The following is a 109268-nucleotide window of genomic DNA, read 5'->3' on the forward strand; positions in this document are numbered from 1 at the left end:
ACTCCATAATTATTAATAGATTAGCTTTGCCAGCTGAGCGTCATCAGGTGGTACAAATTGTTGAGCACAAAAGTTGGTTCTTTTGGGCAAAAGGCTTTCATAATTATAGCAACTTGCATGTCTTAGCAAGATTTGTTGTCCTTTGTATAATACTCACACTAGTGCATTCCTTAATCAACAGACACTGCTCTAAGTGTACCTATGCACCACAGTTTCCTTAATTTTTTAATGCAACCCATTAAGACAACTAGAAAACTCTAAAATACATAATGTGATTCTGTCTGTAGAAAAACATACTCTGCTGCTTCTTGGTATTTATTAGATCAGTTTTTTTCTTCAGATTAAATACTTCTGTAGGTTATCACTTGAGAGTTTGTGAGCCTTAGGAGATAGAGTTACACTTAAATACGTGGATCTCCAGTTATACTTCAGCTCACTGGACTTAATGCACCAGTTGAATTAAGTAGATAAATGGTGGGAGTACTTATGCAATAATAAATATATATAATTTGCCTTATGATGTCTAAAAAACAAAACAGCAAAGCGAAGGAGCTTCATACTGATGAGGTTTATTCGGTCAAATAAGCCTGTTTCTATCCTTTCATAGATAAGTAGACCCGATTGTCTTAATATAAGTTGTTGATTTAATAGAATGAAAGAATTGATAGTGGCCACTGATCAATGGTCACCACAATTTGCATATTAATGATTCAGAAACTGAGCTCACAGCCCATTGTTTACCAGTGGTGCTAGTTATCATCATGCAGATGTACTATTTATAAGGTTGGGGAAACCTGCAGTCAACTGAGACTGAAGAAGTCACTTGACAAAATGTTTCTCCCACTGAAAACCACTTCCTCATTCGGATGACCAGAATCAACTTTTTGGGTCTAATAAAATGTCTGCTGAGTGTATATATAATGTAGACTCTGAAAATGTGTTTTTGTGAGAGGCCAGCTGGCAGTTCAGTCACACTAGGATATTTAACTTGTTGGTGTGACTGATGAAGGATGTGATCTTAGAAAAAGCCCAGTCATTAAAATAATATATTACATTAGTTAAAAACTAAATAAAAAATCAATAGATAAATCACTGTCTTTTTATGAAAAGTTAAAGAGAAAAGAAGGTTGTTCCTTGTATTTATTTGAAATAAGAGTGTGGAAAACAATAGAAATTAGGGTCTACATTTGAGCCACTGTAGAACAGTCTGTTTGAAAGCATGCTTCTGTGTATTAGCATGAATAACTTTGAGCTACAGCAATTTTCCTTTGTTTCCAAATGAACAGAAATGATATTTAAGCACTAAAAACACAAGCGCACATACGCTCACATAACACATAACACCTACACATTATGCCCACATTATAACAGTGGGTGCTTTGTTATCAACATGGTTCCTGATTCAAGTAGGAAATCCAAGTAATTCAGTGGTAGCACAAAACAAGTGCAACATATTTAATTGCCTTATAGTACTGTGTCGCCATAAGAAACGAGAAAAATATGTGTTAGTTAAATAAAGCCCACTCAAAGATGAAAATATCACTGTAGCTACAGAGAACAAACATTATAGTACTTTGTGATGTTGAAGTTTGACACTTACACTATTTACACAGGAGAAACAATTCTTTACTCTGCAATATGAAAAATATAACTTTTAAAGAAATTAATAACCTTTGATTCTTCTTGCCCACAAAGAATAAGAGAGAGAAAAAAAACAAACCTAGTGGAACCACTCCACCATAGCCAATGCCCAGTTCCTGAGTTTGAAAGAATATGATTTTAATCTGCACCAACATTTAACATGCTCTTCTATTACGTTTCATGAAGTGCAGCCTGGTTGTCTTTCAGTAATCCTAGTCTGAGCCTGGTTCTGCCTGAGGTTTATTCCTGTTGAAAGGGAGTTTTTCCTTCCCACTGTTGCCAAAGCCACTACTTATAGGGGGCCATATGATTGCTGCAGTTTTCTGTTTTCTCTGTATTATTGTAGGCTCTTTACTTTACAATATAAAGCGCCTTGAGGCAACTGTTGTTGTGATTTGGTGCTATATAAATAAAAATATTCAGCTGAATTAATTGAACTGAGGTAATTGATCCTGTTGCCACAGAGACAGAAAATCTGCTGTGAAAAAATAGCCATTTCAACAGCCTCAGACAATAAGATAAACGAAGTTAAACTTTATAGGTTTTCTTTGTTTTAACATTTTAAAACCATTACATTAACAGAATAGAAGAATATAAAATTACTTATGTGGCTAATATATGACTCAGAGAGAGTCTGTAGAAGGTTGTACTACCCCTGACTTCCCCATGGATGTCAAAGTGTCCACTGCGCAAAGAACAATAATCCAAATAATGTGACTATGTGGGTGATACATTAAAATCATTCGAAGTACTTTGCTTCAACATTTTCAGATTATTGTGTTTTTGATTCACGAATTAAAAAAATAAAGCACTGTATTCATGAAATATGTGTCTATGTGTAAAAACACTTTAGGTGCTCAAAAAGTGCGAAAAAAAAAATACTCCATAAATGCCACACCAAATTAAAAGTAGTAATGCAATTATATCACATAATGTTACAAGTACATGCCTAGCCTTTGTTTTGCTGGATAATAAACCATCCAACAGAATATATATATTTAAAAGGAGCTCAGTCTTAAACATCTGCAGCATTAATGACCGTTGTAGCTTAATGCTAACATCCTATGGAACAGTTAAAAAAATCTGCAGAATAAGTCATTTTACTTTTGATATGTTAACTAAAAATGACTAATGCTCATCCCTTTGTAAGATTTTGAATGCAGAACTTCTGACTTCTTCATAATTCCTCCATCCCTGGTTATTGTTGGCTAAGGCTAAATATTTTGCTAATCAAAAATATTTTCCTTCTATACTAAAAACTAAAATGTTAAGAGTCTATTATAAAATGATAATCATCCCACGTCTTTTACCAGGAAGTGCAGAAATGTGGAAAAAGTCCAGGCAGAATACTGCAGGATGTTGGAGAGAGGGTTTTAGGAATGCAGGAAAAAATTACTAATTTGACCATTTACCTCTTTGTGTGTTCTACAGTTGAATCACTCATTAAGATGAAATGGAAATGAGTAAGTTGAATCAAAACACATCTCTGCTGTCAAGACCTGTGAGTCATGCCTGAAGCATAAAAGCCTGTCTGCTCATTCTGACTTGCTATGTTATCCCCACTCAAAAACACCATTTGGCTTAGTGGCTCCAAAGAGGTCTTCATCACAAAGATTATTATTGCCTATTAAAACATTGAGTAACATTGTCAGCATCGCTGACAACTAATACCATTATCACACTAGTGGTTATGCAACATTAAAACACCAAAAGTTGTTTACCAGGAAAAGATTTGAGCTTGCACATTTTGATTTAGAATTTTATATATCAAATTCCAACTATGCAAACATTTAGCTATTCATATTATGATATTCCAGTTATACAGACTTACATATTGAACAATATAGTCCAGTTACCGTTTAGCCATTCATTTTAAAAGCTATAATGAACGACAATAGCAGGGCTGTCTTCTGCAACTGTCTAAGTTGCAGAATCAATTAGTCTTCAATGAGTTTTAATGTGCTAAAGAGTCTCACTTTATTTTGCAGAAAGCATTGAAAGAACAAGGCAACAAAAGAAAAGCAATCTTTTTGCTCCAGTGGTCAATGGCAAATAGAAGATTCCTCCCAGCAGATTTTTTTTTTTACTTCAACTGAGCTGCATTGATTTGGCAGCAATGGGAGGATGTCACACATACACTGAACAATGCTCAATGACTTTGCTATCCTATTCCCATTTAAATTGCCTCTACGTTTTCTTTCTGACACCTGTTTAAATCAATGCCTTCCTCTGCAGGTCATGGGCTGGATGTACTAAGGCGCACACCAGCCGCCTCTCAAATCCACTAAAATCAACACAATAATTGAAATATTTTCAAGCTGATTACACCGAAGCCCAGGGCTTGGCTGGTTGCTAAGAGTACGCTCCCTAGTTGCTAGGGGGAGTAAATCATCTTGCATTATTTGATTTTTGTTACTGATATGAAACTGCTAGTCCCTCGATTAAATGTCTCACAGTCAAACACCTAGGGGATGGACAGGAGAGAAAAAAATAAAATAGTCACTGCGAACCTGTAAAATAGCATCTCTAACTTCTGTTTTCCATGGGGCGTCAATACAAATCTATCTGCTTGTTTATATTTGTTCCTGTTGAAATAAACAAAGCTCTGGCCGTGTTCTCATTGAAGGAAAACAGAAAAGACAGCAAAATATCCAGAAATCCCACAACACGCTCAGGTTTGGAAAGATCATGAGTAATCTGTCTGTTTCTCTTATGAAAACAGATTGCATAGTCAAGACGATGATGTTTGTTTTTTCTTCAGCTGCAATCTTGGCGAAATTTGGGTGTTATCAGTCTTAAAAATAATAGTCAGTCAAATGGGGAAAGGGAAACGTCAACCAAGCAATGTGTTGTCAAAGGAGATTCAAATATAAATCACCTTGAGTCGTACACTTTCTACATCTCAGATGTTTTTGCGCATCGTATCTTTACAGGATTCTTTACATGAAACTTCCCCCCTGAAACACAGCAGTTGATTATAATAGAGTCCATTTATTTTCTTCCTTCAGTGTGAATACAGAAGGAACTACAGCCTTCTGCTCTACACACTTGGATCTGATGCTCACTGATTACAACTGGACCTTCACTCTCATTCCATTTAATATTAATACCGCATTGAGGAGGATTTTCTCCAAAGACTTGTCAGACATTGAGGGCTGCTCCACCCGGCCTTGTCAAATGAGATCAGTGCTCACCATAATGGTGAGGTCAAGTGCAGGGGCAGCCTCTCAACTCCATAACAGCCTGACAGTGAGCATTATATTATGCTCAGTAAGTATAAAGTGCATAGACATAGGCAGTCCTGCACGTTACAAACTGCAGATGCGCTTGATGCACACCCGAGGTGTGTCCATATCATTAAAAAAAAAAGTGTCAACATAATCCTCCAAATGGGTGTCAGTTGAAGTAGTTAATCGACTTATGCAACATTAGATTCTATCTATCAAAGAACTAAACTCCCGTGAAGTGAATACAAGCCATTTAACAGTATTCCTTGACCTCAGCTATTAGCTGGCCCCTGATGTTGTTGTCCTGCAGCCAATAGGAAAACCCTGCCTGACAGCTCCACTAAAGGGAGGCTGAGCAGTGATCAGAACCTGGCTGCTAAGTCCCTTCATTAGCTGGCCATCAGGTCTGGCTGGCAGCAGTTGGATCGATAAAGCAGTCCCACTCTTTTTTATTTACCAACTAGCACATTTCTTGTAGCCGAGTTGTCTTTAAACTGTGCCGCTGTTTAACTGCTTTATTCAGCCCCTGTATGAGACCATCTGGTCCCCTGTCCTGTAAGTCTCTTCTAAAGCCCAGGCCTGACAAGCAAGAGATATGTCAATGCAGTCCTCAGCACAAAGCAACATCTGCCATGCCTGACGCCCACTATTGTATGGCCATTTAATCTGTCCCCCTCCTCCCCTTAACGGCACACAACAGTTCCTAGTATTATGTTTTGCCACTCAATTAGCATTATCATCCCGCTGAAATAGAAGCCAATTTACCTTTAATGACGTGATTGTTAGATGAGTGACAGCAGTCGGTGCTGCCACTATCGCTAGATAAACGGAGGCCTGCCCCTGTTTTCCTGACTGGTCGTGCCGAGGGCTGGGAAGTCAGAGCCAGCCAATCGTGATGGCCTGACTTCACCCCTTCACCACCAACATTGTTTCCTCCGGTTCATAGAGGCAGTGTGCTGGAAAATTGAGTCCAGATTCATTAGGTTTTCAGTGTGCCGCTCGAGTCAGTTAAATTGATACATTTCCTAACAAAATTGAAGTGCTTTTGTGGTGCCTGCGGATGGCTGGTGACCCCACTCGGCCCACTGAGCAGCCGAAGCAAGCTGATGGATCCATTAGACCGCTTAGACTGCTTATTCCTCTCTCTCCATCTCTGACTGACACTGTAAATCTGAACCAATTTCAGACTCTAATCACCATTACAAACCCCTTCCACTGTCCATTTGTTACTCTGCAATTCGAATACACTACCTAGATTGGTTCAGAAATACCAGTTTAGAGGGGCCCTCCTGCTTTCCCATGGTTAAATGGCTCATGACTGGTCCCTTTTCTCAGCTGAAGCAGAGAAGCAGTGGCTACTGGAGGAGGAGGAGGGGGAAATAACATACAGTGAAACAAAAGGGCCTTGAACAATTCCCAAAAGATAAACCGGGATTAAGAAAAATGATAGATAAATGAATAAATACGAGGAAAAAATGGGGAGTGTGAAATTCAGTGAAATGACAGACAGGTCTCAAGGCCACACTGCCGGCTGTGGCAGAAGGGTGTTCCTTGAATAACAATCACTGTTACACCTCCAAAACATTTCCTCATCCACTAGCCATTTTTACCCAAGCTTTTATCTGCTCAGTCAACCGCACAGCACTAGCGAAGCGGCTGGAGGATATTATTTCCCTGTTGGCCCCAGTCATATAACTCTGCTTAATATGCACTCTATAATTTAAGAAACTTGAATTATAACCCGAATATGCCTTGCTTTATATTATCTATCTAACCTTCAACTTTGTTCAACTTTGAATTAGGGACTGAACATTTACACATAACAGGTAAGAAAATGCTCCAAAAAGACTCAAAGTAAAGCCTTGCATGCATTATTTATGCCCTTAAATCATAGCAGTTCAATTGAAGGGCTTATATTGAAAACCGGTGAGCTCACCCGTCAGTCTCTACATCTAATTAACTGCTGCACCTCATATCCTCTAAGTGCAATGGAAACACATTTTAATTGATATTGAGATGTTTATGCCCTTAGAAAGTAATTAAGATTTTCAATTAATCCTGTCTTATTTCTGGACATCTTGGTTCTGTGTCCTTGAGCGTCCAGCGATTAATTCCCCAAACCTTCTCCAAATGAGGGAACCTCAATTACTTTGCACTGAATCACAACCCTGCGAGTGACCTCATCCAAGGCTGCATCATCATTTAAATTAAAGGCAATACAAACCCAATTAAATCATATAAGGCTGCGGAAATCACCAGTAACTATTTGGTATATTCCTCCTAGTGAGCTGAGAATTTTCCTTCAGGTGCACTGGGGGTGAGAAGAGAAGCTTTTAGGAAAGAAGCTGCTTTTAGGTCATCGGTAGTCAGTAGCAATCAATTAAAAAGGCCTTTTCTCAGAAAGTTGGGTTCCCTTTGGGATCACAAAGGCTGTATGTGCCATTTACACTGACATCTTCCCACCTCCCTTTGTCTCCATTTGCTTGTTTACTATGCTGCGTCCAAGCATTCAGCACTCTGCACTACAAAAATGTTTGTTCAAAGGAGACACACTTTATCGATCAACTCAAAAAACCATTTGTTTCCGCTTCCCAGACACCCACACTGATATGGGTAGAAGGTAAGGACTGATATGAAAACACAATCTATGTGCCACAGTGCTTTTTATTTTTTTACCTTTGGAATTACATCTCCCCAAACCTCAGTGTACATACAATATGACAACACTCTGACTGTCCAAACCTCTATTGTCATGCCAAGAATAAATAATAATTTCTCCTTGCTGCCCTTGCAGTACTGCTTTGCTCACACATAGAATCACCTGCCCATCTAGGCAACAAAAAGCTTGCTTAGGGATTATGGTGACATAATCTTAGCAGTGGCCTGTGAGTCGGGGGCTGAATGGGTTTGAACCCTCTATGCCATGCTGAGATAACATTTGTCACTGGGGTTCCTGGGAGCCCTATTCATAGATTAGTGGACTGTCGCCTTTTCAGAATGTGAAATGGCTTTGGCACCGCTGCATGTTTATTTTCAAAACCTATGCCTCCAAGGATGAGGGGAGCATCTTGTCCTCTTCTTGAGAGCACAACCGCTTGGCCTCATCCAAGCACATAGAAATCAGTGGCCTCTGTTGTCTATGTGAATCTGCGAGAGCAGCGTACACAGGGTGGTTCTCCAGAGATAATGCATGATATGTCTGTGGGGTACTATTCCTGATACAAATAAGGCAGCCAGATTTTTATCTAAATATTGACAAAATACCCCTATTAAAGCAATAATGAGCCATTTTGTAGGAAACTTTTGTACTCTTTCTTCATGAGCGACTGCCTTGTAAATTTGCTAAAAGTTACTAGCTTAGCTTGCCGTTAATAAGTTCTAAAAACGGGGGAAAAGTTAATTTAGCTCCAGTGACAGAGTTTTACAGCAGAACAGAAAATTCAAAGCAAAAAATGTAAAGCAAGTATATGTGCTTGCATTATGTTTAATATGTATCAAAACAAAAAAAGGTAATTTGCAATTTTATTGGGGGCTTTGCAGCTAACTGTTTCTTCATCTCTTGCTATCTGTACTTGCAACTGTTTGCCTCCTATGAAAAAAAAAACAACTTGTAATTTTCTCACAAACTGTTTTTATTGAAATATAAGATGCTCATTAATGACTTGTAGATAATCAGGTAGACATATTGCGTTCTGTTTGAATAGCCGTGATACATCCTTCGGCTGTTTCCTGTCTTTACGCTAAGATATGCTAAAATAAGCTAAAATAAGCTAACCTAAATGACAGTACCTTTGTATTTAATACAAAATATAAGATTTTGTTAATGTTCTCTTGTGGCATTTTGCCATAATACAAAAATTGCTTTCTACACTGTCTAATGAATTCTTTAAGCAATAAACGTTACATTTTCCAGCCATCAAATTAGTGTCAACTCATTTTGAAGTGCAGGTTTTGCAAGGTTTCTTACTTACTTATTCACTGACATTCATTCAGCAAACAATTTGTGGCTGCTCACTGCTGAAACATCTTCGCTGTCCCCTCCATAAACATCAGCTGTGTATTATTTGAGCATTCTTCAAGGGATCTTTAATCAGCCTGAGCGGTCCCCTCAGTTAGCATTTAAAGCGAATCTTTGCATAACAAAAGGGTGGGATGTGTAAATGAGATGTGACATTTTATTTGTGCGGGGCTATGCAGCAAATAAATAAATATCAGGCCATGACAGACAGAGACTGCTGGGAAAATCTCCTCTACATTGCAGTCGCTGGTTAACTGTCACACCATTAAATTGTCTTTCACGTTGACATGTTTCCTTCCGATTGGTTAGCAGATGTAAAAAGAGGGAGCACACTTGCCAAACAGTTTCCAAGAGCATGAAATTGATATTGTGAATCATATGTGACAGTGACTCTTCTGCCCTATAATTGATCTACATTAGGGCTACAAGGCGTCAACCTGTGATTGGAAGGCGAGGCACATCATGAGGCACTGTGTATCCCTGGCTGGCAGCCAGAGGAGTTTATTCTTGCACTGGAAAGATTACATCTTCAATTTTACCTGGGGTGTATAGACCTCAGCGGGCCAGCAGATATCTCTCTATAAGTGGGACCTTACTTATTGCTCTTTCAAGTGGTAGATCTATCCATTCACTCTAATTAAATTGAGCTTTTTAATCTGGTTCTTCTAATCCAGAGTCAAGTGTGTTGGGACTTGGATGATGTGATTTGAAAGGGAATACTCTTGATTCACAGAAACACTGTTATCTCTTCTCCACTATTGAAATAAATTTGAAAATGAGGTTTGTGCTCTTAAGCACCACACACTCAGATGACCTGAGCCGAGTGCTTTGGCACACGATGTATTCGAAGTAAAGCAGAAGGATATAATGGAAAGTAAAAGCCTCCAATCACCAACTGTCATCTTTTTAAACTGAAATGAAATTACAGGAGAGGCAGCTAAAACCAGATCTCAGCAGGGATCAACAATAACACTGCTTTCATTTTTTTTCCTCTCCAATCAAACATGGCATTATTGTCCTGTTAAAACCTTGTCATAGACAGATTGCAAATGTAAAATTAAAATTCTTGGCCAACCAGTCAATTTCAGTGCCAAACTCTACAGGGGGGGATGTGGGAAAAAAATAGATAAATAGATAAATTAGTTGGATCTGTAAGTTGAAGATGACCTCTCTTGGCAGACCCAGCGCCCATCTGGCAAAAGGTAAGCCCTCCTTCTGAAAGAAGCTAAGCATCCATTGCCCCCACTATATAACCTCTCTGCTGGGGGAATTCATGCAGTTTGGTCTTTAAGATCTAGATCAGGACGAGGCTTGATAAAGCTTGTTCTAGCTGGGTATCCAGAGATAGGGGTCTTACCTAAGTCATTTTCAGCATGATCACCCTTATCTGTGTTGAGCTGAGCTCCCCTGGCTACTCGGGAGCCTCTGTTTAACCCCGGCCCTCACATGGTTTCACCACCAAACACAAAAAAACACCCACAGCCAAAGATGCTTGTTTGTCGGGGATTAAAGGTATTTTCCCTGCCTCTGTCACAGCATCTGTATTTGGCAACAGTGGCCCTCTAATTCAGGTCATGGCGCCATCGCTCTCATCAACAAACTGTAGGACACTTTCCAAGTTACATTGGCTCCCATAAAACTGTGCAAATCACATTGGACAAATATAAGAGTGGCCAACTTCCCAAGCGAGAAAAATAAAATGCTATAAATTAAAAATAAAAATTTAATGGTGGATATTTAATCATGATGTGTTAACATCATGAGAAAATGAAACAGTCGGGATTGAAATCAAAGCTATTGGATAAATGTTGCAGGGGTATGACTGAAAATAATGGGACAAAGGATACATTTTAGGCAATAACCTCAGAGAGCAGAGCAGAGTTTCATAATTTATGTCTGCCAAGATAAAAGTAATCCACAACACAGAAACTAAAGAGCTGATCTCATAATGGATATTTTAATCAAGCCCCTCAAAAAGAAAGAAAAGCCTATTAAATTCCACTTTTAATTTATGAATAAAGAAATGATTTTGCTCCTCGGTGAAATTACCAAAGGCGGCCTACAAGATGTGCAGGATTAAACATTTAACCTAAAAATTATACAAAAACTAGTCTAAATGTGCCCGTGTTTTATATTTATCAAAGTCATATATTTGTTTGTCCGTCATTATCTACTGTCACTGAAATAATTTATGGAGTGGTACCTCTGACAAAAAACAATGTTTTCCAAGAGGGTTTTCATCAATATTTCATGGAGGTTTGACAGACTCAGAAAGGCCAGTTACAGGCGCAAGTGTTGTCTTGATGGCACTAATATATCTACTATATTTACATATCTTCCTCATGGGAGTGTGCATGCATGTGGGGCTACCTCCTCCGAAAGGAATATCACCGTAAACTAATCAGGAAGCTCTGACACAAATGCTGTCTGTACATCCCAAAGTGGAATACTCTCCTGCAAACTAATTGCTAAAGTTACCTGCTCTATGTACATCCGCTGGGACATCACTCAACACGTCTTCGCCATTTTATTAACATTCATGATTAAAAAAAAAAAAAAAAAGCAAAAACAATGAATCATCATCCCTGGTTTTCTGTGCAATCATCTGGAAAGGTCAAAAGAGGATCTCATTTTAGGCCTTCATTTGGAAAACACGCAAACATCAATTTCAAAACCTTGATTCCATCTATTTAGGCCTACATACATTACTGCTCAAATAGCCTAAATGGATGCCTAAACGGCAGCTCGTAAACAAACAGCAGCGGGGTGGGAATGGTCTTTGCTATAGCGCAAAGCATGTCACTCTAGGGGGTTGTGGGTGGAATCTCTCCATAGTGACAGGATGTGATCAGAGGTGTCCCTGCTGAAATCTATCCAGGTTACATGAAACTCAAAGCAAAGGAGAATGGTTTTTTTTTAAGAAAAGGAAGAAGAAAGAAAGAAAACAGTGTAGCTGTTGACCTCAATCGCACATATCTCACAAAAACAAAACAAAAAAAAGCAATTCTAGGAAAGATGTAACAAAGGCAAGACCTTGGAGAAAAGGAGGATGAGGGTAGGAATAGAGAGGAGAGGAGGTAGACATAAAACATGTGGGTATGCTGGTTTATGTAAGACCAAGGGGGAAAAATAAACAGGGAGATGGGGACTGAAAAGAAGGGAGATGATAGGAGAGGGAAAGGAAGTATTGGGGTCACACTGATGGGCACTGAATTGTATTGTGAATTGAATGAACTCATCTTTAAAGGACTACTGTGTATTTTCCCTTTATTGAGAGAATAGCCATATTAACATCCTGTTCTCTTTGTGAAGTCAAAGCCATATCCGATGATGATTGGGTTTGGGAAATGCTCTGATGGAAAAATAGAGCCCATTGCATCCACATCACCATCTCACACCACATTGGCATATGCGGCTCACTGCCTCCCACTTTTGGCCAAAATTGAAGAGCTTGCACAGAGGAAAATAAATAGATGGTTGAATAGCAATGGCCTCTGCCACTGAACCTTTTATCAGTGGGAATCTAACAGCCGTGCCGTTTCAGAATTTCAGTTTAGCTTCCGATTACGGTATGTCCCGGCATTTTATTCCCTACATCTCTATGCTTCATAGCCTTCAAACACTTCTCGGTAACTGCCTATTATCCAACAGTTCCACTTCACTGACCCTGCCAATAAAACTTTTCATATCCTTATAAATGAACTCAATTGCCACGTTCTAAACATTTACACTGCACTAACAGATCATCTCCACACCTTGGAATTGGCTAAATTCCCTTTTCCTTATGAATATATAGGAGGAGATTAGAGATATGATAGCTTTTCAGATTGGCGCACCCAGTGAAATTAGTTTAGTGAGCATTTACAGACTAAATTGGAACCATTAAATAGCGGATTGAATTGATGGCACATTCATTGTCTCTCCATCGGTATCACTGTAAAATCAATTAGCCGTCACTTTTCCATTCTCAATAAAGTATGATTGTCAGCTACGGATGAATAAAGAAGACCCTGACAGCCACTCAGACCAGAACGCCATGTGAAAACAGATCTCCGTGTAGGCCAGGGGCTGGCAAATGTGATCGGTAATTGTGCAAAAAGGCACACTTGTGTTCATCAGAAGACCACTATGCATAAGATGGACCATTAGTTTAAAAATGTACCACATCAAAGTGTTACCGAGCACATGAAAATCTGCAATTATTGTTTCAGTGGAAAGATATAGAAGGGATGCTTATTGATTTTTTTGGAGGATTACTATGTGTAAATATTTGCCACTGCCAGAGCAGTTTGATGGTCATGCTATCAGTTTTGTTAATTCTATAATAGCTTTGAATAATATAACAAACAAATGATTAAAAAATTGAACAAATGAACATAATTATGTTGATTATAAATGGCACTGTTGTCAATACCAATAATTTTTGCCTGTCATATGTGGTAAAGGAGATGTTTTGGGTGGCAACATCGATGCATATAAAGGCACTGTGGTGTGTTAGTTGTCAGTCATGTGATACTCCACTTGTTTTTTTAAATCAGTACAAGGCATGCATTTGTTTAACCAAATGCTCTGTTTGTAACATACGTTTATTGTTAGTCAGCTGTTCTGTTTTAGTTGCAAATCAAACAGCATTATGTCTGTCAATTTGCCAGAGGCACTGCTAAGTGTCCTCTGAGATCAAGACTTTCATCTAATTTTTCCTTCTAATGAAATCAAATAGGGTCTCCCAATATCCCTCATCAAAGCGCTTTGTGCAATATCTGCACAGAGAGCCTCTGCTCCAACAGCTGAAGTCCCTCCTCTATATTTTCTCCTTATAGAGTAACATATGAACATGCATATGAAAATTACTGAAGGCAGCAGCATCACATATGCTGCGATGCCATGAATGGCACAATGAAACAATGCCAGTTTTTCATTAAGCCATTTTACTGAACTGATAGAACAGCTGAAGCATTTTTTCTGAATATGCCAACAACAGATTAAACCAATGTGGCCAACAGACTGATGGACTGAAAACACTGTAACTTTAAAGACCTGCCAACAACCACTAGCCAAACTCTCTAGCTCCAAAGCACTGATGCTAATGCAGTGCAGCAACAGCACTTTCCCTTCAATATCTGTTTGAAAGATTTCTTTCAGATTATTTTTTTGCACATAATGTGTAATTTTGACAAATTTAGCTTCATAATACTCCGTTATTTAAAAAAAAAACAGGCTGCACAATTGTTGGGTTTTTTTTGTCAATTTAATCCTTACGATGATCCGTAAATATCAACAGTCAGACGTCCATTTAAAGTGTTCATTCCTGGATTTTAAATATGCTCCACCAAATCCAATGAAAATTCAAACCTTTTCATTTTAATCGCTCGATAAGGCTTCTTAGTTCCTGATGGAAATCATTATATTCAGCTAAAATGCAATTTGGAGTGAATGCTAAAAAATAATATGTGCCATAGCATTTGCACGTATAGGTATTAAATTCACTGTCAAGATCACACTGCTCTAATTTCTACAAAAAAAAAAAAAAAAAATTAATGAATCTGCTGCAATTACTTTCATGTGCATTGTGCTGGCAGAGGATTGGTTATCTCCACCCAAAGTAAAGGGCTTTAGGATTCTCAGATGAAAGGTGAGATGGAAATGCGATCGGGTATTATTGCTTCATGTTATCAACACTTCAGCTTCCAGTATATGTACCAATACATAGTAGATGCTCATCTCTGAGGTAAATACTTTGATTTCATGAATACAAATGGTTGTTCACAATAGCCAGGGTAAGAATTCAATCTATATCAATCTGATTCAGCCACTATTCCAGGTCCTTAGAAGAGAATGAAGGGATCTGGCATTATACTTCAGATATGAGCTCAGTGTTTGGTTTGAGCAAAGAGGGAAGGTATAATAAACTGCCTGTGTGTTTTGCAGTTGGCCAATCGCTGCAGAGCTCCCAGGTATGGTGAGATTGACAATGTTAAAGGAAGCAGGCCTGGCAGCATAGGGGTCAGAGGATGTCCCAGGTAACAGATCAACCTCAGACCAGCCGAGGAGATCTTTAATGTTCAAGAACGAGGGGGAGGTGAGAAAAGCTTAAAGTGGGCTTTCTCATGAACCTGGCTGACCTGGAAGACAGGCTGTAGGGGAGGCCCACGGCTTCAGAGGAAAAACAGACAGCTGATGTTTGGTAGCAGGTGGGGTGCTGGTCTGTCCACAGGTGCTGCACAGATGCCTCCAAAGCAGAGCAAGCACCAGTTATCCAGGGACGGTGGGACCCACTGGAGCCTCCTGATTCAGTCTCACCCACAGCCCTCGCATCTGCTCAGCCATTCTCTAGGAGTAATTACACATGGCACCGGGTGGGCACATGATGGATGCTGAAAAATAAGGACAGAAATCTGACATGATTGTTTTTTTAGGGTTCAATGGTAACAAATGAAACGAGATTCCCTCTTCTTTTAAATAATTTCCACCATAATTTCAATGGTGTTTTCTATGTAGAAGTGAGGTCAGGCACAGCTGTTCTCTTCTAAGAAGATTTTCAAGATGTTCAGTATTTCAAGGCCATAATGGAGAATAAATGAAATGTATGAGGAAATGCTGTCCAATTGGTGTCATAATTGCTATTTGGAAGATTCATAATTACAGAGTGCAGCCATCAGATAAAAGAGTGCAGATAAAAAGGAGTTGGGCTGGTAATGGAAATCTGTTTGGAGAGGAATAGTTTCTAATAAGTAATTTTGCCTAATAAACTATAACCGATTTAATCTCCACCTTATCAGGCCAAGATTTCACCACTTTCCTTTTTAATTGGCTATTTTGTAATCCTGATTCCCAACAGAGCGGATGGTCTGTCTCCCTCTCCAGAGAGTTAGCATGAAATCAGCTTGAAACACTGTGTCAATCTCATTCTGAAGTGGCCATCTGGCCAGTGTACAGAAGCTGGGGATGGCACGCTGAACCACAGGGTCTCCGCGAGGCAATCATCAGCAGATTTACACAATGTGTTAATGCAAATTTAATAGAGACTTCCTATCAGCTTCTTTAATCTTCCATGTGTTCTCAGTGTCATTCTGACCAAAAACTACACTACAACGGGAAATCATCTTGGTGTATATTCAGCTGCTGTGGAGAGATCCAGGATTTTCTTTTTCTTCAAATCAACACATAATTTAAATATATTTTATCGGCAGCTATGCTTGGCGTAGCAGTAGCGTGTAAGATTTAATTAAACCAGTACAGCTTACTATCGAAAAATAATATATTTGTGTTAGTTTATAAAGCTACTTAAATATTATTCTTGTTTTTTATTTTATCATTTTTTAAATTGTACTTAAAAACTAGTAAAGTGTTGTCCTGTCTCATATGTAAAATTCATGGATTGAAGATAGACTGTGCTGACCGTAAAAGTGATCTTTCGCAGTGGATTTCATTTGAACTCTGGACTCTGTCTCTTTAAAATGTGACAAACATGCTGGTGTCATGGATTATATTTTAGTCAGTGCTATAGACTGAATACTGGCACAGGCCCAAGAGTCTTACACGAGTGCAGACTTGTACATTACTTAAATTAACATTAGTGGCTGTCTGGTGTGATGCATGTCAACCAGTGATGTAGCTCACTGATTTTACTGTACAATCACAGACACCAAATAAATGTCATTTTATTTAAATAGACAAATAATCAGCTGACATAATGGTTTTTATATTGTATTTGACTTTTTTTTTTTTGAGACAGAAGTCTAATTCCACTGTGAAATCCCTAAAAAGTAACTTTCAGGTTTGTTTACCAAAATATTCCCTTTATTCATTAAGGTGGAATATATCACGGGGGCCATAGCTAAGAAGTTTTGGGACGCTTAAAAGATATTGCTTAATTAATTCATGCATCCTGCTAAGATTTTAATGGCCCCTCTCTAGCTGTGAGCCCACAGTGTTATCGCCACCTTTCTCTCTATTATGTTTACACTGGCATTTTTTAACGATGTTACTATCGTTAATTTCAATTAGGGAAATATTACGTTCTTTGAACATCCACATAATAAAAGCAAGCCAATGAAAACCACGTATAAATCACTTCTACAAAGAGTAAAACACAGTTATAACACTGTATTTATTAAAATTAAGGTTTTAGATGGAAACATTTTGATCACAATACAGTCATGATGTAAAGCACATCGGACCATCTTGATCCTAAACACCATTTGGTAAGAGAACAAAGAACAGCCATATAGCCTGAAGGGGAGTCAGTGAATGGGAAATACTTTTATTAGTCCTTATTCTCAAAGCCAGAAAATGTAGTCTGATGACCAGAAAATTACCCAGGCTGCTCTCTCTATGACCTTTTTACATTTTTTCACCCCCATTCTCTATGAAGGGACACATCACTGTGACATCAGAGATTACAAGGTGTGGAAAATCCTCTCTTGTTTCCAGTTATTGCAGAAATTATGGAATGTGTTTCTTGAGCTATTCTAAGTGCAGCAATAGCACATTTCAAAGCAGAACTACAGTATGTTCACAGTGCTCATAATCCTTGGTTATGTTGGCTATTTTATTCTTGAAAGTGAGAATGTTTAAGTTTTTGCAAGTGTATAACTGTATATTTCACACCGTGTTCTAAAACTTCCTTAAGCAATAAATCTATTTATTAAATCTATCTATTTTAAGGATTCTCTAACTTCTAAGCTTTACTCTTAAAAAGTTTTTGTCTGAAATGTTAGTGTCTTACACTTTCCTTCATCTATCCACCATGGTTCATTTTAAGAGGAGGAGTTTATGCTTTTGTTCATTAGACAATACACTTTTATTGTGTTGCCAAGACCCTCTCTGTATTACTTGCTTTGCCCCTGTCAGACCCATTGTTGCTTCATAATGCAGAGCCACAATGCTACTACACCAGTCATATATGCATCAGTAGTCTCTAGTGGGAGTATTGTTATGTAAATGCATATGATTGAACTTCCCTGTGATCAAGTGTTCTGCCACTGGTGGTGAAGGCAGTACAGAGCATTATGCTCTCTTCTTACTTCACTGATGAGTAAAACCACCCTGTTAGTTTTACCACAGGCGGTGCCTGTGACTTTGATTGGCTCAAGACCAATACTCCTCTCAAGCAATTTGATAATATAATTTATTCCAATCAGTCAAGTTGTTAAAAAAAATCTAAATGCACAACTGGTTTGTTTTGACACATTTTAAATTTCATCAAATTTATACTTTCCTGACCTTTTTTTTTAGCTCCCAAATATTATTATTATTATTATTTTCTTTTTTGTCATGCTGAATTTTAAACTAATTAAAACACGCAAAATGATTTTCAACAAAATTACATTGTCATATCTGCGTAATACAGGTCCTGGATTTTTTAAATGGTTAGGAACAGGTAAATAAAAGCGTTTGATTTCATTTCAACCTCAGTGTTTTATAACAAAAAAAAAAGACATGGCTAAAGACAGAAAATTATATCCAAATGGAAATTTCCTGGGCTGTTTAATTGGATTGCCACTTTTATTTTACTTATCTTTGCAGTCCAACTTATTCAATGGAAGTGAGCACTTCCAGTTAAAGGGAATAACTGTTTCTTCTTAGTTGAAGAATATGTCTTTTATTGTGGTATTCAGCTATGGCAGCATCTACAAATGTAAACAAATAAGGCACTCAGAAGAGTCCTTTCCTAACCCTGATTGTGTCTGTCAAATGTGTGTACATTTCCTGGTTTATAAGGACGTAGTGTATGTCAAAATCATCCTTATCTGAGAAGAAAATATTCTTATTTATAGGCCTGAAAAATCATTCTGGTACTAACAATCACCCCGGAGATCATCTTTAAGTATGTCAATATGACAAGAATCATGATGAATAGCGTTTTAAATGGCATACAGTAACAATCTTAACAGCATTGCAGGCTGAGTTAAGAACAAATTATTTCATCCTGTATAGCCACGGAATAATAGAAAGGACTCCTATATTATTGCCTTTTTTTTTCCTGGAAGCTATAGAGACTGACATTAATCCCAACTGTCTGTAAAATTGAAGCAATAAAAACCACAAGCAGTGGCATCAGATTTCACCATGGTGATGCTCCTCAAAAATATAGATCCACAGACAAACAATGATATAGTTGATTGTTTCAGTAAAGATTCCTGGACTCTCTGCATTCTCTTTGTTGTACATGAGAGACACATTACACCAATGGTGGAATATGACCTCATTTGCTGCAAAGAGGAAATTTAATTAACAGAGCAAACAGCGTCTGCCAATATACCTCCATAGAGACTGCAGAGGATAAGAACAAGAACCTGCAATACTGTCTTAAGACTGGACCAGCAGTTGGGCACATAGCATCAACCCTGTGGAAAGCTTTTAACTCACACCTTTAAAATGCTGTTAATGAAAGCTATAGAAAGGGTACACTGTACATAGCATAAACAATGGATAAATTAGCATAAAGTCATGAAAGCTACAAAGTTTTGAGAACAAATATGAGAACATGTGCTTTAGAAAGACAGTAATTCTAATAATTTGTCTAAATTCATGGGTCTTTTTTCAATCTTAAGTAAAACTGCTCACTTGACTTTATCGCTGTTCTTCTTTGCTGCTCTTATTGTGCCAAAGTAAACTGAAAATCCTCAGAGGAGCATTCTGTGTATTTCTGATCCAATATACTTTATTTTGTCTTGTGGATAAACTTACTTTAATAATAACTATTTTCACACTTCACATTGCTACAGTGACTTAACATGCGCAGTATACGCAAGCTGGAGCTGAAGTGATACAAGCAGTCCTTTATTTTTAAAGTTACAAATCATTATCCAAAGATAAGCAAAGCCCCCTCACCTTAAAAATAATACTTTGTAGTAATTATTCTTGAGAGTTTCACTTTTAAGATATAGCCAGTATACTTCATAAGCACTGTGTGAGATATAGTTGGACTGATAGGGGCCAAACCGACTGATAAAAGTATGTAACATCACTTGTTTCGAAATCAGTCTCACCCACTTCAAGTAATTTGAGTGCAAATCATGTCAGGTGTTTGGCTAAGCAGATTTAAGGATTTTTGTATGCAACCAATGCAAACAACCTCCAAAAAACCCACAAACATCAAACTTTTTTAGCCTGATGATACCGTGCAAAGGTATAAGGCTGAAGCAATGAAGCTTACCACAAAGAGAAAAAACCATAGAAATACAATAAAAGCAATGGCTGCAGTGGATAGATTGATTATTTTTGACATTTGGTTTAACTTTATTACATAGCGTTCTTTTTCTATGGCTTCTGTGTTCTTAGCATAGACAGAATAAAAGATGGATGTAGCTACTGTGACATCAGAGACTGGTTTCTGAAGTCCTGCTAAAATCTCTGTTGCAAAACCCCACGGATGTTACAAGGAGGGGGGTCTGACTGTGAAACCACATGCTTGTTGGCTACTGAGCTGTGATTGACAAATTTTTGGCCAATGAATGCAGAGTTTCATACCAAAAATAATCCCCCATAATAAAAGTATGGTTAAGATTTACAAAACAGACTTTATTTTTCATTCCAGGTGACCCAAAATGAGTGGCCGAACCAGTAAACTGAGCAGGGAAGTGTTCACAGAGGTCAAGTCAAAAAGTCATTTTGCCATTGATTTTGATAGATCTAAATGTTAACAGTATGGTGGAAACTGTTTGCTGATATATTTCGATACCAAAGATATTTTATAAATATGGGTATAGTCCTTGTGGCTTTATCAAGTTTGTAGCCACAAGTGTGAGGGGATGGGGGTGATTAGGGAGACCCAGGTAGACTCAAGACTATAGAGAGTATTTCAGTAGGAATGTCTTTGTGTTCCCCCAGGAATACTCCAGGTGTGTCCTGGACATGTAGACTGCTATCTGAATGGATGGATGGAGTAATAATTTTGAATAAAGAGTTATAATACAAATTTATAGTCATTTAAATTAAGAAATTTAAATTAATTATATCACATAAGTGATATAATTAACACGTGCTCAAGGAATCAGCAAAGAATATATAAAGAATATATACATACATACATATACATACATACATATATATATATATATATATATATATACATAAAACATATGTATATTTTTCTTTTTGGCAAATTGGATGCCCATTTAACATTTGCCTCCAACACTTTGAAATAATGTGAATATCTATGGTCGGGTATATTTATAAAGTAGGGAATTCAGGCTTCTTGATTAAATTAATGCATCATCTCTGAGCTTTGCTAATGACTTTAGGTGCTGTCGTGACCTTTTGCTGCCTTTACAATGTGACAACGTCTCACAATTTGTGTGAAAACAACACCCTCACACAGCAAGCAGCAGCAGAGGTGGTGCTCCATTACCCATGTAGCCCATTCATGGTTATGATTGTTATTCCTCTTTGGTCTCTGCCTGAGACTTAAAACACTTCCAGGGAGGACTAGTTTCACTGAATTACCGGTACCCTGATGGTTGAGTAGACTGATTTGTTTGCCCAGAGAATTGTTCATGTGCAATCAAGAACCAATAAAACACACAAAGAGCTTGGACTGCTTTTTGTGGAAGCAAATCATTGCCTGACAAAATAAAAAAAGAACAACAGATGCCCAAACCGAAATGTCAGTAAGTCTATGCTTCTTTCTCATTCTTAATCTCTTATTTTCCAACATTGTTTTCTGTGGAATTCATGGCTAAAGTGAGCAGCGTCTATATTTCAGTAAACAATTTTAAGCCTAATTTGGTATGAGACATAACTGGCCCAGTGGCAGTGTGCAACTCCAATTATGATAAGGATTAAGCACATGCAATCAAAAGATATAACAAGATAATGCGCAAAGATACATTTGGCAAGCAAGCAATTAATTGAAGAAGCATGACACCCTGCCTGCAGTAGATGAGGCAGAAGATGATGCTTCAACACTTCAGTATTATTAATGGCAAAGACAACTGATTTCTCCCCGTTCCTGTGAATTGGCTGCAGTCATCACAGGAAAGGTTGTCTGTATGATTTGGAGGAGCCAGACGGAGCTGTCAGGGAGTCCACTGCGTTTGGTGGTCACCATCTCTGACTGCTGTCTTTGCCTAGTGAACCCAGGAGGCAGGAAATGACCGAGTTCACGAGTTGATTAATGAGTGCTCTGCCACCAGTTGTCAAAATCTGACACTGATTGTGAAGCTTCAAGCTCTTATATGTGGCAAAAAACTGAAATACTGAAATATGTCCTTTGATGAATCAATTTAGCGCCGAAAATTAATTATGATTCATACAGCCTCATCATGAACACACATTTAGAAGACTAATTGCTGCCTAGACTCAAAATAAAATGAAATAGATTGCAAGGTTTTGTAGAATTGGCTGAATTCACACTGATACAACTGTGATCTTGACAGGCTGACTTGGCTGCTCGCAAAAATATAATGACAGATCTACTTTTCACTTTGTAAGTGAAATGGTTTCAGAGCAATAGTGATAATAACATATGTTAAATCTGTTTGGCTGCTGACTGTCCAACTGTTAGGAGAGATGATGAGATTAATTAGGAGTGGGATGGCTACTGAGGGAGAGATGAAGCTGTCATTATACAGTAGGTGTTGAGTAATGATGACTGCCTTGTCTTTATCCTCAGCGAGACTGTCTGCGCCGCGCTTTTAACTGTGACCCAATTAATACCCCAGGTAAACAGGCTCCTGCTGCGGTCACAGGCCTATTCCTCCTGAGACTGCCAGTGAAATGAAGCTGTACATTTTATCTGTGCATCATGGTTGGAAAGTCAACTTGACAGAACACAGGGCACTTGATAAACAGTCTATCTAGGGCACACAGTGTATAGCAGGGCTCTCAAGGGGGTAGACAAAACCCAAGACATTACAGAGAAACCCAAAGCAAATTATCCTGACATGGATGAAACAATAGCAAATTGGACAAATGATATAATTTGAGTCATATAGGCCCCAACAGAGTCTGGTTGTTTCTTGCACTCGAAGGGATTTGGAAACAGGAATAGTGTTTGATGGTAAAGGTCAGGAGACAAAGGTGGCTCCCTGCATGGTTTCCATAGTTGGAAGTCACTATATCTCTGTGAAAAAGCCCCTCACCCAAATGTATTCATTATTTTGTTCCTGTTTTGTAATGCGCCTCATATACAAGGAATGCTACCTTTATTATTCAGGAGTGTTTTCTTTTGGTCTTTGCTCAAAATACAAAGAGATTTGAGGGATTGTCGAAGGTGCCAACCAGAAGGCAGGTCTGTCTCATTGTCTATGCGCTATAAATCATATTTATACACCAACCACTGCTCATCCCCAGTACTGCGACTATATATCTTTATTGTTGGGCAGCTTCAAGAAATACAGCAGATATCACATGCTAAAAAAACAAAAAGAACATTTACAGTGGCTCGTAATATATCCACTTTGTCCAGTTAATTAGATGTGATTAACCACGAGGGAATTTCAAGATGTAAATGTGACTTTTCACTTCAAAATCAATCAGGTTTTTTTTTTGAGACACAGGAACAAATATGTTAAATAAGTTAGGGGGACACATGCCTCTATGGGACTGAAAATTCCTCAACTGGTGAATGGATGTCCCCTTGGTAGGGAGGTGGTAGGTTAGGGAAATCTTAGTCTAGACTGAGTATGCACTTTTCAGCAGGAGGGAGCCACAGTGAGTCATTAATCACCCGCTACTGACACTGAAAACCTTCTGCCCCTCATAAGGGCAAAATAACCTCCAACAATGAGAGGAACTAAGTGGCCAGAGACAATGGGACATTGCGTGGTAGTTTATGTTCCTCTCATAAGCAGCCCAGCCAGCCTCAGAAGATGGAGCAGCCATTTAATGCAGCTCCTAGACTGTATACAGCAGCAGGGAGGGACATTACATGGTTGGCCTCAATGAAGCGGCCTAGAGATTCAAAGTGCATATTGGAACATGTGCTTTTTCCTCACATTGAAACTGACCCTCAGTAGCATCATCATGAACATTTAGAGCGTAGAAACAAAAAAATGAGCTGTCATACCAAGAAAACTGCAGAGTTTAATGGTACAAAAAAACCATTCAAACATTAAACTTGAGATACAGTCAGCAGGCACCATTTACCATCTTGCTTTTTACTTCTGATTGATGCCACGAGCAATGATGACATAGAGAATGGGAAAACAAAAAAAAAACAACCCAAAAAACCAAACAAAAAACAAAACAAAACTATTAAAGTTAAATTTTGAAAAAGTGTTGATCGTATGCTGTAAAAACACTCAGCTACTGTTGAAAATCTGACATTTTTTATATGTTAAAAGAGCCGCAATTGACATTCTGATGTGGCATTGTGCAAGAGGTTTCCGCTAGAGATGAACCAACAGAATATCAAAACTATTGCTCAAATCTTCACCTCCCCTCAGCTTTACAAGTATCATAGAGAGTTTCAGATCATCGTTTAGCTGTTTTCACAGCAGGCAGCTATTTTCAGAGAACAAGCTCTTTAAACAGAAAATGCACTACCTGTTCAGCACTAAAAAGCAGACAGGCACAGTTAGAGGCTAGCTGGTGAGTGCAGTATAGTACGGTGGCCCTGAGAGGCCAAACGGACTGCAACTTAAGAAAACACCAGCAATAAGAAAAATGCTGCAAAAGCACACAAAACACAACGGAATTAGGAAAAACGACAACAGAAATAGGAAAAACGAAAACAGAAATAGGAAAAAACACAAGGGAAATGTTTCCGGGGAGACAATAACCCGACGGACCAGTTGCAGGAAACCAAAACATGGTAGGCGTGTTTTATCATGATTCATATAATACTGTTGACTGATTTTTAGGCTAATAGTTAGGCTAACACACTTACCTCTAATCTTTTCTTTCCTCACAAACCCGATAGATCCTCCACTTCTTCTAAGTGTCTCCCAGCGGAATTCTTAGCATATTTTGGTTCCTGCAACTGGTCCGTCGGGTTATTGTCTCCCCAGAAACACTTCCTTTGTGCTATTGAAAAAAATGGTTTTTTTCCTATTTCCGTTGTCTTTTTTCCTATTTGCGTTGTGTTTTGTGTGCTTTTGCAGCGTTTTTCTTATTGCTGGTGGGTTTTTTTTTTTTAATTTGCTGTCCGTTTGGCCTCTCAGGGCCACCGTAGTATAGCATTTAACTGCGCATTGTAAGGACTGAGTAAACAATGGAAACCTAAGGTGAACATTGTACTAATCACTAATCACTAATCACTAATGCACAACAAGTGAATGATAATAGCTATGTAAATGTCCTCATTCACATCTGCTTAAAAGCTCATTATGGAACAGTGGTGGTCATAAAAAAGTCTTGAGCAATATACTACATTAAAATATTCACCACTACGTTTTTCTTTCCCTTCATAACTTCCTAATTGAAGGTATCAAACTACTTAAGAATTAGTGAGAACAAGACATTATTTTAGAGTACATATTGTTAGGAAGGATCTGAGGATTTTGTGGACACCCTTAACCACTGTTGACAATTGCACTTTGTTGTTACATGAATAGACCACATGTATTAAATATCTAAATGTTACAATCCAACCTTAAATGTACAAAAATGTCCTTACTTACTACCAATATGCGTTTATTATGAGGTCACTGTGGGAAAACAGTGGTGGTCTAGTAGTTCTAACATGAATATGACCATTCAAAATAATAATTTCTTTCAAATGCTGCTAAATTCAACGGTATAACCATCTAATGGTCTAATGGTATAACCGGTGGCGCTTATGCGCACCCTAAAGTGTTACCAAGTATGGTAAAATAATAATAAAATCAAAATTAAAAATTAAAAGTCAATACATTGTTATTATTACACTTATTATGTTTGCAGTAGAATAATAGCCTCTGTGAATGTAACACTCTTATAAATTAACTTAACATTTGACTTCAATCCTCAATTCACTATGTGGTGCTAATTTAAAATAAAGTATATTATCACTATTCTTCATTTAAATGCTATGTTTTCTACTTGTGGAGCTGGATTAAAAAACACATTTTCCTTTTAATCATAACAGCTTCATATTAAAAAAATCCTTGTGCTTGAAAGTCTCTAAGTCACCATTTATGCCTTTTTTGTCTGACAACAGAGGTGAAAGATATTGAATATAAACACTCACATATTTATCATTTTCCTCACCGGTTAAGTGCTTACTAGAGACAGAGACAAACACAGCTGCCACCAAAAAACAAAACCAGCTGAGTTTGTTCTGCTCCCTAAATTGTGTTGTCAGTATCATCATGCTACACCTCTCCAGTGAGAATAAACTGAGGAAGAAATGACAGATTTGACAGAGAGAGACACCAGGATGAATTTCGTGGAAGATGCTATTGTACAGCATAACTGAGAAAATCCTTATTTGATTATAAATCCTTAAGCACACAGTAACATCTATCTGCAAGCCAATTCAGTCATTAGCAGTTGCAATATTTAAATATTTGGTCATGCTTGATGTTTTCCAAATGTAACCGGAATGAGTTGTGAAATCCGAAAGTGAGAGATTTGCTTCTGCTGCTGCTATTTATTGTTTTAGCCCCGTATTTGCCCTACATGTATGTCACAGGAATTTGGCACCCAAGGAAATCCATAGAAATGGGACTACAGCCATTACACAAATTTGCATCGCAGATCTCATGAAGGCATGAAGCTGATTGATTAATAGAGACAGAGCATGCCAAGCCATATCAGGGCTCCCGCACAGGTTAAGTGGTGCTAAGATTGTTTTATATAATCTGTGATTAGGGGATGAGGAAGGAGAGTTTGATCTCTCAGACTTGCTGACCTCCTAATCACAGGGGGTCTTTCGATCCAGCCTGCACCAACAACTTCAATCAGACACACTCTGCGAGTTTAAAACTGGCAGCAGGGAAAAGGAAAAACTAACAGGGAAAGAAATCAATGTTTTTGCATTCCTTTTACAAGAAGAGATATATGGGAACACATAAATGTATATGTATTTGGTATTTATATAGGAATTACTGGATTCTCAAGGTGTATGCAATATTCTGCTTTTGTAGCTGGTTGATGTAGAACAGGTTCCAGCTGCTTTATATACAATTCAGATGGGTAGTTACACACAGTGTTATCTCTCCTCCAAAGTGTCAGAACATAAGTCTGATGGGTACAAATCATACTCTATATGGTACAATGAGGCTCTTCTAGCCATCACCACAGGCATTTAACTTAGTTCTGATAACTCTGCAGCCATGTTTAAAAAGTAATTGCTGGCAGTTATGATTTTTATTTGCAAACCCAATAATTAAAACACCCTCATTTAGCGAAAAACTTAGCCATTTCAAAATTCGACACAGTATGAAACCAAAACTGGATGGAAAATTGGAAAGATATTATTTACACGGGATACTTGTCCAGAAAATACAAAGGATTCAAGGTTTTTCTGTAAATTTCCTAGTGCAAAAACTCTCCAGAGTACAACATAATTATCTACATCATCAAAAGCAATTATGGAAGCATAAATTGAATGCATGTCTACACCCCCATTGTCCCTGGCATATTTGTCCCTTGCACAGATAACGCAGCATTAACATTACAATGGAGGGGCAATAATGGAGTTGCCCAGCTGGGGTTAAAGGGACGTGACAATAGGCGTGACAAGCTTCGGTTAGATGCAGCGCACAAAAAATAAATAAATAATTTTAACCCATTGAAATGTTGTCTTGTAGAGTCAAAGGATTCACACACATCATGGTTTAAGAGATGAGCTGCCATGACAAGCATAAACAACGTGAACTATACTCAACAGTCTGAAGGTGATTTAAATGTGCTATTTATCATCCTGAGATGAGTCATGATAGTAAGTGAGGATAAGTCATAGTAATTAAAAAATAAATGCTGTAAGAACTTCAGTGTAGCAATAGATATACTTTTAGTCCTTTGTGGGTGAAAAAAAACATGCAAGACAACAGTGATGCTTACTGGGCTAAAGTTTTAGTTTAATCATATAAAGAGGCCATGAGAAAAATCACTGAGCATCATCTTCATTATAACCGTTTATTTTGAATTTGTGCACTATCCACTTCCAGGTCCAGTCTTTGTATAATGCTTTATGATTTAACAGGTGTAGATATAAAATCTGATAAAATCTTGCCATAACTTCCAACAATTAACAGCATTAGTCAGAAAATGACATAAAAAACACCAATTATTGATTTGGTTGTAAGCAAAAGAGGAAATATCGTTCGTTGTCATTGCCAAAGTCTTCCTGAGCCTCTTCCTTAGCTAATAGGTTTAAACTTTGGGACTAAAAATTTGTTACCAGGAGAAGATTACAAATAACTAATACCATAACTATGAGCCCCATGCATTCCACGTGTTCATTTTTAATGCATCTATCAAATAAAGACAAAAACTTTCATTATGAGTTGCTCTGTCATAATGTGTTAACACCAACATAGGTCAGTCAGATAAGCTGGTTTGTCATTAGCCATAGAAATAGTTTGAGTCGGTTATTTTGCACACTGCCAACAGAAATATTGCTTTTGCTTGCTGATGAATGAGCACCTTATTCAGTGTTTTAATAACAGTGAAAGAACATTAACAGTTTGCTATCAGAAAGTAGAATTATTTTGAAGTCTCTTGAGAAATTAATAAATTTTTTTCGTCTTTTTTTTTAATCAGAGGACCAAATTCTTTAACGGATCCATTAATGAAAGAGTCCCAAACTGCCATTTTCAGACTAATTACAAATGATTGGAGTGTAAATATTCAGACATGCTTCAGTGACTTCAAGTCCACTGACTAATTATTTGTCAGGAGAAGCTGAACATTGCTTCTTTACTTCTTTTTCATCTGCAGTCTTCACAGATAAAATTCAAATGATCAACAGAACCAATAACTATTTAGAAATATTCAATATTTGAGCTCATCATTGAGAAGTTGGCATTTGTCAGATGGTAAAAACGGCTCTAAAATGGATTGTCAAACATCAATTCATCCTCTGATCTAACATCCTTATCCTCAATCAACAAGAAGTGATAAACGTCTCCAAATGCTTGATCCACATTATTATCACGGTCTGCTGCAGTGGCTCATTTTGGGCCCTTTTCCTGAGCTGCAGTCAGCACACCAGGCCTACTTTTCCTCAGCTGAGACACTCTGAGAATCCCTGGCAGCTCATATATCAAGGGAGATCCTCACAGCAGTACTCCTCTTCCTTTTTCAATGCACAGGGTAAGTATTTTAATTAGTTGGCTAATTGTCTAAGTAATTGGAAGACAACTTAGCTCAAAGAGTAATCAATCTCTACAGGGCTATGTTCTATCACATCAAAGGATCTGTAATTAACACTGCAAACCATGGGATGGTCTTTGACTGAGCTCGATAGCATGGGGGCGTATGATCACAGATAAAACAGAGGTTGAGGAGACAGATCTGGGAGGCCTCCGCTGAATATGGAGAGGTGTTATCATTTAGACACAAGCAGATTCAGACCCAAACAGAGGCAGTCAGGCCCTCGTGCAAAGGCGGTGATGCAAGAGTTGCGCTCCTTAAACAAAAGGCAGATAAAGCCACTGGCTATTAAATAATGTGTATGTGTTTTTGTGTGTTTGGCTTTCACACATCTGAGCATCGTTGATTCTTTTAAACTCTGGGAAAGCAGTGTTTTTTCATTTCTTTTTTTTTGTTGTTGTTGTTGTCAGTTTAAAAAAAAAATCAATCTGAATGTCCAACCGCAAAGCTTGAATGTTCAAATGTGCATCCAACTCCCCCCTTAAATTTCCCCAAAGAATATCTGTTAGCTTGATTTTGACAATAAAATTGGCAATTCATTAAATGTTTTCATATACCGAGTATCAATTTCACTTTGCAGCAAAGCTCACGCCAGGCATTAAAAAAATTATACATTTGGGATGAACAAGACTAATCATGTCTCAGATTCATCCGTTCGAGGCCCCTTAATTTCCCCATTGTGGAAAACAAGACATATAATGAACAATTATACATAAAGTCAATTTCAGTGTTGTGTGGAAGACTTAATTAAAATCACTAATGAAAAAAAAAATGAACTGCTTACAGTGTGGAGGTTTACGTGTCAATTTCAAAATGACTAAATGCTTTGTCTTCGTGGAATGTGATGAAAATGACCCGAATGGCAACACACTCCATTTTTCTGTTTACAAACAATCATCATGAATTTAAATTACCGACCATAACCCCATCCTGTAATTCACTGAAAAAAGAAGTTGGCATAATTGGGCAAATTGTGGAAGGAAACAGCAGCTAAACATCAATACCATTATATTATTGTGGAACAGCGTCTCATACTATCAATTAACAAATGCATTCAAAATGCAGAAATGACTGTCATGCTTGTGGCAGCAGCCTAAAAAGGATAATTATGATGAAACATCCAAAGGAGAGCAGTCATTGGAAGACATGATATTCCCTGAAGTGATCCCCTCCCCCCCTCCAGCCCTGCACTCCCTGCCACAAGGCACAATTCACACAGTGGCACTGACAGATTGACAAATAAGGTTAATAAGTACTTTCCACCCCTCCTAAAGGCTAATCAAATATTAATCCTTGAGGTGTGGTCAGCAGAAAAAAAATACAACAAACAATTGGTAGAGCGGAATTGATCGAATTGATTCTCTCGCGTAATGCTTGGGGCCGGGGAGGAAGAAGAAGAAGAAGAGGAGGAGGAGGAGGACGAGGTGGGAGGGGTGGAGTTGAGTTGGAACTGTAGGAATTCATTTCAGGCTGAGAATGGACAAATATTTGGATATAAGCGCTTAAAGCAATTTCAATTTTTAATCCATCTCCACGTTCTGGTGGCTCTGTGGGCGCAGTTTATACGCAGCACGCTTGCAGTATTGGGTGGGTGTGAAAGTGGCTCATGACCCCCCACCCACACACAGCAAGCCCTTCCCAAACCCTCTACATGTACACACACACCTACGCCTGAAAAACACTGTTTTTTATGTGATTCTGTACTCCATGCAATGGGGATGCAATTGAAAACTCTCCTTAGTGTCTATTTTTAAAACAAACAAAATGAACAGAGGTTTTCAAACATGAAAAAACCACATTTATATGACTTTGAGTGTAACCTTGTTCACAAAAGGGTGAGGGTCAAAAACCTGGAACCAATAAAAAAAACAAACAAACAAACAAAAAACATACTATTGGTGACAAATTTGAATTTTACACAAATCTCTTCCCCCCCTTCCTTGAACAGTTGTCACTAATCGGAAGCCTCGGGACATCTCGAGGCCTGGTGGACCATGTGAGCAGAGCCACACACACTCATGCACTGATAGGGCAAAATTGGATCCAGTGAGAATGCAAAGAAGCTTATCAACCAACACTTCCAGGCAGTGCTCTCTGCAAGAGCATATGTCAACATCATTTATTAGATGTGGCCAGGGACTAAATTATGTATGATCACAAAACGAAAAAAGAAAAAAAAAGTGGGGGGTAGGGGGGGTAGGATCACACGCAGCAGGTGGATAGAATAATATTTGGAGAGAATATGAAATTATTAATAGAGGCCCTTAAGGGAGAATATTTGTTAACATTAACCGGTGAGTCATTTGTAATGCTTGGAGTCTGTAATTAATCATATTGGACATTTCAAAATCATATATAGACTTAAGTGAATGTTTTACTTGCTCTCTGTTTTGAGAGAAGCAATCCATATTATTACTGTCACATATACTTCTATATTAATATGTACTGATACAAAAAGAGGCAAATCGTGCCTTTTCAAATAACATCCACTAAATTATATTTTTTTAAAAGCTGCTTGGAATTTAAAAAAAACCTGTTAACTGTATTTCCTTCATTCCAGCCAAACATATACTAAGTAGCTTTAATATTGCCAGATGAGCAATCTCTCAAGCAAAATACTCTTCAGAGATACTATGTAATTGACTCCACATCTAACAGTATGGAACAAATCCCACTAGCAGAGGGAGTTGACAAATTGCATTAAAAACACTCAATTGGGCCAGGATTGGATAGAAGCTCATGTTCCTCCTTATCCCATTAAACATGAAACAGTTTAATCTCTAAAACTTGCTGACATACAGGGAAACGCTTAAGCATGCAGCTTGTATTTGATTTGCAGAAAAAAGTCAAGGTACAACAACATGGACTACTGTACGCTTCTGTATGCGCGTAACACATGTAGACATAAGCAGAATTTACACTTGCCTCAACATAGAAACTGCATTATTTTAATCAACATCAATTACAGCGTCATTTAGCAGCACCGGAACAGCAAATCCATACGCACGCACATTATTTGTTTCAGCCTTCTCAAAGTGAGCAATATTAAAGAGACTCAAACTGTCAAATCATCCAAGTTTTTTTTTCTTCAATAGCTTACCCGATTTGAACATGTTCTGCTTCTTTTCATGACATGTAAACAGGTTTTGACATGGGTCTAGTTAAATGTGTAAGACATGCTGAAAAAAAGGAAAGGGAAATGCCTGAGAAAAAAAAAACTCCAAACCTGTCAACACACAGTACCTGCTTTAAATCTGTTCCCCATTTCAGGCAATCTGTGGGAACCAGGCCTGTGGAGTCTAATCCTGTTTTCATCCGTACCCCTTCAACACCCCCCTCATCTGTATCACACTTTCAATTCCACTTGCTGGTGCCTTTGTGCGATTTTCATTTGATCTAGCTTTTAAAATTCTAAATCTATTCAAGGTTTTTTTAGTTGGATTCACGCTGTTGCCGTGAAGCCCTATTTATGTTCTAGATTTGGAATTGCAAATCAAGAGTGTGTGATTTAGGGGGAATGGGAGTCCAAAATTCCCCGGCATCACCTTTTATGATGCTGTAGGTTTAAAATGTTAACAAGGGTGTTTTACCAAGCTGATTTGTGCAGTATCAGTCTGTCTCTGGCAGACAAGTCTTTCAGACAATAATCATGGTAAACCTACACTTATTTACAGAGTATGGTAGTTTGTGTCACAGTTTAATTCAAAGGTCTGGACACAACCTGTGTGATGTGTGATTATGCTTTTTTTTTCTTTTTGTTTTTACACTGGTGCACAAAAACAACAGCTAATGTTATAAAAAAAAATTTTGGTCTGTTTATTATTATTACTATTATTGTATTATATTATAATTCAGCATTTCAAATATGAATACTACCAGAAATATCAGGCTGTAGTTAAAACTGCATTTACAGTTCTTTATTAGTGATGCTCAGATTTATAATCATACTGTATGTACTGTATTTTATTTTTTTGCAATACTTAATAATGCTGCATCTCCTTGACTAGATATATCAAACCTGCAGGTTATAGATATGAATACTGAGGTGCCTGAAAAATGCTACACCGCTGTATAGAGTCATTGTTATGGTGTACTTCTCTTCAAATGTCTGATTAATGTTGTCTCCAAAGTCTCAACAAGATGTCACATTTGCCAGGCTGGGTTTCAACAATGAAACAAAACCAGGAAGTAAACCCAGTCAGTATAAATAGATGATAACTGACTGCTGAAAAATAAAAGTGTCATTCCGAATAGTACTGTCTTTAGGAAGAAAAAGATCTACATGTACAATAATCTTGGACACTCGTGCACAATCACAAACCTTTGAATCGCAGACATCTAAATCCAGTTTCTATGCAAGAGTATAACAGCATCAAGAATACATGAGACAAAAACATTAGCATCCATAAAAGGATAAAGTTTGGATTGATTTTTCTCTCACACCATTATAGTGATACCAATGGGACAATATCAGTATCAATATCAACCAAATTAATGACTTCCCTACTGTGAAAGAGCTCTTGCCTGTATTGTACTTCTGTCTATTCACCGTCTATAAAAAGTAGTGAGGAAACAAACTTTGGATCTATCGAATAAATTCCTGTGAACAATTTATGCAAAGAAATTTAATATTGCTGCAGACTCTCATCCGCTCTGCAAATAAATGGTTACTTCTGCACTCAGATATGACTCTAAAGAGCACATCACAGAGAAGCCACAATCGGTCGATTCATATTCCCGAATCACAGACATTAACATTCAAAAAAGATACACTTGGTTGTTTTTCAAATGTCAAGGCATAATAAACAAGTAAATATTTTTTATGTGTATGTTTGTGCTCAGCACTATGTTGCGTATCTGCGGCGTGAGCTTTAGTCAGCACGTGTGAACCTTTGATGATCACTTTACGGCCAATGTTTGTTTTGGAATAAGTTGTAACTGATAATCGTTTTACGGTAAAACAGTGTATCGGCTTATCAGAGAATAATATTGCCCCACTTGATGCCCAGTCAGGGATTTAGGTGAGCATTATGAACTCAGCTATAACAAGTCCCGCTTCCTGTGATTATCTGACACAAGGTGCTGACAGACACTCACTGTTGACATTTCTGTTCATATTGGCAGTGAAAAAGCCAGCAATAGCAGAGACTTACAGCGCTTACAGGGCTCTAACAGTTGTATTTTCTCTTTGTAGGCCTGTGTTGTGGGACTTGGCGTATCATCTGCAACTGAATGAGCTGTGCTACTGACCTGTCGTGACAGACCAGGATCGTACATTAGGGCTGTTTTCTCTTTGTCATCACAGTTGTGTGGTCAGGCCCGACACCTGGAACAGCTGAAACATCACAAATGCAAAATGTAAAAGCCCCATTGTAGAGCTGCATGTCAAAAAGTAGTATGCGTAATGGATAGAGGGTCACAATGTCAGCGTTTTTTTTATGTTGTGGTCGGATCCTAACCTGATTGGTTTCTGTTAGAAGTTATTATTAGAATAGCACAGACCCTACTTACCATAAAATAACAGGTGAGGTTAATGGCAAATGATTTGTTGCATTAAAACCACAGTTTTTGCATTTCCATCACTTTTTTTGCCCTAATGGATTTTATTTTTACTGAATATTACCTGAAAGCATACATAATTCTGTGTGGAAGCAAATCTGTGTTTCATGAATACAAAGCAATATTAAAAGCACAACTTAAGAGACTATGAATAGATAATTTTGTATTACTAAAAACCAAAAATGCACAATTAAGACCATTTTTCCACACCTCCTGTATGGTAGCATAGTCGATAATGTATTATAGTTAATGCTGAAATAAATTTCGAGTTGTTTAGATCCAAAATGTAACAAATCCAACAAGTAACATTGGGTTTAGTTGGTACACTACATTTTTATGTACAAGACCATCAATGATGGTCAAGCATCCAAAAACACATATTTTATATATACATTACTCTGAAAGTTCACCCTTATTGCTTCTAGAGGAATTAAGAGGGTATGCAGCAGCCGAGTGCTGCTAATCAAATGTACTTGATTAACAAGTGTGAGCACCGTTTATAAAAACAGCTTCCTGGTGTGGAACATTCAGGGTGTGTTAACAGAATGCCTACATTTTCCCAGGAGTGAATGTCCCAGGAAATTCACATCAATGGTCAATGAAAGATAAATTCCAAAAAACTCATGTGACAACACTTCCAATGTAAACAACTTACAGGTCAAGCTTTATCCCTTGACCTTTGACTATACAAGCCCTGTCTACAGTACAGCCTTGATGACTGTGATGAAGGCCACAACCCAAAACGTGTTGGCCAAGTGATAAAACTTTTCTCAGTGCACCTTGGAAGTAGCTGAAGTTGTGCCAGAACTTGTGTTTGGAGAAGTTCACAGTAAGAGACATATCAGCACAAACACGACATAGGGTTTGTTTTGCAGCCACAGGACCTGAGTACCTTACGGTCACTGAGTTGACCACAAACTCCTCTGTATACCAAAGTATTCTAGAGTCAAGTTAGCAGAGTCAACGTCTGGCTGAAAAGACATCATTCACCAAGACAATGATCCCAAGCACACCAGCAAATCTACAACAGAGTGGAAAAAGAATCAATGCTGCAATGGCTCAGTCAAAGACCAGACCTTAACCTGACTGAAATGCTATGTATAACTGAATGCTTGTAAACCTCAATGTGTTGAACCAATCTTGTAAAGAAGAGTAGACCAAAATTCTCCATAATGATGTGAGGAAACTGATAGTCATGCAGAAAATTATTACTTCACCTTTTTGCTGCTAAATCTGGTTCTACAGCTACTGAATGATGGGGGGTACTTGGATAGTTTGCTGTAAAGTTGCCAAGCTTTGCTTCTCTGTCTGAAGGTCTACTCTTAGTATGTAGGCAAAGAATTTACCACTAAGAAAAACAGTATTTAAAAAAAAAAAAAAAAAGGTCGCTTCAGCAAGTGTAAGTGAATAAGCGAAGAACTATTTTTAAACATGTAATTGGCAACCATAATGGCTACTTAGAGCATCAGGACAACATGGATGCTTCTTCAAGAAGAACTCATTAATAGGATATTATGGTCTAAATGGTCATTGAATCTTCCATATTTTTGACTCATTTTATAATCTTGTTTCTTCTCATTATTAGCAATACACTGTACATACCACAGACTCAACATCAATAATATAATGGGACTTTACTGCCTCCTATCAACTCACCGGCTCACAGCCCAGATGACATACAACAGAATTTGTTGCCTTTTGATAAAGCATTAATATTAATTACATGTATGTATTAGATTTTAATATTTATAAAAGCCTATTAATATTGATATATGGTTCATAAATAGATACTTCAATTCCTGTGATATGCATCTATATGTCCACTATAGTGCAGTCACCAAGATTTATCTCTAAAGCACATACAGTAATGATTGTGGCTCTAGCTTTTCCCATGACATTTAGAGGTTAATTTGCACTGGTTTCATGGTCATTTATCGATGGAGGGTTCAGAAATTAGCATTCACCACGCTTTTTATTGACAGAAGTGCTTAATAACCCATCAAATCAAATGGGATAGTGAGCCAGGAAGTGCTTCTGTGCAGAGAAAATATGGTCTATTCAAACCGCATGCATGTTTAGTTAAAAGCGTAGCCTGCTGATGTTGGATGTTAAGACATAAAAGTTTCTGTGTAGAATAAATTTTAATGTAACACGGGAAGCTATAAGACTGATTCTTTCAAGGGAAGAGATAAATATTCTTTAGGAAGTATGCCTTATGTGTGGAGAGATTTGCAGATGACACACCTGCATGAGATGCTTCGATCCAGATGGACCTGGTCAGTCTAGTGGAGACAGATGAGACAAGCGGAAGAAGAGGCTTCTTGTTCTCGCCACAGGTTTCCCTTTATTTTGACAGATTTACAGCATTACTCAATCTATTATATCTGTTTTCACCTTCTGCCAGGGACATTCTGTTTGAGATTTACAGTCTTTCTTCTCACTTCCTTTCACAGCCCTATTCCCAAACTTTGTCACATTCCTGTGAGTAAGAGTGAAATTGTTTACCTGTGTGGTTGAATGAAGGACAATTTTCTATTTCAAGGGCTGCAGAGGAAGCATTGTAGGTTGTGGAACAACGTAACATGTTCACAAACATGTATTTTATTCATCAGACAAAAGTGCTCGTACTAGCTGGAATGCCAAAGCAAATCATGCACATTTTTGTCTAGGAAATTAGTTCACGCCTAGGAAATGCACTGCACATAATTTCTCTGATCTCCTTTAGAATTCCTAGCTTTTTCCTCCACTCTTATCTTGCTCTAACCACTGTTTGCTCGAATGTGTATAATTTCACATCCGCAGATTCACACGGCATGTCACTAACTCAGAGTGAAATATACTTATGTTCAAAGGAGTCCTAATGTGGATTGATGGGTGGGCCTTCAGTAGCCTCAGAGCCGTTGACACACAGCTGTCTTTGCTATGAATCTTACAAATCCACAAAAAAAGTCTCTTGAGACGCCTTTGAGTGCTAAATTACTTCAGCTCTGAAAGAAAGTGTAGCACGAATCTTCCTGTATATACAATTACTGAGCAAATCATTTTAGTCCAATAGAGTTACCCCGTCCTATCACAAAGCAGCTCTTTCATGTTACGCGCATGTGACCAAATGTAAATAAGTAAACAAATCTGACTTCTAACGTGTAGTCGCTGGACAAGGTTAATCCTGCAGGTTAATAAATACAACATATTCCCCCTCTTAATAGCACACACAGCCATGTCAGAGTTCCTTTATCTACAAGCCTTGTCTTTGACTCTATTATATAATTATATCATTGCATTTGTCATTGGGTTTCACCCTTGGGGTGAAGAACAAATTAAAGCACTATGAGTATGTTAGCTTTATATAAGCAGAACGTCGGCTACACAAACCATAACAAAAGTTCATATTTTCAGTGTAATGAATGTTACATTATTTATACTATGAATTATGGATGAACTTGTGCAGACCTATGCAGCCCTGACTGGGATGGCTTGTAATCAATCCTTGTCTGATGGACCTCTCCGACAAACATTTATTAGTGGTTACTCTTTCAAGTCTGTCTGGAAAAACCTCGCAAAACAATAATTATTACTACGATTACTCTTTTTACCTGCACTCAAGGTGTATATTACACTACTATTTGCAGAAAAAGTATTGCTGTGAATAAATATTAAGATATTGTTACTGTGATAATTTGAAGATTGTGGCAACAGAGATTAAGCAGCTCACTGGTTCAGTGTCATTGAAAAGCTTATTGAAGCAGACTGTTAATACTACTCGCAAAATACTAAAGAGAATGCACATTAAATGACAGCATCCTTTGAATTAATACACTTTGTAACTTCACAGGCAGCGATATAAGCACTGAGCTGAGATCGGAAAGAAACATTATTCATGGTGTTTTTCATCCTAACTCTACTTTATTAGCTTATTTGATTCCCCATTCTCCTCATAGTTGATTCAATACATTTCCTATTTGCATAAAACTGTCCGGTAAGATTATCTTCACTTATTCGATCTATCCTAAGAGTCACCTTGTTCAGGATCTTATATGAATAATGAGATTTTAAATTGGAAGACACTCACACAGAGAATAAGGCATTTACAGTTAATTCATCTCATTGAGTTACATTGCTTAGAGGTATTGGAGGGTTTAGATTTTCATTCAAGCATCATATTTAACAGTGTCTGCTTCCCCCACTTTACTGGCATTGAAATTTAAATGGCCCGAGCCTGACAGATCCAATATTGCGACCCACTGTTGCTATTTTCCTGGGAGCAAATATATTGTCAAAATCCGTATATTGAGAGAATGAGAAGGCACAAAAAAAAGAGTGATCACATAAAAGTCTCACCTTTGTGGTCTCCCCCCTTTTTTAAACAAATATTTCAAAGGGAAAAAAAGTACTTTTTATTTGCCTATCTATAAGGACTTATACATATCTAAATATTGCAGGAATTATTCCAGCATTTTTTTTTTAAATAATGTAATTTTTTCTTGAGAATACACATTTGTACATTAGCATCACATACTCATAGTGATTTGACAGAGAAAGAGACAGAGAATGAGAGAGAGGGAAAGAGCAAGGGGGGTGGGGGGGTTAATTGGCTTTTTATGACTCCAATTAAATAACATTATGCATATACTGGCTTAACGGCTTATATGTGGCCTCCATTAACAATGTCCTCTTGATTGGTTCTTAGGCTTAAGGTCTCCTCCAACTCAGGCTTGTCATAGTGTTAAAATCCATATGTGCAGAAAACGCTTGTGACAGGGATTTTATATATATTTATATATTTATATACGTGTGTGAATAACTTAAAAGAAACACCAGAAATCTTTAAAATATCAATGACCCTATCTCTACCAAACACAACCTGCAACAAGACCACTTCAAATATTCACTGCCTGAGATGACAATTGAATCAAATAAATCTCATCATTAAGGCCTTAGTGCGTTATCTTGAAAGCAAAAGAGAGAGAAAGAAAACAAGCATGTGCCTGTCCTGAAGCGGAGCTCCTGAGGTGTTAACTAATCTCTGGTGGCCAGTCTATGCAGTGCCTCCTCTAATTGCTCCCTGTATTTCAGTCTGGTGTGAGAGCAGCCATTGTAGCGAGCGCCCAGTCAGCCCCCAGAGGTCTCACACCTTCATTATCACTCTTTATTGCAGAACCTTATACGGGCACTCGGCACCAAACAGCCTGCCCGTTAAAAATAGAGCCTTCTCCTCTTCTCTCCTTTTGGTGGTTTCAGTTTTAATTACTAACACAGAGCCAAAGCCAGAGTCCTCAGCAGGCCTGGCGTTTTTGTTCACTAATTAAAGCGAGGATGGAGTTTATTGAAGGGACCCTGACTCTGCTCTCTCATCTATTATTAAGAGGGCAGGACAAATCATTTTCAAATTTATATGCTGAAACCTGTCCAGGGACATGCAAGGGGCGGCAAAGGTTGGAGAAAGGTGGGGTGAAACGGTGCCGAGCACAAGGGAAGGTGGCTGAGATGCTGTATATGTGGAGGGTGGAGGATATCCTTGAGAAGGAGCATTGATGCAGAAAATCAGCTGTTGTATAACACAACATGAAGAAAGGAGGTGCAATAGATTAATGCTAACTGCTTTATGTGAGCAAAGTTTCTGTGATGCATTTTGCCTTAATTTTGATCATTAAGGGATGAGAGCCTGGCAGACCTGCACCAATAGTATTAGCAAAGATAATGGCATTGATTGGAGGACCCCCTCTGTGTGCTCTGTGTAAACAGTGGGCATAAATACCAAAACAGCAGGGTGGTAATGTGAGAGCACAATGTCCAGCCAGATTGATGTTCTCGGCGATTCACTAACCTCCTCTGTCTAACATTCTTAATTGTCTAAACAGCCCCGACCCTGACAGCTGCACAGGTACCTCAATGAAGGGACAACAAGACAAGGATTGGACCAGGGAGATGAGGCAGGACAGCTGGTAACAAAATGCCAAATAAAGCAGACGAGACACTGTACACAACTAGTCTTTACACGCTCAATTTTATGAGAAAGAAAGTGTCTTTACACACACACACACACACACACACACATATACATACATACATATATATATATATATATATATATATATATGTGTAATTAATGTTGCATTTAAAAAAACCTGATATCATATGAGACTAAATGCTACATTGCTTTGCAGATATACGGCTGCTTTAAAAATCCTGCAACACTCACTTCTTGCACAAAATTGTTGAACATGACAAAAATTGATGATAGCTCAGTTTTAGAAGAAACGATTCAACTACATTTAATGTGCAGGGCTGGTTTGGGAATCCTATTAATTTGATAGGTTGAAAAAAACAAAAAATAAGGAATTAAAAATCACCACATTACGGTTGAAGTGGTCTCAGAGTTGCAGTGTGTGTGAGCTTAGCCATGCTGGAAAAACACAACCGGGAACAAGTCTACATGGAAAATTAGCAACATACAATTAGAGAAAAAGAAAACCTTCATATCTGGCTTCTAACCTTTATAAGATGAGGTAGAGTGAATTGAAAAGGAGAAATAATGAATTTAGCCAGCTGAAGAGCAAGAGAATCCTCTCTTAGCCTAACAAGCAGCTCGCATCCTCAGGGCAATTAGTCACTGTCATATGAGGGCAAATGTAGAACCCTTTGCATGCTTGTTAAGTAAAAACTTACACAGAGGTCACTGACATGTAAGAGAAATGCAGTGTAACCACTGAGATATAGACCATTTCTAGAGTAACAGACAAAAGTCCAGCATTACAATAAACCTGTTATTAAAAACAAAATCTATTATAGCCTTAATAACTGAATGTACAGCAAAACACAAAAAACAAGAAAAAAAGCTTTTTTATTGCTGTCCCATTAACATTACATTCAGCTTGGACCTTCTCTGAATTTTAGATTCTTTATAAGCAATTTAGTATATAGCATAAGCACAAAATAGTATTATTTTGGAATTATACAGAATAGCTGCTATGTTTTATACATGATTTCATGTGCTGCATCTATTGCACATATTTACATCTAGATAATTCTCTCCACTTCTTCACCCAGCTAGGCACAAACTAAGGAATAAAGTGAATTTCATGGCCATTTAATGCACGATTGTTAAATTTGGCCACTTCTTTGCATTATAAATGTACACTTCTTTCAGGGTGAATTTTTCCAATACATACAGGGAGGGATATATAGGTCACAGACCCCAGTGCCTTATCAGTAATTCGCCATTGCCTGGTTATTAAGGACAGCTTAGGTGGAGAGGGCTGGAGTACCAGGAGGGGTTAAGGTGAATTGATTGCCTGTGGACATGTTAAACATGACCCTGTCAGGCCTCCACTCCACTCCTAAAATGCGCCAACCTGTGCACCTCACTCCAAGTAATCAGCTGTAGAGGCTTTAATAAAATTCAGAAAGCCCCGAGAACTTCCCCCCAGGGACTGTACCAAGTTGGAAATAATCGAAACCTGAGGCAAAAGACATTTGCACTGTGTTACTGTAGGAAGCATAACAAAATGCCTAGTGCTCTGGCCTCTAAAAAATGTTTTCAAGTAAGAAAAAAAAAAAAAAACAAGTTGTGGTTTATGAGCGTAATGGAAGCACATAGGTTGTTGTTGTTCACTGTTAAACAGATTGGAAAGTAATCACCAAAGTGTCTGTCCCTCTGCTGACTGGGTTCAGATGCAGCAGCTTGCAGCAGAGGGGCAGTGGCAGGGTAATTACGGGGTAACTTGGGCTCAATCTGTCTGTCGACGCCCTCCCTCTTGGAAGGGGGTGTTCCCCTTGATTAGCCGGACTCAGGGTGAAGCCCCCACTGCAAACGGCAGATTGAAGTTCATCACAGGGGTCTCAGCTGCCAGTATGTTGCAATGAATTGCTTGCTGTAAGAAGGTGTTGACAGGAGCAGCTGGACATCAGAGAGTGATGAAAAGAAAGGGAAATTCATGGACAACCCAGACAGAACAGTCCACTCGGGAAAAGACAGAGAATCGGTCATCTGGCGGTGAAGATCAGAACTGCAGCTTTTGTAGGCTAGCCTCAGGGTGTGTGTGTGTGTGTGTAAAAGGCATATTTGTTTATGTGTGGCCTTCTCTGAGGAGAACGCCTGCGTCTGAGTGTTGGGAATACCAAAGTGTAAGAAGTTCAGTCACTCTGATTGATTGGATCACCGATGCCTCTGGCAATTACTGAAGTGATAACCTCCATGAAAAAGATATTTAAGTCAAATGATAATACAAACCATTCAGAATGATGACACGCCTGCAGCATGTATAAAATGACATTACCTTTAAGACTATATAATAAATATTCCTATTATCTTTACATCATCATCACTTGGGCAGCAAAGTGAAAGTGGCAGGAATGAATGTCTGAAAGTGTTAAATGTGTCACCGTTTCAAACACAGATCACGCCGAACCATGTTTACCATCCACATGATAAATAATGAGAGGTTTCAGAGGGGCTGACAGTGACTGTAAAACATTACATACATATGTGTCTATTGTCTCACAAGTTCTGCTCCTTAGCTCAACAATGGTGACTAATGTTAGTGAAAATGAGAAATGTGTGTGTGTGTCTGTGTGTTTTGATGAATAGAGATGGTGCCCTAAGGTGAGGACAGAGTATATTGGTGTGATTCTACCATTCAGTATATTAATGAACTGCCTAAAGGTGCAAATTAGGTTTTAATGGGTGTTACTTTACTATCTTGGTAGTACCACACACAAAGCCATTTCAGTCACTTTACTCCTCCACTTAAAAAAAACCAAAAAAACACAGCTATTATAAATTTTAGTCATTTTATCCAAAACAAAATACAAACATGTACTTCTGGAAACAAAACAAAAAAAGCTTATTCATTTTGTTATGACTCTATGCTCCAAGTCTAAGCTAGGCACTTGAAATGCCTCAACTCATACTGCCAAATTCTGTCTTCCACCAGCTTTACTGTGAACAAAGCTGGGCCATTTTGCATGTGTGCATGTCTGCTGCATAATTTGCTGCTCTTTATTTTGAAGCAAGAGAATTTGAGGGAAAAGAACTGTGGATTGCTACATTTTAAAGAAATGTGTAACAAAAGATGAGTTTAAGAAAGACGAAAGACTCTGAGAACAAATATCTTTTTAGTCAGTGGTTTGAGGGAACAGCACCCTGCCTAACATGGTCTCCTAGCACACTTGACACCAGCCACTACTTAATTAGCTGCCATCATTGCTGAGCCCTGGAGAAAGGAAGACAGGCTAATGATTAATGATAAAAAAAAATTCCTGGAAAAAAAAACTGTGACGCAACACGAAGTACTTATATTTACCTGCACTGATGCTGATCAAGCGTGTACTGTATATGCACACAGGCTGAAACCATTTTCTTTCTCACAGTCAGTAATTGATAAGACATTTTTTTGTGGCACATAATATGTGACTTTGACGGTCTACAGGGAAATCTGAGGAGTCATGTTTCTGTCTGTATGGTCAGGCTGAGTTGCATTTTTCATGCTTTAACTCCTCCACTGGATCTCTGAGCATACTGCAAAATAAATAGCTTTATTGATCTACAACTAATTAGGAGAAGATAAATGGTTCAACTGTACAAATACAGGCTCTGTAATGAGCCGATGTCTAGCAAGACGTTTTAATTGAGTTCTGCATATGAGGCTATTCTTCTGTATTAGAACTTGCACTGTGTTCAACATGAACCAGTGTGACTGATATACTCTGCAGATACCTGCAGCCTGAACTGATGTGGATTTCGAGTTACAGTTAATAGTATGTCTAACCTCCGCACCAAGATATTTTTTGTGCTCATGTCAGCGTAGCAACCAGATCCCGTGGTAAAACCACCTCTCGGGTGTGACTCGTGTTGTGTGCAGTCACCAGCGATCAAAGGCTAATTAGTTTCAGCTGACACGGGGTATGGCCCTCAGGTCAAAGATCATGACTGATGTTATGGAGATGATGGCGGAAAGAGGGAGAAGCAGGGAAGAGCCGAGGGATCCGAATCCTCATTAAACAGATATTGTTGCTTTTGTATCAAATCCCAGGCCAACCTTAACATAGTGAACATGCTTCTTATTCTAATCACTTGTTTTAGACTCAAAAAAAAAATAAAAAATAAATCTGAACTTTGAGTTGCTTATGTGAATACCTCTCCTTTCGGTCCTTTCAGTGTGTGTTATATAGAGAAGACAAAAATAGATAGCGTTTAAATGTAATCATTTTTCAGTGCGTTCCCCAAAAGTAATTAAATTTTTTTTAAAATAATAAAATATATATGTGTGTGTATAGAGAGTGTATATATATATATATATATATATATATACAGATACATACAGTGTAGCCAGTGTACTTAATAGACAGAGTCATGACGAGGGGCTCCCTCTACAGGCCGACCGCTAACTCCAACAGCAGGCAGCTGAGGCGCTTACTGACAGCATGCTCTCTTGCAATGCTTCATTTGTCATAGCAGATGTTCAAAACTATTTTCCCTGGAAGCCTAAAATCTGAAGAAGTAAATTAATATCCCCTCCCCTCCCATTTTAAGTCCCTCAGACTCAGTTCATAGCCTGCACTAAGTGCCCTTGTTGACTCAATTGGATTAGCACTAATATGTAAACACAGGAGGTAAGAGGACTAATCCTCTAATGAGAGGAGAAAAAGTGAAATAAATAAGTTGAAATGCCATGCCTTGCCTTTAACTGAGGCATCTGTCAGGTAAGCCGGATATGTGTAGATTGAAAGTGGGTATCAAATGGGGACCAGGGGGATATTGTGAGATAAACAGTTGTGACCATTCAGTGACAGCGCAATTACTTGTTTGTAACTTAGTTGGATAATAGGAATACAGCCTCAAGGGGATAAGACAAAGACTTGTTAATTATTAAAGCTTACATCAGCCAGGCACTAGAGAGTTGCAATTATTAATGTTGTTGTTCTTGTTTGTGCTTAAACACTACCTCTGCTGTTAATATACTCATTAACCAAAATGAGTGATTTTATTACTCTTGATTTGGTTTGGGGTTTGTTAAACATATCAGAGCACAGCTGTCGCTGTTTACTGAGGGATAAACACTTTTGGCATATGCGGACAGGTGATGAGAGAAACATCTCGTTCTATGGCATTAATTATAAAACTCTGAATTTAAAAACACCTTGTTGCTCTTTAGGTACACAGTGTTCTCTTACTTTGGTAAAGTTAACTGTATTTCTTCTCCTTTTTTTCATTCAGATCTAATCACATAGGGCTCACCCCTCCCTGATGTCACTTATTGCGCTGCAAAGATCTGCTCACAATTTAAGCATAATATAATATTATGCTCAAAATTAAATGCTGTATTTTACCTGGAATCCTGAATATAATGCCTTTATGTATTTGTATTTTTAATCACTCTGTTAATATTTGATCTAAAAAAAAATATCACGGCAGAAACCACTTTAATAGTCAAATATCATGACTCTGTTTTTATTATTATATAAAAATGTGTTATAATGTAAATGAAAAAAGATTTTCTTTTGTCACATGCAGCTCATCAAATGTTTTGTTTGTTAAATTCTTACAAATGAATTGAAAACAAGCTTACATCTTGCCAATAGTGACTTAGGTGTCCATACCGCTCTTGCTGCTCAAGAAGTCTCTCTAATTAAACCTTTTCGGTCGAGCGCAGCGATAAGGTGGGCGCTGATATCTGAAAACAACATGATTAAGAAAACAACAGTTATTTTAACTAAAACTTGAGTTAGCATAGTATTCTCAGCTTGCGTCAGTTGCTCTGTGTTTAATTCACTACTTTTGATACTGAGCTGTAACTGCTGTGACTCTTAAAATGTGCTCCATATCTCCATATACTGTAGCCTTTGCCTAATTTAGGAAAAAAAAAATATTACATGAACGTATTCTTGAAATACTCAAAGAATTAAAAAAAAAAAAAAGTAAGGCAAACAAGCAATTATATTTGTTCACCCTCCATTGTGAGCTAAAGCCATATGCAGCTTTAAAGGGTGTTTCTCTTCCTAATGGGCCCCGTGAGGATGAAGGGGTTAATTGATGCAGATGTTGATCGCTTTTACACACGATGCAGGGAGCATCTCCCCGGTGGCTCCTATTAGAGGCAGTTTTAATGAAGTGCTAAACAGAAGGCTTTCCTACAGTGTGGTCTGTCCTCAGGAATACACGGCAAAGAAAGCACTTCACAGGAAAGCAAGGTCCCCTATTGATTGCCATGCCAAATAACTGAATCCCTTCCCAATCAATGCTTATTTATGGAACCTAATAGAAGACAACATGAGAGGAAGTCAATCGGAGGGGCATTATGTTGCTTAGGGCACGTGAACGAGTACAGGGTTGTCATGTGGAGAAAAACTACTGCAGATTTCTACCTCTTGATGGTAACGGTCCCCATAATTTAGCTTTAATTTGAGTAATATGCTGGAGTTCCATTAGTGAATTTAATATAGTATTCATTAGGATACTATGCTTTCTTATTGTTAGATGTTTTGAGGTAAACAGAAAAACATTTAACGCTTGTGGGAACTTCAATACCCCAAAGGAACAGTTTCAAGAAAGGATGAATTATTGTTTTGGCCATATTAATATTTAAGGACAAAAATGACATTTTATATGTCTAAGATTACACATGAAGAAAATCCCCCACATACTAGTCAGTGGAGGTTGGTTAAAGTGATGGTAATGCAATAGGGCTTCTCATGCAGCGTTACCAGCCCATAGTCACTAAATTCTGCTCATTAAAATGACAAACCCAAACACACAGTTACTCAGGCGTGATCTTCAGCTGTGTATGGCATCTGGCCCTGATGCACCTCCGCCCCCAACTCCCCAGAGCATCACGCACACACACACACACACATATGTACGCACACACAGACACACACGCATACAGAGAGTAACCCCAATCAAATTTTAAAACAATCAGCATCCCTTTCATTTCCAATTTAGTCACCTGCCACAGTTTCCTATTAGTGTCCACTATGATACAGTATTAGGGGTTTATAAATACGGATGGTGTCTCGCTCCCTTTCAGTCTGAAAGAGTTTTCTCCATTTCCCCCAGTCAGCTTCTCACTCCATCCATCAGCCTCTTCCATCCTGATTATCAGGAGACACCAGTTTCAAAGAGACATCTTAATAGTGATGTCAACGTATTAATTAGAAGTGTTAATGAGCTAAAAGCAACCCAAATTAAATTAATGCAGCAATAGACAGAGAGCGAAATTAGCTTCAATTTCTGTAAATGATTCTGAAGTGTGCACAACATATCAGCCTGTCTGAACATTCCCATCCCCCAAAGCTAATCAAGAGCTACATTGCAATTAGCTGCTTAATTAAAGCAACACTCTGCTCGGAAAATCCGGCACAATTAAGTAATGGCTGTTATAGCATGAAGACAGACTGTATTTTTCTTCTGGAGGAAAAAAAAATAGAAAACAACATATTCTATCCCTAATGGCCTGCAGGGGATTGAGCCAGCCAAGATGTGCCAAGATGGAGAGGTTTCTATCTCACGCTTCAATGGGAATCTTTGCTCCAGCTGGAAGCCTTGTGAATCAATGACAGCAAGGCAGATCAAACTGCCGTGCCCAGGGTTGCTAAGACATCTGAATTGGCACTGACTGGGGTGACTGCGTCCTAATCACCAGTTCTATTTTAGCAGCTCAATAGCTTCCAGTTGGACAGAGGGGCTCCAGACTATTGACACTTTGCACATATTTCAGCAGCAGACCTGTTACTGATCCCTGTGGCTGTGGACACTGTTGTCCTTCAGTCCCTGCTGGTGTGGCTGGAATTCACCACAGTGTGGAATAAACAGTCTTAGAGCCAGAGGGAAAAGTGGCTATGGCTTTATATGCAATGTTTACACATCTAAATGGATAAATTGGGTGCATTTATCATTCAAAAATAATCTAAACAAAGAGGCATTTGGAACGCTAATTAGTCCCTGACATTGAAATGCCCAAGCTGTGGATGTTAAAGCATTTGTTTTAGGTGCTCAAAGAGGGCAAAGGGTTTATACTGTTGAAAACATATCTGTATTCACCACTTTATACTACTAACTAGTATAATTAGCACTGAAGCTACAAATTTTGTAGTGAATTGTATTGATATACTGCTAATTCTCAACAACAGTTTCTTCAAGGTCCTTCTATAGATAAAGAATGTGGAGAGATCACAATATGATCAAGCACTTGGCAACAGCGCAAAGGAAAACCTTCCAGCAGAACTGGACTCAAGGAGCTCCCAGTTAGGGGGTGCATGGAAATAAAAGGGGGAAAAAATGGAGATAGTAACAAAACACAGGATACACAGGATGCTTCAGTCATCTTAACTTTCTAAGATAAAGGAGAAGAAAATAATTTTTTGGATTATTCACTGCATTTTCAACACTGATGTTAAATATAAGCAAACTACATAATAAATTGGGGGGTTGCATCGTCTCTTGCAATAAATATATCTCATTTGCAACTAACAAGAAAGAACAAAGCCAAGTCCAAGTGAGAAATCCCCTCTGCTACTCAGTTATTTTCTGTTTTTAAAACTGCCTGAATGAGTGGTGAGCTGTGATTAACAGCCTTCTCAGAGGTGGAGTCCGGGGACTGTGGTGTAAACGCCATCTTTCAGCAGGTGTAGGCCACAGCAGACCATATGCCGTCAGGTAACCAGACTGGTATGCTCTACCGAGACTCAACTGTGATCATTTCCCTGGGCCTGCTTCTACTGGGAACCAGTGTCACTCACAAACACCATCTGCCAGGAATCAGGTCTGCTGCAAAGAGCGTTTATCAACGGGTCAAGGAGTGGTGCTTTCCTTTCATAAAAAGCCCACACACCTGCTGAAGGAAACAAAAGAAGAAGCTGCTTTGCACTGCTTTAACAGCAACTAATTTCTTCCAGGAATCAGCCGTGAAAACATAAAGCAGTAATAGCACCATGCACAAGAGATGGCTCCGACCCCACAGTGCTCCAGGATACCTTTCCCTTTGCTAAAGAGAGGGGAAAAGACACCTGAAGTGTTTGACGCTAAATTAGCTTTTCAAAGACAATAATTAGACTTCCACCCTAAAGGTAAATTACCTGCTAACCAACTGAACTGTGTTCTAATTATAGGATCTTGCCTCTGAGCCATTGCCAAAGATCCTTGTTCCTCGCAAGAAGATGTAAAACACATTTAGAAAAAAAAATGTTGAAGTGGTAGAGCCTACATAATACAAAGTGGAAATGTGTTCAGTGCTTCCATTGCTCTGTAACACAGAGCTGGGAAAGTGACGGATCACTTGCATAACTGCAATAACCTTTAGAGGATTTAAACAAGATAATTTCATACAGCACCCAGATGGCAGCAATCGCTCCCTATGTGCAATTCTGACAGAGGAAGTTGACTAAGGAACACTGGATGGGTGACAACTAGGTACTTATCTGTGCTTTGCATATTTTGCAGTTGATGTTGTGACACTGCAAATTGATTTGTACGACACAGTCAGTGGAAGGATATTGAATATGTACACTCGCACAGTAATAAAACCTATCATGTCTCTGATGAGGAGGGCTTCTTTGGCCTTTAAGTCGAGGTAATTTCTTATTGTTCTGCTGGGCTTAGGACTGAGCCTCCCGCAAGGTGGCACTGTGACAGTGGATCCCTGCAAAAACGCAGCGAAGGGCCACACATTTGAATTCATCACCTGTGCTGATAGCCTGTCTCTAATTAATATGTAAATTTAACATTGTTTGTTTACAGCTGTGTCGAACTTTGATGTGAAGAGTGGCTTCCAGGTTAGCAGAGATTTAGTGGAGATTGAGGGTTGAAGACTTGCCACATATTCCAACCAGCCTGTAATTTAATATTTTATTTAAATACACCGACTAATACTGTACGTCTCCACAGCTTACAACCTGGGAGACAGGCTAATGATATTTTATTAAGCCAGAGTAATTGAGGATCCCATCAAAATATGTAATTAAACACTTAAGCATAATTATCCAACACAGTAGGAACCCAAATGAATTAATTAAACGTCAATACATCAATTTATCTGAATTCCTTTGTCCCTTTTCTACTTGTAATAATTAACATTTTAATTGCCTTAATTTGTGATGAGTAAAAGAAATTCACACTTTATTTGACACCAGCAATAAAGCAAAGAATTCGAGCTCGCAGTATTAGCAGGAAAATTATGATAAATGTTAGCCACATATAGCTCATTGCAGGAAAAAAAAAAACATGTTTAAAATGTATTTTAGCATCTGTGTGTGTGTGTGTAGAATAAACGTGGGGGATGTGATTATGGGTATATCCATTTGCGTGCATGTGTATATGTGTGTATCTTTGCTTGCCTGGGTATATGTTCATTATCAGCAGGCTGCCTGGGTTTGATGCATACCTGGAGAGCAACTTAATATCCTCGGGCCACTACTACATGTCAGGCCATGAGAAAGATACACACACAAGACAGAGGAACATCTCTGGCCCCGGTGGAGCCATTTACCTTTCTCCAAGTAGGTTCAAGATATTAATTAAGATAAATCTACCTCAATTCACACATTCTGCCATCTGCCTATTTATCAGAATTATGTTAATCATTTCTGTAGGGCAAAAGAATTATTACCCATTTTGTACGTAATTCGTATTAACATTCAGAACTAAATGATTTTGCATTCTGTTCCATATGGACTCCTTACACCATGACATCTTTTCAGCATACAGTGGAAAAATAAGGGGACACATTCATAACACTCGTACAGGGCGTATGACAGCACTTTCCCTGCGGTACTCCCACAAACAATATGGAAATGTATCCATTCTAATCATACACAGCCTCTCAGGATTTATTTGTCATGAAGCACCTCGTGCGTTTGAACAGCTTTAAACAAAACAATAATTTTATGATGATCCATGCCGTCTCCATGGTTGTGATTTCATGTGATTCAAGGCAGCTTTTTTTTTTTTCCTCTTTCCTTTTGGCCAATAGATGAGCTAGTTAATTAAACTCTGAGGAGATAATTAAGATGAGACGGCTGCTTGAATCACTCTGGTCATTTTGCCATTATCTGGGGCAGACCGACAGGTGGCACAGGCCTGCATCAGGTGACAGCTAAGCCAACAGATCACATGATATGCTGGTATGGGCAAATTTCATAGCATCCCCTGGTGCAAGACACTTCATCTCACACACACGTCATGCAATTCTGTTCTGTGGATCTTCCAACTAGTTGTGCTTTGGAATCTCAGCTTTGAGTTTGTGCCTGCGTGGATGCTGCTCGCACGTTTGGGTCAAAGCTGGGGCTGGAAGCAGAGTGCCAGGGCGAAAACAGGGCAGATCAGACTCCTGCACAAGCCAAGGACTAATGAGGGTGAGGACGGGGCCAGGCAAGGCTATGTGATTAAATTTAGATCTGGAGGGATATCTTGACCCATGGTGGCCTATGTCTAAGTGACATTTACCCAAGAGAAACACACTGCAGCTGAGGCTTATTAACCTTTTATAGATCTAAGCACTGCCGCCTGTCTTAATTGGCAATTGGACTATTAAACAGACCAAATTCAGAGTGATTTGATCCAACAAGGTCTACAATGTGGAGGCTATTTTGGAAGGTCCAGTCTGTGACAATGTGTGCATCCAATCCATGTACGTGATTCAATCCTCCAAAGTATATTCTCTGAGATCTCCAAACTATTACAGGACTATAACAAGCCTTATTTGAGGTAAGTCATTAGGTTAACTGTGAATCACACTGTTGGCAGTACAATTTGAATCAGCTCCCATGAATTATAAGTTAGAGAGAAAATTATATCAAAAGAAGACGACAAAAGATGGACACTGGGTTGATCACTTTGAACTCCATCCTCAAAAAGTGTTTGTTTGCAAGCACGACTGTTTGTACCAGCAGTGGTGTCAATTCAGCTCATTAAACCTTAATTGAAATAAACTAAATGATACAGCCATGAAGGTTGCCGGCATATTAAGAAGTATACCACAGCATATGAGTACTCTTTGAACATTTACAAAAAGATCCGAGCTGCTGAAAACACCTTCATTTATATGTTAAATAAATACAGATTAGCCTTTAACAAAACTTGTTAATTATTTTGAGTCATGCAAATTTACACGTGTCATCGTAATTCCTAAAACATAGTTTTCAGAGGTTGTCTGTTAAAAGCATGTTTTTTAATAAATCTGAATTCATTAAGACTATCATGGAAACACAGAGCGCATTTTATCTGCGCCAGTTAATTCAGTGATATAATAATGACCTAAACTGGGCCAATTACAGTACAGTGCTTTTTAAATGCTGTTTTCAGAGCAAAACGCTGCTTTTGATCGTATTTGGAACTTTGTATTAATCAAAATTCTGCTGCAACATCATTTTAGAAAATGCAGGTAATTGGGTTTCACTGAATTTTTAAAAAGTCACATATAAACACATATAAATGGGGGCTCATATCATACACACAAAGTTTTTTGTACGAATGAAGAAATTTATAACTGCTTACAATATTAATCTGAATGCAGACTGATCAGTGACAACAAAGATAAGCTCTGTAGTTTGTTAACGTTGCAGGTAAAATAAGTAAAAGTTTTTAATTATTTGCGTATTTTTTAAAAGAAAACATAATTTACATGATGTGTCTAATGTTAAATAATGATGATCGGCGACAGAGTCAAATATAATCAGCGCAACAAATATTCCGAGCAGCTCTAAAACTCATGTCTGCCTTGTAATGTTGATGAAGACTCATTCAGTACATGACGGCCACTTTTATGGACTTCTTACAGTCAGTTAAGATGACCGACAAGCACTGGGAACATTAGTTCTGTGCCACAAGTCCCTCACATCAACTGTCTTGTTGCGAGTAAGGGAGGGGATCAACATATTCTAAATGAGCAGACATAATCCCACTGAATGTGGAGTTAAGCCATTTCATAATTAGCAGATTTTCTAATGTATGCCAGGCTTTAATGACCTTTGCAAATGAGAATGGTTGTTTGAATTTCCATCCTTCACATCGTTTTATCCCTGCCATATCTGCCTGATAGAATGAGTGCACCAGTTGATGATATGCATAAGCTTAATGAACAAGTGCACACACTTCTGAATGGAAACTGATGAGCTCAAGGCAGGGAGATTGGAAATGCATTTCCACACCTTGCATATCATCATCATGACCATAAGTGGTGTCTCTATGACCCGTTAACAATGCATTTCAAGCCTTTTCCTTTAATTAGGTACACTTCTCCCCCAGATTTCTCTCATCAAAATATTATTAGCAAACTATGGCTTAAAAATACACTAGAGTTATAGAGCAGCACACGCCTTTAACTATTCTAAATGACAAAAATCATCATTCATTCAGCAGCACTGATGACATATTTCAAATTCTCAGACCTCAAGCTCAAGGGACACAAATGTCTTACTGATTCAGTTTAAGATTGTGCATTGCTTTTAGATTTGGGTTAAAGGATATACCAAACTGCCAGTGTGGAGGGTCATTTACTCCATGTTTTATGGTCATGTAATAAAGTTCAGGGGTTTAAAAAAAAAAGGGGGGGGGGGGGGGGTTAGAAAATGTCCTGGTAATTTTCCGCTCGTACATGATCTTTATTTTATGAAAGTTTATAGAATTTTTTTGGTAAAAATAAAAAAAATAAAAAATACAGAAGAAAAAATACAGAAAACATCTGAAAAAGATATTAAAAGATAAAATGTGATATTATGCTGTATTTTTGCTTGTTTGTTTTTTCCAGTGTATCTGAATATTTGTAATATTTTATATATTCAAATCCATTCCATTCAAGTCTGTTCTGGGTGATGATACAGAATTGTCGAGAGAAAATAAATATATTAAAAATTGGCTCATACAAACAATTTAGAAGGCTGAAAAACTGTTTTTAAAAAATTGCAGTATCTATCTTTGTTGTTGTCTTTTTTTTTTTGGATGAACCTGGATTTAATGATGAAATGTGCTTATAATTAATTATGAGTGATGACTAATGTTGGGTGGGTGCTTGGGTGCGTGGAAGTGTATTTATGGATTATGATATTGTAATTTGTCTCTGTAAGTCTCTGTTTATTGTTGTTTTAAATAGAAATAAAACTGTTAATCATAAAAAAATATCTCAAGCTCAATCACTGCTGTAATAAATAATAGATTAAAATTGCTTAAACGTACTCTGTGTAACACAGAACTGGTCCCCAATAAAACAAACAAACAAACAAACAAAAAAAAACACCTTTTAGTGTTTTTAATATTTTTACTCACAGCAGGCAGTTTTTAATGAAACCGATGAGATAAATCTACTTTGCAAAAAGTAAATCAGCTCAATCAGCACAATTCCAAATGAAACTAATGTTGCCCCTTCCTCTACTGGCTGTTTAGACCTTGTAAAACAGCACCTTACAAGAAATTAGTTATTGCACAAGCTAAAAAAGATGCATAAATATATAATAAGTTTGTCATTTCCAAGTTTTTCCTCTCTGCAACTACAGCAAAGATGACGCATTTAAGGTCATATTATCATCTACTGCAATAAAGCTTTGCCAGATGTGATTGGATAAACTTAGAAAACTGATCAAAACTTCTTTGTCACAATGTACACATGAAAGTAATGCATCAATATCTAATGAAACCTAATTACCCATCTAATTACCTAACAGTTAGGGTTTCATACATCCATCCATTTTCTTCCACTTATCCAATTTAGGATTGCTGGGGGGCTGGAGCCTACGCCAGCTGTCATGGGGTAAGAGGTAGGGTATATCCTGGACAGGTCAGGCGTTGTGCATAAATAGCAATATTAATCCAACTACAAGTGGGCCTACTGTGTGTACCTTTCTTCAAACTGTAAATAGAGACATAAATAACACATTGATAACTGAAAAATCCCACACATAAATACAACTCTTTCATGTTTAAAATACTGTTAATCAGTGTTTGAAGATGACATGGCCAACAGTAGCAACAATTTCTTCAAGACAGAAAAGTTTCAGGATAATAAATTGGCTCACAGAAAGAAAGTTTCATTAAATTATACCAGTGATGTATTTACCACTCTACTGTCAAGCTGCCTAACTTCTAGCCCTTCACAGGATCCTGGTAAGAAGCTACGTGGTGGGTTCTGCTAAAAGCCACCAGCATTCATCGTGGCTTTAATGCTATCAAACTCTAATCTGTCTGGGATTTCATGTGTGTTAACACAGCTACAAATGCAGGGAGCATACACTTCAACAACACTACATAAATGTCTCAATATCCGAACTAGACAATAAACAAACCCATTCAGTTCCAGGGATTTGCATGAGAAACGTGAGCATTAGCGAACACAGAAGAGTCTTCTGCATTTCTGCAGAGGGGAACGATGGCTTCAAACATGATTCTTTGTCAGTCAGGATGGGGGACACAGTCGCGAGCGCTTCTCAGTTTTGGCAGATCTGGGCTCACAATGCCATAGATTAGCAACAGCCTGACCACGGATCTGGAATAAGCTAATTGCTTAATTAGCTGACCCAATTCTATAAGCTTCTTTTAGCATATTAACAAGAGCTATGTAACAAATAGTAATGTTTCACAGAGGCGGTGTTTGTTTATGGAATTACAATAATGAGGATCAAATACAAAACATCCGGTCAATGGCATTTCTTTTATGGAACCTCTGCTTTAGAAAATCATTGCATTATGTGATTTCATCAGAACACTGAGGTAAAACTTTGCTCTGATCATAATGCTTATTTGCTTTTTATTTTTTCCTTTTCTTTTAAACAATTAAGCTACTTTGGGGTAATGGTTTGACTGCCCTCTTAATGATACTGGACATTTGAGCAATGTGGGACAAATGAGGAAAAGGATGGGGGGGGGGGGAATGTTATTAGATTGAATGATGATTGAAATGGATTAATTTACATTTTCGGCATGCATACTTTACATACATGATCTTTGCTCAGCACAGGGAGTTCTGGGCAAAAGAGCACTATTTGTATGAGATGAACTCATCTATATGCTAATTCATTGGCATGTAGACCTGCTTCATTTCTACCATTCAGGACTGTTTACCTATTAGCTCTTATAGATGCAAAGGGAATTGGAATATTAAAATAAAGTAAAAAATAAAAAAAATACAGGGCATTAGCAGCACATCAGCTGTTATTATATTTATAGAAGCGGTGGCATTTCTGCCCTTTGTTTAAGCTGTAACCAGCACCACAATCCAAGACTCAAAATGAAATAAGCCAACTCTTTCACTTAAGTGGGACTTGTTGCCACTGACAAAGGTGCCACGGCTTTTTAGAAGTCCTTCAAAGGACTAGAACAGACTAAACCAGGCGGAAAGCTATACAAACTCCTTTGATTCGAATGAAAAATGATCCAACGCTCAAAAAGCGCAAGGCAACTTCTCTTTAGCATGGAGCATTCAAGTTGATTTAAGGTGCTACGTTATGTTTGTGTATTAGTCTACGTGACTATAATTCAAGCAAAAAAAAAAAAGAAGTGATTTAAATGTTGGCTGAGTGCTGCGTAGTAACACTAATATGGCCTTATAAAGAGATGTTTGACAGATCAAGCTGCAAGTGATGCCTAAATGCTAATGTAATTTCATATGAACCAGGCTGAAAGAGATGCAATCAACCATTCCCGATTCAGATGACTGTTGTGTTTAAGAGGATGACAACCCCTTTCCTCATTGTCTATGTAATTCACCAAAATTGCCACTTACAGCCGCTAAGAGCAGGACGTTTCATCTCCAAGCTTCCTCTGGTCTTTGCTACTCATCCCATTTCTACTTCCTCCAAAAGTGCCACCACTTCATTAACCTTGCCAGGCATGAGATAAGAGAGGCAGTGCATCAAAGCTGCCAGCCCACAGAGAGAACAGAGCCCTGCATGTCTCCACTACACAGCGGCCGTCACACACACACACACACACACACACACTAGCAGATACACAGTCCAAAACCCATCCAACTCACAGAAAAGACCTTTTGTGTTCCAAACTGTCATTCACAAATGTGGTGTTTTTTTCTGTTCTTGTGCACATGACATCATTATGTTTTAAATATAAGTCCGGGTGGAGCAAAAGCATTTGGTTGTTCCAAAGGTTTTAAGTGAGTTTGACTGTGAGGAATGCAAAATAGTTGGTCTCGGTCAGACTTTTCATTGCCTCCAACACTTATCTCCTAACACGCATTGTCTCATTGCATAGTCATAAGAAGAGTTCAGGTACACGCTGCTGTCATCGCTATGACCTACACACTTAAAACCTCGAAAGTGAGAAAATTAAACAAGAAAAGCATCAAAGCCAACTTCAGCCCGATGAGTAACAACTCCCGACTTCCTCAAAGCATGAAAGTAGATGGAAGGAAATATATTAACTGAGTCACAATATTGTTTTACTTGCACCACATACAAATCTCTCTGGTGTATTTAATCCCTCTACCCACAGTTTCTCAGAAAGGAGGATATAAATTATTTTCCTTTGGTGGAAACGGCAAATCCCTGTCTGGATTCTGTTAAAAGGCTTAAAATGTCACTAAATGCCAAGGCTGAGACTCCTGCTAACACGTAGGTCTTTAAGACAAGATGTTAAAGCGTTGAAAGTTACCTGAAATTGATGAGGTTAATATTCTTATCGCAGACTGAGGCTTCTGAGAAAGTGGATATTGAAAATAGCCAGGTAACCCTTCATATTAGAGGCTATCAGGCGGATTAGTAGCATAAACACCCATTACACATTTCATTGTTTGTTAGTATTTTAAAAACATGCCACAATGCATAAATTAAAAGGACCGGGATGTGAGGGGTGGGGGATGTATTTCGCTGTACAGTATCATTACCAGTATGGATTTCAGTGAAGAAGACAAGGAAATGTCCCTAAATAACAAGTTGAAATGCTGAATGCTGGGCTATAAATGAGTAATTTACCATGAATATCCTTCTCTATCCCTTTACGGCCATATGAGTTTCCAAACCACATTATAGGATCATGGAGGGGTCTGTCACTGAAATTTGAAATAGAGGACAAAGGGCCATGGAGCAAATAGGTTTTTTAGACACCATCCTCTGAGTTCTCTGCCAATGTGAATCAGAGGTAAAATACAGTGCATTAAGTCGACCTCTGAGGCTGCACAGAGGAGGGTAGAGTGAGACATTCTGCTATCTATTAAGACTTGCGTTATGTATATATTGTGTTTTGAAGGAATTTTACTGATCCACAAAACCAGCAGGCAAGGATAAGAGTGAGTCCCTAAGACCATGTGGTAAGCAACTGCAGTGCAAAATCTCAGGCAAGTTGAAAGTTGCTGTGCCGTTAAGGAGAAAGTCTGGCAGAATCCTGCATGCCCGCTGATAACATGGTTGGATTAAGGATGTTTAAGGGAAGTGAAAATTATTCATTTGAGATGGATGAAAGCTGCACTTGTCAAGTCTACCAGTCATGCACTTTATACATTTCATTTCCACTAGCCAGCATGCATAATTTCCCCTCAATGCAAATTTCTACACACTGAAAATGGTGAGCATATTTACACCGCTCCCTTAACACATTCTCTGACACAGAAAATGGATAATCTCTATTGAACAGGGAACAAAACAATGCAATTTTGTTTGCAGAGGTGTGAGAATCTAATTTTGTGCAGAAAGATAAACTCTCAAGACTCCCTAGAATGCAAACAATGGTTTTCATTTGAAATCATGCCTGAATCCCCCCCACAAAAAAAGGAAAGAAAAAAAAAGACGACTATGTTTTGTGCCCTGCTCATCACAGTCACATCTTTTGTAATTTTTAAAGCATGTGCCCAGTTATCCAAACGGGCTTGTCTTAGTAGTGTAATTACTGATTTTAAGTCACAAAGTCTTGGCCTCAGTGTTGTTCTAGGAGCTTTGCAACCAAGTGTGTATATGTATACTGTATCAGTCTCACTCTCTATACAAATATTATGATCTCTCTGATGAGAATTAAGTCTCCAGCCTGGATGGCCAATAAATTAGAGGCACGCTTCTCGTTTACTCATCAGAGCTAATGAGCCTGATAAAATTACCTCGAGGATCATAATTACAGGCTAGTGGCAGAGACTCTGGCAGTGACTGGAATAAGACGAAACACACATACACGCACGCACACACAGAATTTAGATGGTGTTGGAAGAGGCAGACTAACAGCCAACCTAAAACATCACAAAGCACTCACGCCCTATTAATAGAATAACAGACTAATTTCAGTAAAAGAAAAAAAAAATGCTTTGTACATTTTCATGAGACACACAGAAACCTATACTGTTAGACATCACGTCGTCACAAAATGCACAAGATTAACATAATGTAAGGTTCTGAACAATATTACGATTTCCACCTTTCTGTTCGAGCAGTTCAAACTGATTTTACCACCCTTTCATAAAGATTAAGCACTTCATGGGTAATGGCATATTTTAATGAACGATGGCAGCCTGGACACAAGAGCTCACCTCAGAGGATTCCATTTCATCACACATTCACAGGATGAATTGTTTTACTTATGAATATTAATGTCTCTCTAATTTGAGGCTGTTGTTAATGCTTGTCGCTAGGAGCTCGGCAAATCAGGTCCCATTCCTGTTAAAACCATGTATTAGACACCCCCCCTGACACTAAGCCCTCGCCTTTGATTCTTAATTGCAGAAGTGCAAGCATTTGCAGTAGATGGGGCGCAAAGCTTTAATTAACTCTAATATCACACATTCAGTCTCGACTGTCACCCACATCACGCGTGGCATTTTGTACCAATATCATCCTCAACTGTGCTCAGCTAGAAAGATTGTGTTCCAAGTTCATGATCACAATTTCATGCATCTCAAAATGAGCGATATGTAGTTTATAAGAAGCTGCGATATATTGACGCCAGTGAATTATCTTGATGCCGTCTTTAAAAAGCTTTAATGAAAGCATACATCGATGCTGCTCCGTGATCGCTGCACAGCTTTAATGCAAAGGAGTTCCAGTGCTGTTGGCGTCTTACTGAAAGCAATGTCTGATCTTGGTAGTGTCATTATATCAACAGTCATTGGTGAAGCTTGTAACATGGGGAGGGAAGAGATGAAAAGTTTGGGGATCTATTTAAAATGGAAGGAAGCGGTTATTGAGTAAATAATTCAACCTCTCGTTCGTTCTAATCTTCAAAGGATTTATTGGACAACAGATTTCAAGTTTTAAAATACTATAAATAGGAGAACGCATACACACACCTTTCAATAACACTTCTAAAATGCAACATTACAGAGCATTCCTTACAAACACAGCAAATGCCATTTTCACAGATGAGTGCCCTCGCACGTCATTTCAACATTTTAATAGCTCAGGTATGGAGCAATTCTGATGCAGATATTAGTAAAGAGTAATGTTTAATTAAACCAGGTTTAAAGATAAAGAGCTCAATACATCCTATAGTTTATAAGCCTTTGCCAGCCATAAGCTACTGCTCTTCCTAATCCTCTTTCACATAACATTATTGCATCAGCACAGCTGAACATTTTTGCAGCATTTATAAAATTAGCAAAGAAATTAACTGTCTGTACTGTGGCAAATAGGATTTCCAAGTTCTTGCCGTGTGATACAGCATACCCAGGCTGCCACCTACAGTACAGTCTGAGAGAGGAACTACAGCCCAACAGTTCAACATGTGTGGCTCCCCATTTTACACTCCACAGCCATTCAAACTTAATTGTCAAGGCTCCCTCTAATATCCTTACAGGAAATTTGTTAAAATCCATTATTAAATAAATACTGAAATAATTTCATTTTGACTTAAGACTGGCAAAGGATTACACATTTATCCTCCTCACTCCTATTCGCACGTGGAAGAGCCAGTGTTCCCTCATCATTCTGACATTATGACAGTTGATTCAACGCTGCTTTTATTTTAAACCATGTGCGATTTTAAAATTGTTACTTTATTCCAAGAATATATATAAAAATTAGTATATCCCCAAATGTGATATTCATTTTACTTTAGTGAGACTGAAATTATATTAACAGAAAATGAGAATTTTCTATACGAACAACCTTAACAGTGGAACAACAGTGGAGTAGCAACAAACCAAGAATTGAAAGTGATTTTTTTAAACAAAAAAACAAAAACATTTGCACTGATTTTTTTTAAATGGTGTATAGACAAAATATGGCTTGGTACATCCTTCCTAATTTGAGATCTCTTCTGTTATCTTTCCCATGAGCACAAATTATACATAAAAAAGTTAAATATTTAAAAGGAATATTAATACAATAGAAATAATGACAATTTAGTAAAAAATAAAAATAAATAAATCAAATAATCCCCTTTAGGATCATTCAAAGCGTCTTTTACTTCTTCGCCTGAACAGTTTTGAGATGGAGGATTTCCTTTCATTTTTGGCTTTCTTCACTCCTGTTCTCAACAAAACCAGTATATTAACAACTCAAATCAAATTGAAACAGAAAAAAAGACATTTTATATGTTGCTTACCAAGGTTTTGCATCATTTTATTCAACTGCTGATCTTCCTCCACTTCCCTGAAATTAGCCAAAAATCAAACTAAGCACTGTCATATCTTTTTACCACATCAATCTTTAAGATTAACTGCATTGTACTTAAGAATTAATTAGAAGATTGATAATGTTACCTCAGCCTGTCCTCATCGAGACCCTCCACAATTGCATTTCTGCCATCCACGATCTCCATCAATTTCTGCATCAGTTTCTTCTCCTGCCGTTGTTCCTCTCTGGACTTTAAATGATCTGTGACAAAGTTAACAACCGCATGTTGGAAAAGGAGGTAAGACAGATGCTGACAGGCAAAGAGACCGAGCGCTTACCTGGCTTCTCGAGCAGCCTGCGAAGTTCCCCCTCAACACCTGGCTGCTGCTGCTCCAGCTCTTGAGTCCTGGCTCTGAGTTTTAACACCAAATACTAATTCAAAACGCACATTATATCTAAAACTTCTAAACAATCCCAAAAATTTTGAGTTTCTCAGTTAAGTTTGATTTTTGTCCTAATGTTAAATGCAAGTAAAAGTGTAAAAATTGTGTACAAACAATGAGGGAAAAATCTTTAAAGAAAATATCAGGTACAATAAATAAGATTTGGAATTAATATAATCAAATATATAAAGAGAAATCCAACTTTCAAGTCACAAAGTCAAGTCAAAGTAGGAATATTGTTCAAAAGCCTTCTCTGGTGTAAACAAATATTATCCAAATGAGTAATAATTCCCCGGATAATGGAGAAAGGGTCATTTAATATTCTCAACCTACATCGATCCTTCAATAATACTCACATGTAAACGAGCTCTGATTCTTTCCTAATGAACATTTGTTTTTTTCGAATGAGGTTAAACCAGTCGACCATCAGTGGGTCCATCAAGATGTCACCTTCTCCATCTGCAAAACAGGTTAGTAATACTCAGCTGAATTTATTAAAAAAAAAAAAAAAAACGTTTTATAATGGTCTTGGTCTTGTTATTCAATCACTGATGTGTATATATTGTAGTAAATCAAGCAGTTATGATCACTGACTAGATGTTTCTTTAACAAGCTCATAACATTTATCATTTCACGTAAGCCAAATATTTTGTGCTGTTCTGATGTTAACTGATATATTCCAAGAGCAAACTTAAAAAAAATAAAAATTAAAGAAAATACCCCACTTGAGCAGACTCAACCCCACTGTTTGCAAGAAAAACATTCAGTAGAAATTAGGGGGGGTTTTAGGATAATTTGGCTCATATGCAGGTAGGTGGTTCTCGATTTTTATTAGGAGAAGTGACTCACATCCTGGAACCACGCTGTCACCTTTATTAAGACACTATGTCACAGCCAACAATCTTAAAATGGAGCTTAGCCTGCCAAACCCAAATCTATTTTATTTTAATAATATCAAAATGTATGTCACAGAACATGATGTTACAAAAAAACCTGTCTATAGACACTTTATAGTTTGTGTCAGTCATCATTCCTGTGGCATCGACTTGAGAATATAACACAATGTTTTGTTGACAAACATCTTTTTGCAATTTACTCAAAAACCAATCCGGTAAAAAAAAAAATAAATTACTAATTAAATCATTCACAACAATACTGCTTATATTTTTCCAAAGCTTTCATTATGCGGGGTTAAACTGGTGGCCACACATATACAAAGAAGCATTTTAAAATTTCATTTTCAGCCCCGAGAAGTTATATTATTACTCAGATTTTAAAGAAAATTTGAGATGCAGGGAACAATGCAATTTACCATCCAAGATGATTCAATATTTAAGGTTTTCAGGATACAGTGTATACTTTTCAGTATTGGTCCACCACAGTATCCCGACATGCACTGAAACAGTGCTTAAATTTGCTGCTTCACCGAGTCATACCCGAGTAGGTGGATCAATTGATTTTAGGCTGAATATTCTGCTAATCCTAATTAGCGACCAATCAATCAAGTCACATTTACAACAGAGAGCGAGCTGCAGAGACAGAGGACAGAGCCCCACACATCCTGTCATTACCAGAACAAACATGATTTGATTCTGAACTGAACCCGAGTGCCAGGGTTTAGTTTTTATGCCAACAAATTCCAGTTGAGAAGTAGATGATCTCCTAGGTAGTGTGGAAATGATGTTAAATTCTGGCCAAGTGATTGCATGCTCAGGCTTCCTGGGTGGCATGTAGAAAAAAAAAAAATTAAGCAATCGACCAGAATATATATATATTACTATACCCAAGTCATGTTGACCTTGAGCAAAGCAATAAGGCCCCCTACTCCTACTACCTCAAAGGAGACGCAACATCCCTGTGGGCTAGCTGTGCCTCTCACCTCATTTGACTGCAGAAACACTAATAGAAATGGCAGGCAATTCCCCTGCACGCACGCACACACGTGCGCACACACACACACACACACACACAAACCTTCAGCTGATGGTGAGCAAATGTGTAAAGCACCCAAGATACAACTCACCAATGCAGCAGAGCGATTCAGCAGTTCAAACAAAAATATGATGTCAAATTTTATTTTAAGGTTATTGCAAGATACCTTTTGCTTTAGAATATTACCTCATTCAAACCAACATAGCGGTGAAGGGTCTACCAACCCCCCTCTTGTTCAGAAATGGTCAGGTATTAAATAATACCTAGCTTAGTCCGATCCACATATACAGATGTCATAATTGGTCATATTCAGTGATATAGATGTTACAGATGGGATAAGAGAAAATAAAATAAAAAAGGAGATACCACAATAAAATTTAGTATAAACATCTTGCAGCTCAAACTTCTTGTTATTACACAGGAAATCCTTCACGTTTCCAGATAATCATACTTCAAGCAATCTGATGATTGTGTGGAAAGATGTAGTAGCTTTTGCTTTACGAGGTTATTAACATGGAATTAGATACAAATCAGCATTTTTAAACCCTGATTCCTGGTTTTTACATTACCATAGAAATAAGAAACTACAATAGACAATATGCCACAACTTTAAACATATTTAAAAATAATAATTAGTATTATTATTATTATTAAAGGAAAAAAAGATAATATTTGCATTGTGACCTTGTGAATAAGGAGAAATGCTGGGGACACAAGTTCCCATAATCCCATCATCATAGTCTGATAATACTATCCTGATATGGTAAAGCATCACCCAGATTATGAGGTTACTACCACTTAAAAAAAAAAAATAAAAAATCAGTGTATGAAAAATGTAAATGCACAGATGCAACGTATATGTATTCCTAACAAGTTATGATATCATTACCAATATACTGTACGATTAATAATTGGGTTTGCCTCAAAGGCATGTATGTTTTCATTGTATTACCCATACCCATGGCCCCTTATTAAATTTCAGTGTAATATTACTAAAGTAATTAGTAATGTAAGATATCACATGATATTCATTTGTAATCAAGATGTGGTAACTTGCCATTTCCATATCTTTAACTTATCATATCCAGCTTATTACCACACTACTGCCCTCACACTTGTTCATGAATAGTATGGAACTACGTTGCAGAGTTAAGAGTGAAAAGCCAGCTACTAAATGTCTCATGAACCGTGTCTGAAAGTGGACTACTGATTGCATTGTTTAACATTTGTATGTTTTTACAAGTAAAAAGGAGAAGTGGAAGACACAAAACGTACCTTCCTCACAGCTTCGGAGCTTCTGTTCCAGCTCCACACCATCCTTCTCCAAATGAGCCAAGTTTGTCTCAATATCATTCAGCTCCCTTTCAATCTGCTCCATTGGGATATGATAAGACCTTACCTGGTGCAAAACAGAGAATTTAAGAGTCACTGTCAAGTAAAGATTATTGTAATTTGAAAATTCTGACTTTGGCCACTTTAATGTAAAGAAGGTCATCCATTTTTTGCTGGGAATGTAATGAAAGCATATTTGTAGAGCTGTTAATTAATCTCTTAAGAGACTTAATGGAGGGAACTTACAGAGGGTGACCTCATTTCAGTCCTGGAGGCGTTGGTGGGTGACAAATACTTTCCTTTTTTAGCAGCTAAGAGGTAGATAAAATAGGATTAGATAGTCCTTTCATGGCAGCTTTTTAGAAAAGTATTGTCACATATGACTTAACCTGTTTTCAGTAAAATAACAATTTTTAAATGTATTTATACACTTTTCATATGAAATCAACAAGAAATCTGAAATCATGTATATTTGGCTTTGATAGCTATTAAAAAGATGGGAAACAACCTGATGGATTTCCATGATTGGCTGGAAAAGTAGTTGAAGAGCTAATAGATTTCACAGCTGGGAGTCTGGGTGAGGATTTCACAGGCAAGCAACTCCCAAATTTAAAATCTAAAATAAAGAGAAGAGGTCTTAAATGCTGCAGAAGTGCAGAGTTCACAAAACTTTGTTTTCATTTTGTTTGTTTAATATGGGAACTAATACAATGGGGTGTGTATAATTTTGTGGACGTTCAGAGCAAACACAGGATGAGTCCTATTGGCTCGAGTGATTCATTTAGCATTTCCTCTAGCAAAACCATGAGGTTTACATTTATAGTTTTCCGTAAAATAGGCCAACTAAAACTGGCATAAAATAAATTAACTTCAAAGTACAGCTGTTTTACCATCTTACTAGTTGAAAGCGCACATTTTCTCCTAACTCCATAGTTTCCTTGTGTAGCTTTAGATTCTTCAAGAGCTTGAATAAGTTAGCCAAATAAATAAAATAAACATACATTTGCTTTACTTGGGTATTGCTGCTCTCAGTGTGTATTAATTGATTCCAATACAGTCACTTAACACATGACTGAACTTTGTTATTTAAACATGAAAATGGCCAAGACAAAACTGCTTGAGTCACCAAAACCTTTACCGAGAGGTTCCTTGCAAACTAGTTCTGGTTCACTTTGACATCAAACACTCAATTTATTTAATATATCAGCAGACAAATGTCTCTCATTATAATGCAAAGAAGCCTCTCACCTAGGATTTCAGAGGCAGGCTGAGGTTTCTGGGGACTGACTTCCCTAAAGCACGTAGGATCAAACAGAGCAAAGCTAACTCCTGGTGTTGCAGGTGTTTGAGCCAGAGGAAGCCTTGTTGGACTAATTGAGACATTAGATGGAGGTGTGGACATGAATTCAGCTTTATGATTTTCAGTAAAAGCTTGAGGTTCAGCATCTCTGTAAGATATAAACAAAGAAATGAACTTATTATTTTAATACAGAGGCATTAATCCGACACAGGTGAAATGTACTAATAGGTCAGACGAGTAACAACCTCACCTTAAATATTGAAATGTTAAAAAGGTGATGAAAACAGTTGAGGAATCATCAGCAAGGGTTAGAAATGAGAAAATCTAGTGTTAAGGAGTAGGAAAGTAGGAGTTCAGGCCTTGCACTCCTCGGGACTTGTTAAGATGGGGGATAGAACTAGCGGCTCCACTTTGAGCCAGTCAGCAATAAAAGAGATGGACGAAGCTTGATGATTCTGCGTTCTGGAGAGTAAATAATCTGATAGGTCAGATGTATTTCAAGGCAAGTCTTTCAAGACATTCTGGTCCACTTGTGCAGCTTTTCAACTTTCAGCCGAGTAACTGTAAATACTTACTTTAGCCTGAGTTCGGTTTTAACAGGTTTTCTTTGCCACTCATGGTATACTGGATCTGCAGAGAAACGACACACAGTAAAACCAAAAATGAAAAATAAGGTCATTATTGCTAGTCTCCAAAGACCATGAATACTTAGATATGAAAACTATAACGGCATATCACTGCATTTAAGAAAGGACTTGCTTGATAAACAACTGAAACAACATTAGAATTTGCCGTGATTAAAATTATGTTGATTCCAATGATTCATTTTTTCTTGCTGAAGCAGAAGGGCATTACTCCACAAAGATCAATGATACTTTCCTCAATTTAAAGAAAGTGTTTCAAAATTTCAGAGGTGGTTCTTGTGACAGCGCAATGGTAAATCTGTCATTACACTTCACCTTATCTTCTTGTGTAACTACTGTTTTAAAACTTTTTAGAATGAGAGAAGATGGCACATTGCAGCTTATGAGACATCTGCTTTGATAATGACGTGCACACTCGCAGCAGTTCCAAGTTATTGTACACAATAAACAAAAAAAAAAAAAAAAAAAAATTCCCTCGACTCGTGTGTCACACTCGTCTAAACAGCTGTCAAGCGCACAGTTACTGGTTTCATTATCTAGGTATTCACAGCACTCCAATAAAATGATTGAGCTCCACATTCTCAGGCAAGACCAAAATGATGCTTTAATCACTGACCTTGGCGTAATGTCCAGTCAACATATGGTTAATATTAGTAAGAAACAGACTTCATTTCCATGTCTGGAAAACTTCCATCAATGCTAAAAGTAAAAGTGACTGAAAAACCTGTTCTCAATAGACCCACCAGTAATTGTGTTTCTGTCTACAAACCCACCGACAGTCAGAATGTGACACCCGTGCATGCACATCCATCCCAGGAGAATGACAGTTCAACTATGAAAGTTCATTAGTGTGAGACAGGAATTAAAATGTCAGCTATCAGCATGCGAGATGCACTGGTTTTATAAATAGGGCAAAAATGACAAAAGGGCTTTGTTTTCTAGGAATGTGAGAGACAGACTGAATGGTGGGGGTGGGTGGATGCTGGCTGGATGTCAAATAATGGATCAGACACAAGTAAAATGAATTTAGTGGAGCTTGCCTTTGGTGGTTTTGTGTACATTTGTTGGCCCTGTGTTGTCTTTATTGATGGCCTTTAGACATGGCAATTCCTTATTGTTTGCCTGAGTGGTGGAGGGCTGTCCTGCGTAGTTTCCTGCTGAGGCTTGGCTGCATTTATCCTTTTTCAAAGCAGAGCTGTCAGCTAAACTTGGCTCATCACCAAACCTGGGGACAGAGAAAGCCCTTACCATCAGCTTTAAAAAAAAAAAAAAGACTGTGGGAAAGTTTCCTTCAGAAGGACAGTGCATTCATGGCTATAGATTGTATACTAATGCAATGCTCACCATCTCTCATCTGCCGATCGGATTGTAAATGGGCGTTTGTTATTATTGTTGTAGTTTTGCTCTGCTAGTTTTTTTCCAACCATTACCCTTGACTGGCTCTTTCGATCATCATCATCATCATCAGTCGGGACCTTTGGCCTTACTTGAACACTTGATTGCTCTGTTGGCTTCCTGTTGTTGTCTTTGGAGGTTTCAGTAACTTGTGGCACAGCCTGGAAAAACTTCTGCCGGGCAGCCTGTGTCTTCTGGGCTGAGGCCGTCCAGGACTGGGAGGTTGGAGTAGGAGCAACTGGTTTCAAAACATTATTCAGTGGGGCTGACAACACCGAAGGGGGGTGTGGTGAAGGCCGTTTTAGGCTGGCATCATTTAGTGGTCGCGCAGCTGAACTGGTGAGACCATTTTTGATCAGAGCCTCAGAGGAGGAAGTCTTGGAAGTGTTCTGGTGGGAGTTACAGATAAAAGTGTCTGGATCCGTCCCAGGTTTGTAACCGCCTACATGAAGTACGCTGGAGCACTCGCCACACCTGGTGGTGGAAGTTTATTAATATTAAATTATTAATGGAATAAGCCCCTGTGCATAGGGGGGGGGGGAAGCATCTATGAATATAGATTAAATTCTTACTTGAAACAGCTTCTGTGATAGAGCTTGCCTTCCACAAAGTGCCTCTGAACAAGATGAACATGGCCCTTGCATGCAACACATTTGCTATTGAGAGTCCCGTTTTTGTTGGTGTTTTCAGCCAAAACTACCTTCTGTGAAAAAGAATCAAAAGTGAGAAAACATTTATCCTAGGATTCCTTTGGTGACCGACTGAAAAAAAATGCTATGCTTAATCCTAAATATTATTCCTTTAAAAAGCAAAAGTGTGTAAAAGAAAGACGTTTTAACACACAGCCTTAATTTTAGCTGACTGATGACGTGCCGTTTGACATGACTACTGACCTGAGTAGAAGCTCTTGCCAATTTGGGTGAGGTCTGAGCTGTGTGAGTGGAAGGTAAACAACTCTCAGTGGCAGTTTTAGATACAAAGCTTTTGGCAACCACTGGGAGATTTTTTTTCTCCGATGGCTCCTCCTTGGAGCCCTCTGCTGGCCTTTTTACACCTCCCACTGAAGACAGTAAAACATCATTAGTGTCAAAGAGTTGGGGGAAAAAAATACCTCAGCCTGTACATAAAAAAGAAATATATAAGGAAAAAGCTCAGAATTAAAGAGGATGAACTACTCAAATGCAGTTGCTAGGGATTTTTAAAGCAGACATATTCTCACTGGGAGGCCGTCCTTTGAAGTAGTTGTAGTACTGGGAGACGTAGGTAAGAATGCTCAGCCTGTCTGGGATCCTTAAACCCACCATGTCCTCTGCATCTAACAAAGCTGGGATCCCCAGCTTCTCCTCTGCGATCTGAAAAGCCTTAAGAGAAAAATAAATAAATAAATCAAAGTTTAACCAACAGCCCCCAACTCCAACTAAATATGACAAACAAAGTATCCAAAGCACTTTTTCAGTGTAAAAACATGGCATTGGCTGGGCTAACTCCTACAGTTGCAGCATGTGTAAATATGTCACACAATACAATTTACTTTAAATAGACTGGCGGTATTCTGTGGCACAACCCTAGGAGGTTTGGAAAGGGCTCTATAATGAATGGCACACTTCCTGTGAGCTTGTAGGCATAAGAAAGAGGATGGGAAGAGTGGGATATCAGTGCATTGTTTAGGATCAGCCTGGATATGCTCATTAAATTTAAAGAAAAGCCTTACGGAATAGCAAGTGGGCATATATAAAAGAAGGGGATACTGAGGAATTTAAGTGGACAAAAACACAAATTTCAGCTCATGGGGAGGAAAAAACAAGTCTAACATGGTTATTTATTAATTTAAAATATATAGAATTTACTCACCTTTAACCCCACCACCACCCCCCATCCCCGTACATGGGGGGGTTTCCTAAACCTCCAGTAATATAAAAATAAATAACAGAGTATCGGAGATAGGGAAAATGGGTGTTCAATCAGGAGTTAGGCCCATAGGTACAGAATAGTGGATGTTTTTGACTATGAAGCAACCGGTTGCTCTGCTGGCCTCCACTGTGAGACGTCTGTGGGTTCAGATAAGGGCAACAAGAGGCCCAGTGAACTCATAAACATCAGAAGACCTCCGCTGCTGGCAACAGGAGGAGGAGCATAGGCCAACTCCTCCATTGCAGACCATGTTAAAGACCCTGGAAATAAAGGCAGCTGGGAAAAAATCGGTTTCCAATGACCATGTTCTCCTACAGAATCCTTCCTTCAATTACTTCTCTCGATAGGTCTTGTTGAACAAAAGGCTCGCTTTCTGTCCATGTGGCTTGAGCTGAACTAAATAGCTTAGGCTTTTAGAGTGTAAAAACACACCACTGTCAGGTAAAGGGGTGTGCTTTATTTCTAACACAAAACAAAATTAGAGCTTTATGGTGAAAATGAATTCTAAGAAGCAATTTCATACTAGATTGTACCTGAAATTAAAATCCAATTTATCATCCAGCCCTACCTGTAAGAAGCGTGACACCATTCATGAAATATAGAAAGGGTGTGAATTACCAGGTGCTCTCTCATATTTCAGTAGAGGGAGCATCTTCAGCAGTGTATCAAACTTAACCTTGACCAAACACACAGTTCTTTGCCCACAAATCGTTTTGTTCTTGTATACCATTCAAGATGTATGTATCAGCAGTGCCTTCAAGAGAACAGTCACCATAAGGACTGAGTGGCAGATGACAGTAAAGCCTCATTCAAAATGAATAGACTTGAGAGCCTCTCCCCTGAGCTCAGGTTTGTTGCTGACACAGCCAAGATGATCGAAAACAACAAGGAAGTCGTACGGAGCGCGTACTGTAGCGCACTGCAGGGCCTGTAACCCTCAGAGGAAGCCGACAAGAGGGTAGAAAACTAAATAATGGAGAGGTCCCAGCTGTGCTGCTCATGTCACGCAGGGGTTAACCGAATAGATGAGTTCAAACGGACAGAGGAAGAGCAAAGATTGAGAAAGGCTGGGTTTGACAGGAATCTAAAATTAGTAGAGAGATATGGCTTTTGCTTAATCTGCTGTGCTGTGAAAATTGAAACAGCTAAATATTTGTCCAATCTGCTGCATAGATGCCAAGGCAAGAACAAACAGTGTGTTGCTGCGTGGCCCGTCATGTCTGGGGTTAATGAAGTGGATGTTTTCTGCTACATCAGATTTTGCAGTTTGTGTATGAAGTCTGCTCCTCTCAGTAAGACAAAGGCTGAACATCTTGACATCTTACCAGTCTGTTGTTCTCAAACACATCCTCCTTTCTGAGTGAGTCATAGTCTCTGGGAAAACAGGAATACAATGAACACAGAGAAGTTACCTCAACTACCCAGAATAGCTCTTTAACAGCATGTAGAAAAAAAATATATTTAAAAGAAGAAAAAAACAGCACTATGAAACTGAACAAATGACAATGCATTAATAAAACACAGAAATAAGAATAAGGGTCACTTAAGTTAGTACTTATACAACTAAAATATTAAAAACAAAATATTATTGGAGGAAGCAGGCTGTCTATATGTATCACAATTATTAAAGTACTTGACCAAACCAAAGTAAAGTTTTGGGAGAAAAAAAAAAGTTTTCAATACTTACATCAGGTCCGGTCTGTACTTGTGTATTAGCGCACAAAAAGCCAACCCGTTCCTGAATGAAGTCGTCATGTTGGTTATGGCCACATCTCTGTAGCCCTCACATTGCATTTTACACCACTGCTCCAAAGCCTTGATGGCAGCCATGCTTGTAGCGCGACAGAACCACTACTGCAGACAAAGTGTGCAACAGGCAGGAGGTGTGACGGAGTGAGAGGAAAGACAGATATAAAACAACGTGTCTCTGTTCTGGCTTTGACCGTGATCTGCGAACTGCAGCTGCGTCCTGTTTCCTTCTTTCACCTGCTTGTCTGACTCTCCGACTCTGCAAAGTGCTGCTGCTTGCTGCTGCTGGTGTGTGTTTCTCGGCTCATTTCACTAATTGACGCGACTGCCGATTCGTCATTCACGACAGTTGAAGAAAAGCTCATTCAGCTAAGGAAATAGTTGGCTAAGTCTGATGTTCATAATTCATGCACGTTTTAATCCCAGGAAGTGGATCATGCTGACCTATTATTTATTTATTTTCCTTGGGGTGGGATTGTTGAAGAGGAAAAGACTCAAGAAATTTCAGTTAAATGATGTTCAGAAAACCAAATGAAGGTTAAATTCAGTTAGTAGGTAGATTAGTGTAATCTGTTATCAGACAGCACTTGTTGTTATTTAGTGTTTTTAGATCCTCGTGCTTGTCTCACCTGACCTTTTTTCACAATTATGGCACATTTGAACCATCTTCTCTAATAGTCTTTATTGCATTTATTGACCCTGGTATGACAGCCAAAATGATGATCGTGGAATAAGCGCTTCTTGGTTTTATTTTGTTGGTAAAACAGAGTGTTGGACTTATATGCACGTGAGCCAGTTATGAAATTGAGTTTTCAGTTATATCTTTAAAGATGTAATTAAAAAGATCAAATTAAATAAAAGATATTAATTGAACATAATGACATGACAGTTATAGTTAGACATAAGAGACATAAGTAAACGACAGCTGCAACTTTTTGAGGACAGAAGTTTTATGGCTATAATATATTATTTTAATGCTAAATAAAAATATCCTTCGAGCTAAGCTTTGAAGAACAAGTGTGCTCTGGGATATCTAGAGTATAAAACCCCAGTATTGCTACCTCAGACAGTGCACATAAGGATAGTTAATGCTCTTCTACATGCATTCTTTAACCTTATTGTTCTTTGTGTGCGGCCTAATTGGGGACTAATTGAGGCCAGCAAGCCTCATCTAAAGATTCTGACCCAATTAACCCATGTCGCCATGTCCCATTAAATCTTAGGGAAAAGTTATATGTTAATTTCTGGGCAATTTTTCTATGTAGTAAACTGAATACTTAGACATTTGATTTGCAAAGACAGCTTGCAGAGTCATTTCACCTTAACTGGGAACAAAATAAGTCTGTGTGCTTCCCTGGTCCGTTTTGAAAAGTAGTCCCAAATCAAATTTGACCCAGACCTCATCCATGAGTATTCAAACCTCTGACACAGAGAATGTAATTAGTGTGAGACCAGAGCTGAAATTGAGTCTTTGAACTGGGAGCAACCCACACTGACCTCATCATCGATACATGTCACAATTACTGTAAGACATGAATTGTTTATTAATTGACACAGGGTGACTCAGAATATGAAAGCAAAGTCTAAAACTATTGTAGACAACAATTTAAAAAAAAATGTTTCAATACGTTACAATAAAATTAAAAAAAACCCGCATTCAGTCGGTACATGTAAAAAAAACAAAAAAAAAGACAAACAATATTTGTCGCCTTGTCCTATCTAAAGACGGATTGATGTCCAGAAGGGGGCAGTGTCACACTGTTATCATACCGCTTTCAACCTGTGGTCAACTCTATAAACAAGGCACACATAACATAATTAGTATCTTTAAAATCTAGAAGTTTAGGTGAAGCAGGAACAATTCAAGAGGCACAGAGCACATATCATCAACCATATATCTTTCCACACTTCTGTGTGTGATTCAGCACATCAGAGCACAATTTCCTAATACTAAATAAATAGGCTGTAATTATAGTACAGAGGAATTAGTATAAACAACAGGGTTTGTTGATCCAAAAACACCTGAAGGTTCCAAAGAAAACCAAACCATCCCACCCCTCTCACAAGCGCTACTATGCAAATATGAGCAAAAATTTTATATGTATTGTAGACCACTTCTATCTCCTTTAACCTCAATATTAAAGAGGAGGTAAAGTTTTGACCCGACATCAGAAATGAATAAATGTAGATTTTGTAACAGAAATGTTGTATTAGTTAGTATTAAATGTCTAATAAATGAGTGTAAATACTGCAGTTAGTCTTCATGATTTCATTTTTTAGCTATTTGCGTTGTTTCCTGTGAGGACGTGTGGCTGCATGTAGACATCCTGCCTGTGTGTGGAGGTAACCCAAGAGGTCAGGGATGGTTGTCGTGCTGAAATCATTTACAGATTGAGTGTATCCCATTTCAGTTTTGCCCTGATAGGCTGACACAATAAGACGTCCACATTTATCATTTGTCATTGTTACATGTTGAGGTCCCACCATGAAGCATCTACCATTCATTGGGAGTGGATGCCGCTACACATATCTGAGGTGTATCTAAAACTGTATTCAGCATATAAAAAGACATGATCATTTTCAGACACCCCCCCCCCAAAAAAAATAAAAAATTTAAAAACTAAAATATATATGCTCAAGAAAACATACAGAAAGTTAAAAGTCAGTTGGAATGCACGGTAAAGCCAAAACCTTAAACTTTGACATTATGTAAATTTTATTTTTCAATATAAAATCTTACAGAATATATAGACATACATATATTCAGCTAATGACGGCTAAATATTTAAGTTCCACTTCCCCCAAAAGTTCCAACTCATGTATAAACAGGAAGACTGAAAATGATCAGTCATTGTGCGTGGCATCAGTTTCCTGTGTTTGTGACTGTTTGGTGCCTCCTGACATGCTTACATTGCCGTGGATCTCAGCCTCGTGCTCTCTGGCTTTGGCCCGCAGCTTAGCAATGCTGCAGGAGCGGAGCTCCTCTGAGCTCGGCCCCTCCGGCCTCTCCCACTTCCCCAACTTCTGGGTTGTCCATGGATAACCTTCAGCTTCCTGTTGTTTCTCCCAGTGCTCACCGTCCGATCTCTCTGTGTGTTTTAAACTCTTGCTCGCTTTCGCAGATGTTTCATCATTGTCCCTTTTCACATAAGGCCCTGGACACTGGCCCTGGAGTTTCAGTTGCCGTCTCATTTTTGCACGGCGGTTTTGAAACCAAACCTTGGAATAAATGAAAGAGATATAATATATGAATGTAAATAACATGGAGATTATATAGTTAAAAAACAATAGTTGAAATGTAACTGCACTAAACTGGCTCTGATGTATCTTTAGTCAAGAATTGCTTTCATACTGGTATCAGCTGAAACTGTGATTACATTTTTGTTGGGACAGAAAGGAATCTTGACCCATACGGATAGCAAAAAAATTACAGATTAATCTAGTCAAGTTATTGTATTTATATAGAATAAAATACTTTTTTCTCCAGGCATTTTCCTTTATTTGGTGTGCAAGATGATTTTACTGTGAATTATTGTAAGTATTGTCAAACATGCCTATGATGGAAAATAAACAGTAGGGCTAAAGGCAAATTTGCACACTGTGCGTAAAAATTAATATCAGCTAAATGAGTACAAAGTTAACAACTCCAGCAGGAGTTCGTCGTGCCAATCACCTGGACTCTGGCCTCAATAAGGTCCAGTCTGAGGGCCAGGGCTTCCCTCATGAAGATGTCCGGGTAGTGGGTGGTCTCGAATGCCTTCTCCAGCTCCTCCAGCTGCCAGCTGCTGTAGTTGGCCCGTGCACGACGCTGCTTCACTGGCCTCTGTTCATCTGGAAAGCGCACCACAAGCACCAATTACACAATCGCCAATGGGTGACAAGGAACTAATGGCTCTAGATTGGATAATTAGCACAGCAATCATTAGGCCCAATTTAACACTGCTTGATAATTGATTGTTAGTTACGAGCTGTTAGTCAGTCTTTTGTAAACATTTACACTGCAATCAGATGGTGCTCACAGACTGTCTTTGAGACTGGTCATACTGTGCCAGTTTGGCTACGCTCTATCTGAACAAGTCCAGTATGATACAATCAGTCCCATTTTGGCTACAGCAGCTGTGTCTTGAACTCACCTATGCTCTCTGTGAGTGGCCCAATCCCAACCGCCTGTGTGGCCAGGAGCAAAGCTTCCTTGCAGAGCTCTGGCTGCAGATAATTCCTCAGGGATTCGTAGCTGATAAAAGGCCCTGGGATCAGGAACTGAGGTTGAGAGCCCAGTCTGGCTGGGAAGGCAGGAAAAAAATGAGCTGCAGGTGAATGGAAAACTGCAGGAAGGAGAGAGGATACCAGCTGCCCTGCGCCAAACATGTCCAAGTCCAATATTTAACGTCAGTCCACTGAAAAGGGTCTGGTTGACTTCTAGAGGTTTGCTGGTAGAAAGGTGAAATGCATTCCAAGGTCCAGGGTACAAATAGAAGAGAAAATTAAAGAGCTACGATATCCCAGCAGATGCATCCACTTGGTTGTCAGAGCTGCTGTTTGCTGCTGAGGTGCTCAGCCCAGGTACAAGGTGTTGCCTGAAGAGGAAAGGTAAGACTTGAGCGGTGGAGGTGGGCTCACCTTAGCTTTCTTCCCTTCCCCTCCAATCATCTTCCCCTCTTTTCCCAGTCACATGACATCTAAACAGATGTAGGTTTATGGCCTAAAAGAACAAAAAACCTATGATTTGTTTCTCACAGGATTAATAGTATCACCCTATCACTATTTACTGTATTTGTCATCTCTTCTCCAACCACATACATGCTGCAGTCTTTTTCAGACATGCCCCAAACCTCCTCTTACTCTCTCTCGCTCTCTCTGCCTTTCAGGGACAAGTTGCAACATCTTTGGCTCCTGAAATTTCAGTGAGTGAGACGAATGGCAGCTCAGTAAGTAGCAAAGATGTTTATGTTCACTTAGGCGCATACGCTTCAGACAACTAGTTCAACGGTTGTCAGATATAATAGCAACAAATTACTGTACAGGAGACATAATGAAAGCAGTTGTTAAGTTTTGTGGAATGGAAGTAAATACAACGGTAGCTGAACCTGAATAGCCGGTCTCAGTGTTATTGTTTTTGATTTTCTTCTTCTTTTTTTTGGCTGTTCCCTTTCAAGGCTCACCACGGTGGATCATTTGCCTCCATGCTGGTTTGAGTTTATTGTTTTTAGTAAATGAATGCTGTTATGTTTTTTTTAACAACAGCAAGGATAGCTGTACATCATGCCACTCATCTTACACAGTAGCAGAAGTGCAGCACAAATTATTTTTACATGATAAAATAAACTATTTAAATATTAAAATAGATCAACAAAGTTAGTTAAAATGTCTAAAAGAAAACCCCAATAAAAACAAAGTATTTTTATTGTGTGCATTTTGCTTTATCCTATACATATTCTATATTCTATATCCTAGACATCTTCTTTTGCAAATTTGCAGTGTTTTTTTGTTTGTTTGTTTACAACTAATTTACTAATTTACAATTTGGCAGACTCCCATTATAACTCCTGAAAATCTATTGTAATAATCTCAGTCTCCTGTAGATGACTAAAGATCAAAAATAATAACTTGTCTCACCTGTGTTTGCTGTACTTTGTATTCTTCTGAGTTTAAAAAAAATGCTAGAAGAAGCCTATTAAGGTAATTTTTCAAACCTTTATTCTTGCACTCTACTGATGTTTCTTGCATTTATAGTTCACAGTACTGCTTTGTTGTATAGCCCATCTTCCATTTGGTTGTCTGTTAGCAGACTGCAGGTTTCATCCACAGGTGGATGGGGTTTCCCTGCCTAAAATGACCATAGTAGGTATACCCACTCTCACTGATATCATACAGAGCCAGTGTTTGAAGAAAAAAAAAAAGGTACATAGGTACATTTTAGCATGTTATCTATATAGGTCAGTTAACATTTAAGATGGTAAACTTAAAGGTTTACAACTTTTATAAGCATATCATCAACAGCTGCATGAATTGGAATAAATTTTATAACACTTCTTTAAATTAATGGTCTCCTGTGGATGTTTGAAATTCTAGCACACTTTAAATGGCGATCATAAGTACTCTCACTGCTAACTCACTGTGTTAGGGTTACTTGCTTAAGGAAGTAACCAAGCGTCCATAACAAAGGGTATCTACATGCAAGGGTAGGTTTCTTCAAATGTTTAAGGTTCTCATATTATGCGGAAAGCAACCCTCATAATAACAACACTGTCACTTGTTCACTAAACCAGAATCAAAAATGCCACTTTTCTCACATCTGATAAAATTCAAGTTTTAAAGAGGAACCAAATTGTCAAATATATCTTTTAAAAAATATTGCATCAGAAGGATATGTCCTTGATAGCAAATCTTTAAAAAGGCAATTTTCTATTTTTGTGTATTCGTATTCTGTCACTTATCTCCTATAAAAACCGACATTAGAAGCGAGCTAGTGAGACATAAAATCTAAAAATGTTTTGTAGTTACAGCAAAATAGTTTTATCATATCATGTGTTTGGTAATGATAATCTTACTTCCACAGCTGTAAAGTATGTAGTCAGTAGTCAAGCCCTGATGGGATTCTTCCATCTCAGATCAAAGCTAACACATCAACACATTAACAGCCAAGGCACGAAGATTATTAACACTTTTTTTTTTTAAAGCAAGACAGCTGTAGCTTAGTGGTGATGGCTCTCTGATGAGATGATCTCCAGCACTGTCTGTGAGAATTAAACCCAGGTGTGTCAATTAATCCAAAGTTACACATCACCTAACAACATATCTTTCTAACTGCTCATCAGCTCAAACGGTGGTGAAAACACTCAGCTGTCAGTGTTGTCACCGCAGAGCTGGCGGGCTGAGGTGGCTTTGATCAGCCTGGGATCTCTGCAAGCGGCAGCTGGTCAGAGCAGAGGTGAGTCACAGGATGGTCATTCCTATACGTGCTGTGAGGACTGCAAATCCATCACCTGTGTGGCCCTTTCATCTGCACCTGTTCAAACACTAAATTAGGAGGCAGGATTAGGGGTTGAGCAATTCGGATGTCTTTACAGCCTGAGTTGTACCTGAAAGCCAGTATTTAGGTGGAGTGTCTTGTCTTGAATTGCAGATAAAAATTGCTCGTTTTCCCTACATTATGATTCCATAACAAAAACCTAGCAACAATGTCAGCTAATAAAGCATTTTAGCATCTCTTTAGCAATCAAATCACCCCAACCCAAGGAAACAGCACTTCTAACTGCACTATTAATCAATATGAATGATCTATCGTTTTAAGTGAGCCAACTCAACAATTAACAGGTTTTAGCACTACTTTCTACTCGTGTGGAAGTGTATGCATGTAGGGATGGGAAAGGACAGACGGCGATTGAGAGAAATAATTTCTTGGGTTTGCAGGGAAAAGGAAAATAGATTAGAAGTGTCTGGTTTGAGCTGTGGCTAAATAAACACTGTGTGTGGCGGGACTGACGACTGAATAGCCATTCCGTTTGTCCCTGGCACACAGATAGTTACAGGGATTTCTGGATTGTCTGAAAGTAGACCCCTTTTCCCACCCTCAAACTACTTCTGTTTGTCTGTGCCGGGGTCCTTTAATGCCCATTGATCCAGATAATCAGGGACAAGATTGGTGAAAAACCAGCGGGGGAGGTTCTGACAGTAGTTGCTCAAAAAGCCTGATAGTGGATAATTGAAGGAGGCATTAAGACAACAATAGTAATGGCTAATGCCAGCCTGTATTGGAGTTCCAGCTTCTTGAATGACAACACTGGAGATCCACAGCTAAAGTGGCAATCATTGTATTATTAGCAGACCTTCAAGTGAAGGGACGTACTGCACATTATCTGAGATTTTAGTAAGTCACCAGTGGGATGCTCTTCACGTGTCTTTAGCTTGAAATGGGCATGTTTGAGCTTGAAATTATTCATTGTGAAAGTAAAAAAAAAAAAAAAAAAAAAAGTAAAATCAGTTTTTTGGTCTCACTTAAAGTGAAGTAAAGTGTTTTGTTTCTTCCACTTCAGTCACACTTGAATTTAAAACCAATCATCAACTCTATCTGACATAAAGAAGCAGAAAAGTACTATTAGACAAAAATCATTATTCAGATTTGAAATTTGTATACACCTGAAAGCCAGTGTGACTGTTATATAGCTATCTGGCAGCAGTGTATATAAATTATGAACACAACATGGATATACACTCATGGTACAAACAAAGTCCACCAGCTGTCTCTTCAAAGTTTCACATATCAGGATATAATATACAATTATGTAAACCTTACTAGGTCTTAAATTAGGTAAATACAATCCCAGATGAACAACGCTTGACATATTATGCCATGTCACTATTTAACAAAGTCAAAATACAGAAGCAGTGTGTGAAAACTACAGTACGACTCATGAGTCAACAGCTTACAAAAGCACTTCTGGCAGCAATAACTTTAAGTAATTATTTCGTGTATGACCGAATCAGTCTCTTGCATCATTGTCAACTCTCATTTACAGCAATGCTTGAGTTCATAAAGATTCGTGGGGACTCACAGCTCTTTTAAGCTCCCACCAAAGCAGTTCAATCCAGCCAATTTGGTACAAAAGTCAGCTATTGGACAGACAGCCTCAAATTTCACTCTAGAATACTTTAGTATACAGAGGAGTTGTGTTCACCCCTCCACCCCACGGTGGTGACCCCTCCACCACTGTGCTTGACAGCTGGTTTGAGGTGTTTGTGCTGATTTGCTTAAAGTGCTTCTTTAAGATCATTGCTTATATATCACCCCCTTAGCATTGTGTTAACATACACCTGAATGCTCCATATCTGCAAAATTCCGCTTTTATAGAAGTGCTCACACTTGCTAATGATCAAATAATCTCGTGCAATTGATTATCAGCACCTGGCTGCTACTTACTCTCTTAATTCCAATGGAAGCAGTTTTCAGATACATCTTCTGCAGTTTGACTTAATGTTTGTCAAATACATAATGACACATAGTAATAAGACTTGTTTTGTTGTTCACCTGGAGTTGTACTTATCTAATTTTAAGACCTGTTAAGAACTAGATAACCTTTCATTATGTCCTGATACGTAAACCCTTAGAACTGGCAGAGGGTGTATCTCCTTTTTACCATCACTTTATCACTTTCAGGTTGATATGGCAAACATTTTATCAAACAGCTGCTTTTCAGTAGATCCAGTTAAAAATAAGCATAGGGAAGCATGAATCTAATATCCAGATTCCTGATAAATCTTTGTCTAAAATTAATTCTCTTGAATTAGTCAGTTTTGGTCTCCTCCAACTCTTAAAGAAAATACTTAAAGTGTCTATAGCAAGCACATTAGGAAGTTGCAGAGTGAGTCTGTCTGCAATTTGTTTTTTCTTTAACTTTGAAACCTAAAACAGCTTCTGGCCGCAGCCAAAAACAACATTACAAGATCTGCGTGACACAGGAGCTGATAATTATCTGTAGGTTCAGTTTTCAAGTATATAAATATTAGTGGATGTAAATAATAATCTCAATATCTCCAAACAAACCTATGTATAAAATAACCTAAAAATATAGTTTATAAATATCTACTGAAGACATGATTACTCTATTTAAAGCTATTAACAAGACTTTTTCACTGATGCCGAAACTTTTTTTTATCTTTAAATTTGTTGCACAAAAAAAAAACACTTTCACTAAGCTGAAATTTAAATTAAATCACTCAGGCTATTTACCCACTTTTTTCCTTGACAGACATGGCTGAAGTGGATTAACTGTCACGCTCTGCCCTCGGTGTCATAAGATACCATCTGCTCTAATAGAGATCGTGAACACTGTGCATTATTATTTTTTCTGATCCACTCCAGTGGCACTTTAGCTCATAAAACAAGAGTTCTGCCAAATGTCATGCGAAGATGGATGATTATCGTCAGCTCCACTGTCATGGGAATTTATCTATCTGGTGTAATTTGCAGGCTGGAACAGCAATGAGCACAGATTCAATATTTAATGAAAGTATAAGTGAAGCTTAAGGGTTGTCACTTATGCCTCTGCTGTTAATGACATGTCACATTATCATACTTATCTGATTGGGTCAATTTTAACTGCAATTACTAGCCTCATTTCTTTTTAATTCATTAAAAATGTTGGATCATTTCAGTTGTCCACCTCTGCAAACACATTGGGAATGTATTGTAATGTATTCTCTAGCTGCTATATATTTTAGTGTCAACTGTCAGTACAAACTTAAGTCTAAAATCTATTAATGGGAGCTTGGATTTGTATAATTCAATCAACACACCTAAAATATTTTAGTTTAGAGGGGAGAAAAAAAGTATGATGACTGAGGAAGCCCCCATGGTTGGTGCCTCACTCTCGCTGGTAACAGTATCCCACAGCGAGCAGGTTGATTGTTTTAGTCCTGGATCACTGGCCATGGGATAAACCTGAGAGCCCAGCCTGCTTTTCATGTCAAAACCTTCAAGGGAAAGCAGCCACAATCCAAAAGCAATCACACTTGAGACATCAAAGTGCCAGGGAGAAGAGAGGCGAGAGACGGTCCACATTTTTTCCATGCAAGCCAAGTGCAACTCAAGCGTGGAGTAAAAGGAGATGATCTAAGACGAGGGTGCCATTGAGAGGAAGACGGAGAGCAGACAGATGTGCATGGGCAGGTAGTGGCACATCAGGGCCCCTCCTGCAGCTGAGAGGGAGACCAAAAGGCCTCCAGTGGTCGGCATTCCTGCTTGCCGCTCATTTACTGTCCACCTTGACATGGACGGGGGAAATCGGTGATTTTTCCAACACTTGCATGGTTGGTGCTGGAAGAAATATTAAGACTGTGTATTCAAATTAAAGTGATCTTACACTGAGCAAACCAATTATAGCATTCAAATAGTATAGTACCAAACAATTACAGCAAAATGTTCTGTAAAAATGAAAACTCCAAGCACTCGTTATGCACAAGTGACTGCTGTTAAAAAAAAGAAAAGTGTACCGCAGGTTGAGATGGAGCTGAAATGTTTTAACCACAACTTAAACCGTTTGGTAGATTAGTCCACCCCCACCCCAAGCAAGGTCACGGCCTTAACACAAGAGTGTGTGTTTTGGGGGCTGGAGACCATATGAGAAGCCTCGGTGTTGGAGCTGCAAACAACCAGGGAGAAATCTGAAATGTGATAAGGAGCACCAACTAGCCACTGTTGTTTTGCAAGTGGTCATGACTACGAGCCAGAGTTGATATTCACGGCATTAAATAAGAATAACATTTACTTTTATTCTGAACTCTTTACCCTTAAATCAACAGTTAAAGCCGGTGCAAAAATACATTTAGTGCATAATTCCTTTCTGCAGTGGATTTGGTTTTTTGAAAGGATTCTTTATTTTACCATGAAGCAAAATGTTAACTGTGATCACGCAAACATTTAGCTCTTTGCAGCTGCCTTTGAGGGCATCTGGATTGGTATGATGAATAAAGACAGAGGTTGTTAACTTGTCAGTGGTCCATCAGGCTATTCAGCAATAGGCTTGGCCCCCCCGTTCTCCCTCCCACCATTTCCTCGTTCGCTGTCACTCATCTCTGTTCCGCCTCACTGCTGTCCAGCCAATGGGATGCTGGCGCCGGACCAAGAGCCCAAGCTGCTTGGACTTGTGTAGTCCGTTGATTGATAACCATAAACAGAATTTTTGGCAAGTTACAGGACACCATACAGGTGCAATTAACATATCACGCAGCAAGATGAGCAAGTATGGTGCACGATATATATTTTCAAAACGTTTAAAGTTTGAATTATGTACATCGTTGTCCCAAGCCACCCTGTGACAGTCCCCAATATGTAAAGTAATCATTTTTATAGCAACAGTTTTGGTTGTTGTCGGGGGGTTTTTATAAGAAAAAACAAATCATTTTGATCTGAAGAAAACCTGCTTCCAGCTGCCAGGCCCATATATCTCAATGGGTGACTGAACATTTCTGAATGACAGATTCCACTGACCCACCAGTGTGGGCATGTCTTACCATCACTGATGATCCTCAACCGTGCTGCGACTGCATCTCCACGTCCTCCTATGTAACAAAACACCAAGAGCACTCTACGTTGTAAAACGGCCTACCCACATCACATCTTCAAAGAAGCCTTTGGTCTGTGTGATTGAACAATTACCACCACGGTTAATTTACCATAAATGTGGACGTCCACTTTGCTAGTTTACCGGCATGCCTGCACATTGTTTAACTTATCCCTTTGACTCTATCAAGAGGTTTCCAGATGAAGTCACTGGCACTGGGCAAAACAACTCACACTTTCATGGCAAAATGGTTTCCATCACAGCATGTGCATCACGCCTTTAATTTGTCTGTTACACCCCAGTGAAGAGCAAGCGTACATGTGACAGCTGTTTCCAGTTTTATCAGGATCCAAGAAATATTGGAATGAAATGAATCCTTACAGCATGAATTTTTCCTCCGTTCAATCTTCTTTTTTTTTTTTGAGGTGCTAAAATATTATTTTGAAAGCTAATAATGGGTTCTTGTGAAATTTCTGTTGCTACATTTTGAACTTTAAACTGCTTTCCATATTAAGTTCCATCAAAGTGTCTCCTCTGAGCTTCCAAACTACTGAAATATTACACTCCTCACATCCTGTCAGGTTGAGTTGAATGAAAAATAAAAAAGTGGCATTTTCCAAAAGTTATTTTATTAAGTTCACAATAAGGTTGCTTCCAAATGGTGCGCAGGGTTGTAAGGAATTCACAGCACTGTTTAAACAGTTACACTTTTTGGTTTCTTAGTTTTAATGATTCACAAGCGCTTCGAACATTTTAATAACTAGTTAATAAACGAAAGCTCTTCTCGAACCCAACCAATACAGTCAAGAAAATAAGTTAAACTCTTAATTTCAAATTCTGGAAATTCAAAAATTAAAAGAAGGACTTCATTTTCTAAACTATTAAAAGTGTGAAGCCAAATACCCCTTTTCTTTTTTCATGAAGCGTTGAAATAGTGTATCTGTAAATAATTTAATAAATTCAGAAATGCAAAAGTTTCTCTCCAAATTACACCCCAAATTATGAAACATCAATTCCTATATTATATTTATTTTTCATTATCTTCTGTTGAGAATTTCTTCAGTGTTATCCACTCTGCTGTCTCCAACTAATATTCCTATATAATAATATGACCTTTTGATGTTCCATTTAACTTTATTGTTGAAGTAATCGAACCAAGTTAAATAATCCATATCTATTAAAATGTAGCACAGTAATACCTGTTCCATTATTACAATTACGCAGATTTTACAATTTTAATTATATTATTTTCATTTTATTGGAAGGGATTTTTTATGCATTTCTTGAAGTTAATAAATTATCCTGAAGTTACATCGCTGAACTGAACTTAAGGGATTTAAAAAAATAATATCAAGATGTGGAACGCAAAGAATGACTGACAGCGTTTTTAGTCAGACGTGGAGTCGTACACTTTGTCGTTAGGTTGTTGCTTCCATGTGAAGGACTTTCATGGACTCTGAGATCATTGAACTGGTGTCGATTTGTCCGTAGATACCCACCAAAAACGCCTTGTAGAGCAAGATGTCTGCATGTTCTGGAGAGGGAGGGGGGGAAAAGAGAACACGGCATCATTCAGCTACAAATGTGCAACTCTTTTACAACAAAGACCTTTGTTAAATCACCTAAAATATTAAAAATAAACAATTTACAAAATGTTTAATATGTGGTTCGTTTGACCATAATACCAGCGCAGGACTCACAGAAGTGTCTTCTTACCTTGACAGAGAAGCACATATTCCGGAAGATTCCTTAATGCAGTCTGCACCACGTCAAAGTTGCCACTGCCCATGCAATACATGAAAGTTGGCAGGAAGTCTGTTGCCAGGCTACAACACAAAAAACATAGACTCTTATGTAAGCAATCACAAATTATATAAATATATGAACTAAAGAACAATGACAGACAGATAGAGATCAACATATTTTTTTCATGACTATTGGCCTTTTTCCCCTTCTCAGTTATTGCCACACATTTTCTTTTGCTATCAGCATGTTTTCCTTTGAGTGGTTTGTCCTGAAATGCTTTGAACCTACCATGGATTATTTTGAATGCAGCGTAGGGCGAGACTGAAGGCCATGTTCCGGCACAACTCCTCAGGCGAAGTCATGAGCCTCTGCAGATCATTCTACCAACAGAAACACAAGGTGGTGATTGACGTGTTTCACACTGAGACACTGCACTTGACCTTTTTTGTGTCCATTTTCGTGTGACTCACAATGAAGTACTGTATGATCTCTGGGCTCCTCCTTGACTTCTCATCCACCTCTGTCAACACTTCCAACACATCTATAGCAGTTAAGGGGGAGAGAAAAAAAATGAGTGTATTACTCACTATAGGTATTAAAACAGTACATTACTCAGTATGATGTAGGACATAGAGGAGAGAAGTTACCCTCGACTGCCTCTCCCTTTGACATCTTTTTCAGGTACATTGTCATGTCTGCAGCGCTCAGTGAAAATGAGGCCGATATGTTGACTAAGGGCAGAGAACCTGCAGCCAAGTCGTCTGGTAAAGAGAAAAAAAATGAGATTAAAGAATTCATGCTTTTGTGGAAACCACAGTTTGCATAGAGAAATTACAAACGATGCTCTCAAAGTGTATCACTGAAAATGTAGCAATGTATTCAGATATACAGTATGCCAGCAGGCACAAGGTGATCACTTGTAGCTTCAATGTATCTACAACTTTAATTACACATAAGGATCAAATGTGGACAATGGCAACTCTTACCATCTCTCTCTTCTGTAGATACCTCTGCAGAAGAGCTTTTTACGGGCAAAGTGAGTCCAGCTAGGAGAGATTTCAGCTGGACCAAGTCTGGATTTTCAGCACACAAACTCCTGAAACGAGGACGGAAAAATTTGCCAAATCTTTCTGCAGTAGAGACTTTTTTTTAAGGTGTTTACCCATCAGGAATGCTTTTTAAAGTTACTGCTGCCACTTACTGTAAGATGTCAGAGTGCTTCTGTAGATAAGGAATGGCTGCTGCTGCGTCGTGCGTAATGTACTTTTGTGTAAACTGAAGAAACTTGTTAATGAAGACCAACGGCGAACGCGTCCTCTGGAAATTCTACAAGGCAAGAGAGAGGCACAAACATAAAAAAGACACTATTAAAATCTTATTTGTAGCTCCTTTTGGTAGGATCCCGATACTAAATCCCCTAATGAAGGTTTGGAAACGTGGAGCTGCCCACCTGAAGGACCTTCATAAAAGACAGAAGGCAGTCTTGAAGCGCCCTCTGGTGATCACTGTGGAAAACAAGTGGCTGCAGAAGCTCCAGAATAGCGAGTACATTGCTGAAGAATGTCATGTGGTTTTGCTGGCGAAACTCATGCATGTTTAGGTGCATGCGACCATGTAGGAGGCCTGCAATCATGGGCAGGTGTCTGGAAGGTCAAAAGAAACAAAAGCGCATCAGTAATCAGCTTAAACACGAATCTATAGTGGTGGATAATTTACAAGCTCATGCAACAAAAAACGGCATCATAGTTTAGTCTTTCTTTTTCACCTGAGTAACAGTACAGGGTGTGATACAGCCAACTTCCTGCAAGCGAGGTTGGCATCAGACACGCGGCTCTCAGCAGACTTTGAGTCTCCTATATCAGCAAGCAGTGTGACCAGGCGATGCACCAGGACATCAAGCTGAGAAACATAACATTTGGCAGTAAGTGGTATATAGTAGTGAAATTGTGATTTTAAGAATTCAGAAAACATTATTTATTAGGGAGACAAAGACAAAATATTTTACAAAAACACAATTCAGCATTATGAGAACTTTTAGTGGGTACATCAGAGATGGTTTAACCATTAAGCAAAGCTGCAAGTTACGATGTGTGACCCGTTTCTAATACACAACATCATTGTGATCTACTGTGATCTACTTAATTCCCAACAGTATCCAGTATTCAGTTATGTTGTAAGCTACTATAAGATACTGTAGCCATGTGAACTGCACATAAGGGGACCTTTAGCATGATATTGCTATAACTAATTGTAACACTGAATAAAGGGAAATAAGAATAATTACATTTAAAGACACAATCAAATCACTCAATTACTTGTATTTAGTAAGAACTATACCATTCAGTCTACAGTAACATCTCGTTGCAAAGCTGGATCATTATTGGATCCTGGCATGTTGATGTTGTTTATACTTATAGTCCACCTTTACGTCGTTGGATACCAAAAAATACACGAGGAGCCTACACAAGATTAGGCAGGAAGTTCTATAACAGAGGGAAGACATCTTTACCTTGCAGCTGCTGCCATCTGCTGCCCCGCCGCTGCTGAACGTGCTTTCAGGCAGGGCAACGTGCTGGATGACCTCAGGGAAGTGCAGATAGATCTGTAGCAGCAGGTTCTGGCACCTCTTACTCATTGCACTGAAAGCCAAAATAAACAAAACGCTAAGTATACTATATGTTATGGTTCCACCATGAAAAGTTTCTTTGGGGGGCGGGGGGAAGACACCATTAATGCATTATTGGCTTAGAACAGTTCAGTTGTCCATCCTAAAGCTCCAAACTTAGCGAGAAAATAATCAAGAGTTTAATCCCTCATGTTATGGAGTTGTGTCACTTGGAACTTTTTATTTGACAGTAAATGGATGCCTACTTTTTGTGCAGTCACAGAACACTTGTCACAGCTTTTCTGCTCAAGTGAGCTAGAGTCCCACTGACTTTATAATGTAACTTCACAATTTTTTTTTTAACTTTTATCAAATTCACTCAAACTAATCTTTTTGCAAGTGATTATACACCGAGCTGACGTGACACCAGTTTAGGGAACACGATATAGTAGTTCCCTATTATTTATGTCTGTAGGCAACAACAATTAACATATATTAACACAAGCTATTGACATGAATAGCTTAATGCAATTCAGAGGTATTCACCTTCGAGTCAGTGCAGTTTTATAAAATCCTCTTACTTGCTAAGGCTCTTGTCAGGCTCAAATGATGCACTTCTACTAAATGAGCAGTTTATTACAGCTATGCATTAAGCAAATCAGAGCGACCTTGACCAAGAGTAAAACATCGGCTCACTGTTCAATAGTTTCTGTGTAATTGGAATAAACACCAGCTTATCTGTCAGCAAGCTCTCGCAAGAAGAATGCTTAACATACAATCAAGTATTTACTCGACACAAGGCCGAAACCCTCTACTTTCAACATGTTTTTATCCCGCCATATTTTCACTAGCAACCATTTCACCAAACAGCTTAACTGCACTTAAATTACTGTAATTCTGAAGCTAATTTTCCTTGACCTTGGCCAAAGTTTCCTCATTAAAGTGGTTTAATAACCAGAGACATATTCATGAAAGGAGGGTTTGCCTCCACAAAGAGTTGCACCCTGATCTCTGACAGCTAAGTCAGTGCAGGAATTCACAACACAGGCAAGTTTAGAGCTTCAGCCTTAATCCTCTTGCCTTCATTATAATACACTGAGCTTTTAAAGAGATCACAGTACAGACGACTTCTGCTGGTTTTAATTTCACACCAATAGACCTAATTATCAAGTTTTCCCTGGTCCACAGCATTGTGGCTGACAGAGGAAGTCTGAAAAGTTCATCTGCACTGAGAAGGAAAATCTGGTGCGATTTACCCCAAGTTTATCAGCACAGCATAAGAAGGAAAAAATGACTTTCAGTATTGGGGCCAATTAGTGTGAACAATACAATGTGTCACAATAAGATTAGTTGAGTACTATGGTAAAATATCCACACCTAAATGCAATAAACATATGTATTACCAACTAAGAATGGATAAAGAAAAAATCAATCTGAAAAAAATAAAAAGATGAAGAAACAGAGGAGGCGTTGCCGACAAATACAGTAAATTTTTAAATAATATAAACCTTACCTGTCCTCCCATTTTTTTGAGCAGTTGATGAGGTACTCTGATACTTTTTTGATGTCTTCTAAATTTCCATTACAGTACGAGTGAAGGAGGGGCAGTCTGGATTGGATGAGGGAGCAGGGGGCCTGGTCCACACTGCTTTTGTCATCCTGGAGTGTGTCGTGGCTGTTAAGCTCTGATTCTGACAATATCAGGTCCATCAGGCTAATGAGCTCCTCTGAACTGAGCCGGAGAACAAACTTCTCGGTTTTCTTCTAAAAAGACCAAAAGGAGAGCACCAGAGTCACCAACATCAGCAGAAAAGAAATAAGAAAAAAAAGGTGGTAACTATGAAAGCTTTTGATCCTACTTGAGGGATCTTCTGGTCACGTCCTTGCCAGATACGAGGAATGTGGCTGCACGCCCACAAGAAATCCAGAGCAGAGGATGGGTCCAGTCTAATAAAAGCAGCAAAGTGAATTTTTGAATTCTCTACACATAGGATAATCCTCAATAAAACCTCAAGACTGTGGCAGACAAAGGTTGTGATAAAACTACATACTTGTAGTCTCTGCGCTTGCTGAGAAGAGCACTGATACACTGCAGCAGAGTGGACCAGTTTGACTGATGTGTAAGCAAGGCCAAAAGATAAGGTCTGTAAGCTGGGGTCCCTCGTGCCTGAAACAGATAAACAGTAAGAAAGGATGCATCGCTAATGCCAAGCAAACACCTTCTCTGGTGTGATAAGCCAAGAACACTATCTGCACACAAGCCTTATCTTACCTTGTTGAGGGAAAACAGCAGCTTCTGTTGAAGGTCTGGACACACTGAAGTAACCTCAGGGTCAAGATGCTCCAGCCAATCAACCAGAAGCCCAGAGCTAAGTCCTGACTTTGTCACCTCTGAGCCACTGGCAAAGATCAAACCAAAGGATTAGTTTATACAAATGTAACTCAGCATCTGTTAACTACTAAAAGGAGAGCTAAGGCGCATCTATAATAATATTTAGTGTTAACAAAGTTGTACTGGTCACTTAGAAACAACAAACCAATTTTGAAGTTGTTACGTGGAACCTGTCTTTGTCACCTTTAATTATCATTTTAGCCTCAATAACGACAACAAAATAACTTTTAGAGCTACATCCCTTTTCTGACAATTTACAGAGAGTATCCAATAGTGCTATTACTCCCTCTACTTGTACTCCTATCAGAAAATACATAACACAGTAAGCAACTTCTCAGTGGCAGAACTGATTACAGATGTCTTTGATGTCCATAGCATGTGCATCTGAAAAGCCACCACAAAGCTGAAAAGCTAATTCAACGTTCCCGAATTAAATTCCAAATGGAGTTTAAAGTACAAGGCCACAGGCAGCAGGCACTGTTCTGCTATTTGTCCCAGGCAGGCATGTTTGCCATCTAGTCCTGCCAAATATAAATGTTTCTTGCATGACTTGTGAGGGAAATAGAATTGTAGCGCTCACTTATTAGAATCCACTTCCTTTTTCACAGCTCGCTCCTCGCTTTCCTGAAGGAGCAAAGAAATCACCATAGCAACAGAGCCCACTGTCCCATTCTGTGTACCAACAGTCATCAGCAGAGACAGTAGCTCCTCCAAATATGGCGACTTCACCTCCATCAGCCCTTGTAGCACTGAAAAATATTAATAAGTAGTGTATTTATCATAGGCTTTGGACCACCTTTATATTGTTTAAACACAATAAATGGGAGTATGGGAGTGATAGTTCCTAATCCAAGCTGCTGTTTCTATCTATCTATCTATCTATCTATCTATCTATCTATCTCCTAAACAATCCAGTGACTTCATTATTACCTTTGCCAACAAGTTCAGGTTCTGCATTACATTTCTCTCCACTTTTCAGCATTGCTATGATGGCTCTCAGTGGAACTTCAGTATCTCTGCGATATGCCAACGCCTCAGCCAGGTGAAGGAAACCTGTACGTACTGCAAAGCAGAGAAACACATTACTCGCAGTTTATAGAAAATGAATAAAGCAGCATCTGCAAAGAAATTACTGGCATATTCACCATCACTGAGCCTGTGCTTGTGAGAGTTCTGTCCAGCAAAAGATCTGAGCAGAGTCTTTAGTGGTCCTGCCTCTACAGTTGGGTTGTCTAACCAGATTAACATCTCAACAATGACTTTGAGAAACAGTGATGAGAAAGCAATGTCCTGGGAAACGAGACGCTGCAAAGAACATGCAGAAAGCAAAAGATGGGAATATTGTATTTAGAAGCTTTATAAAAATACATAGAAATATGAACTGACTCTGCTTGTGTATGTGTATGTGTATGTGTGTTCCACCTGGTAGAGGTGAAGCTGGCGCATAAGAGGACAGGACAGAGAGTGACTCCGATGCATTGATATTACTATTGGCCCTGCATGAGCAGAAGCGAGCAAGGCTGCAATGGCCTGCAGGAGTCGAAATGCCAAACCACCCTGCTGAATCTGGCCCTGCTTAGCTCGCATTAACTCTTTAGCTAAGGCCTGCTGGAGGGCCAGGGAGACCTGACTGGGAGGAGGGCCATGCCAGCGGGGGTCCACTTTCAAGGGGAAAATCTACAAAGATTAAGAGAAAAAAAAGTAGGAGAAGTTACAGAAGGTACCCAACATCAGTCTCAAAAGAAATAAACTACTTTTTATTTGGATATAAAACTCAAATAAATAATAAAATTCAGCCCAAAGGAAATTGTAACTTGTCTACTAAGTGAGCTAATAGTTTAAATAATGCCAGAAAGAGTGGAGAAATAAATGGCCAGTACATCCTACCTGAAGCAACATGCCAGTGAGATCATCGTCAGGCCCGACTACAGGAAGCTGAGTGGCTGCTCTCATCTTCACAGAGCTGTGAGGAGTTTCCACTGTAACTTTGGCCTTGCTTGTTTCAGATGAATCTGCCAGGAACAGTGCAATAAGAACATTAACCTCTTAAGCCCCAACGCCCCCTGATACAGGGGCAAAAGGCAGGAGATCAGTTAGGCTTGGGGCTTAAGAGGTTAAATAATGTTGAAAACGCAATAAATTCTGAGGTGTAATTTTGTAATCTACTTCAAATTAAAGCCCAAGGCCGTGTACTGTTAGAAATCAAAGCATAATGTGGATAAACATTTAATCTATCCAGTGATTTAAATGTTTACTTAAATGTTTTAGAGGATAAAGACACTGACCTCTGTGTGGAGGAAGAGACGAACTGAGTAAAGAATGGAAAGTATGCCCCCCAGTGGCCCCTCGCTCATGCTGCACTTCAACCAAATGGGCCATGTAGTCTGTGACAGAGGATATACACAGTAAGATCAATGTTAAACAATTTTAAAAAATCCCCCAAAAGTAAAAAAAACAGGTAGAACACAGAAGAAAAAAAAAATCTTACGCTTGTCCATGATGTTTTGCTCTAAAGCCTGTGGATCATGGGACACAGCCTGATCCAAGTACTGCAAAAGTTTACTCATACTGGAGACTGGAATCCCAAAAGATTGAACAAAAAGCAGCAGCTGCTGAGCCTCGAGGTCTTGTAAAGCTGATAAAAGGGTACACACACATTCATTAAAAAGTAAAAAATGAATTATTTGATGAAAAACAAAGATTTTTATCCACATGAGAAGTTGTACCTGCATCGACCAGTCGTGAGACCTCAGAACGAATCATCCTCAATTTCAACCAATCGGGAAGCAGCAGGGCTTCCTCTGAGGTGTCAACCAGGAAGGCAGTGGGTAGAGGTTTCTTGTCAGGAAACCAAATGTCCAAAAGCATGTGGAAATCACTCTCTCCTGTAATGATACACAATGCTAAACGTGTTCTTACAGCCCTTTAACAGTGCTGACAATGTACTTTAAAGCAAACAGGGCTACCTTTGGGTGGTCCCAGAGTTAGCAAGATAACAATAGCATGGACTACAAGAATGTGCATTGTAGCAGTCTCCCCTGTAGTCCAGCGTAGAAACACCTGGTCTTGAGATTCTGACTGTAAAACCCAAAATAAAGCATAAAGTTACAAAATGAATCCATATTTCCCTGTTGTATGCCTTCAGTTACAAAACAGAAATTACTCTTCGATTTAGAATGACTCTCAGATGGAAGTTCAATATTTTCTGTACTTGGCTATTCAGTACTAGAATTTTTTTTCTTTAACTCAAGACTGTTCAGTGAAAACAGAAAAACTATCAGTTTACAAGGCCTAAAATCTTAACATTTATTTAAAAGGGGAGGTATTTTAAAAAATTCTGTTAACTTTCTTATCACTTAACTAGACCAGCTTTGCTAGGTTTAAAATAACCCTTATTTATCTTAAACCCAGCATTATATTGGGCAGTTTTATCTCCCTTTAAGACCACCCTCCCTTAAAGAAGGAGGGTGGAGTCTAAAGCCTGAGCTTTTGGATCACAGGGTTTACTTTTAGACAATTATTTGAAATCTTTAATAGAGAATCCAACATTGTAACAGTAGTTATATGACTAAAAATGAGGAAAAGTTTAAATTGCTGTGGGCTAGTGAGACGATCAAGGGAGCAGCATTCATCGCCAGTGCTCACCCAGCTGTAAAGATCCTCGCCCTCCTTGGTCTTCCTCATCCTCTTAATATACGTAGAGAAGATGGAGAGGAAAGCACAGAGCACAGCATCAGACTCAGGTCTGCTGGAGTGTTTGGAAAAGAGGTTGTTCATGATGGTTGAACGCTCGACGATGAGCCGGGCAATGTCCTGCAGAGAGCAACAGGGAGACCAAACTCATGTCAGCGCTGCTCACAGATAAAAAAGAAAATGGTTAAAAAAAGTGACATGTGGAAACTCAAGCAACTCTCTGTGATTACCAAAGCCAGGTCATTATGAGAAGCCTGCTCCTCCACTGGTGCATGCTGGGATAAATAGATGAGATAGGCACTGATCGTCTGTGGATCTGTCTCCATGTGAATGGCCTTTAGAAAAGTAACAGACATTAAAATTCTTCAAAATTCTTACTTATTAACTTTCATTAAAGTTTTACACTTATTTCCAGTCCACTGTTGAGAAAAACTGACCTGCTGCAGAGCAGTGGATGTCATGCCCCTGACACTGTCAAACAAAGGGAGCTTGGGGAGGTCCTGTAGCAGCCACTGGTAACCTGGCAAGAGCTCAGCATCTGCAGAGTCTTCTTCCATGGGCTGGTCTCGCTCCTCCCCATCTTTCAAGCCTCCTTCAGTCAGCACCAAAGACAAACCCTGCAAACAAATATGCAATGTATATTTTAAATAATGCTTTACCTACAACACAACACCATGAAACATTTTTTTTATCCTTTCAAGACGGTACCTTCATGGCTAAGACTCTTGATGCCACTTGAGAAGAGCTGAGACGGCGCAGGAAGTAATCCAGTACTTCACATGTTGTCTGCTCATCAGCTTTGGGACCTAACAAAAGATCCTGGAGGCGCCCAAGTAATTGCCTCTGCTTTTGTTGTCTCTGACAGGAATAAAAATCAGAAATCGTAGGATTAGTCATTAAGTCTTATTTTGTACCCAGATGCAAATTTCTATTATCAAGCACATGTATATATTTTGTATGGAGGGTATGAATTTGGGATGAAGCCCTGTAATTAAGAAATAATGTTAAACTAATTAAAATACTTGTCTCTTCTTGGCTTTCTGCTCTTTGCTTTCTCCTTCTTCGTCATCCTCTATGAGCAAGCTGTCATCTGCAGCATCGTGAAGAAGGAATTCACACAGGCATTGCACTGGGAGCACATCCAAGGACCCCTCACTGGACTGGACCAAATCAGCCAACCATGGCATGGACTGAGAAGAAGCCTGTCAGGGATTGAAAATATAAATTTTAACACTGACATTACAACAGCAACACAATTTATATTTTCTTCCAAGTCAGTCCCATCCATCCAATCAGTCTGGATGTGAGAGGTAGGGTACACCCTGAACAGTTTGCAGGGGTTACACAAAGAGAGAGACAACCACTCACACTAACGACTTAGAAACACCAATTAAAGTACAATGCACTTCTGGGGAGAATCCACACAAATACAGGGATAAATATGTAAACTCTACTCAGAAAGGCCAAAGACAGCAAGAGGATTTGAACCCAGAAGCAATGGTACTAACAACAACTCAACCATGCTAAAGCTTACAGCACTCATGTGGTTTCCCATTCAAATACAAACCAGGCCAAACCCTGCTTAGCTCTTGAGATCAGATCAGAATCGGGCACACTCAGGGTGGTACAGCCTAAGCCCCGAGCCAAGCTAATATAGCTAATATGCACATCATATGATTGTTGAGGCATAATCTAATCTCTTATATCTAATATAATTATAATCTAATATTAGATGTTCTTGGAAACATTAGAAAAGTACTGAAGTCAATATAATACAACAATGACCAGGTCATTTTGGACATTTTAAAACCGATATGTTCCATTTAATGCCTTGAATTTGGTCATTGTTTGGCAATTACTGAAGATGAGTTTGAAAAAAATATGAGTGGCAACAGACAAAACTCACTGATTAATAACATAAACTAATGCTCTTTTTCAATACTGTGGCTGAACTGTCGGGACTACAACAAAAAACTGAAAAGGGGGAAAAAACGGGTTATTTTATGGAGATGGGGGGATGCAGAGTTTGGGAGAGTTATTGAAATGGTCATTACCTGTCTCTGGATGATGTTGAGAAGAAAGTCAGGGTTGCGACTGCGGCAAAGGAGGTGACCGAGACGCAGAGACTGGTTGAGACTTTTAACCTGCTCCTGGACCTGAGGAGGAGGTCTACGAGGAGGTCCCCTAAACACAAACACCAGCTATGATTCTGACCATCAAATAAAAGCTAAGATTATTTGTTATGACTTCATTCACATTGTGATGGAAATATATTGAGCTTATATAATTTTTTTCAGTAAAATAGGGGATTTCAAATGTCCTAATATATGAGCAAAAATGTTTCATTCTAGTATGGGTGTCTACTCTCAAATAACTGTCTTGGTATCTTACTGTGGGTCCAGACTGGTAAGCTGAGACAAGAGCAAGCTGTTGCTCTCCGTGATGGTCTGTTTGGTTGAAGCTGCAGCCAAGTGGCTCTCAAAGGCTAAAATCTCTTGTTTCTCTCTCTGGGAGATCTGTAACTCTCTGTTGATCATCTCTGTTTTTGTGTCCTCATCCGCAATGGTACAAGGAGGGTATGTATAGTTACTATGAAACCACAGAGACAAAAGTGTTAGCCAATCAGAATTATTACATTTAAATAATTTAACTGTTACTGATAACCTTTACTTACTTTGTCATAACCATCTCCATAAGCATTTTTAGGGTGGGATATCCATCCCAGGCAGCCAAACCTAAAAGAAAAAAAGATACTATATCTGTCAACAGATACCTATAACAATTTATCTTATGTAAAAATATATGTAAATATGACTGCTGTACCTATCTTCTGAGGGTTAAATGCAGCCACAACAAGCAACAATAACCATGCCTTCCAATAGAGTGTGGATATTGCCAAATTTGGTGGTTGGTACCTTAAACAAGAGTAATCATTTGTTACTTAAGTCTGTAAACAGTATGACCTATATGTGTTCTTAAAAGCCATTAAGGATAAGTGACATACCCAGCAGGCAGCTGAATGTTCTCTGGGTGGTGGTATGTACACAGATTCAGAACAGCATCAATGAGCTGGATCCTCTCCACTCTCAGGACCTCGAGATCTGCTTAACAAGAAACAGGCAGACAGCTCAGCAGCACGCATCATGCCAAGAAAACTATAACAATGAAAATAGTCTTTCCTTTGTTCCTAACATTACTTAGCAAACGTTGAAAACATAAAAGTTGCCCCTTGAAATATTTATGGCAGCTCATTAAAGCGAGGCACAAGTGTTTAACAAATCTACAAACATTCGACTAGAGTTTATCATAAATAACTTTAACAGCAGTCATAAACATTTACAACCAAACTGGGTCTTCCACAAACCATCTGACTGAACTCCGGCAGCTCTCTTAACCAGGTGATCAGCAAGCTCCATTGCGTCTGCCGGGCCCAGAGGCAAATCACGTGACAGCCCGATCACCAGAATACGCATCAGAGTGTCCTCCAAAAGAGGAACTTCAGAACAAAGGCGAAGGAAGAAACTGAGGAATGAAAAGAAAAGGTCCATAAAGTTACAGAAGCTAAAAAAAATTAAGAAATAACAAAAAGCAAATTATGTGCTACTATTTCAGGGTTGCTCACTTTCTGTCGCTCTCTGGAGGCCAGTTGTCCCACTTGTAATATGTCTCAGGCTGCTCTGTGAAAAGCACTTTGTGAAGGCTGCAGACATGAAGCAGATAAATGATTTATAAAGCAGCAAAAATATTTCCACGTGGACAATCGACACATCTGCTACAGATACTGACCAGTGAACGTAGTCTTTTGCACCAAGTTTGCTGATGGTAGGAACAACAGTGTGAAGCCACCACACAGCATCTCTCTGGATGGCAGCAATCTGATTCTGAAAGGACCTCAGGACCTCAAGATCTGAAACAAACCAGACACATATTTAACCCAAGCCAAGTCGAGCTACTTTAAATACAGCAGAAGGACAAACAGACAGAACGCACTCTTCTTCTCTCCTTTGTCCCATGCAATGCCTGCTTCCTTGACCTGAGCGGTGATGCCCAACATCATAGAAACAGTGAGTAAATCTGTCACCTGGATGACAAATCGCTCCTATGGGAGAAATAACCAAGTTTAAATGCATGAACAAAACAGCTTCAACAAAGTAGGCCTGCTGAATTTTCATATCCACTTACTTTAAACTCCATGTCAACGTAGCTGGCCTCTTTTCTCTCCTGCATCAAGCCAAAGCAAAAGGACTGGAAGTTGATCTCATGCTTAGTCTGTTTGATGATTTCTCTGAGCAAAGCTCTTGAGGCACGAAGGTAATCATCCTTATTGGTTAACAGGTCCTGGAACACCATTGCCAAGAACTGCCGAGACAAAGATAAAATTAAATGCAGAGTTTATTAAAAAATAATTTCATTTCTGTTGAAATGTTTCCAAATGATCTAGTTTTACCTTTGGAGCTTGCTCTGGGCTGTGCTGCAGCACTGTATGGAGGACTTGCATGTTGTTGGGATTCCGGGCATTAGACAGCTCATTAAAGATGACGAGCTTCACCATAGTTCCCAGGTTGTCTCTGTGTGCATTTAGTAGCTCCCTGCAAAGATACACCCAAAGCTCCGGTTAGTGCGAATTAGGGTTGGGCCATATCATACCGTTCACAGTAATACCGGTATAATGTTGGGCAACGATAAGAAAATGAAATATCACGATAGAATATGGGTAAAATGCGCATGAGCAGTGCCTTTGTTTTCATACGCACATGGCGGAAAAAGCATGGCGGCGACGGAGAATGAGAAGGGCGAAAGCGGATCGTTGAATGAAACAGATGAACCAGAATTGGTTTGTAAAAATGCTGCAACTTCAGTGGTGTGGAACTGGTTTAGCTTTCGTCCGTCAGATACACAACAAAGCACTATTTTTGGTAGAGCATGCTAGCGGGCAGTCGTTATTACCGTGTTTTTTGGAAAATAAGGCACACTTTAAAAAAAAACCCTTTGATTTTTCTGAAAATCGACAGTGCCCCTTATAATCCCGTGTGCCTTATGTATGAATTCTGGTTGTGCTTACTGACCTCAAAACGATTTTATGTGGTACACGGCGCTCAAAAATCTGTCAAATGTTTTAGTACGACTTTGCTAAGCTACGAACCCGCACCGCTTGATGGATTGTCGGAGCATTACGGCTATCGTAGTCAGGAACCTCGTGGAGTGATACGTACTGTGTTTCAACATAATATTACCGTATTGTGTGTGTATAACCTCTTTTTAAGTTTTGTGGATATTATACATGGTTATGCTCAGGATATGTCAGCCAATTTCCACTGGAAATGCCTTTTGGTTAAACTGTCAGCAAGGAATTTGCATTTGCACTGTTAATTTTTATATAACGTTAATGCACATAAAAAACAGCTGCTTGTTTAAGTGAAAATACATAAAAAAAAATTTTTTCGCACTAATAAAGTTGTGGAGTTGTAAAGTGTTTTGTCTAGTGTCAATTATATCGTCAGTTATATCGTTATCGCAAATTTTCAAATGTATATCGTGATAAATATTTTTGGTCATATCGCCCTGCTCTAGTGCGAATTACTAACTGTGATGACAAAACAGATGTGTGACAATAAGAACAACTTTACAGACCTGACACACAGCATGTAATGATTAAGAAGAACTTTGGGTTTGAGTCGGATCTTGATCAGGTTGGAGATAACCTCCATGTCATCTGCTCCGTGGGTGTTGCAGTTCATGCACAAAGACATCAGGAGGTCCTGAGCTGGTCGAGTCAACTGCAACCACAAAAAAAGCAAGTTAATGCTTAGTGACCTACTTTTAATGTATTGCAATATTTGTGTCTTTAGAGGCCACATTTCACCTTTTATTTACACAAATCCTGCAACATATTATTAGTACAATTATATAACACTATGGATTTATTTAACACAGTCAGTATCAAATGTTTCACCTTTGGGTTCTGGAGCCACATCTCCAGCCTTTGCACCGCCATGAGTCTTGCCTCTTTGTAGCCGCATGTGGCTGTGAGCAGACGCAACAGGTTTCGGGACACATTGTCCATCGGCTGCCTGCGGTTCAACTGATCCCTGAGGACATCAAGCACATAGTCCTCCACACTCTCTGCAAGTTCGTCATACCTACAGGTTTCCAGTGAATAAGAACAATAAACACAAAATGATCAAGGAGCTCAGTGCATTGTTTCAATTATTTTTCATTGTTCAATTGTGAAAATTTAACCGCGTTACCTATATATGCTGTAAATCTGAACACACAGACTGTACGCTATGGCTGTCACATTTATGTTGGTAGCTTTCATACCTTGGCATAACCTGCCCTTCATCCTCAGGGCTGAGTTTCTCCTCAGCTATCAGCAACTCAGTCTGGCTGTCATCCTCATCTGGGGTTGATGGATGAGGGCTGCTACCTAAAGATCAAAAGCAGCATGACCAATCAGCACTTGTTTCTGATATCAGTAATCCTGACGTGCAGAAACCTGAATGTACCATACCTGCACTCAGATCTCCAGCAGAGCGGCCTGTATCAGCCTGGAGCAGCATACTCTTTGGGGGCATTTTCGTTCCAAAAGCAGTCTGAATGTTGTCAACAAAATTCTTACAGTGAGAGCTGTCCACCCAGATTCTTTCACCCAGAGAGTCCTCAATGTAAACCTGAAAGTATATGTCAGAAGGACAAATTATAAGAAGAGCTCATGCATGACAGAAATGTGTTTGAATTTTGTGGCCGTTCTCACTTTGACAAATATCTCTGGCCAGTTCTCGTCCTCCTCGTATGCTGCCATCAGCAGATTGCATGCCAGAACAGAGACCAGGCTGTTGCCTTTTGCTTTAAAGTTGATAGAAGCATCCCTACGCAGGAGGCTGCACAAGGCCTAGTGACACAAGTGTAACACATGGAAAGTAACAAAGATTTTGTCAAATCAGTGAGGTTCACTTGGCGAAATATTGCAATGCTGATATATTATACATTATTCATCTGTGTATATGTACTGAAGAATAACTGTGTTAAAAGAATTACCTCAATAATTCCCTCAGTTGCAAAAACATTGGGTTTGATTTTGGCCAGAAACATGAGGCTAAGGTAAAGTGTGATGTCGGGCTTGGCTCTGTTCATCTTGAGCTGTTTCACTGCTCCACACAGCAATCCCTCAATGCGATCGTCATTTCCTTCTGATTCAGCAGCTTCAATCTCATCCAGCAGCACTGCTGGAGAAACTGCCATAGAGAAACATATTTTTTTACTTTCCTTGTCTGACATTTCTATCTCAAATTTTACAACACTTCAGAAATGCACAGGCTTCAAAGTTACCTTCAATAGGTACTACTGATGGCTCCTTTATTGAGGGCGATATAGCCCTCTTGTCCACTGCAGCAACATCAGCGAGACGTCCAAGGGCACTGACAGGAGGGGTGGTGGATAGTTTGGGCCGCTTGGTTAGGTTGGCTAGCCCTGATGAGGATGGCAGAGTGGAGGAAGTCTCTCTCTTGCGGTCAGCAGGTAAACTTGTAGAGGTTGCCTTCAGGAGGACAGCGGGGGCTTTCGGCTCTCCTGCCTGGCTCTTAGAGCCCAGAGCAATAAAATCTCCTGTAGGGGGATGGCCTGCAAAAATGCAGATGTTACAATTTTAGTTTCTCCTGCCTAGGTGCTATTCAACATGGAACACACAGCTAAGATTGGATTTGGTTGCACAAATATTCCGACCTGATGGTTTCGCTGCACTGGGGCGCCTAAGAGTTGTAGGCTTTGGACGATTCATATTTACTGGTGGGCACAATTACAATCAAAGTAGAGCGGGAGACATGTATGTGTCATATGTGTAGCCTGTGTAAGACAAAACAATAAGTAAACATGAGGTTAGTAACAACAGCAAAGGTAAAAGCCAGTAATAAATAGCAGTTTAAATCTCTCTAAATCTCTACAGCTAGTAAATCACTGCATAAGAAGACTAGCAAGAAGGATGTGTTCAATGCCGCTTAGCACTATAAAGGTTATTAATTACATGTTTACAACACACAAGACAAAAAATGCTAGGCTAACAACGAAAACTATGGCTAGTATGACTACTAGCACGATGTTAAACGTTAACACTGACAACTAACAGGCGTTAGGTTTCATTTAACTTAAATCAACCGTAAGTCGTTTGATTAATATGTTCAATAAAAGTCATACTGATATGATACCTGGACGATATACTTCACACAAAAAAAGTCATTCACCGCCTCAAAGCTATCAGACAGTCAGAGCCGTGGTGGCTTCTTTTTCTCGACTGAAATTACTCGATAACACCAACAAGTAACAAGTAACAAGCGCCACCAAGCGCCAAGGAGGATCATGTACAATCTACTTTGAGCGTCACCTCCTGCTCGTCGTGCTGTATATAACACACCAAGTTCGTATACGAACTTGCTCTCTTCTCTCAACTTTTTATTATTAAGGCATTTCCAATCAGTTCAAAGTAAAATAGTTCGTCGTATCCTTAAATGTCTATGCAGCAAACCTTTGTATTTAATGACTTTTACAGATTAAAATGGTTAACTCTTCAATTCATGGTGGAATTCTTATCTTTAACCCTCATGTGTAATATTTACGACAGAACTGCGCCATCACAGTTTTATGATTTTATTCCCCAGCTTCAGTACCAGTAGACGTGGTTTGCAATATGTTAAAATCTAATAATAAAAACTATATATGTTTAGCCAGTTTTATTTGCGGGGAAAAAACGTATCAATTAATCACATCAACCTTGGTAGACATGACAAATCTTCTCCTATAACTTTGTGTAAAACTTTGTAACAAGTTTTTTTTTTTTACCGGAAGTCGTATTATGTCATTGTTCCCGTAAGCTGACGAGCCAACGGTGATCGTCAGAGGGCGTCCTTATACAAAATAACGACATTATAGATTCATAATACACAACTGTTTCCAATTACTGTTAATATAACATAGATAATGTGTATAATGATGTCACAGTACTATTTATGCTAATGCAATACACGTTAAAGGAAACGTGCTGTACAGCACAGGGTTTGTACCATCTCAGCAGAGGAACGTGTATATTTGTGTGTACTGTCATTGGTCAATACTTAATTTAAAACACCTTCCGGTCACCTCCAAAATAAAAAACTTTTTTTTTAAAAAGCGAAGTAATTACGGGATATTACCAATTGGGGGCGCTAAAGATTCACACTTTTTTCTTCTCCCTTTAGTGTTAGTAACATGAAAATAAAAATAAACAAGAATGTGTTGATAAAAATGTTTTTGTATCAAAATTGATGTTAACGCATGTTGTGAAAAATAAATATGTGTTAATTGAAATAGTTTATGGTAAAGTTAAGTTGAAATCAGTCTCACATAAAGAGACAGAAATAATATTTTTACTACTGTCTACAGTATTTAAGTATATTTATATTTAAATATATCACTTTTGTTCAATAGAATCTCTAAAATCTTTTTCTATTGGAGAAAAATATGAGAATAACAGCAATGTTTTATACTTTGACTCAGCTTTTTTTATGAGGTCTTTTCTAAAATCCCAAGTGAAAGATAAAGAAATGGCCAGCAGATGTCATCACTCCAACTCTATCAAATGCTGCAAAACTGTGAATCATTTTAAGCACAGTTACTGGCATTTGCTTAATGGGGTTCAGTCAGTGCCTTGGAAAGCTTTTTCATCATCACTTGTGCCAGAGTCTGCAGATATTTTGCCATCTCATAATCATAGTCATCATTATTTCTGCACACTGTTCCTCACTACAGCTTTAGACTGGTCGAGCTTGAAAAAAATACCCCTCTTCTTTATCATTTAACCTTCATTTTTAGTCTCCTTTGTGTTGCCTTGCGAAGTCGGAGGACAAAAAGGCAAGCATTGCATTTGAACTGTGAGTTTTAAGCGCTTTATTCTGAATTAAGAGACAAGATGGCTCTCATCAATTCATTTGATTCACATCATGCGTTTAATTACTTTCATCCTTTGTGAAAATTAATTGAAAAAAATTAAATCCAAGCAAAACTTTGGCTGCTTTAAGCTTAATAAAAGAACTGCACTTTGCTTTCAAAAACACCGCAGCCAAAGGTCTGGAATGAGATGCAGGTCAATCAGCTATTCTACTAAAATATGAAGATTAAATATTCTTCTGTGGAGGGATGCAGGTGCTTTTTTGCCCCCTTTAGCAGAAATGACCTTTTTAAGATTTTTTGCATAATTGCTTACTATCTGGCACTGGCTGGTTGAAATTTTTTAACCACTCCTCTATGCAAAATTCCTTCAGTTGCCAGATGACCATAGGCAGGAGGGTTTTCAAACAGCAGTTTCTCTATCAAATCCTTTTTGAACTCTGGGCTTTAAGGCCATTCAATCACTATACAGTTCTTCCTTTTGAGTTATTCCAGGGTGGACTGGAGGTTAATTATTGCCTTGTTGAAATGTCCCTTTCTGATTCACTTTTCAGACAGGTAGCCTCATATTATATTCCAATAATCTTAGTTATGATGCAGAATTTATAGTTCAATGAATGATCGCCCAGTCCCCCAAGAGAAGGGAGGCGACCCCAGACCTTACCATTTCTGCCAGTTCTTCTTCTACTAAGCTCCCTGTGTGACAAACATGTCTACTGTTACTTTAACCAAAAAGCTCTGCCTCTGATTTGTCTAGACAGAACAAATTATTCTAAAACTCCCAGCCTCAGCCTGTTGGCAAAATGTATTTTACTCTAAAATCTTTTGCTTTGAACATCAAAGTCTTTTCCCTGCCACATCTTCAATACAGGGCACCATCTCTTTCTGATAATCTAAACCTTTGCTTTGACAGCAACACTTGCATGAGCTACCTGCAGCTCCTCCAGTTAAAACTAGGGGTTTTGTCACTCTTGGGTTGGATTTGCTTTGGCAGCCGGTTCAGTAAAAACTGGCAGCCATCTAAAATCTACAGTTTTTATTGAGAGTGGAATCGTGGACCTAAAAAAATAATTAAAAAAAAATCTGTTGCTATATTCTTCTGGAGGTCTTAGAGAAAACGTAAGATTGTGGCATGATGATTTCAAAGTGAAGCAGCAAACTCTAGATGGGTTTAATTAAGACAGGCTCCACTTGTCACTTTGCAAGCGGAGGTTTATTTTATGCTAACAGTGACTAAACTTTTCTGAATATAAAGAACTAACAGTGTTCATTTTGAGTGTTAATCTTCACTTTTTTTTCAAATTTACAGCTATCAGTAGCTTTAGGGGGAAAAAAATGAGAGCATCAAAGCGTTACACTTTATAATGCCCATATTTAGTCCCGCCCATAGTCAGCAGCAGTGAATTGTTCATTCCTTAAGCATTGCTCAGCTGTGACATGACTAAAAAAGAGAAATTACTCTGTCCTTCTCTCTGCTCTCTTGCTGTCTGCAAATTCCCAAACTCACTTTTTTGCCATTTAAAGCGTAAAAGAGAATCTTGGTATTAGACTTTAAACAGTCCACCAGTGTTTGCTCCAGCTAGTACTGCCATCACTACCACTGTAACCTCACCATGTTCATTTCCATGCTGCTCTAAGCTGCCAGCTGGTTACGTAAAGTGTTTTCATATGAAACACATTTTGGTGAAGTCAGTGGAATGTTCGGTAAATGCTCCAAATTAAATCTTGTGTCACATGTGAAGTCTACAAATGTACAAAAAAAGCTGTTTTTTAGCTTTCGAAATTACGTACAGCTCAGACTGTGCCAGAGCTGGCTGTCTAATATGTCAGGTATTTTCAGCAAGTTGTGCCTGGACAATGTGGAAGGATCTAGTGGGAGGAAAACAGGATTATTATTATTATTTTTTTTAATGCAGTGTGAGTTAATTGGCTGTGAGTTTAAAGTATCCTATAAATATCTTAAAACCATTCTTCTGCTAACAAATCATTTGGAGTATTTGGAAGAAAAGGAATGATCCCCTTACAACAGTGGGCCTCTTTGTACCAGATCAGATTTCTTAGGAGTTCAGAAGTCTGAGTCAGAAAGAACCCAGATTAGTGAGTCAGTGTTACTTCCTGTAATTCAAAACTGCCCGCAAGAACCCAGACCCCACAGCACGTCGATCTGACAAAAACCCCGGCAAGTCTGCCGCACATGGTTTTGCTGTTTTTGTTTTGTTTCACACATCGGGTGTATTTCAGGTCATCCGCATACGCTGCTGCCAGATGGACAGTAACTGAGGGTTATGCCATTGACTGAGCAGCTGGATGTCTGACTGGTGCAGAATATTCGCGGTGGTCCTGCAGAGACTCTCCAGTTTGATCTCTTTCTTTTCTCTGTCTGCACATTCTCTAGAAAACAAGCAATACACCACACTTTTGTATTTTTTATTTACATTTTCTGCATTGTATCCCATCATCTTATTTCACTAAATATGTGATCCTGATTTACTTAAGCTCATCTTTAATACAGTCCAATAACAGTTATTCTAATAACTCATTTGTGTCTCGTCTCATCTATAATCTGTGATGTGATGCAAGTAACCTGTACACAAAGAAGGTTACTCATCTGGTTTATTTGCTTTCTACTCGAAGCAGGTTCCAGCGCAGATGAAAGGACGGAGCCAACCATCCTTAGTAAACAATTGATTCCATATGTGATTCGGGGGAAAAGGTTGAACTGTTGAGTCATTTGCCATAAATGATGACATTCATTTTAAATCTATCCCAGTCTGCTTGTCTGGCATAAAGCCAGAGTACAAAAAAAAAAAAAAAACGGTTCTAAGGAATTAGTCAGTTTTTCTGTAAGCAAGCTTTTGTGAATCGTATAAAGGACTACTCCTCTCTGACTCAGAATTATCAGTCTCCAATGTTTTTGTCCAGTGCTTTGGAAAAACTGTAAATGTTAAACCATCCACCCACCAGAGAGAAGTCTGCACAGAAAGATCTCAGCGCACTGAATCGCACAGCCAGAAGCCAACTCAGCATTTCTTCTTTATTTACTAATAAACTACAACTCATTCTTTATCTAAAGGTCACGCTTTTCGTCATGGATCTGACATCGTGTCTGTGTGCTGCTCTGTTTCCTCATTCGCCTCACCACTTGCTAAAGATAGAACCAGTAAACATCATGGAACAAAAATGATTCAATAATGAAGCTGCTTTTGGCCTAAAATGGTCAAAGAAAAAAAAAAAGCTTCCCTGACATCCTGACAGCATGTCCATGCTTAGATTTTGAAGAGATGTATGGTAAATGCACAATAACAGCTCAAGAGAGTATTTAACTGTTTGATATCCGTCATAGGTAGACATAAACCAATAAATAACCACAAATGGCTGAGTATGCACTTTAATAAAACCAACCAGAATCTACATATTTGGATGACTTTGGATCCAGATGTTCACTTTCCCCAGGGTTTTACTGCATTGTTTCTAACAAATGCAACCTAAAAACTTTCTGCTGGTCCAACCAGCAAAAAAAAAGAAAAAAATTGAAAAGTTTTCAGCAATTTCAGCTGCCCAGCTCAAAGCGTTTTCTAGCGTCAGCACACTGCATCTGACTTTAACAGGCACCGTAGTTCAGGTCAAAGCTGAGATCTTCTAATACCATATAGCTGCAGAGGAAAAGCCATACAAGTAGAGGCCATAAAAAGCGACTGACTTAACATATTTACATTCAGTACTTAATTACCCAGAATAACCTGTGACGCTATTGGCAGTAGTGCAGTTAAAATAAGAGAAATCCTGGGACTGCTGAGCTACTACACCACATACTTTCCTCAGGAATGGAATGCTGCTGCTGCTCCTCACGTCTGAGGGAGGAGGTCGCTGTTTTCCTTCACTCAAAGGTATTTTTTTTGAATACCTTGTAGTGCAGAGCTGACTCAAAAATATAGGAGGAGGAGGGGGGGGAGGAGGAGGAGAGGGAGGAGGGGGTGGTGAGCATACTT

At 38.6% G+C, this 109268-nt stretch overlaps 3 protein-coding genes across 8 annotated transcripts; all 3 read right to left on the reverse strand.

The window, feature by feature from the left end:
• Positions 1-60834: 60834 nt before the first annotated feature.
• Positions 60835-73209, reverse strand: micall2a (mical-like 2a). Of its 3 annotated transcripts, XM_063472188.1 has the most exons (18): positions 73104-73120; positions 72805-72971; positions 72443-72491; positions 70426-70567; positions 70100-70266; positions 69779-69909; positions 69156-69680; positions 68852-69036; positions 67743-67797; positions 67116-67315; positions 66376-66483; positions 66114-66178; positions 65811-65934; positions 62960-63062; positions 62499-62572; positions 62307-62421; positions 62150-62196; positions 60835-62071 (listed from the first exon to the last, which is right to left on the reverse strand). In XM_063472188.1, exons 2-18 carry the CDS (start codon positions 72945-72947, stop codon positions 61992-61994), a joined length of 2313 nt encoding a protein of 770 aa, XP_063328258.1. In that variant the 5' UTR covers positions 72948-72971; positions 73104-73120; the 3' UTR covers positions 60835-61991. The 3 variants fall into 3 exon arrangements, with proteins under 3 accessions (XP_063328258.1, XP_063328257.1, XP_063328259.1); XM_063472187.1 differs by having other exon boundaries at positions 72805-73209; XM_063472189.1 differs by lacking the exons at positions 72443-72491; positions 72805-72971; positions 73104-73120 and adding an exon at positions 71058-72390.
• Positions 73210-75710: 2501 nt separating this feature from the next.
• si:dkey-43p13.5 (visual system homeobox 2) lies at positions 75711-77516 on the reverse strand. The gene is made up of 4 exons (XM_063472700.1): positions 77487-77516; positions 77000-77246; positions 76540-76697; positions 75711-76085 (listed from the first exon to the last, which is right to left on the reverse strand). The coding sequence occupies exons 1-4, from the start codon at positions 77514-77516 to the stop codon at positions 75711-75713; spliced, it is 810 nt and encodes a 269-aa protein (XP_063328770.1).
• An 8024-nt stretch (positions 77517-85540) lies between these two features.
• ints1 (integrator complex subunit 1) lies at positions 85541-103646 on the reverse strand. Of its 4 annotated transcripts, none has more exons than XM_063472191.1 (48): positions 103602-103646; positions 103087-103206; positions 102694-102984; positions 102403-102599; positions 102119-102256; positions 101876-102035; positions 101686-101791; positions 101318-101504; positions 100996-101141; positions 99812-99953; positions 99547-99723; positions 99355-99463; positions 99151-99271; positions 98987-99064; positions 98729-98886; positions 98369-98468; positions 98188-98279; positions 98039-98099; positions 97756-97953; positions 97419-97548; positions 96387-96566; positions 96073-96222; positions 95802-95981; positions 95595-95699; positions 95317-95484; positions 94638-94749; positions 94398-94556; positions 94160-94306; positions 93957-94055; positions 93559-93683; positions 93094-93348; positions 92817-92976; positions 92602-92733; positions 92252-92420; positions 91552-91678; positions 91331-91446; positions 91139-91226; positions 90793-91043; positions 89184-89313; positions 88440-88573; positions 88125-88317; positions 87876-88000; positions 87661-87770; positions 87322-87435; positions 87145-87215; positions 86963-87054; positions 86645-86754; positions 85541-86462 (listed from the first exon to the last, which is right to left on the reverse strand). In XM_063472191.1, the coding sequence occupies exons 2-48, from the start codon at positions 103139-103141 to the stop codon at positions 86347-86349; spliced, it is 6564 nt and encodes a 2187-aa protein (XP_063328261.1). In that variant the 5' UTR covers positions 103142-103206; positions 103602-103646; the 3' UTR covers positions 85541-86346. The 4 variants fall into 4 exon arrangements, with proteins under 4 accessions (XP_063328261.1, XP_063328264.1, XP_063328262.1 ...); XM_063472194.1 differs by having other exon boundaries at positions 102694-102969; positions 103566-103645; XM_063472192.1 differs by having other exon boundaries at positions 98369-98465; positions 103566-103645.
• Positions 103647-109268: the final 5622 nt, after the last annotated feature.

The sequence above is a fragment of the Pelmatolapia mariae genome, linkage group LG4 (assembly GCF_036321145.2).
Source record: "Pelmatolapia mariae isolate MD_Pm_ZW linkage group LG4, Pm_UMD_F_2, whole genome shotgun sequence".
NCBI classification, from domain to species: Eukaryota; Metazoa; Chordata; class Actinopteri; order Cichliformes; family Cichlidae; genus Pelmatolapia; species Pelmatolapia mariae.

Excerpts from the sequence above, each read along its gene's own strand:
- micall2a (XM_063472187.1), bottom strand. The coding sequence starts at position 72,947 with ATGGCTGCCATCAAGGCTTTGGAGCAGTGGTGTAAAATGCAATGTGAG. Across the intron at positions 69,910-70,099 it reads TGGCAAGAGCTTCTACTCAG|AAGGTAGTTTTGGCTGAAAA; the intron begins GTCAGTAGTCAT and ends TCTTTTTCACAG. Across the intron at positions 62,197-62,306 it reads CTCGATGAGGACAGGCTGAG|GGAAGTGGAGGAAGATCAGC; the intron begins GTAACATTATCA and ends GGCTAATTTCAG.
- si:dkey-43p13.5 (XM_063472700.1), bottom strand. The coding sequence starts at position 77,516 with ATGATTGGAGGGGAAGGGAAGAAAGCTAAG. Across the intron at positions 77,247-77,486 it reads GGGAAGGGAAGAAAGCTAAG|TTGGACTTGGACATGTTTGG; the intron begins GTGAGCCCACCT and ends TGACGTTAAATA. Across the intron at positions 76,086-76,539 it reads TTATTGAGGCCAGAGTCCAG|GTTTGGTTTCAAAACCGCCG; the intron begins GTGATTGGCACG and ends ATTTATTCCAAG.
- ints1 (XM_063472191.1), bottom strand. The coding sequence starts at position 103,141 with ATGAATCGTCCAAAGCCTACAACTCTTAGGCGCCCCAGTGCAGCGAAA. Across the intron at positions 92,977-93,093 it reads GCCAGCTTCACCTCTACCAG|CGTCTCGTTTCCCAGGACAT; the intron begins GTGGAACACACA and ends TGTTCTTTGCAG. Across the intron at positions 87,771-87,875 it reads AAGCACTCTGACATCTTACA|GAGTTTGTGTGCTGAAAATC; the intron begins GTAAGTGGCAGC and ends TCCTCGTTTCAG.